Raw genomic sequence first — 144,179 nt, 5'->3', positions numbered from 1 at the left:
TTAATAATAGGAGAGTGGTCTGAGATTGCAGGATTAATAATAGGAGAGTGGTCTGAGATTGCAGGATTAATAATAGGAGAGTGGTCTGAGATTGCAGGATTAATAATGGGAGAGTGGTCTGAAATTGCAGGATTAATAATGGGAGAGTGGTCTGAGATTGCAGGATTAATAATTAATAATAGGAGAGTGGTCTGAGATTGCAGGATTACGATGGGTAGCAGGATTAATAATGGGAGAGTGGTCTGAGATTGCAGGATTAATAATAGGAGAGTGGTCTGAGATTGCAGGATTACAGGGTAGCAGGATTAATAATGGGAGAGTGGTCTGAGATTGCAGGATTAATAATAGGAGAGTGGTCTGAGATTGCAGGATTACAGGGTAACAGGATTAATAATAGAAGAGTGGTCTGAGATTGCAGGATTACAGGGTAGCAGGATTAATAATGGGAGAGTGGTCTGAAATTGCAGGATTACGGGGTAGCAGGATTAATAATAGAAGAGTGGTCTGAGATTGCAGGATTAATAATAGGAGAGTGGTCTGAGATTGCAGGATTACAGGGTAGCAGGATTAATAATAGGAGAGTGGTCTGAGATTGCAGGATTAATAATAGGAGAGTGGTCTGAGATTGCAGGATTACAGGGTAGCAGGATTAATAATAGGAGAGTGGTCTGAGATTGCAGGATTACAGGGTAGCAGGATTAATAATAGGAGAGTGGTCTGAGATTGCAGGATTACAGGGTAGCAGGATTAATAATGGGAGAGTGGTCTGAGATTGCAGGATTAATAATGGGAGAGTGGTCTGAGATTGCAGGATTAATAATAGGAGAGTGGTCTGAGATTGCAGGATTACAGGGTAGCAGGATTAATAATAGAAGAGTGGTCTGAGATTGCAGGATTATGGGGTAGCAGGATTAATAATAGAAGAGTGGTCTGAGATTGCAGGATTAATAATGGGAGAGTGGTCTGAGATTGCAGGATTAATAATAGGAGAGTGGTCTGAGATTGCAGGATTAATAATAGGAGAGTGGTCTGAGATTGCAGGATTACGGGGTAGCAGGATTAATAATGGGAGAGTGGTCTGAGATTGCAGGATTAATAATAGGAGAGTGGTCTGAGATTGCAGGATTACAGGGTAGCAGGATTAATAATGGGAGAGTGGTCTGAGATTGCAGGATTACAGGGTAGCAGGATTAATAATGGGAGAGTGGTCTGAGATTGCAGGATTAATAATGGGAGAGTGGTCTGAGATTGCAGGATTATGGGGTAGCAGGATTAATAATGGGAGAGTGGTCTGAGATTGCAGGATTAAGATTGCAGGATTAATAATAGGAGAGTGGTCTGAGATTGCAGGATTACAGGGTAGCAGGATTAATAATGGGAGAGTGGTCTGAGATTGCAGGATTAATAATGGGAGAGTGGTCTGAGATTGCAGGATTAATAATAGGAGAGTGGTCTGAGATTGCAGGATTAATAATAGGAGAGTGGTCTGAGATTGCAGGATTACAGGGTAGCAGGATTAATAATAGAAGAGTGGTCTGAGATTGCAGGATTACAGGGTAGCAGGATTAATAATAGAAGAGTGGTCTGAGATTGCAGGATTATGGGGTAGCAGGATTACATTTTGGATGTCAAGACCACAAGTAATGACTGGATCAAGTGTGTGACTGTGGGTGTGCGTGGAACAAGATACATTGCTGAGTAAAGACCACAGACTCAAGTAAAATCAGGACATCATTTCCAAGGGGGTCTCCCGCTAGATCAACATGTACATTAAAATCACCTAAAACCTCATATCTATTGTGCTTGATAGCAATGTTTAATAGATGTTCACTAAACTCAAAAACAGAGAACAGGGACCAGGTTGACCAATACATAATTATAAGCTGAAATAGAGTTGGACCACTAACCTCAAAAGATATCATTTCAAATGATGAATATTCGTTTCAAATGAAGGCAAAACTTTTTATCAAAGATTGTAGTTCAAAATGAAACGAAACTACCTTTCAATCCCACCTGTCCATTGATTGAATATCAAACTATCAGTTGCATCTTTAACATATAGGTTGCTCTTTTAAATACTGAATAGTTATTTTGCCATCTTTATGTAAATTGCACCCATTCCACCTGTTGGAAAACAGCAGAATTTTTTTTAATTTTTTTATGCAAACAATGTTTGGGAGAGCAGTTTGGTTAAAACAAGTAGAGACAGCGAGTTTCAGACTGTCGGAAGACACTTTTGATATTCAGGGGCAAGGGGCCCAATTTTGAAGAGGGACTTCATTTTCAGTGGAAACAGCAAACAAAAAATAGGAGAGTCCCGGCAAATAAGGGAGAGTTGACAGGTCTGGATTTATTTAACAAGAAGTCAACGAAAACATACTCGTCAGTTTTTAACTTAATATTCTTGGTTTGTAAAAATTATTTCAATCTCATGTAGTTTACTTATGTTTAACATATACTTTTTTTTTAGCAGTATATAAAACAGGAAGCATTGTTTTTTGCTTCACAATGAACTTTACAACAAGGTTTGCAGATGACATTTGTAATCTTCTGCTTGGCCGTTTAGTTTGAATGACTGTAGTTGAGGGTTTGAATACTTTTGATTACAAATGTCAACACCATTTTCAGATCTTTTACCTTTGGTACCAATCAATATCCTACACAATCTACTACCCCAAGCACCTGCAGTTTGTTTTTATGCTACCAGGTTGTTTATAGTGTAATGCGTGACTCAACGGTCCCATTTCTGTATAAATATAAAGATGTATATAACTTCAAAGTTTGGAGTATATTCAAGGGTATCTTTCTGACTTGTATCATACACGTTTTTTTGAGCAGAAGCAGCCCCTTTATGATGAAATGGCCCAGTTTTAAAAGCAAAGTGGCTGCAGAATATCTTTCTCCAGTTAGGCTGTAAAGCTCTCTCTGCCCACACTGTAGTAAGTCAGGTGGTGGGCAGCAAGGAAACACTTTTCTCTTCAAAGTAGTTTTTTTTTTTCTTTGTAACTGCATGAGTGATTTGGAACAAAATTCATTAAGAAGAAAAAATGGTTGTGTGGGTATCTTTGAAGGGTGATCTCTTTGACTAGAATAATAAGTGTTACTGGGAGATGCTGTCTGTCTCACTTGTTGTAATATTACTGTCCTCTAGGTGTACTGGCCCAGCTGTCATAACAACTCTCATCTCTTAAAAGCAAAGGCCTGTATTAAACAGACAGATTGTTGTAATAACAACTCTCATCTCTTAAAAGCAAAGGCTGGTATTAAACGGACGGATTGTTGTCATAACAACTCTCTTCTCTTAAAAGCAAAGGCCTGTATTAAATGGACAGATTGTTGTCACAACAGCTCTTATCTCTTAAAAGTAAAGGCTGGTATTAAACTGTTTGTTGCATTGAGCGAATCATTAATTCACAAAGTAAGACACAAAGATGCCAGTGAGCCACTGAACAGGACGAATAATACATCTAAGCCTTGAGCATTTGTTGCCTTCTCTTATAATAATTTACTGTGTGCACTCCCCATCGCAATAAACACACACACACACACACACACACACACACACACACACACACACACACACACATCCTGAAACAATTAGTAAATAAATAATAACACATTTATCTAGTAGATTAGCAATCTGCTCAAAGAGGTCTCATCACACTTCAGCTGTGTACATTAATCACCACCCCCATCACAACAAACAACAGAAATCCACATTAATTAACAGGCAAATAATTATATATTCTGCACAAGAAGAATCAAAACGATCAAAATCCTTGTCAAACAAACCGCAATGCACTGTCTGTTCACATTCTGAGTGAAAATCACAGCCAGAAATTTATTTTTGGTAATTTCATCTGCATACGTTCAGGTACGAATATCCATACGAGATGAGAAGTAAGTCCGATTAGGAGTATCACTGGGAGTCCAGACTGTATGAGCTGACTGGTGCTTTAGCTACATTGTCAATCCTCTCAGAACCCCATGCTCTACATGCATTACATCAGCATTCATCACATACATTCACATTACAATGTGATAAACATGATTCCAATGTTTACTTTGAGATTTTATATGTGCAAAGATGAGAAAGTGTTGTGAAGTCTTGGAAAATATCTTTTATCAGCAGAAAAACATTGGCCTGTAAAAAAATTAAGTGTTATTGTGCAGCTGAGTACATAAATAGAGAACTTCTTGAGTTGTTATGACTTCAGAATTGTTATGGCAACACAAAAATGAGACGAAAGTATGCTCTCTAGTGGAAGGGCTTCACTTGGTCTGCTTTTTATTTTGCTGGAAGTAGGTGGGTTCAAATAGGGCGCTCTGATCTACAGCGTTGTGGGGTTTGATGAGACACACAGACACCTGAGCTGTTACCTATACACACTGTGGCTAATCAAGATCATAGTAAAACCTGTAATGGAGGAACTGCTATGCAATAGGAGTCCCAGTTCCAGCTCTAATATTAGAAAAAGGTATTTTTAATTGAGATTTGGAAATCCCAGTAAAAGGTCATGGGGTCATTTTTGAAACTCCAGTAAAAACTTTGGGAACATATATATATATATATAATATATATATATATATATATATATATATATATATATATATATATATATTTATATAATAAAAAGTCACTAGAAAGACTCTATTCAACAATAGGACTGTTTTACAATTTACTTCTGCCCTGCTTATTGTTAGCTAGGTGCTTTCCTTTCCATATAGCTCCAGGTATGGAACCATTGTGATCTGACAGCAGGCGGGACAGTGTGGTCAGCAGCTGCAGGTACCTGTCAAGAGGAGAGTGGACAGCAAGGAAACACTTTTCTCTTCAGTGTATTTTTTTTTCTTTGTAACTGCATGAGTGATTTGCAACAAAATTCAGAGGTGAGAAGAAAAAAATGGTTGTGTGGGTATCTTTGAAGGATGATCTCTTTGACTAGAATAATAAGTGATACTGGGAGATGCTGTCTTTTGAAGTTGAAGTCCTTTAGAAAAATAATTGTGGATGAAGCAAACAAAACAAATATTTAAACCAAAGAAAACCAAAAATGATAACCCTTCAGCAAGGTCCAGATCACCAGATAAAGTTTCCTTTCTTCTTGGAAACTTTCCACAGGTTTCTCTTTCTTTAGCTGAAACGCTTTGACATTAGCAATGTCTCTCTCTCTCTCTCTCTCTCTCTCTGTCTCTCTCTCTCTCTTTCTCTCTCTCATGGAGACATGTTTTACAGCACCCCTGGCAACTCCCATAGCCCTCTTAACCAGTGATATTTGATAAAATTCACAATCAGCATTTATTCACCAAAATACACAAAATAAATACCATTTGCATATATATATATATATATATATATATATATATAATATATATATATATATATATATATACACACACACACACACCACACACACACACACACACACAGTGTAGACTTTTCATAAACACACAACAAAAATCCCATTTGTTACATTTCCATTATTCTTGTTCTTCCCCAAGACTTAGTAGACTATAACAGTATGCGCTATGCACCTGCACAGTCCTATGTGTGTGCCCGGTCTGAGATGGGAAATTGTGACGCAACAACATCGCCACCTTCATGCCCCTCCATGAAAACCAAATCCAAAAAATGTCTCCATCATTAGTCTGCAGGACTTTAGAACAGACGCACTGTCAGAAGGTATGTTGTGCCAAATGTTAATTTATAATATGTTTTCCGTTGTTAGACTATATGCATAGTTGTTGACTGTTGAGTTAATTCACAGAGTAAAACTCACACCAGTGGGGGAGTATTCCCCCTGGGTTCCTGTGTGTCTCCCTGTTATGAGGTAAACCTGTTGCACTGCATTCCCCTCTTGGTTCTATTGAGTCTTTGCTGTTGCTGTGGGGGAGTATTCCCCCTGGGTTCCTGTGTGTCTCCCTGTTATGAGGTAAGCCTGTTGCACTGCATTCCCCTCTTGGTTCTGTTGAGTCTTTGCTGTTGCTGTGGGAGAGTATTCCCCCTGGGTTCCTGTGTGTCTCCCTGTTATGAGGTAAACCTGTTGCACTGCATTCCCCTCTTGGTTCTGGTGAGTCTTTGCTGTTGCTGTGGGGGAGTATTCCCCCTGGGTTCCTGTGTGTCTCCCTGTTATGAGGTAAGCCTGTTGCACCACATTTTCCTCTTGGTTCTGTTGCCGCTATATTCTGCTGCTTGTTTTGCATGTTTATGTATGTATTTCTTGAGTGGTATGTTGTAGGGGTGAGTTCAAAGGGCATTGTGTTGGGCTCTATGACTGAACCCTCCCGAGGCGGCACTACAGGCCAGAAATAAACCCAGATGACAGTGGACCTTGTTCACGATACATTGTATTTTCACCATGAGCACTACAGCACTCACTCTGGACTTGTGACTGTGTTTGTATATTGTGTGTGTTTAAATACCGTGTCTATTTAACTGAGCAATGCACATCGTTGTGTATTGCCAGTTCTCATTATTATTTACTGTTGTCAAGTGACTTTGGATTACAAATAAAACCATCATTTCACCAGTAACTGTGTTGTTTGTCATTCTCTGGAGCACCTCTACACCTGCACACTGCAAACCACTTTGCCACACCTCCTCATTAAATTCATCTAGAGGTTCTGTTCCTCTTTAAACTTTGGATGGCATGGTCGAGATTATACATACTTATTTCTAGCGATGACAGCCACTACACTTGTGTATTTGTTGGCTTCTCATAATAAATCATTGTGTGCACACAAGCACCTCCCCATCACAATAAACACACACGAATCCTCAAATAATTAGTAAATAAATAACACATTTATCTAGCAGATTAGCAATCTCATCACACTTCAGCTGTGTACATTAATCACCACCCCTATCACAATGAACAACAGAAATCCACATTAACAGGCAAATCATAATATATTCTACACAAGAATCAAAATGGTGAAAATCCTTGTCAAACAAACCGCAATGTGCTGTCTGTTCACATTCTGAGTGAAAATCAGAGCCAGAAATGTATTTTTGGTGATTTCATCACATACAATCCAAGTACGAATAGCCAATAAAGTTTAGGTTTCTGAGTAAGTCCGATTAGGAGTACAATTGGGAGTTCAGGAGAGACATCTAATGTAAGAGTTGACTGATGAGGAGGACCAGTGACCAATAATGCTATAGACCGCCAAATTCAGGCACTGAGTAAAATAATCTGCTATACATTAGAAATGCGTGTAGCAAAGAAGAAGCCATACCAATGGCGGATTTCAACTTCCACCATATAAAATGGGAAAACCCAGTGGGGAGCATGACAGGCGAAATTGAAATGGTAGAAATGACAAATGACTGCTTCCTAAAGCTATTTGTCAAGGATTGTGGTGGGGGGGTGGGGGGGGTGGGGGGGGGGGGCATAACTTGATTTAACACCACTTCTGCTAAGGCCCTGGTAATTCCCTGTGCTACAGGCATTTTGTGAATTTGTGACTCTCCTGTTTACATCAAAATTACTCTATTTTCCTTTTCAGATACCCCTGGCAAACTATACTTTTTTTTTTTTTTGTCAGACTCTGAAGTCTCTATCGGTGCCAAATTTCTGGGGGTTATTTGGTCACGTGACCTAAAAATACATCTATTATTGTAAAAAAAAAACTTTCTTTTTCATAAAAGGTATTATAATTCATCACTTTTAGTCACTATATTGCGAATGAATGATGAAAAATGTAGAAACTTTTAAGCTGCTGGATGTGTCTGTGCCTATGTGGAAATATATACATTGGTTTTGGGGAGTTTATATGCTCAAGACACACACCAGGGCACTTTGAACTTTGACCTTTCAAAAACGCAGCTTGCAGTCCATTGTACCACCCTAATTTCAAATGGCCACCAAAGAATGAGGTAAGTATGCAAAAGTATACCTTTTCTGAAACTGCACAAAAGAAGGATTGTAAAAAAAAATCCCTAATAACTACTCTGAATCTGAGAGTAAAATTGGTGAAAAAATATATAACCTAATATATAAAGCAATAAATTCCAATCAATACAATAGACCTTTCAAAAAACTTGGTGAAATAAAGATAATCAATCTATATTAATATATATATATATTATAAAATATATATATATATATATATATATATATATATATATATATATATATATATATATATAATATAAATCAGTAAATACTAATCAATAAAATACACCCAAAAATGTAGGACAAAAGAACAGGACAAAAAGCAATGAGATAATATAATCTGTAAAATATACTGTAAGTGTTCACAGTATAATTGAAAAAAGCCAAGTCGTTTTCAAAATTGCAATACAGTATGTATATCTTTTTTCTAAAAAAAATAAAATAAATTGAAACCAAGAAATCCAATCAAATATTTTATGCTATGGAGAAAGTATAACAATACAAAAGGATAACAAGAAGAAAAGGTTGTCACAATGGCACTAGTCAGAAGCAGACAGTATTTTCATCTACAGTCAACTTCGAAGCTAATTTCATGAAACATCAGATGTTACTTAAAAGCTAATATTATGAAGCACACTTTGGTACAACGACGACTAATTTTGTTGTCAATCCACATTGAAAAGAAAATGAAAGTTGCACACAGATTAAATTAATTCATGATGTTTCAAGCTAGAGGGAGCCACCGCTGGCGTTCAAACAGGCTGTATAAAATATAACAACTGCGTCACATCAAAGATATCTCGTCTGTGAAATATAGGGAAATTAAAGCCAGCAACTGAATATGTTTTGTAACAATTACTCAGTGAGTCACCCCAAGTGAAAAAACGGCAATCCACTTTTTTTTTTTTTTTTAACTATGTTTTTAATCAGGACGTCCTGAAGCACAGGAGAGGTTAATCTTTTCAAATAATGAAGACAGAATAACTAAAACAGAGGTCAGAGAACCATTGGCAAACTCAGATCACAGCAGGCTCTCATCTGAAGTGTTTTTTAAAAACCCAAAACTAACGACTAAAGCTAAGGTTTACAATTTAAAAAAAGGCAAACTATGAAGGAATGAAACAGAGACTAACAGAAGTAAATTGGAGTAAAATAGAGAAAATATCCACAGAGAAAAGATGGCTATTATTTAAAAATGTAGTACTAGAGGCGCAAAACACATACATCCCAAAGCAGACAAATCAAAATCTAAAACAAAATGGCCAAAATAGTTTAACTCTTTGCAGTCCTATGTCGGACCAAATCCAACATTATAATTTTCCCTTTCTGGTCCGATGTCGGACCCTGTCGCACATCATCGAAAAGACATCAAGCACAGGACTCTAGTCTGTTTCTCTGGAAAAAGCAGAGAAAACCTTTCAATGGCCGAGTGAGACGGATAAGAGCTGAAAAAAAAGTGGCAGATCTGAGCAATACACATAGCCCCTGCACCACAGAGATAACACGGACACAAGCAAAGATGATAGCTGCTTCCACATACAGCACTCAAAGAATATCATGGACATTAGCAGAGCTTTTTTAGATGTTATAGTAATAAAATAATGACTTGGATCACATTATTGAGGAGTTTGGTGATAAAACATGTGATCAGGAGAGGATTTATCAGTATGAACGACTATGAAGAGGTATGAGAAAAAATATAGCGAACAAGGGGTGAGGCTTGGCTGGAGATGCAGTACTGAGTGTCCTTTTGATACATGTTTCACTGAGAAAAAATACTTTTAAACAGTGCATGTAAAATAAACAGTGCGTGTGAAAATAAATTGGACCTGACACGTCTGACAGGTGCTGAATAAATTGACCGCTAAGGGTTAATTAATAAAAAACAATCAGAGAAAAAAAAGGCACTTTACAGAGCGTTTAAAAGGGACCAAGAACAAAGTACACAAAAAGAGTACAAAGTAACAGAAAGAGTACTTAAAACTGCAAGCCCAAGTCAAAGAGGAAGTTAGAAACACCAAGAGAGAGATATTAAAGAACATTGCCAAAGGGGCTAAAACCAATTTATGACAAAGTCGTGTGCAGGTGCAGGTGATCAAGAACAGGCAGACAATTGTAATCCAGATGCAAAGGTTTGCTTTTATTTATTTTACATCCAGTGCCTGACGACAAAACAGACAGTAAATAATAATGCTGGTCAGTAATACAGCAGCATGTATTACTTACATTTATAATTCAAGTCTGCTTAATGTGTAAAGTAGTGATTGTGGTATAAATACAGTTTCTAATGATATGATTGAAGTGTTGTTCTGAGTTTGTGCTGGCCCCTGGCGACAGCTCTGGAATGTGTTAGCTGTCTATTGATTACAAGCAAACAAATAGACAGAACAAAACAAACACTCACGATTATTCACAGAAACACAGGTCCTTCCGGGTCACTTTTTATGCAGTTTATTTTGTGTTGTTTATTTTATTTTGCGAGCAGCCCTGTACAGTATTTATTTTTAGAAGGGCTTTTCCCCCTCCGCCCTTGTACAGTTTATTTGTGTTTTGTATTCTGATTTATTTGTTTGTGTTTATTATGTATTGTATTTATGACGGCGTGCCGTGCGTTTTGTTGTTGTTTTGTTATTGTTTTTGTTAGGGCAGAGATGAGATTAGCAGCCCGTCCTCTGCCAGTTGCTAATTTAAAACCTCGTGGTAATGTGTGGCTGGAGGCTAGTGCGTTGTTAAACTAGCCAGCAGACACAATTAATAAACTCGTGCAGATTGTGGCCGAGGGGTAATAGAATAATTACAAACTAGTTAAATCCCTCGGCCACGGTATTTAAGCCTGCAGCTCTCCCTACGCTGGTGGGTGTGTTCGAGGGGGGAGAGGGAGAGGGAGAGGGAGAGGGAGAGGGAGAGGGAGAGGGAGAAAGATTAACTTAAAAGAAAGATTTAGGATCAGTGAAGGTGATTGCCCAGCCTGACCTGGATCGTATTTGTATTTTTGTGTTTGTGACTTGTTTTTGTTAAATCTTTTTATTTTGCTCTGTGAGCAGTGTTTGTTTTGTTTAATTATTTTATTTTTTTTGGTCAAATAAAAACCAGGTACGCTGCGCCTTTGAACTGCAGTTACCTTAGTTGTTTTTCCTTCTTCTGGTCTGACGTCACCGCAATGCCATTTCCAGTCACAGAGATACAAATGGCAACAACATAGATGGAGAGAAACAAATAGCAAATATATTAAATGATTACTTTTCACAAGTCTTTGCAAAGGAGGATATGGACAACATGCCCCAATGTTCTTATCCAGTTTTAAATAACTTTAGCATAACAGAAGCAGAAGTGTTAAAGGGACTAGGAGTTCTTAAAATAAACAAATCCCCTGGGCCGGATGAGATCCTCCCAGTAGTACTCAAAGAAATGAAAGAAGTTATTTACAAAGCGCTAACCAAGATCATGCAACAGTCTCTTGACACAGGGGTTGTACCGACAGACCGGAGAATTGCAAACGTAATACCGATCCACAAAATGGAAGACAAAACCGAGTCAGGTAACTACAGACCAATAAGCCTAACTTCTGTTACATGGAAACTATAATAAGATCCAAAATGGAAAATTACCTATATGGTAACAGTATCCTGGGAGACAGTCAGCATGGTTTTAAAAAAGGATAGGAACTGGATGACAAGTGGGGCATGTTGTCAGTATCTTCCTTTGTAAAAACTTGTGAAAAGTAATCATTTAATATATTTGCTATTTTTTTTTCTTCATCTACGATTTTGCCATTTGTATCTCTTAAACATTTAATCTCCTCTTTGAATGTTTTCTTGCTGTTGTAATATTGGAAAAACATTTTGGAATTGATTTTAGCTCCCTTAGCAATGTTCATTTCTATTTCTCTCTTGGCCTTTCTAACTTCCTTTTTGACTTGCATTTGCAGTTCCGTGTACTCTTTCTGTGTACTTTCTTTTTGGTCCTTTTTTAATGCTCTATAAAGTGCCTTTTTTCGCTGAATATTTTTTTTAATTGATCTATTAAACTATTTTGGAAATTTAGTTTTACATTTAGATTTGTCTACTTTAGGGATGTAATTGTTTTGCGCCTCTAGTACTACACTTTTGAAGAACAACCATCCTTCTTCTGTGGGTGTTTTCTCTATTTTACTCCAATCTACTTCTGTTAGTCTCTGTTTCATACCTTCATAGTTTGCTTTTCTAAAATTGTAAACCTTAGCTTTAGTCATTACTTTTGGGGATTTAAAAAACACTTCAAATGAGACCATGTTGTGGTCTGAGTTTGCCAGTGGTTCTCTGACCTCTGTTTTAGTTATTCTGTCTTCGTTATTTGAAAAGACTAAATCAAGGCATGCCTCCCCTCTAGTGGTGCCTTGACAAATTGTGTTAGGAAGCAGTCATTTGTCATTTCCACCATTTCAGTTTCATCCTTCGTGCTACTCATTGGGTTTTCCCATTTTATATGGGGGAAGTTGAAATCCCCCATTAGTATGGCTTCTCCTTTGCTACACACATTTCTAATGTCATTGTATAACAGATTATTTTGCTCACCGTCTGAATCTGGCGGTCTATAGCATGCTCCTATTATTATGCCCTTTGAATTTTTGTCCATTATTCTGACCCATATTGATTCGGCTTTATTTTCTTTGTCCAGGTTTAACACCTGGGCTTCAAGACTGTTTCTTATGTATAGCGCTACCCCTCCTCCTCTTCTGTCCTGCCTGTCTTTCCTATACAGTGTATACCCACAAATATTATATTCGTCCCCATCACTCTCAGACAACCAAGTTTCTGTAACAGCTATCACATCATAGTTACTTGTTAGTACAGTAGCTTCAAGTTCTAGAATTTTGTTTCTGATACTTCTAGCATTTCTGAACCTGCTCGAGTATCTTTTCTCCAAGTAGACTGGTTCCATTGTTATTTAAGTGCAGTCCGTCCCATCTATACAGATAGTCCTCGTTGTAGAATGTGGTCCAATGATCAAGATAGGTGAAGCCTTCCCGTGTGCACAACGTCTTCAGCCATGCGTTTTGATTAATTATTTCCAGCTGTCCATATGATCCTTTGCAAGGTGCCGGTAGTATACCAGAAAATACCACAGTTTTGGTTTTCTCTTTTAATTTCCTTCCTAGCTCTCTGAATTTGTTTTGCAGGGATTTTGGTTTGTCTCTTCCAATGTTGTTTGTACCGATGTGGACGACTACTACCGGGTCGTCTCCTGTTCGTTCTAGGAGCCTGTCTATGTTCTCAGTGATGTGCTTGACCGAGGCTCCCGGAAGGCAGCACACTGTTGTAGTAAGGGGGTCCAAACTGCGAATTGAACTTGCTGTGTTTCTCAATATGGAGTCCCCAACGATCATGACCTCCCTTCTTTTTGCTGTCTGGTCACCACTGTCAATAGGGTCCTGGATGTTGTTCCTTTCGTTCTCTTGTCGTTGGTTCTGCTCATCAAAATTTTGAAGTGACTCAAATTTGTTGGTTGTTTTGATTTCTGGTGGTTGTGTTTGACGAAGTTTCTTTTTTTCCCTGCTTCTGCCTACCTGAACCCAGCTGTTCTGACCTTCTATCTCCCTGGTGGCTTTCAGTCTGTTAGGGGTGATTCACAGCCATGAACTGTGGGTGTGCCAGTTCCTCAACATCCTGTTGCTGTCTCACTTCTTCCAGCTCCATTTCTAGCATACTTACTAGTTTATGCAAATCCTGGATCGCGCGGCACTTTTCGCACACTTGGTTTAGCTCCGCTGAGTTTTCTCGGATTTCCCACATCAAGCAGGTGTCACAGATTACTGGCTTGAAGACCATGTTGAGGTTTTTTTTTTTTAGGTTTAGTTTCTTCTGCAGCTGTCAGCCTGCTTTTAAACTGCTCTGTACTTTTCCACGCCTGTACTTCTCCCACTCGCTGTCGCTGGGAAGACTGGAGTCTCCAAAAGATCTGCAAGAAACGTGATCTCTTGAACACATCTTTGAAAAATTGCATTCTGTTAGCCCATTCCGCTGAGAAATATTCTTTTATATCCATTTTTGCATTCAGTCCCATATTCAGCAGAACACCAAAAAATGCCTTCATCTCTGGTAACATAATAGGTTTCCAGGAGTTCCAAATAGAATTATGTCGCAGCGGTCCCGTTAGTTTTACACTCACATGTCTATTGGTTTCATTTACAATTTCAGTAAACAAAGAGTTCATGAAAAAAAAGGTGAAAAAACTCCAGTGCAGTCCTCAAAGTAGTACTCCCTTGATATCCCCTATTTAGCACAGGAAACTGGAGTTTTGTGAAAGCATCTGCACTTACCGACAACTTTGTTTCCAAGTTTGTTAATCCTGTTAGGAATTTAAGACTTAATTGCTGAGAGAAGAGCCTTTTATACTGGACACTTCAACAGATTGAGTTTCCAAACAAGCAGTCTAAATTTCGAGGAACCATTGAGTATAATTCCAGTTGCATTTTCCTTTCATGGAACAAATAAATTAATGGCAACACATTCACATTCAGTGCCTGTAGAAAGTCTACACCCCCTTGAACTTTTTTCACATTTCATTATCAGTGCATTTAAATGATTTTTTTCCACTTGCCTACACATCATACTCCACATTGTTAAGGGGAAAAAAGTTTTTATTGAGAAAAAAATTATATATTAAAAACACAAAACTGAAAGATCACAAAGATCCTAATTGGAAAAGTCTCCATCCCCCTGAGTTAATACTTGGTGGATGCACCTTTGGCAGCAATTACAGATGTGAGTCTGTTGGGATAGGTCTCTACCAACTTTGCACACCTAGTTTTGGCAATATTTGACCATTCTTCTTTACAAAACTGTTCAAGCTCTGTCAAGTTCCTTGGGGAGCGTTGATGGACAGCAATCTTCAAGTCATGCCACAAATTTTTGCTCCAAAGGATATTCAAGGCCTTTGATATTTGTTTATACCCATCCCCTGATCTGTGCCTTTCAATAACTTTGTCCCGGAGTTCTTTTTAAAGCGCCTTGGTGCTCATGGTTGAGTCTTTGATTTGAAATGCACTACCCAGCAGAGGGAACCTACAGGAACTGCTGAATGTATCCTGAAATCATATGATCACTACAGTTTAACACAGGTGGTGGCCACTTAACTTGGTGTGTGATTTTGAAGACGATTGGTTACACCTGAGCTAATTTAGGATTGCTATTACAAGGGGGGTGGACACTTATCCAACCAAGCTATTTTAGTTTTTAATTTTAATTAATTTTCTACCAATTTCTAGAATATTTTTTTCACTTGGAGGTTGTGGGGTAGGATGTATAGATAAATGAAAAAAAAAAAGTATTTTAATGCATTTTAATTCCAGGATATAAGTCAAAAAAAGGTGAACATTTTGAAAGGGGGTGTAGACTTTCTATAGGCACTATAGAATTGAGCAATGTTCCAATATTTCATTTCAGGCTGTGTGTTAGCAAGTTACTAGATATGTCACAGTTTGTGCGCTGCTGCTGCTGCTCAGTGTGTGTGTGTGTGTGTGTGTCTGTGTGTCTGTGATTTTTTTTGCAGATTGTATCCCTATTTTAATATATGTAAAATAAACTTCTGTAATAAAAAATTTCTGTGATATTTTTTTAAATATAAAAAACAGAAATGTGGAACACTATGTATGTTATAACAATCTTTATTATCTCATCAAAAACAGAACCTGAATAGTGTCTATGTGCCTACACTATGAAATATTATTATTATTTTGCAAGTAGTATGGATCAACCAATGAGGCCTTGTGGTAGGCTGGTGTGTGTGGTGACATCACAGACCCGGAAGAGGACAGACACAGACAGCAGTGGGGTATGACACGTGCTGATGCGCGTATTTATTAATTAACAAATAACAAATTTAAACAAATGCCAAAACAAACAAACAAACAATGATAATAACAAGTATTGTGCTGGTTCTTCCCGAACAAATAGCAACTGTTTTCTTTATTTTATTGTTGTTTACCTCCTCTCTCTCTCTGACTCTCATTCTCCACTCCTGAACTCTCTACACTGTCTTTTATATTATGGTTGAGGGATTAACTGGCTATTAATGATCTTATTAACCCCTTGGCCATTGTGTGTACGAGTTACATAAATATCTGTGTGGCTGTCAGCTAATTCAATAATCATTAAGCTGATCAGCCACGCGTTCAAGAGGTACTCACACACAAAACAACAATAATCACTTTTCGTTGTCATATATAAAATACATTATTAATAATAATAATAATAATAATAATAATAATAATAATAATAATAATAATAATAATAATAATAATAATAACACACAAGGGCAGGGTGTACCCTGTCCCAGGCCCTTACAGTGGTGCTTGGGCTGGGTGAAATCTAACTTCATTCCACTGGGAATGTCTTTTGGGTTTCATTAATTGCTCCTACACCTTGAAAAATACTACTAGATTTTCAGTAGAAAGAGGTCTGGCGCCATCTTCTGGTGTATGGATAGGTAGCAGTAGGCGAATTGAGTGAAGTAAAAAAAAAGAAAACATTAAATAGAATTCACCTATTCCAGTCTCTGAAATATTCCAGTTCCTGTTTGTAAAAAATCAGTCTGAGATGGATAACAGTCTCTATTTATAGCCCTAAAAGCAGAGTATGCTTTACACTTTAAAGGTTATGGGTATCTATCAGTAGCAGTCCTCACACAAACATAAAAAACAACATTCTATAGGACTGGCCCCATGTGTTCTGCTGTATGCAGTATTCCTTACTGATGTGTTGTAGGGGGAAGTTAATTGTTGCACACTAGAGTACCAGCATTACTTGGAGGGTATATGATAGTCTAAGAGCTTTATTGAGGTCTATGAAAAGTCACCAGGTTTGTAATGACTGAAACAGAAAATGGTACAAACTGAATCTAAATAAATAGACAAATCCATGACTCAATTCTTTACACCCATATCAGATTGCTTGTTATTTACCCTAAACTGTCATGTGTGCTTAATAACACAGTGCACTCCGTTTATAGAATCACTCCAGTAGTACATGTGATCAGATCTTTATTTATGAGGAATCACTTTAAAGACGTGAGTTAGCTTTTTATTATAGGCAGGGTACATAGGGTTCTGTAGAGGGTTATAGAAACTGGTCCCCTAAAAATAACTTTCATCTAATTGAGCCTATATATCAGAAACCTTGCTTCTTTATATAACCTAAAAAAAAAAGAAAGAAGAAAAAAGTTTCCAGAGAAACACAGAAGGATCCATCAATAACATATTTAATAGAAGATGCGTTACAGGAAGCACATTCACGTCTTTAAAACGAAAAGTAAAGCAAATTGAATTGCATTATTCATTGTTGTACAAAACTATAGTGGAAGTGGCCATCATTTTGGAAAAAGTCCGATGTGCAGTAATATAAACATGCTTGGAGTTTATCACTGGCACACCTCAACAGAGATTACTGGAGATATGAAATATATATATTAAATACATGCAGATCTGTTGATGGAAATGTAAAGCAGAAAGCAGTAAATCCTGGCTGGGCTCAGCACCCGGTGAGTGTGCCTTTACAGGGACAAAATAGAGACATTAAGAGGAGCAGATGTTAAATGCCTATAATAAAAGCACGTTACTAATACAGTATTGAGGGACAATGCATAAAACATGTTCAGATACAGCTCTTCTGTAAACCAGTCGAACTGTTCTGTGGCACTTGCCATTAGAAAACATGTCAACACAAAACCAATACTGCATTATTACATGTTTTATAAAGGCTGTTATAGAAAGTGTTAGCATTCATTCACAGTATATTATTATTATTATTATTATTATTATTATTATTATTATTATTATTATTATTATTATTACTATTTGTATTGTTACCAGTAAAACGTGTATTGATACTTGATAATGAAATAAACTAAGCAGCACTAAAGCCAGCAGCAAGGCTTTCTGCACTGCAGGTGCCCCAGGGGGTAGTACCTTCCCTGAAGCGCTTTTAAAATGATTACATTGTGGAGTTGCATGACTGGGTTTGCATTCACAGTTCATACTATTATCTTTTCTGTGATGGCTGTACGTTTGATTACTATTTCATTGAGCACATTTGCTGTGTAGCAGCAATCTTTTTTCTTGAACAAATGAAAAGGAAGCCCCTATGATCTCGGAGCTGGTTTACTACTTTGACTCAGCCAGAATGGGCTCATCCTATACAGGTAGCACTTACTAACTGCTACAATTAGTACATTATTAGATAATCATGTCATGCACTCAATCAGAGGACACTTGCTGTAACCAATTACATTTTTCATTGAAGACCTGTATAGATGTCTGTGAAAAAAAAGAGAGAGAGAGAGAGAGAGAGAGAATGAGAATTTCCCAAAATGCACAATAGCCAGAAGCTGTCAATCCTGCTGGGGGAAGAAAAACACACAGCCATGCTGGCTGGTCAATACTTGGAGACCTGTCATAACCTGAGAACACGACACACTAGACTGGGAAAAGAGAGAGGGAGTGAGGGATTCTGTTTAATATACAAGGAGGGAGGGGGGGACTTTAATATAGGGATACTGTTTAGTATTATTTATATATATATATATTATATATATATATATATATATATATATATATATATATATATATATATATATATATATATATATATTGTTTGTCTTTATGTATTTTAGTTTGGCAACACAATTCTTTCTATTGTCATGCCAATTAAGCCATAATCAGACCAGAAACAGGGACCAACACAGAATAAACAGAGACATGGAGTTTAGTGAAGCTGAGCACTTGCTTGCGCTCAGCATTTAATAAATGAACAAACAGAAAATAAAAGGTTGAACAAAACAGCACACGGCACTTAACTCCATAAACAGACAAACAAAACGAACAGACACTAACACACAGGGCCGAACACTAAACAAACAAGTACCATGCTGGTCCTCCAGCACAATGTAGCAATTGATTATTTTACTTTACTTTACTTTTATCTAGGTCTCTCTCCCGTTCTTTCGCCCTGAACACACAACCCCGAGTGAGTGAAAACATGCTGCTTTTATGCAGCTGTACCGAGACTCGATTGCTAAGCAATCATTCAATTGGAGTCTCGGTACAACTGCAAGTGAATTAATCTAGTGCAATTTCCCATGCTCACATATTATTACATTTTACCTGCACGTGAAATGCTGTGCAATCCTCGTGCCTAAATACAAATATACATTTTAAATCACTTGTGTTCATAGCCTATATTATATCCCATGTACCAACTACAATACACCAACATTAACACAATACTTACAGTATAACATATAACACAAAAATATGCACAGGGGCGAGGCACAGAGAGATAGTTACAGTACTTAGTGTTGAAAGAGTAAATGCTATTTGTACAAAAAAAAGCTTTCTTCATTCGCTTCACTTCTCAACTCCACTGCAAACTTTATAATTCATTTTTATTTATGAAAAAAAATCACCGAACTAAAGAGTGTGATGTGGGTGTGTGTAAATAAACAACAAGGTCCCTCCCTCAATTAACTATTTAAATAGCCTCACTGCTCTTTAGATCAATTGAGTACACCCTACTACATGTCAGTAGTACCATACGCATTATCCATGAAATCAAATTAGGGTTATGATTTCAGTGTAAAATTAAATATCAATTAAGTAGACTTAAATTCACAAAATGGTTTCATCAAAAGAGGAACACCAAACATTGATCAACTCCTTAACCTCAGAGCAGAAACTGGGTGTGATCTCTCAAGCTCTCCCCACTGCTAACAATAAATAAGAAGCAAGTGTGGCTGCGTACAGCATGCATCACTTTCATGATTGTATTGTTGCATCCTGTCATGATACTGCAGACACTTCAATAAATGTGCATTTTAAATAACATGGCTTCATGATGGTAGCACCATGCAATACCCTCAACTAAAAAAAGAAAAAGATTGTGTCAAATGGAGCATTTTGTCTTTACTTTGAGGTGCAAACTCTGCAGACATACAGAGACAGGATGAAACATCACAGGCATGGTATACACTGTAGAGGAGGTTATAGTTATAGTTATTATATTGGATCCTGTTCCAATCTTACTCACATTGGATTGTTGATCTTGGCTGAGGGCCTTCAGAGAGGACTACATTACACTACAGATTCCCACTTTTGTGACATAATGGAAGACAAACGTCTTCAGATAATTCACCTTCAGTGACCCCACCTGGTAAAGTTTCTGACTAGTCAAGTTGGGTCTCGCTTTCAGGATTTCTTAGCATTGATTTGTTAGGATCAGCAGGTAAATTTGTCTTGAGGTGACTGTCTTGGTTGGTAGTGGGACTGCAGGTTAGTTACTTATTGATCACCAGTCCTCCTGATGGTTAAGTGGTAGGAGCATTGAGGCAACAATCAAACAATATTGGTCATTTCAAATACAGTAGAACAATGTATTAATTAATACACTCGTCTTGTGCTGTTAACTGTACAGACGCGGAGGACTAGTGTTGTGTTGTTAACTGTGCAGACGCAGAGGACTCTAGCGTTGTGCTGTTAACTGTGCAGACGCGGAGGACTCTAGTGTTGTGTTGTTAACTGTGCAGACGCAGAGGACTCTAGTGTTGTGCTGTTAACTGTGCAGACGCAGAGGACTCTAGTCTTGTGCTGTTAACTGTGCAGACGCAGAGGACTCTAGCGTTGTGCTGTTAACTGTGCAGACGCGGAGGACTCTAGTGTTGTGTTGTTAACTGTGCAGACGCAGAGGACTCTAGTGTTGTGCTGTTAACTGTGCAGACAAAGAGGACTCTATTCTTGTGTCTGGTAACTGTAGACACGGAGGACTCTATTCTTGTCCTGTTAACTGCGCGGACACAGAAAACTCTAGTGTTGTGCTTTTAACTGCGCGGACACAGAGAACTCTAGTCTTGTGCTGTTAACTGTGCAGACACGGAGGACTAGTCTTGTGCTGTTAACTGCAGATGAAGAGGACTCTAGTCTTGTGCTGATAACTGCAGATGAAGAGGACTAGTCTTGTGTTGTTAACTGTGCAGACACGGAGGACTAGTCTTGTGCTGATAACTGCAGATGAAGAGGACTCTAGTCTTGTGCTGTTAACTGCAGATGAAGAGGACTCTAGTCTTCTGCTGATAACTGCAGATAAAGAGGACTCTAGTCTTGTGCTGATAACTGCAGCTGAAGAGGACTCTAGTCTTGTGCTGTTAACTGTGCAGACAAAGAGGACTCTAATCTTGTGCTGAAAACTGAGGCCAGGAACCAGTCAAGACTGACCTCAAATCCAATCCCACATGGAAGTTTTATTTGGCAGGCTGCACAATGACTCTAGATTTTGATCAAGCTTTTCTTAACCTCCAGGTTGTCAGCCAACCCCAGAACAGTTATTTCAGATTAGCATCTGGGTTTAGTCCATTACAGGTAGGGATCAGATTTTATCCCCAATACTTTTATTAGACAGATTTAACTAACTTTAAGCATTAATCTTAAATGCAAGTCAGTCACTCTCTCTCTCTCTCTCTCTCTCTCTCTCTCTCTCTCTCTCTCTCTCTCTCTCTCTCTCTCTCTCTCTCTCTCTCTCTCTCTCTCTCTCTCTCTCTCTCTCTCTCTCTCTCTCTCTCTCTCTCTCTCTCTCTCTCTCTCTCTCTCTCCTAAGAACCGAGGGGTTAGGGTTAGGACTAAATTAATTTGAATTCGTAAAAGAAATGGGTCACCCACAAAGTAGTCAGTCCCACTCTCTCTCTCTCTCTCTCTCTCTCTCTCTCTCTCTCTCTCTCTCTCTCTCTCTCTCTCTCTCTCTCTCTCTCTCTCTCTCTCTCTCTCTCTCTCTCTCTCTCTCTCTCTCTCTCTCTCTCTCTCTCCTGTTCATGATGTATTATGTTTATTCAGGGATTACAAAAAAAAATAAATACAGAATGGGTCACAAACATAATATTTAATAAAAATCAAATATGAATCTTATAGGAAATCACGTGTTACTCATTTCATTAATAATTCAAGTTACTTTATCAGTTCTGACATTTCTAATAGTATGAGCACACACACACGCATATATAGTATAGTTCTATGTGGCATGTAATTGCACACAATAATAATCACATGCAGTGGTTTGAATCACATCATCTAAACCCAGCTGCTTTGGACAGACAAGACAGAGTTGAAAGATGATTCACGACCCCGATGGAAATAAATCTACTTAGTTGACTTTTTGGGTCATCCTGGGAATTAGGTTGACATATTATCTATCTAATTTTATGATTTTTTTCTACATTTTTGACTGCTGCTCTGTTTTATTGAACTCTGAACTTTATATATTTATTCAATATTCTGCATTCTTTTTATCAACAATTTACGTGGACTTTTACCAAATAAAAACAAACAAATAAACAGACTCATTGGATGTGATGTGTACCATCATTCTCAATCATTTCCTGTGGCATTATTCTGGCATGTGTGTAAAAGTAAACAGGCACATTGCTCTCAGAATAACCCTTTCAGTATAAGGATCACAGATTACTGGGATTCTTTGTGTGCTCTTGAAACAGTGGCAAGTATGATATATATATATAGGGACTCAATCTGTTTCAAAGGGTCATAAAAGATAAGCTTGCAACATTGTGCAGAGCTGAGCGCCTAAGGAAACGCTACAAAAAGAAAGAGCGTGCAAGAACTAACTTTTATAAAGACCAATCAAAGTTGTAAAGAAGATATTCACCAGCGAGAAAAATGGCACACTAAAATCATCTAAGTTTGAGCTGGAGATTCAAAAAGGCAGGAACCTATGTCAATTCCTTCAGACATCCCACCTATCAATCCACCAGAATGCCAAATGGAGGACTGTGCACCTAAGTGGAAAGAAGCAGAGCAAGCTGTGAAAAAAGCAAGGGCATTGTCATCTCCAGGGCCTAATGGAGTTCCAAACAGAGTATACAAAAGTGCTTCTGGAGATCTACGAATCCTGTGGAAATTGATGAAAGTGGCATGGGAAAAACAGGTTGTACCAAGAGCATGGCACCGAGCAAGTGGAGTCTTTATACCAAAAGAAAATGATTCAACAAGCATTGGTCAGTTTCGTCCTATTTCCCTATTAAACATAGAAGGCAAGATTTTCTTCGGCATTATTGCTCAGAGATTGTCAACCTACCTATTAAAGAACTGCTTCATTGACACTTCAGTACAAAAAGCAGGCATTCCAGGTTTCCCAGGATGCTTAGAACACATCATCGTAATCTGGCAACAGATTAAATCAGCAAAAAAGGAGAAGGAGGAGCTCCATGTGACATTCCTGGATTTGGCTGATGCATATGGTTCAGTGCCACCTGAACTTCTTTGGGCAGCGTTTGATTTTTTCAGTGTACCGATGACAATAACAAATTTAGTGAAAGCCTACTTTGGAGATTAGCAATTTAGATTTTTCAACTTCAGAATTCAGCACTACATGGCAATGCCTAGAAGTTGGAATAATGGTAGGATGTACCATTTCTCCACTGGCTTTTACCATGACAATGGAAGTAATTATAAGGGCATCAAATTGGGTAGTGGGAGGAGAGCGCTTGGCTTCTGGAATGAGACTACCACCAATTCAAGCATACATGGATGACATGACAACAATGAGTACAACAGTAGCCTACACTAATCGGTTATTAGGCAAATTAACCAGTTCCATCAAAGCATTACACACAAAAGACAATATTCCTCCGTCCAGGAGAGCAACCACCAAGAAAAGGTGTTAAAATCGAGCCTCGCTCAGGACAACAGGAAGTTGCTAGAGACTGGAAGATGCTGGCAGATGTTGGTCATCGGCTTATTTTTCCGCCTGAGATTGCCACCACTAACCTTCTACCAGACATTGTCTTGTGGTCTGGATCAGCACGCCTTGTTCATCTGGTAGAGTTAACAGTGCCATGGGAAGATGCTGTGGATGAGGCGTGTGAGAGGAAGAAACTTCAGTATACTCAACTAGCTGCTGAAGCGGAACAGCGAGGATGGAGAGTCCGAGTGGAGAGACCCTGAGAGAGTGGAGGTGGGTTGTCGAGGATTTGTGGCACACTCTACAACAAGGTTTCTCAGAGACGTCGGGTTCAGTGGCCAAGAGTTGTGTCGCACAGTGAAGAACTTATCTGAAGCAGCAGAAAGGAGCAGCAACTGGCTGTGGTTGAGATGGAAAGATTCTGGATGGGGATCTCAAGCACAATAGAAAGAAAGCAATGCTGATATACAGGTAAGTAAGCTGGGCTGAGCTAGTGGGGGATGGAGGGGGGTGACACTGGGACGCCAGAATCACTGTTGAGCCCTCTTGAGGTGTTGTGGGCTAGTCAACAAAACACAGAGGATGGAAGGTGCCCACTTAAAGACCCCAGAGATGTAACCTACTTCGCTCAATCCAGACAGTTGTCATGCTGATGCGCTGGGGAGACCGCACTGGGTTGATCCCCGGAGCCAGCATAGCAGCCATTGTGTGTTCTGATGCGCTGGGGAGGCAAAATGAGCTTCAGCAATCAACATCAGACAGAAGGATATCTACATCATCAGATAGAAAACAACGCAAATGGATGGAGATGCAGATGGATCACATTAGTTTAATGCAAAGCTACGTCTTAGTTGGTGCTTATCTTGGCGAGAACAATCCCTTACCAGACTAGCCAGTTTTGCATGTGACAGAATAGAAGAATTTTTATTTAAGACCTTTGCTTGATGCAATGCTGAGTAAGATGAAAAAAAAAAAAAAAATCAGTGCAATGAATGACTAAAAAACAAAATCCAACCCTTTGTTTGGTGTAAACACTCTTTGATCTAATTCAAAGCTTGAGTCTTTCATCTTTTTTATGTTTTATCAACTGATCTGTTGCACACAATTTTATGTAAATCTTACAGAATGAATAGGAATCAGATAGGATTAGAGCTGTATAATCATGATGCTTAGCCATGTCTTTTCATGGAACTACATTGTGTGTGTGGTACTAAATTCAAACATTAATATGGATTTTACTTAAATCCTTTGCTCTGTCTTTCCTTTATATGCCTTTAGCTGAGCAAACCAAAATAAGTACATGCCACTGGCTTATGGGAGCTTAAAACCAAAATGTTTAAAAACCCACAAGCATTTCTTTGCTCAAAAATTGATTAGTCTCGCATTGTTTAGTCTTCAAACTCTGATTCAATGTTTTAAACAGACCTTTTTATAAAATGCAAGGGGGTTGTCTGGTCATTTCTTATAAGCTAACTCTTTTACAAGAAAAGCCTGTATACTGCAGTAGGTAATGTATTCCTTATCTACACTGTATCTGTTGAAAAGCCTGTATACTGCAGTAGGTAAAGTATTCCTTATCTACACTGTATCTGTTGAAAAGCCTGTATACTTCAGTAGGTAATGTATTCCTTATCTACACTGTATCTGTTGAAAAGCCTGTATACTGCAGTAGGTAAAGTATTCCTTATCTACACTGTATCTGTTGAAAAGCCTGTATACTTCAGTAGGTAATGTATTCCTTATCTACACTGTATCTGTTGAAAAGCCTGTATACTGCAGTAGGTAAAGTATTCCTTATCTACACTGTATCAAATCTAAACTATAACTAATGAATACTGTACATTAAACTATAACTAGTGAACACTGTACACTCTAAACTATAACTAATGAATACTGTACACTAAACTATAACTCTAATGAATACTGTACACTCTAAACTAGAACTAGTGAACACTGTACACTCAACTATAAATAATGAATACTGTACACTGAACTATACTGTAATTAATGGATACTGTACACTCTAAACTATAACTCTAATACAATACACTCTAAAACCTGCTGAATAATGTTATATTAACATAGCATGCCGCTTTGTAGTTTTCCATATACTGTACGGTATGAAAAACTGGCAAAAATGGAAAAATGTGACATTTCAAAATCTAACATGAAATACTGTCCTGCTATTATGGCTTCCAACATCATTTTGTAGTTTCTTTGATTACATGATGCTAAACACAGGATCGCAATTATGTTCATATTGTGTTTTTTATTTTTTTACTTATGTCTCATTTTAGGTGAACACTTTTGGTCATAGCTGTACACCCCTGCCACGACTGTAAAATAAAAATAGAGCTATCAGCATTACAAAGTTCATATATTAACAATATGTACAGAAATAGTATAGATCGAGAAATGTCAGTGAACAGTTTAATGAAAATTGGGTAAATGGCATTTAAGACAAAGATGTAATTAAGTAAGCCAATGATGTGTTAGTATATTAAAAATAACTTCCTGTGTCACCAGCAGCCCTAGTTCCTGTGTCCCTGCCAGTGAAGGCCTGTTACAAAGTTCAGAGCTCTTCATCATGCAATGTCCCTTATTTTGAAAGCTCGGTGTTGACAGGTATAGGCTACTGCACAGGTAATTCTCTAGAATTGTTAACAATGCAGATCAAATATTTCAAAGAATGAGTTCATGAAATGAAAATATTTAATAAATGTATTTTCACTTACCATTATAACGGCTTCTAATGGCAAAAGCAACCTTGGCCTGGGGCATTCCTAGGGGAATTAATAACTGCCGGGGTTAAGCAATGGGGATCAGTATTACCTAAAAACATTATCAATTTATTTAGCATTTCAAAGACTAAGCTGAATTAACTATAAAACAATGCAAGGTTATTAGCACAGGGAATCAGGGGTTGTCATGTGAAATATTCTTATTATTATTATTAATGCTCCAGCTTCCTGTTTTCTTTAAACCTCTGTGTGGAAGGGTGGTGGGTAATTCACTGACACAGGAGACAGACAGGTGAATTTGGCAACACCGCACAGGTGCCCAGTTTTATTTCGGGTTGCTATTTTTTCTTTTGTCCCGCAGATGGCGCTGTGGGTCTGTGGTCTGATTTACCAACGACGGTAAACAGAACCACGGGCATACCAAGCGATACCGGCACCCTTGCAGGTGCTTTGAAACAATAATTCAAAACAGATGGCACAAAGAAACAGGGAAAATAAAACAGTAACAAAACTACAAAGAAAAGGTGCTGCAAGTGACAGCTATATCCCAGTCGCTGCTACCCGTGCGACCCGGATCACCGTCCTACACTGCCGGCTAACTAGCCTGCTGTTCTACAATGCTTCGGGGTCTGCCCAAGGGTTCCCCGCTCTCACTGTCTCGCTGTGAGACTCTTTCTTTTTCTCCCGGCTGATTCCCGGTCCTGGACCAGAGCTTCCGCACTCTCGGCGCGTTTAACAGGGCAGACCTGAGGAAACACCAGAGCGTTAACTTATAGGGCTAGCAATCTCCCCAAGACCTGCCTCTCAGCCATTCAGAGCAGGGGAAAGTCCACACACCCACTTTCCCACCTCCCCGTGTCACTGCCATGACTCACAGGCGGTTGTTGGACGACTGCCGCCCTCTTCCTGCAGCATCGTGAACATGCCAGCAGAGTCAGCACAGATCTCCCCTGCTACACACTGACATGCACATATATGTGATTGGTAGCTGCTAGTACGATATACCAAAGTTGCTTCACCTATTGAATGAAATTGGTATTGTTGCTCTAGATTGGCAAGAAGTGGCCAGAACACCAACCCTACTGCTCACACGTATTAAGCTGAGAACACAAAGCCACTTCTTCAGGAACAGTGGCTTGAAACCTGGTTCTAGGAAAATGGGAGACCCAGTTTGAGGCCACTTTGCTATATCAAACCCCAAGTCTCTCCTGATGTGCCATGCAGTGACCTGAAACCTCGTCTCCTGAAACCAACTTCCAAACCACAAAGCGGATTCATGTTCCCTCAGCTTTACATTTTATCAGAAAGCATTTCTTATATTTAGGTGACTAGTTGATTGGAATAACAGCGTATTTTCATTCCCAACATTTCTTATTTAGAATGGGCAAAAGCAAGCATTCCAGTTTTTTTTTTTTTCCACACTCAAATGCGAGCCAAAACACAAAACAAAAAGGAAATTTAAACTTTAATATTATATAGTATATATGTCTTCTCTTACACAGAACACAAGCCACAGCGACGAACACATAGGCAAACATAGAAAAATATTTGAATCATATTGGCACTAATGAATTTCCATTTCTGTATACAGAGAATATATTTTAGCCAAAATAAATAAACTAATAAATAAATATTACAATCTCACAGTGGGATTCACTTTATTTTTACATTCATTAATTCATTTTCATGAGGGATTATGTCTAATACTATCATTAAATATTAACCCTTTGTTTTACTTCACAAACACATGATCACTGACTACAAGTAAAGCTGCCTTGGTAACAGATACATATCTCATGTAATCCCCATCCTTTCAAGTTCTTTTAAACTACTGGCAATACCTCGCACAGCACACTGACAGAGATACAAGTTTCATGATGTTTGCAAATCCAAAAATTGCTTACATAGCTGAGGAGGCTTGCTACCAAGCACCAACTAAAGAGATCTATCGAATTGAAATGACAATGATACACAGCTTACAAAGCCCTAATGTCAGTCCCAACGTGGTAAAGACATAGAACAAAAGGAATACTGCATGATGTTACCTTGTTTTCAAGCACTTATAAAAACAAAGATATTTAGCATACGTGAACATCTCTTGACTTTCAGTATTTTTTAGTCTTTTTTAAACATGACCACAGTTGTTTTGGTACTTGTAGCTAAATATTCTAATCAGATGTAGAAGTAATTTTGCTCTGCATCAAAGTGCTGCATGTTGTACTAGTAGTGATATGTATTGCATGACCACCAGAATGACTGACATTTGAGCTTCTATTTACTTTATTCTGTTTTTTTTGTACGGTTGTCAGGAATTTTCTCTGAGTAGTGTTGCTCTTTGGGAGTGAGACATACTTCAGCAGAGCTCTTGATGCCTCAGTCAGAGTAATCACATTTTAAAAACAGTATCCCTACTCATTTCCTCATTTCTTAATGTCACTGTATACTGATCTGCTGTCCAGGTGTTGCTGCAATCAATGTGCAGAGTAAGAGTAAACTCATTTAAACCAAATAAAACATCACGCTTTATATTAACTGGGCAGATTTTTAAAGAATTTACAGGTTAATCTGGTAATATTTAATACACAGTTAATAAAATGAAATAATATAGTATGTTATAACAATCACAAAATTCTGCCAAGATAACATACATCAATACCAATTACCTCAAAGTCAATTCATATAGAAAGCCTTTTTAATTAAGGCAGTTACAGTTGTTTTGTTGTATCAATATATGATAACAATAATATTTGTATAGCATACACGGCATCTATCATTTACATTAATTTAGTCTTTACAATAAATTCAACAGTATCCTTTTTATACTGCTTTTCTCTTTATGCTCTGGCACATACATACATTTGTGTGTGTGTGTGTGTGTGTACACACACACACACACACACACACACACACACACACACACACACACAGTGCAGTTCTGATTATTGCTGTTGATGAAATAACTCTAGGCATGAAACTGTAATTTGGTCCCAGTACTTGTATTAGATGGAAATTGCTACGTTAAACTGATGTCATTCAGAGGAACGTTTAAAAAAATAAAAATAAAAAAGAGGTGTGTGTGTGGGGGGGGGGGGGGTCAGTTTTAGAATTAGAGAAATAATCTTCTTATAGCTGAATGTAAGTGGATCTAAATCACTCCATTTTAATTACTCAAATTGGTCCCTCCCTGCTGTTTTACACATGCCTACAGCGGTTAAGATCAATGAACCGATCCACACGTGCCCTCATGTGCTAACACAGTGCAGCAGTGCTCCATTAACAAGAAAAAAATTTGGATGAGGTCCTCTATCTTCTGAATCTCTTACAGGAACATCAAACCAGGTGCTGTTGATTTTGATAAGGCTTTGTTAACTGTCAGACTATTATTTTATTTTTTACAATCCTAGTCTTATTTCTGATTGTAAAATGTATACGTATTATGGTGTGCTTGTTTATTATGTAAAATATAAATTGTCCAAATACTTGAGGTTTGAAAATCTCATGAATCGCATACTAATATTACACTTTTGGATGCATATTACTATTAATATATATCCTTGGGTTATGTTTTAAATAGTGGCTTTTAGAGTTTTTGGCATTGTATGCGGTGTTGAATTAGATAATTACACATATTGTTTGTTGTTTGTCTCTTTTTTAAAAAAACGCTTTAAAGATAACGGAGCCAAAACGGTATCCTAAGGATAGATAAACTGCATGATAATGCTGTGACTGTGAACAGCTATGAAAAAATGCTTTCCAAAAATACTTCCTAATCCCACTTTGTAATCCTGACACACTTTACAGTGCAACGTTAGGTCACTACTGTTGCGAGACACACCCTAGGAACAGATTTGAAATATGAGGCCGCCAACTTTCAAGCACCTTTACAATGAACAAAAGAAAATAACAAAACCTGATGTGAACTATGCAAATCTACATGCAAACATTTTTTGTTGTTTTGGTACTTTTTAAAAAGGCACTATAGACCCGCACACAGCTCTAAAAAGAACTTTTTTGACAAAAGTTTTGTTTTTTTAATTTCCCACTTTCTTTAAAACTCACAAGCTGTTCGGATGTACTACTGCCAAGTTGTTTTAGTATAACAAACATCATCAGTCATCTCAAAGCAGCGGCAATACCACTGATCTTTTAATGTTTTTAGCTGTTGTGTACCTGTCAGGATCTCTGTTCAGCCAGTTTTGTTTTTTTTTAATCATTTATTTGTTGTAAACCTGATTGCACAGTGCGCAAGCACGCAATTAGCTAGATAAAAACGAAACCAAGACCTCTGTGCCGATAAAGCTTGTATGAAAGGCATTCTGTGAGCTGCTTCCTGAAATTGGTCTCGGCACTTACTGAAAGGAAACTCACATTTGACACATCATTTAGATATTTTATTTGCTTAGAGTTTAAAAACTGAAATTTACTTTGGCTTTAAACAAGACCATTAGTGTAGGTGTATAACAGAGAAAAGTTAACGAGACAAGCTTGTTTTTTTTTTTTTAGAGGAAAGTAATTGTAACACTATTGATCCCATTCAAAATCTAATGCGTTATATAAATGTTACTTAAGCAATGCGCTAGCCCCAACTCTGCTTATTTATTACTATTGCTGCATTTGCATTTGGTTTAAATAAGATTCATAGGTGTGGATACTTTTGAGTTGGTGTAATGGTGTAAAAATGGTCATACAAATGAATGTATGCATCTAGTTTTAAACAGGGTTAAGCTTTACTTGAATCATCGTTTTTGTTTCAGTTTCACAATACAGTACAATGTTTTCTATACCAAAGCCTGTACAGATTTCTGAGCCATTCGTATTTCTGATGCTCTGATTTTTAACATTAAAAACTAGAACTAAGAGAAGACTGGGTAAAACAAACTGAACAATATGCTGAGGAGGATGAAAATCACAGCTATAGAGAGCAACTAGTTCAATAAAACGTGTCAAAGGGCAAGTTAAATACATATAGATATGTGTGTGTGTGTGTCTTTGTCCACTTCTGATGGAATTACTTGACCCACCCACACCTCTCTCGTGCCTTTATAAACTCAGTGGAAACCCTGTAAACCCTGTACAAGACCAAGCACAATGCAAATTCTAAAAATGTGTAAAAATACTTGATTTTCACCTGAAACCAGGCCAAAGGAAGCCAATCGTCTCTATGTGTTAATAGTCTGAAAGTTTTCGCATTTTAAACTGGTGTTAGAAAAGCGGTTATTGCATGAGAAAAAAGAGAATATACAATATGACCATATAAAGTTAGTAAAATATTTTGTCATCAATTAATATATGTGTCACCTATAAAACAGTTAATTTTGCAAATTAGATCCAAGTGAAGTAATGTAGACTGTTACCACAAATTACCATTATGCTTCTAGAACACCAGTTTAAATCGATTTATTATGCTTTCAGGTAACTTAAAGTACAGTAAGAGAGCCGTTAGTTTGGTAACCAGTGACTATAATCTATAGCTTCTCAGTTTTTGGTTTTATTAATTTGTTAATTGGATAATTTTTTATAGGATACTGTCATGCTAAACAGCTAAGCTCACATTATGCAAAATGTGAGAAAATATTATTTGAAATAATGAAGTCCAGCCACCAGGAAGAACTTCTCCAGGAATAGCTCGGAATCGAGCACCGCAATGTGGGCTGCTCTTCCGATCAGGGTGTTGGCAGTGTTTGGCAGGGCATGGAACACATTCTGCCGAATCAGATTGCACTCTTTGGCATCTAACAAGGGCTGTAGCAGGTTGTTGATCATCTCTGCGTAAACTGGGCCTAAAAGACAGAAAAAATAGTTTTTCGTTCAAAGTGCAGTATGCATAACATTTTCACACTTGTATTCTCCCCTCAGTAATTTTTGAGGTACTTTCTTTGAAACTGTTGAGCTGCTGACAGATGCATTCAAGAACTGGGAAAGCTGAGCTCTTCCTACCAGGGTCTGTTTCATGCACCGCATTGCAAAAATAAGGAAGTTAGCATCATTTTTATTTGTGCGACACACATATCCCTTGTACCTTAAAGGGTTAACAGGATTGACTAAATGTTCTATTTTGAACAGGAAACATCCAAAGTGTTCTTTGCTCCCGTCTCGTAATATACATGTGCAATAAATGAAGCAATAAGCTAAGACACAAAAAAACAAACAAACAAAAACAAACACACAAATTCAAACGAGTACAACCAACACAAACAAGTCAATAAAATCACAAGAAACAATCCAGGAGCCCCGGCCAAAGCAAAAGCATGCCTCGGCCACAAAGGTGTACATCTTTAGTCTGAACTCCTTTAAAGGGATGAAGACAGTAAGCTTCTGTTCTTCCTGAAGTGTATTCCAAGATCATGGATATGAATACTGAATACTCCTATTGTGCCCTACACTGAAAAATAGTCTTGACCACAACAACACAGTACTGAGCAGAAACATACTGTACCTGTGCCTCTGTCTTTTAAAGCTGTTCTACACATCTCTATCCGTGCAGAATGAAAGGGAACATAACGGTCTTGTGGAGATGCAACCAACACAACATTCTTAAAATGCTGCAGTCCTGAAAACAAAAGGAGGAAACACTGTGAAGAAGCTTGTGATGGGACTGTGCTGAAAGGAGGAAACACTGTGAAGAAGCTTGTGATGGGACTGTGCTGAAAGGAGGAAACACTGTGAACAAGCTTGTGATGGGACTGTGCTGAAAGGAGGAAACACTGTGAAGAAGCTTGTGATGGGACTGTGCTGAAAGGAGGAAACACTGTGAACAAGCTTGTGATGGGACTGTGCTGAAAGGAGGAAACACTGTGAAAAAGCTTGTGATGGGACTGTGCTGAAAAGGGGGAAACACTGAACAAGCTTGTGATGGGACTGTGCTGAAAGGAAGAAACACTGTGAACAAGCTTGTGATGAGACTGTGCTGAAAGAAAAAAACACTGTGAACAAGCTTGTGATGAGACTGTGCTGAAAGGAGGAAACACTGTGAACAAGCTTGTGGTGGGACTGTGCTGTTTTATCTTGAATGAGATATCATGGGTAACAGAAAGCCATGCAGCAACAACATTACCATACTTCTCAGTTTCAGGTTCCTATACGGCTGCCTAACATCAATCCATGTATCTAAACAATATCCCATCACAGCATCCCTATAACACTATTCATGACATGCAATAATACTGCAGACATATAGAACCCATGTTACTTTCTACAACTGTGTCTTTAGCCTTATTGGTGACACTTTAAAATAATGGCAGCGAATTCATCTGATTTTCTATACGTATTCAGATACTAATCCTACAGAATCCCATGGAACTACTGAAATTGATATAATCCCATTGTATTTAAACTACAGACAAAAACCCCACAGCTACAGTATAAAGTAAAAATACATCTGAGCTGCATATTTATACATACAGCATTTTTACAGAGTCCTGGTGCTTCTTGATATATTAGCATACAGTATACAAGCATTATGATGAACTAACTTAATTCTCAATTAAAACACTTAGGGGTAGGTGTACTAAGACGGGCCAGTCGCAGCGCAACCAAACCGCAATCTGCATTTTGACTGTGACACTTAGCAAAGTATACATGTCGTCGTATCTACTAAGGGAAAATATGTTAATAGAAAGAGCCGCAATATTCTAATTAAATATTTCTTCCGTCGTCTTAGCGGGATTTCTATTGCGACAGTTGTCCGACATTTTTTCAAACAAAGTAGTGGGAATTGAGTTGTGGTTTGCTGCAGCAGAGGCTGCCCGAAGGACAACGTCTCTACATGCAAGGGTTCAAGAATCTAAATGACACCGTTTGTATTAAATGTCAACGTCCTCTGTACAATGCATTCTGTTCCGTCTTCGTTGTACCTATTTTATACCCCCAAATAAAAAATGTGTTTCTATCAAAAAGTTTTTCATAATCATACAGTAGCCCCCCTGCTAAACAGGGTATGTTTGTCTGACATTAGGAGGTGTCAGGTTTAAAAAAATACAATACAATCGCACACACATACATTTATAGTGCTCAATGTATTTTAAATGTTTAAATCATTGCACTGAAATAACACTAATATATTTTAGGTAGGCTACACGTTACATTAGGAACAAAGATATAAATCTGTACAGTATGTCTACACAGTATACAGTACAGTAGTAAAATCAAATGAAAACCCAGCGCACTTTCTTTTTGTTTTAGACTGTAGGCTACCGGTATGGTAAGACAAAGTAAATCATGCTGCTGCATTGTACACATTGGTCTATAATGTGAATAAAATATTATTTTAAATTGAAACTAAATGATTTTTTTTTTTTTTTTTTTTTTTTTTTTTTTATTATTATTATTATTATTATTATTATTATTATTATTATTAACTTGGCAGCCTACACAATTAACACAAATAGATGACTGTCCCGCATTGACACGTTATGATACTTACAGGAGGACACTCAGTTCTTGTTAATACGAATTTCAAAAGACAAGCAACAAATTTACCATAATACCACTAATTCATAGCCTATGAGCCAAATGTATACTGTTAGTTTTTGTTTAAGTTAGTCAGGGGTGCAGTGCTAAATTGTGCACCGTTACAAACTGCATGCACCTTAATGGAACAGGTGTGTTTCCAAGGGTGGAAAGTAACAAAGTAGAAATACAGAATCTGCTCAGAATGATCTCCGTGAGCGCACCTTGACTCTGATTGGGTAAAGCAGAGCCGCATGCACGAAGTGTCTGCTTGCTTTGATGACGTAGTACAGGGATGGCAAACCTATGGCACGCTTGGCATGCAGAGTTTGTTGGCACGCCAAGTTTGCAGCTGTTTGCTGGTTGTTGTCCGCCCGCCCCCCCTCCCCCAATCAGAGCTGAGTGGCACTTTAGAAAGCCAGTCAGTTTGGTTTGCAAGGACGGCCCTGCCCCCGAGTAATTGAGCAGTGCTAACTGGCTGTTTTATGCTGATGTGCTGCACTCTGGGGCCAGGAGGAAGCAGGCAGAAACAGTAAGTAATGTAACTGTACTCAGCTATGGATGTGTCAGCGTGAGAGGTTCAGGGAGGAAGAATTTTGCTTACTGTTATCTCCTGTACTGTTCGTACTTCACACTCCGACACAATTTAAAATTGTCAGTCGGGGAGCCTAAAAAACCCTGAATGACATAATCCGAGCGAAAACATATTCACTGTCACATACACTACTTGCATCTCAGACGATGTTTGATGCTGTTTCTCATGTAATCTTGACACTATGGGGGAAATGTAGGTGTCAAACTACGATGAAAAAAAAAAAAAAACAACAAATTGCCTATCCACAAAGGTACTCATATCAGGGGCATCATTTATTTTGAGAATGTTTTACAACCTGCTTTTCCCCCACTGTATGAAAACAACCACAGCTATCTTTTTCCAAAAAAAACCCCACACAATATCTACTACTAGTTATTTTACAAAATGTAAAATCAGTAGATATGTCTAAGGAAGTAAATATATCACAGTTGAAAAAAATTAAGGTACACCGGTAATGGTTGTGTGCAACTGCAAACAAAAAAACTAACCACCGCCAAGGTCACCGATGCAGCAAGTGAGCAAACTCTTTACACCTATTGCATTGGGAAGGTTTCTTTTAATGTAGTTTAGCATTAAAATGCTCAAACTTGTTGAAATGTGATTCATGCATTTCACTGTAGTGTAGCAACACTGCAATATTAAAACTTTTTGTTTTGTTGGTATGTGCTCAATAAAAACTTAATTACGAAAAGAAAAAAGGAATTTAAATATTGTTTTAAAAAGTGTAACGTTTTACATCCCCTTAATCACTGGCACCTTTAGCACGAACTGACATATAAATCTGACTTTGGGCCGATTTGATTTTTAAAATAACCAATCCACAAACACAACGAAACCCTCAAAGAAGAACATACTGCTCTAGAGTAATCTGACTCATCTGTGTTTACTGTGCTCCCTCTTGTTTAGCTGTGGAGGATGCATTTAGTAGTTTAGAAGAGCAACGGAAATCTGCAAGCAGTTTCAAAACAGGATTTCACATTTTTAACATTTGATCCTAGAATTGTTTCATGAATTGTGTTTTATTTATGGATAAAGGTTGTAACTAAAATGTAAATTCCTGATTTGAGATTTCAATGTATAGTAGTATAAGTTTGTGTAAAATAGTAGTGCACCCTCATAAATATATTTGGTGTGTAACTCAGGGTAACCGCAGATTTCCATGGGTAGAATTTCACGGGACACCTGCAAAGGTTGAAGAGAAATGGAGTGCTTGTGGGTCTTGGGGGACAGAGTGTTAGTGACAAAGTCGAACAGACAGGACAGGTCCCCTACTGCTTGAAGAGCCGCTAGCTGCTTGAGTGGTTGTGGTGAGTAGGGGACGACATGGATGGAGGAAATATCCCCCCCCCCCCCTCGGTGGAGGACCAGTCCCAGCAGCTTGCCTGGTGGTACAGAGACCTGGCTACCTTGAGGGGACAGAAAGGTACCGAGACCTGGAAAAGAAAAAGATCTAGATAGGTCCCGTCCGAAGAGCCAACCTCCATCAGGCGCTGGATGCCCGTGGGACCTGGAGGAAAAGGGAGAGGGTTAAGAGAAAGGCGTATAGATTAGAGCATGAGCTGCGAAAGAACAGGTGTGGCCGGGGGTCCCCTCTGACCTACGAGGAACCTGGGCGGCGGACCCAGGCTGGCTGGGGGAGTGAGACTCACTTCCCCCCCAAAAATGGACCCCCAGCTCCCTGCAGAACAGCACCCATGGGACAGCAAAGAACCGCACACATAATGCGAACTAGAAAACAAAAAGGACATGGAGAGGTTAGTAGGGACAGGCTATGGATTGGAGGCCATCTGCGCTGTGGAGAGGAAACCTCCCCACCTAGCAGGAGGAAACCTCTGCTGGACCTGGTGGAGAGGGAGCCCCCACTCCGGGCATGCTAACCAAGGATTGTTGGGCAGCTGCAATGTACAAAGAAGTCGTTCTGATATAGGTCTCTACGGCAGAAGACCACGTCCCAGGGATTTAATAGTGTGTTCATTAACCCCTGCTCGTGCAGCTGAGGTGGCGGCTCCAATCCGGAAGGAATGAGGAGAATAGGACTGAGAAGGAAATCCGGCTCTTGTCAGGAGGGTGGAGAGGAGGGAAGAGAACCAGTATCTGGAGATAATAGAACCTGAGTGGTCTGAGAGCACAGGATCTGAGGGAAGAGAGCTCTTGGCTGCGAGATGTCTGGTTAAAGCAGAGCTGGGGCAGAGAGAGGAGTGAATCTTTGACAGCTGGATGAACTGACCTCTATGGAGTTGATCCACCGGAGGACCTCAGGAGAAGGATGAAGTGACCACCGGGAAGCTGGGATAGGTCAGAGCACCATAAGTCAAGCGAATAGCTGGGATGGACAGAAGCTGTGGAGCAGGGATTGACGAAAGACGAAACTGATGTTGAATGCCGGAGATGTAGGATTTGATAGATAAAGGGAGGAGGTTCAAGGAGACCCGTAGGCAGGTAATGAATGTGAGGAAATAGTCTAGGTTGCTGACTGAATAAGAGATCTGGTTCTGGGACAGAATAGGAGGAATGTTGACCAGGCAGTGGAATAGGCAGACCAGGTGGAAGGAGCTAAAGCCTCAGACATGAACTGTCGTGATGAGCAGAGGAGACTGGAGAGAGTTTGGATGAACGTCAGGTCCTTGAAGGGGGGGATGAGAGTCTGCATTCTGAACCAGGATCCGGAACTTGAGGACCAATTGCTCCTTTAATGTGGATAACGTCACTTCCAAGTACTGCTCCTTAGAGTAGCTATCCAGCATTCTTCCCTCTCTGGGATGACAGTGAAGACGTGTCTTGGTCCACTACCAAAGCTTCTTGCATCAAGTATAAGAACATAAGAACATAAGAAAGTTTACAAACGAGAGGAGGCCATTCGGCCCATCTTGCTCGTTTGGTTGTTAGTAGCTTATTGATCCCAAAATCTCATCAAGCAGCTTCTTGAAGGATCCCAGGGTGTCAGCTTCAACAACATTACTGGGGAGTTGATTCCAGACCCTCACAATTCTCTGTGTAAAAAAGTGTCTCCTGTTTTCTGTTCTGAATGCCCCTTTTTCTAAACTCCATTTGTGACCCCTGGTCCTTGTTTCTTTTTTCAGGCTGAAAAAGTCCCTTGCGTCGACACTGTCAATACCTTTTAGAATTTTGAATGCTTGAATTAGGTCGCCACGTAGTCTTCTTTGTTCAAGACTGAACAGATTCAATTCTTTTAGCCTGTCTGCATATGACATGCCTTTTAAGCCCGGAATAATTCTGGTCGCTCTTCTTTGCACTCTTTCTAGAGCAGCAATATCTTTTTTATAGCGAGGTGACCAGAACTGCACACAATATTCAAGATGAGGTCTTACAAGTGCATTGTACAGTTTTAACATTACTTCCCTTGATTTAAATTCAACACTTTTCACAATGTATCCGAGTATCTTGTTAGCCTTTTTTATAGCTTCCCCACATTGCCTAGATGAAGACATTTCTGAGTCAACAAAAACTCCTAGGTCTTTTTCATAGATTCCTTCTCCAATTTCAATATCTCCCATATGATATTTATAATGTACATTTTTATTTCCTGCGTGCAGTACCTTACACTTTTCTCTATTAAATGTCATTTGCCATGTGTCTGCCCAGTTCTGAATCTTGTCTAGATCATTTTGAATGACCTTTGCTGCTGCAACAGTGTTTGCCACTCCTCCTACTTTTGTGTCGTCTGCAAATTTAACAAGTTTGCTTACTATACCAGAATCTAAATCATTAATGTAGATTAGGAATAGCAGAGGACCTAATACTGATCCCTGTGGTACACCGCTGGTTACCACACTCCATTCTGAGGTTTTTCCTCTAATCAGTACTTTCTGTTTTCTACATGTTAACCACTCCCTAATCCATGTACATGTGTTTCCTTGAATCCCAACTGCGTTCAGTTTGAGAATTAATCTTTTGTGCGGGACTTTGTCAAAAGCTTTCTGGAAATCTAAATAAACCATGTCATATGCTTTGCAATTATCCATTATCGATGTTGCATCCTCAAAAAAATCAAGCAAGTTAGTTAGGCACGATCTCCCTTTCCTAAAACCATGTTGACTGTCTCCCAGTACCCTGTTACCATATAGGTAATTTTCCATTTTGGATCTTATTATAGTTTCCATAAGTTTGCATATAATAGAAGTCAGGCTTACTGGTCTGTAGTTACCTGGTTCAGTTTTGTTTCCCTTTTTGTGGATCGGTATTACGTTTGCAATTTTCCAGTCTGTCGGTACCACCCCTGTGTCAAGAGACTGCTGCATGATCTTGGTTAGCGGTTTGTAAATTACTTCTTTCATTTCTTTGAGTACTACTGGGAGGATCTCATCCGGCCCAGGGGATTTGTTTATTTTAAGAGCTCCTAGTCCCTTTAACACTTCTGCCTCAGTTATGCTAAAGTTATTTAAAACTGGATAGGAACTGGATGACATGTGGGGCATGTTGTCAGTATCTTCCTTTGTAAAAACTTGTGAAAAGTAATCATTTAACATATTTGCTATTTTTTTTTCTTCCTCTACGATTTTGCCATTTGTATCTCTTAAACATTTAATCTCCTCTTTGAATGTTCTCTTGCTGTTGTAATATTGGAAAAAACATTTTGGAATTGGTTTTAGCTCCCTTAGCAATGTTCATTTCTATTTCTCTCTTGGCCTTTCTAACTTCCTTTTTGACTTGCATTTGCAGTTCTGTGTACTCTTTCTGTGTACTTTCTTTTTGGTCCTTTTTTAATGCTCTGTAAAGTACCTTTTTTCGCTGAATATTTTTTTTAATTGATCTATTAAACCATTTTGGCAATTTAGTTTTACATTTAGATTTGTCTACTTTAGGGATATAATTGTTTTGCGCCTCTAGTACTACGTTTTTGAAGAACAACCATCCTTCTTCTGTGGGTGTTTTCTCTATTTTACTCCAATCTACTTCTGTTAGTCTCTGTTTCATGCCTTCATAGTTTGCTTTTCTAAAATTGTAAACCTTAACTTTAGTCTTTACTTTTGAGGATTTAAAAAACACTTCAAATGAGACCATGTTGTGGTCTGAGTTTGCCAGTGGTTCTCTGACCTCTGTTTTAGTTATTCTATCTTCGTTATTTGAAAAGACTAAATCAAGGCATGCCTCCCCTCTAGTGGGTGCCTTCACAAATGACTGTTTCACGTTCAGCAGATGTAGCTCTTGCAATCCAGCGAGAGCAGCATGCAGCCTTTCCCAACCCTGCATCGGTCTATCACCACCGTCACAGATAAGTGCGGATCCAGAGCCTAGCTTTCTGTTCTGCATGTCTGTCGGAGACCTAGGAACATGATTTTTTTTTTTTTGAGGATGGAGGGGTGGATGCAGAAAACTGCAGCAGGAGCTGATGTTCTTGTTAAAGCGACTTGGTGATCTGTATTGAAGATGAGCTGCCGGAACTACATTCATTGAGTGTTCAAGTGTTGCAGCAAGGAGTACCACATCCTGATGTCTAGAGATGAGATGCCGAACATCCTATGTGTCGGTTAACACAGGATCGATCAGCGGTTTGCTACTGTCATGTCTGCTTGCAATGGAAAAGGTGAACTCACATTCAGAGATTTGGGTTTCACAACTCCAGTCATTCTCCTAATAGTGGAACTCCTTAACTCATCATCAAGACAGATTCCAGTCTCGTACCACATCTCTCACCATGTATTAATGTTGTAGTATTTGAGAGGATGAGCAGACATACTAGATGGGAAATAGCGTTAGCCTTGACTGTGGAAATGGCTGCCATGATCCGAGTATGGAGGAAAGCTGGAGCGTTGAAAGCTCTGATGGAGGCTTTCTTGCTTCTGAAAGATAAATATTTTACAGTTGAGAGAGAGAATGCGTGATATGAATGTTCTGCCTTGGAATAATGCAAATTGCGAAACTGAAGTGTCCGAGGGGAGACAACCAGTTGTGTTTAGAGATTGAAAATACTTGGAAGTTGATAATGAGCTGACAAATGTACTCCAGGATTTGTCGAGTGGGAGGCTGGTTTCGGATTGACAGTGACCCGGGTGATTCCGAGGCAGGCATGATTAAAAGCATCTAAAATATCCACTTTTGAGAGCTAAGCGCCGGGGCCTGCTGCTTTGACGGATTAATAGTGTCGGAAGCTGTAATGTAACAAAGTGAGAGTTAATTGAGGGGAATTTGGGGGTTGAGACCGGAGGAACTGCCCACCAGGGCAAAAAGATCAATGATTAGGGGCTTCCCGACCAACATAAAACGAAAGACAAGAGCAGGAAATAGTGCGCATCTTAAATAGGGAAGAAAGAGAGATTGACAGATGGTACAGCCAGAGCGGATCCCAGGCGCTGCAGAAACCCCGCCCAGAAACCGGCGAGAGCAAAATGCAGCTTAAAAAGACTGAAAAGGCTTGTTCTAATGTGATTTGACACAATGACTATCCTTTCCTCTGTGATATACCAGCATCACTTTGACACATTTTCCCATACTGTCCCCAAAAGTGAGTATTGTGAAGACACCTTGGTTGTATCTACAGATTTACAGTTTTAATTTTTGTTCTTCAGAAACAAAACGTCAGTAAACTCTGTTGGCATACTTAAAATATACAAAAATAAGAAATGGTGGTTGGTTCTGAATCATCGAACATATTGACCCCCTCACTGAAGAAAATGTCCCCCTAAAATTTTGAGAGGGGGCCATGTTGACCCTCAATCTGTAGATCCTGGAGCAAACACTGGGATGATGGAGGGGTTAGTGGCACATGTGTGCAGTCTATTGCTCCCAACACATTGGGGAAACCAGAAATGTCTGAGAAATTTGTTTTCAAGGCTTGTAAGTACACCCTGCTTTTAGGGAAAAATAGGTATTTGGCTATTCGTCTAAATAGCACATTGAGAGCAACTGGCAACGCACGAGAAAAAGCGGACTGAGAAATGCCAGCAACAATTGCAACTGTTTAAAATATTGTTTAAAAAGTTCTTAACAAATTGGTGCAATTGTAAGCGTCACAATTTCCTGCAGGTTTCGTACATCTCATAATGTTTGAGAATCCTCATTTGCCTCTCTCCCTTTTTGCAAATTTATTTAGGAACGCCCACAATTACATATTCATCTACGCTTGAACCGCAAACAGAAACTGCTGCCGCACAGCATTCCCTAAAAAGTCACAAATAGCACTGTGCTTGTTTAGTACATTTCACCCAAGACTTCCGACTCGTTTGCAGCTGGTTTGCGACTATTCTGACCGGCACAACACTTCATTATAAGGAATACACCTACCCCTTAATCACAAAAAACGAGTAAAACTAAATCATTTTCCAATGTCTATTGAAACAGGCATTTTCTTGATTAAAAAAAATATAATGTTTTGCTGTACTCTTAACTGTATCCTGCTAAACTTACCTGGCTTCTGGCTTAGCAAGTACAGAAAGGTCTTTCGGGAATCGGAGTGGTCTCTGAAGGTTAATTGTAACAGTGATCCAGATTTCTTCAGCTTCTGCATGAGCCACAGACCTGGGTCGGGAGGCAAATAATTAATTAGGATATATTACTAGCAAACTCTGTCTTTCTGGTCCCTTCTCAATCTCATTGGGAAGTTGTATTCTTGTGTCACAATGTCACAGCAACTTGAGGCAGGTCTAAGATATAGATTTTTCTGTTTGCTTCAGAACACATTGATCAGAGTATCAGAGAACACTAAGCACATTTTAGAAATCAGCCAGGTAAATAGCATGCATATAGGAGGCTGTGTGGTCCAGTGCTTAAAGAAAAGGGCTTGTAGCTAGGAGGTCCCCAGTTCAAATCCCGGCTCAACCACTGACTCACTGTGTGACTTTGAGCAAGTCACTTAACCTCCTTGTGCTCTGTCTTTTAGGTGAGACGCTGTGGTAAGTGACTCAGCTGATGCATAGTTCACACACCCTAGTCTCTGTAAGTCACCTTGGATAAAGGCGTCTGCTAAATAAACAAATAAAAATAATAATACAAAGCATGGAAATTGCTCCAATCCAAATTGGATGCAGTGCAGAACCATGGAGAAAGTATGGTGGCAGCACAATGACATCCCCGATGCCTCAATACAAACCACTGCTACAATAAATACAATGCCAACAAATCATCTCCCTTTACTGGAGCTTTAGAACCATGAGCTGGTTGGTTTATACACTATAATTGCACTATAGAGTGTTCATTATGTCTGCCAGTGTCAAAAGTAACACAATGAAAACGGGTGATGGGATTTACCCTGGCAGAGAGAATCTATGTGTAATACAATAAAATACAGTACATGTTCCAATAAAAGGTCTAGGCCTGGTTTATAAACAGTACAATAATGAAAAACTCTGTTACCTGTGCTGACCAGAGTGCTGTTGTTATAGAGCGTTCCCAGGTGGGGTCCAGACAGTGACAGAAACGTGTGCAGCTTATTGAGGTAATATCGGAAGCGTGGTCGCGTCAGCACCGACCGAATTATGATGTTGCCCAGTGAATGCCCAATGAAGCTGTGCGCAACAATCAAAACACAATGCATTTCAAGATTCCCTTTAACATAATCAAGTCTTTCAAATCATAAATGGTATAGATAAAATTAACTCAAGACATTATTTCAAATTGAGCACAGAGAGAAGAACAAGAGGGCATACATGGAATCTGAATAAAAGTAAGTTTAGAACAGGTATGAAGCACTATTGCATAAAATGCAAGGAATAGCCTACCAAGTGACCGACTAGGATCTAAAACACTGAGAATACTAGATTCTATAGTAGGGGAGAATGGTGTGCTAGTAAGGGATGAGCCTTGAAGTGCTGAATGGCCTTTTCTCATTCCCAAACATTTCTTGTTCTTATGTTCTAATGTTACTTTTTTAAAGCAGGCATTCACAGACAAGCCCCCAGTAGTGTAGCAACTAGCATAGCAACATCCAAGGTGTTTTCTTGTAGCAAAAGTGAGAAATAACAGGTGTTCTTTCTATTATTTCCAGTTTTTTTTTTACTGGTTTCATCTGACCTTGGTTATGTCTTTGAGGGTCACTGATTTGAGTTGTATGAAATACCTGATCAGGGCTCTGATTTGAGCTGTATGAAATACCTCATCGGGGCTCTGATTTGAGTTGTATAAAATACCTGATCAGGGCTCTGATTTGAGCTGTATGAAATACCTGATCAGGGCACTGATTTGAGATATATAAAATACCCGATCAGGGCTCTGATTTGAGCTGTATGAAATACCTGATCAGGGCTCTGATTTGAGCTGTATGAAATTCCTGATCAGGGCTCTGATTTGAGATGTATAAAATACCTGATCAGGGCTCTGATTTGAGTTGTATGAAATACCTGATCAGAGCACTGATTTGAGCTGTATAAAATACCTGATCAGGGCTCTGATTTGATTTGTATGAAATACCTGATCAGGGCACTGATTTGAGTTGTATGAAATACCTGATCAGGGCACTGATTTGAGTTATATGAAATACCTGATCAGGGTCCCTGATTTGAGATGTATGAAATACCTGTAGTATAGAAAGACTACAGTAACAGCATCTCAAATCAGTGTATTTTAATGTAGCACCCTGGATTAGACCTGGATCTTAGCGCTTATAAAACATGGCAGTAAGCTGTCCCTGCTGGCTCACCATTTCCATCTAGTGCTCAAGAATCAGAAATGCAACAGTGGTGTGGAACATGTTTTAAATGAAAACACATAATTGCTGTAACATTCTTTTTTAAATCATACAACGGCACATTTGAGACCTACAGTATATAGTGATTTGAAGACACAACAGGTAATGAGTGAGTATTATTATTATTTTTTACCTTATTCTGGCTATGGTGAGGTTATACAGTTGAATGTGCTGAATGATCTCATCCAAAAGTCTGTCTGTCATTGTGTCAAAATCAGCAAAGGTGTCAGTCTAGATAAGTGGAAAAAACAAATACAGTCACAAATCTTCACAATCCTGTACTGTCATTATCGTATGCTTATGCACTGGCTATCTGCTTCACAATCCTGTACTGTTGTTACTGTATGCTTATGCACTGGCTGTCTGCTTCACAATCCTGTACTGCTGTTACTGTATGCTTATGCACTGGCTATCTGCTTCACATCCTGTACTGCTGTTACTGTATGCTTATGCATTGGCTATCTGCTTCATAATCCTGTACTGCTGTTACTGTATGCTTATGCACTGGCTATCTGCTTCACAATCCTGTACTACTGTTACTGTATGCTTATGCACTGGCTATCTGCTTCACAATCCTGTACTGCTGTTACTGTATGCTTATGCACTGGCTATCTGCTTCACAATCCTGTACTGTTGTTACTGTATGCTTATGCACTGGCTATCTGCTTCACAATCCTGTACTGCTGTTACTGTATGCTTATGCACTGGCTATCTGCTTCTCAATCCTGTACTGTTGTTACTGTATGCTTATGCACTGGCTGTCTGCTTCACAATCCTGTACTACTGTTACTGTATGCTTATGCACTGGCTATCTGCTTCACAATCCTGTACTGCTGTTACTGTATGCTTATGCACTGGCTATCTGCTTCACAATCCTGTACTGCTGTTACTGTATGCTTATGCATTGGCTATCTGCTTCATAATCCTGTACTGCTGTTACTGTATGCTTATGCACTGGCTATCTGCTTCACAATCCTGTACTGTTGTTACTGTATGCTTATGCACAGGCTAGAAAAAAACCTCTGTCCATGACTTTTCAGACTCAATAATACTCCTTCATCTGATTAATACAAGCAACAATCTTTCTTGAACTGGGCTTTAAACTTTTAGTGTTATACTTTCATTTCTGTAATTGTATTCATGTTTCCTGTGCTCTTGGAGCCAAATGTAACAGCATACTGGTGTAATACCAGGTATAGTCTACCTGGTTTCTTATAAATGTAATGTCATACTGGTGTAATACCAGGTATAGACTACCTGGTTTCTTTATAAATGCAACGTCATACTGGTGTAATACTGGGTATAGTCTACCTGTTATTATTATAAATGTAATGTCATACTGGTGTAATACTGGGTATAGTCTAGCTGTTATCGTTATAAATGTAATACCATACTGGTGTAATACTGGGTATAGTCTACCTGTTATCGTTATAAATGTAATACCATACTGGTGTAATACTGGGTATAGTCTACCTGTTATCGTTATAAATGTAATGTCATACTGGTGTAATATCAGGTATAGTCTACCTGGTTTCTTTCTGACATCAGGAAGTCCAGTTTTGATCCAGGCAGCCCAAGCTCAATAAAAGTCTTCACTAGCCGAAGATCTGCACTATTGCCTGAAAAAGCATACACTTGTGTTGAGTGCTGTTACATGAATGTAACACATTGCAACCATACAGTAGCTACTGACATTTCTCCTTTCTCCTACAATTCGACAGCACCAACATCATCACCAACCCTGGATCTCCAACAGCCCTGCCAAAGAATACCTTTGATTTGATATGCAGCTCCAGGGAGAGGCAGGGTAAAAGACATGATTCAAAAGAAGCCAATGATAGAATACCTTTAATTTGATATGCTGCTCCAGGAAGAGGCAAGGTAAAAGACATGATTCAGAAGAAGCCAATGATAGAATACCTTTGATTTGATATGCTGCTCCAGGAAGAGGCAGGGTAAAAGACATGATTCAGAAGAAGCCAATGATAGAATACCTTTGATTTGATATGCAGCTCCAGGGAGAGGCAGGGTAAAAGACACAATGATACAACCGGTTTCAGGAGCAGCCTTGGTCTCTTGATATAAATTACCGAAACACAATGTTTCACAAATCTAAATTTGATCACATTCCCCAATGTTTGTACAGTATTCTGTGAAACACTAATACACTGCTGAAATTACTGTTTTACTGTAACTTCCCCAGTCTATAGTTAGTAGTGCAGTATCATTTTCTTTCCACATGGGGCTGCTGTGCACCTTTCTATTCTTTCAAAGATTCCTCTATTGCACTGCAAATGATATGAATAAGAACACTTATCATTACCATCCAGTCCATGAACACAGATTACAAGATGAATGCCGTCCTCAAAATTCTCTTCTTCTTCCTCAGGTGGGAAATATGGCACATCAGAGGCCAGCTGGGGCAGATCGCTGTACAGTGTACCTCGAAACCTCAGCTCATTTAGAAGATCATCTTTGGCTTTATAGAAACTAAAGAGAGAGAGAGAAGAAATGTGACATGAATCATATTTGCAGAGCTATCTCAGTCCCACAGGATAGCGCCTCTAATTGCACACCTACTTCTCAGATTAGGCTGCGGATATGCCATAGTTTACCTCTTGCAACATAAAGAACCACACTACTATCAGTTATCGCAAGATCTATCATTGACCTTGAACACCAGTCTTTATTTCTATAGTAACAATACCCATGGAATTAGCCCTTATTATTATTATTATTATTATTATTATTATTATTATTATTATTATTATTATTATTATTATTATTATTATTATTATTAGAACTGACATCTGCTATTTGCATTGAAGGCAAACACATTATGATTGTTACTAATCCAGATGTAAATACCATAAACTCAACTGAAAGAAGCCCTAAAAACAATAAGAGAAGGACATTTAAAAAAAAAAAAAAGCAAGGAATAATCAACAGTTAGGCATGGTAACACTAGCAAATCTGCTTTTGAAAACTGTTCAAACTTACTTAAGCATTCTCTCATTGGTTTCTTCATCCACACAAAAGGAATTAGAAGAGATCACACCAAATGAGCCCAGAGGCTGTCTGGTGATGGGGGATGCTGCCTGCCTCATTGAAAGCCCACTGATAGATGGAGAATCCCTGAGCACAGAAGAGAATGGCAGACAAGTTGGAGCGCACGAAACTGATAGGTTAACCACCTCTACTACCTTCCTGTTCATGAATGCCAAGCCCAAGCTAGGAATGTCTGAAGATCTCCCTTGACTGGGCAAAGCAGGATGTTCATGGTCATTGCTTTTATCAGTTGTGGGATCATGCCCATTTTCCTGTTCATTGTCTTGACATTCATGGTAGTGGACTCGCCCCAGTCTATCCTCCTCATTCAGTTCTATTTGATAGAAACACTGATCTGATTCACGCAGGATTGCTGTGTTAGTGTTGTCCAAAAAAGACCCAAACTCCCCTTCAATTAGATCACCTTCTTTTAAATCAAATGCTGGCATCTTGTCACTAAGGTGTGGGACTGTTTGAATGTCCAATTGAACATCACAATTTGGCACACTGTCATTTTTGTAGTTCTCTTGGGTTATAGGGGAACTAGCTGATGTGTAAAATACTGCTTTGTCAGGTTGAACCCCAGTGTGTTTTGGAAATTCTTCACCAACAAACTCTTTAAAAAGCAATGCCTCTGGAACACCTTGTAATACTGCATCCACCGTGCACAAAACTACCTGGTTTTCTAGAATTCTAGGTATGTTCATTTCTTTGGAACTATTATAGTCCTCAAGAAAGTTTATGTCCCTGTGTTCATTTTTACTACTTTGCCTACTGACTGTCAAACATTCTGGCATGTCCCCTTCTAGGATATCCTCCAAAGAAGACGCATTTCCAACTGGCCGATCATTTTGTCTCATTATGTTCTCTCCCACAGCTGTACAGCTTTGAGACTTGTCGCCCCTTTGTCTCAGGTCCTGGTTCGTTTCTAGGTCCTCCTCAGGGCTGCTTATCTGAGGAGCGGAGACAGATTTGGTCAGCTTGCTGAGTTCCACTTCCTGTTCTTCTTCTTCATAGGGCAAGGAGCTGATGGACGTCAGGGATGCCTGTATCCCACTGGGCAAGCTTGCGTTACTTTCGGTCTGACACCCCTCCAGGGAGTTTCGGTGCATGGCGTGCCTTCTTACGAGCTGGTGCAGCAGGTCCCGCTCACTGGAGAAGTCCTGAGGCCTGATTCGAACATCCAGCCAGGCTACTGAGCTGGGCTCACTCTCTATCCCGGAATCAGAAATCACAGAAGAAGATCTCTTCATGGTCCTTAAGCTCCTGGTGAAGACATCCTTTCCTGCCCCACATGTATCGTTTTCAGCTGGTTCACATTTGCTTGGCACTGTTACTGTCCTTTCCATCTCTGAGACAGAATTATCAGTGACAGACAAACTGGATAACAGCATGTCTTCATTTTCATAAAGCTTGCCCTCATGAGGTATTACCTCTGTTAGGTTTTTGGTGGATTTGGATTCATACTCATTGGACTCATTTAGATGATTCTTCACTAAAACACTGCTTTTGTGCACTTTCTCTTCCAACTCATTTGATTGACAAGACAGAGATAAGCTCTCAGCCCGGTTTAAGTCTCTGGACTCTATTTTGTTTGATGTTGCTACTATTAACACAGCTTCTCCTCTGTATGGATCCATATCACTTGGCCTGACCTCAATATATTTCAGACCAGTGTTCAAGCTGTTGTCTCCCCCCACTGGATCAATCCTTCCCTCCAGCTCTGAAGCACTGGGTTCATTATCCTGATAATTACTGATTGCATTGCTTTCTAGGGAATCACTGTTTTTTAGGTTATTATTACTTTCCTCATGCCCTCCGCTCAAAGAAGCATTTGGCAGGTTTCCAGAAGCATGCTCCCTTGTTGGGGAAGCTTTTGCATCCATTTCCAATTCTTCTAAAGAAGTGGCCTCTTTGTCTTCTTTGTTTCCATTAGCAAAGGGCACATGTGGCACGGACAGTGTGGCACTGCCCAAGTCCTCATCTAAGAAAAGCAGACACCAATAGATGTTTCAATGAGTTAGTCTTGTTTCGGACATTCATTAAAATTATATATATATATATATATATATATATATATATATATATATATATATATATATATATATATATATATATGTATGTATGTACATAGAAAACCATAAAGGCAAACAAGGTAGTCAATATTTAAACATAATAAACCAAAACACATGAATCTGGAAGGTCTTTGTGGGGATAACTTACAACCACCTATACCCCCCAGTACAGCTTTGACCAAACATTTCGCATTACCTAGAATTTTTAGATTGCTTATTTAACATCACGTAATCAAAGAAACTACAAAATGATATTGCAAAAGTCTACCAGAAGCCTAATAGTAGTATAGTATTTCAGTCTTTCATTAATTACCGTATTCCTTTGAATTTAAGACGCGCTTTTTAAACCAATGTTTTCTTCTCAAAAATGGCCTGAGTCTTTTTCTAGTACAGTATAGCGATGCATGTATTAAAAGATGTGTCTGCCCGAGTACACAATCAGCAACGTAACTGACTGGCAGTTCAAGGGTTCACTAGTAGCTATCCTGTAGAGTGGACGCTCTCCTGCTTGATCTAAACAAAGAAAGCTTTCGCTCAGAGCCCATCTATGGAGCTATGGTCGTGCAGAAAGGTTTCGCTCAGAACCCGCCTGTGGAGCTATGGTCATGCAGAAAGGATTTGCTCAGAGCCCGCCTGTGGAGCTATGATCGTGTAGAAAGCTTTCGCTCCGAGCCCGTCTGTGGAGCTATGGTCATGCAGAAAGGTGTCGCTCAGAGCCCGCCTGTGGAGCTGTGGTCGTGCAGAAAGGTTTCACTCAGAGCCCGCCTGTGGAGCTGTGGTCTTGCAGAAAAGTTTCGCTCAGAGCCCGCCTGTGGAGCTATGGTCGTGCAGAAAGGTTTCGCTCAGAGCCCGCCTGTGGAGCTATGGTCGTGCAGAAAGGTTTCGCTCAGAGCCCGCCTGTGGAGCTGTGGTCGTGCAGAAAGGCTTAGCTCAGAGCCCGTCTGTGGAGCTGTGGTCTTGCAGAAAAGTTTCGCTCAGAGCCCGCCTGTGGAGCTGTGGTCTTGCAGAAAAGTTTCGCTCAGAGCCCGCCTGTGGAGCTATGGTCATGCAGAAAGGTTTCGCTCAGAGCTCCCCGGGCATCCCCCAAGCCAATCAGGACCTCTCCTTCCTGTTTACCACAGCAGCAGCACAGCTGAACCAGCGAGCTTGTCCTCCCTGTCACAAAGCGTCATTAGTTTCCTGAGGAATTCGAAGAGAAGCTTTTACAATTTCAGCATTTCGTTATTAGGCTCAGTTCTGATCAGATCCCTGTAATTTTCTACTTGCCAAGCAATATCAAAGTTTTCAAAAAGGAGAAAAACACGTGTGACTAATCACGACTGGAAATGAGAAGCAACTCATAACTGTAATGCACTGTGTGAGAGAGACTGGAAATGAGAAGCAGCTCATAACTGTAATGCTGTGTGTGAGAGAGACTGGAAATGAGAAGCAGCTCATAACTGTAATGCTGTGTGTGACAGAAGACTGGAAATGAGAAGCAGCTCATAACTGTAATGCTGTGTGTGACAGAAACTGGAAATGAGAAGCAGCTCATAACTGTAATGCTGTGTGTGAGAGAGACTGGAAATGAGAAGCAGCTCATAACTGTAATGCTGTGTGTGAGAGAGACTGGAAATGAGAAGCAGCTCATAACTGTAATGCTGTGTGTGAGAGAGACTGGAAATGAGAAGCAGCTCATAACTGTAATGCTGTGTGTGTGAGAGACTGGAAATGAGAAGCAGCTCATAACTGCGTCTTAAATTCAAGGGTGTCTTCAATTTAAAGGAATAGTGTATATGAAAAACTACAACGCGGTATGTAATTACATGTTAACATAACATTATTCAGCACTCGACTCTGAAGAAAACATTGTTAATTCTATAGGGGGATGCAAAAAGTTTGTCCAGAGCTGTAGAATGATGGGCTCCATATATAAAAACAATTACTGACCAACACTGGGGAGCTCTATATATCTGTCTTCAAAGATGATGGGAAGAGTGTTCCAGTCCCCATCTATATCCAGGCACTCAACAGGGAGAGGAGGCATCTTAGAGAGATACTCTGAACCCCGAGCTTGAGGTGCAATCTGACTTTGTCGCTGGATCCTTGAAACAAAAACAAAGACAAAGGACCTTATGTAAATGACCTCAAATAACCTTTTATAACAATCTAAAAAAAAAAAACTTATTAGCAATAGCTATATTCCTTCTGTTGAGATTTCTTTGATTTTATTCTGCAATTATAGTATTATATTATATTAGCTTATAGTAGTGTTATATCATAAGACACTATGGAGCAGTGTTTCCCAAACTTTTTGATTGGTGACCCAAATGAACACATGAATAATGAGCCCATGACCCCAAATGACTCGTATTTTAACTGAAATACTTCTTAACCAGTCAAAAAGAGACATTTCATTTATTTTTAACTACACTACACTATATAAGCATTCAGACTTTGATAGTTTTACAGCTTGGTAAAATGTTTAATTTGATCAAATGAATTACTAGTTAAAAAAAAAAAAAAAAAAAAAAGATATTAAACTAAAATATTATAACGACGAGGCAGACAAGGGGGGGGGGGGGGCACGACACTTCTAAAAACATTCTTTCACAGGTCAGCTAGCTTACATGGGGTTTAATGGGCTGTGTAGGTGCATTGTGATAAGGGGTGGTGGGACGGGAATGCATGCCTGTGATTGGGGGAGCGCTCCAGACGGAGCGAGGTGTAAACCTGGCAGAGGGAGGGGCCGGGTGAAGAGTGAGTTTTTGAGCTGTGGGAGAACCTGCTGTTTTTTTTTATTTACTGAGTCAGACAAGCAGAGACTGTTAGCTTTGTGTGTGTCAGCTGACTGTTTATTAAATCATTTTATTTATTATTGTTTATTGCATCTATTTTATTGAACTGCTCATTCTTGTAAAATAAACTGTGCATTTGAGACCAGAATACTTGCCTGGATTGTGTCCTTTACCTCCATGTTACAATATCAACTTAAAATTGTGTTGTAACATAATGAATATCAGTTTTAATTTTCAATTCAACATCAAGCATTGCAAACATACTGACAACAGTCAGCTGTGCAGTTTTTTTTGTTTTTTTGCAGTATGCATTGTAACCAGGTAGGATACATTCATCTCCTTCACTGAGTCAGTGACTGATTGTTAATAATGTCATGCTGTTTAGCTAACTGATAGCTTTCTTCTGGAAAAACTCCTGCCGTTTCCCAACGCAATCTGGATGTCGTGTCTCACGATGACCCGGCTTAAGGCTTTTGTGAGCCAGTACTTCACAACAAATGACACATGAGGACGCTGATCACCCTCGTCACCAATTTAAGAAAAATCAAAGATAATATAAGATGGTTATAGCGAGTTGTTGTTTTTTTTTTGTTTCTTTGAGCTGCAAGTAGGATTGGACATGTTTTCATTTTGCATCCATATTAACAACTGTTCAAAATCACAAGTAACCATGCATACTGTGTCACCTTATACTGTATTGTTTTGGTTCATACTTAAAGCAGAAGACTGGTGATAAAACAATACATTGCTTGTATAATAACTGCTAATGATTTGTATGCGAATTATATTTATTTTGAATATAAGCATAATAAATTGTACAGTGAAATAAAATCTTAACAGTGTGCACTGAATGTCATATTTTTGAGATTGTTTGGCGACCTATCTGAAAACTTGCCATGTCCCATACTTGGGTTGCGACCCCCACTTTGGGAAACGTTGCTGTAGATCACATGGCTGCTGCCGTACTTCACTCACTCAAATGGTCTAGCGGCAATCAAACAATGTGACCTACAGCCAAGATGTCAGGATGCAGCAGTGTACAGTGTTCTATTAACCTTGAATGAATAGACCAAGAAGATTTTCAACATGAAAAATGGAGGCCAGAAAAAATGTTAGAAAAGCCAGTTTTTCAACAATGCACTTTGTTTCGGTAAATTAAGATATACAACTCACAGCTCTTCTTGGAAGGTCAGAGCTGCAAGTTTGTGATGTTCTGTGAAAAAGTATGCTTCTGAAAATCTTCGTACCTGTTGGGAAAGAGCAGAAGTTATAAACAACGTTTATGAGAGGCATAGAGCTGAGTGGTGATTCCTGCCTGAGATCATGTTGCTGTGTTTCTGTTTCCTGTGTGTTGTAATCCATTTCAGATAACACAGGAATTGCTGGGGAAGGCTCTGAGACTTTGATGAGACATTTAATTTTAAACAGCGCTTTAAAAAAAAATTGGGACTACAAAGGTGAACCTTGATTCTATTACTACTTTACTTGTGCCAAAAGTCTTGCGGTTTTTCAGAACTTAAAGTAATGAAAGACTTAAAGCTGTCTTCTATAGCTTATTATTGGCCATATGCACACATCTGAAGTGTTACAGTGTTGATCTTAAGGTTATTTCCTGTGGGCTGGTGGCACTAGTCATTGTATTGACTTGTATTGAAGAGTGGTGATACAGCACATGAGGAACAGCAGCACTACGGAGCATTAGCTAAGGAGTGTAAGAAATGCTGTTTTCATGCAAGTGTGAACTAACAACAAATAAATGTACTGTCTTGAAGAAGCACCCCCAGCCCCACTAAAAAAACAGTGTTAGTCTTAAACAGAGATAGTGGGTGTGGATTTATTAGCATCTTCTTGCAGGGCATAGATACTAAAAGCAAAAGTCAAAGTAGTGCAACATTGATGCGCATGGGCATTATTCCTTTTTTTTTAAATACCTTTTTTTCATTTGGGTTTCACTACTGATTTATTAGGGTAAAATGTAAGGTGATATTGCACAAGGTCAGGCAAGTTATTTTTGGCAGCTGTTGAAGCAAATAGACGGCAAATACAATTTTCCAATTCATTTCCCTCAGATTAATAGCGTTTGAATGTTGGTGTCTACACTGTTATGGCTCCATCATGAAGGCTGGACTGCACTGCACAAATATACAACCGTGGCGCAAGGAACATGCTTCCATTTAGCAAAGTAAACAGACTGAAGTCTTTACCCTTAGCGTGTGGTGTTCCTGAGCCAAGTAGGATGTAACTTCAGCCTGAAGAGTAGCTGTGTCTAGAAACTGGCTCCACAGAGCCACCAGGTGGGAACAGAGCTGAGTCAAATCTCTGCTAATCTGCTCCACAACTTTATCATGACTACTCTGCACCTGTGAATGAAAATATATATAAAACAGAATTACAGGAATCTGGAGTGGCACTATGTAGAAATGACAGCACCTCGTTGATCCTGAGACTGAAAAGAAATATGACCCATTCCCACTGATGTTTAATAAATGAAACATAAAAGAGTACTTTTCAGTTCCATTTATAATCTTTTTACCAGGAAGCTGATTCTGTGCACTAGGTGGCACTGCTGCATTCACCATGCTGCTCTCCAAGATCGTTTCCAGATTAATCTGGTATAAAACTATTGTTCAGACAATTACCAAAAGCAAAGGTCAATGCTGTGTTGCTTATAATGGAACTGAGAAATACTTTTTCAGGGGAAAAACCTTTCGACAAGAGGAAGAAGCCACTGTATACATCTTACCTTCAGAACACAACTTGACACTTGCTTAGAAAATATGTACTTTTTAAAATCTGCGTAGATTACAGTCTGAGACCTTCACACATGGTTATAGCAAGAACAGAGGTAATCCAGACCCCAAAAAGAAATACACACAAGTCATGGAGAATGTGTCTGAGAAGGTGGAATAGAATCCAAGCCGAATTCCATCTGGTTGGTGGCGCACAGGCTCAGACCCAGGTCTCTTAGGACAGTCACTAGATACGGTGACAGCGGAATTAACTGTCCACATCACAAAAACACCATAATCCGGAACAATCTGTTAGTCACCGTTTCAGCGAGGCCCAGGAGTTAATGACAGGATAGCAAACGTAACATGTGTTCTGCGTGTCAGTGGCACAACAGATGCATGTTCTTTTTCTACTGGAATTACTGTATTTCAGTTTAATTCAAGTTTTTTTTTGCAACTAGAATGAGAAATAAATGTCTTATACATAACGTGGGCCTGGGTGAGCAAATGGAGCCCAGTTCTTTTGCCACAGCATACAGCATGCTGGTTAATGACTTACCTTTCTAGTGGTTTCTTACAGAGTGAAACAAAGAGCTTGGGTCATTAACCTGGCTAATAAAACCAAGCAACTGAAGAGGATAGTAATGCAAAGCAATGGACGTGTAAGTGTAGGAAAGAGCACACCCCCTAAACGACTGTGAAAATCGATTCAAACACGTATTAAAGGAAGTACAGAAATAAATCAAACTGCACTGACCACATGACCAAAATGTATGAAACAGCTTGCATTTCTCCTGAGAAAAAACTTCAAGGGAATTAAATTCCTTTAAGTTCAACCAATTGTGAGATTTTTGTCTAGCGGCAGACATAGAACACTTAAAAAAAATAGCATATACAGTATCTGTCCAAAAATATTTCACATTAGCCAAATTAGCACAAAGGGATCAGTGATATAAAGATGTGATATCTACAAAAGCCTTGCCACCACGTTTTTATTGCGGTATGAACTAGAAGCAACATGAATACAAAGTTAGACCAAGTTTGCCCCAATTTTACAGTATCTGGTTACTGTCCACTTTTACATTCCAGCTGGGCTGATTTTTTTATATATAACTTAGCCCATTTTGTACATAGCAGATCTATATGACTAGTCACTTTATTGTGGTCACTTTTAATGTTTGTGCAAATGAATTACTGCAATGCACTTATACACTTGTTTAGGCATACCATATAAACTGTTGAATGTTTAATGTATATATATATTTATACACACACACAAACACACACACACACACACACACATATATAAAACGTGTTTACTATCTGTGACAGTTTTAAATTCAAAGCCAAAGAGAATGTCTCTTTAATGTTGTTCGTCACTCTTTTTTTAGTTATTTATTGTTTCAATTCTATATAAAATAAAAAATTGTCTTAGTTTGGCTTTTAAGGTATAGCTTATAAAAAAGCAATTCTTTTGTTGTTGAAGAAGTTGGAGTTGATGGCACAGAGAGTGTAGGAGTAACTACTCTCTCTCCTCTTCTTGCCCCTCCCTATAGCAACCAATACACACTCCTGATTCGCTGGTACAGTACTCCCCTGACCTCCCAACTCCTACCTAATAGGCTTTTGTTAACTGTCATTAAATGTACTGCATTCAAGCCCCCAAAACACACACAAGTATAGTGCTGCAGAGCGGAGCCTCTCACGTGCCGCTTCTACCCTGCCTTAACTCATGAAATAAAATACTGCTGCGTTAGGAAAGCATAGTATTATTAACAAAGGGCCGCAGTCATTTTGATCAATTAAAAATAAATGATGCGCACCAAACTAAAGTAATACGGTGTGTGTGTGTGTGTCTATATATATATATATATATAAAAACCAAAAACTTTGTTAAAATAACGTTAAGGTTGCAGTTCAAAATCACAAAAGTCAGGAAATGGGACATTAAGGTTGCACACAATCAGTATTGACATCAGCAATGACTAATCACATGACAAATGCTCCACCAAGACTGCCCAGAAGGACATTACCAAAATAACAACCTTTGGAGAGTTTCTGTGATGTCATCATAAACTAGCAGAGCTTTGCTGACAGTCACAGAACCTGTAACTCACTGCCGTCCATGTTTAATTTTTTCAAATACCTGGATATTAGTATATGTAAAATAAAAAAAAAGACAATCTAAAGGTGTGTTTGCTTAGGTCAGAGGTGAAATGTAATTGTCTACAGGAATACGTCTTTTGTTTCTGTAAATGTAACATGAATGTTCACATAACTAATCACATAACAAATGCTCCACCAAGACTGCCCAGATAGACATTACACTGGGGAAAAAAAAAATTCTCTGTGCTGGACTGTAGCGATTATGCTGCTATATATATATTCTAGAACAGTGCCATGGAGAATGAGGACCAAACTGTGCTTCTTTGTGTCGTTATTGTCATATGAGTTCCTAAGAACATCTGATGGCACACTATTCTGCAGACCAACAAGTACACCCAAGTAATGTCCTTCTGGGCAGTCTTAGTGGAGCATTTGTCATGTGATTAGTCATTGCTGATGTCATTACCGGTGTCATGTATGACGTCATATCTCATGCGATGCATAGGCATCATTATTTTCTTTTTTTTTACCCACATCATCTGCAGTATCAATTTTGTAACTTTTTGTTTTGTTTTGTTTTTTGCTGTTCTTGCCTTTCAAACGCAGTCAGGATATTTAATACATAGCCTATATTTAGCAAAAGTAAAGAACGGATGACTCATCGATGAATTTAACAACAGTTCGTTGTGCTCCACCTTTTGACTTCATAGTTATTAATGTATTTACTTCAATGAAAACGTACCTGCAGTTCAATAGACAGCTGTGCTAGTGTTTCCTCAATGGGAAGTTCTTCTAGGAAACACAAATATTATTTAAATTTGCAAGCATGTATTACGTAGGGCTCTCTTTAAAAAGTCTTGAGTAATTTAAACTCTTTTTAAAACTCTCTTTTTATGCATCATATATGGTATTCATAAAAAAAAAAAAATCTAGTGTTGCTTAAGACCAGCTGTCTTGAAAGTCTCATACATATCAAACTACATTACTGTATTTAAAACAAGCTGTTGATAACTCATAAGTAAAGGCTGAGTAAATAGGGCCCTTGGAGACACACACATTATGCATGCACTGAAGCAGAACAATTGTTTAGTTTTTTTCAGCAATCTAACATTACTTACCATTTACAATAGCAACAGCAACTTACAACGCAGCTTTCATACGTGAGAATGGAAACAAGATTTTTTTTTTAACAAAATGCTGTTGGTTCAACAATTGTGTCTTTACCAATCTCCACTTGTGGCAGCTCAGGGATCTTCTTCATCAGGCCTATGTAATAGGTCCTCAGCCCTCTGTGTGCGTTCAACAGCAGGCAGCAAAGCCTCCTATGCCAAGAGTATGCACGCTGCATGCAGTTTTCAGAGGGGACATAGAAACTGCCCTGTCAAAACAAATTAGGAATACAATAAGAGTTTCTGTTGCATTTCTATAAAGCCATGCCCTTGTTAGGGGGTGATTATAATAGGCAGTTATTGCTTGCAATTACTGTATATTTCTATCTCCATTTAAACACCAACAGATGTAATATTAATACAGCTTCAGATACACTGAAGGGACAGGTGAAAATGGATTTGCACAGAACATGGTGTTCAATAGTAACTGACCAGTCTGACGGCAAAACCTAACAGCCTTTTCATTTTTCATGTTCATAATTATAGTCCCTTAACAAGGCAGAGTTCCGTGCCTCCTCCACATGCCCAATTAGTAACATGCAGACTGGGCTGTTCTGAACAGAGGAACTAAAAAAAAAAAAAACCTTCCGTTCTGTGCCAAGCAAGCCACTTTATTGTTTCTCATATTCACTATATCCAAGGGCGACTTGAATGAAGCATAGGAGAAAAGGTTTTTGATCAAAGTAAAAAAACTGAGTTTTATTGCTAATAGGTTATTTAACAAAACAAAACAAAACAAAAAAACGCTGCTGCTCAGCACAAAAAAAAAAACGTATATGTGTCATTGATGTCTGATCCTAAAGGAAACCTACACACTGCAGATACTATGTATAGTAACTTGAGATGTCAAACAATTAAACAGAGATCAAACACCGAACTGGTGGCAGTCTCTCTCTAATCACAGCTTGTCTCCAACTGTAAAATCAATAGCCAGCCTACGTGGCAGTGTATCCTATGTCTTTTGCTGTATCCTTAATACAAAATAGTTTAAGAGTGTTACTGAGGGATATGTACTAATAAAAAGAGTGAGCTCTTGAGCTTGATATTTAATACAGTACCCGTACCCCAGGCTTTTCCTGTTGAGGCAACAAGAAAAACAAGCCTGTAGGAATAAACAGGAAACAAGTGTGTTTATGAATGTCTAGCACTCCTAAAAAAATTATATTCCAATGTATTTTTACATCTCAGACACCACAATCTAGGCCTGCATGTTCTACCCTTAGCACTTGCCTGTGGGCAATTTATCTATCCACTCCCTGTTAAAAAATGTGTTTCTATAACTTTAAATGAGCCACACAAAAGCTTATTGAGGCGTAACAACAACAGAGCCTTCAGTACCTTCAGTAGCTGTGGAGGATATGAGTCGAACAGATTACATTTGTCACTATTAGGGTAACGCTGCAGTCACACAGCAAACACATAGAAGATTCATTATAAGAAAACATAATGCATCCACATCCTGCCCATACTGTCTTAGGATAAGTGGTCTTTGGTATTGGAGATGACAGCTGGATTTTACACAGGGTGTGCAGAACTGAACAGCTGTGCACTGCTGAACCACCAGCTGGGACATGTCTGTGGAGGGCTCAAAGCTTCCTCTACCCAAGGTGCTGGAACATGTCTGTGGACAGCTCAAAGCTTCCTCTATCCAAGCAGCTGCAAGATGTCTGTGGACGGCTCAAAGCTTCCTCTACCCAAGCAGCTGGAACATGTCTGTGGACGGCTCAAAGCTTCCTCTACCCAAGGTGCTGGAACATGTCTGCGGACGGCTCAAAGCTTCCTCTATCCAAGCAGCTGCAAGATGTCTGTGGACGGCTCAAAGCTTCCTCTACCCAAGCAGCTGGAACATGTCTGTGGACGGCTCAAAGCTTCCTCTACCCAAGGTGCTGGAACATGTCTGTGAACGGCTCAAAGCTTCTTCTACCCAAGCAGCTGGAACATGTCTGTGGACGGCTCAAAGCTTCCTCTATCCAAGCAGCTGGAACATATCTGTGGACAGCTCAAAGCTTCCTCTACCCAAGCAGCTGGAAGACGTCTGTGGACAGCTCAAAGCTTCCTCTACCCAAGCAGCTGGAACACGTCTGTGGACGGCTCAAAGCGTCCTCTATCCAAGCAGCTGGAACATGTCTGTGGACAGCTCAAAGCTTCCTCTATCCAAGCAGCTGGAAGACGTCTGTGGACAGCTCAAAGCTTCCTCTACCCAAGCAGCTGGAACACGTCTGTGGACGGCTCAAAGCTTCCTCTATCCAAGCAGCTGGAACATGTCTGTGGACGGCGCAAAGCTTCCTCTATCCAAGCAGCTGGAACACGTCTGTGGACGGCTCAAAGCTTCCTCTACCCAAGCAGCTGGAACACGTCTGTGGACGGCTGAAAGCTTCCTCTACCCAAGCAGCTGGAACACGTCTGTGGACGGCTCAAAGCTTCCTCTATCCAAGCAGCTGGAACATGTCTGTGGACGGCGCAAAGCTTCCTCTTCCTTAGGAGCTGGAACGTGTCTGTGGACAGCTCAAAGCTTCCTCTACCCAAACAGCTCTGGGGATTCAGGAGTGTTAAGAAGGGCCACAGAATGTTCAGATGACAATAAAAACTGCATCTTTGGTATCCAATGTCTGTTTCTTATGGTATGTCTTATTTATATACAAAATGTAATTGCATATCATCTGAAATGGCATTATACTGTGATGTCTCGCTGTTCCAATTCCCTTAGTTATCGGTAGAGTGCTCAAGGGACATAAGATGTCAGAGACTGCCACATCAATCTCACGCTCAACAGAAACTCTGTCCCCATGGAAACCTGTACAAGTCAACTGTGGATTACCTACCCTATGCACTTATTTAACACAAATCTAACCATAAAACTACATTTAGAATAACATCGGTCACATTGCTTTAGCAACACAATCATTTTGTTAACTTACTATTTTTGTTACTCATTTCCCATAGCATTTGGCAGCCCAATTTGTTACTGGTAATTACACTTGTAATTTATTTAGAATTGGGAGGTTTCTATGAATCCCTTCAAGAAATTCTGGTATACTCCCTGGGAAGTTTCCCTGGAAAATAGACACTTTATATTTTAATTGTTAGTATTTTTAATGGTTGTAATTAATAATAATCTATATAACCTTTTTATTTTTATATAGTGCCTTTCATAGTGGACCACCATCACAAAGCATTTTACAAGATATGAGATTAGGGTATTTGAACAATGCATCAGCTGCAGTCACTTACAACAACGTCTCACCCCAAAGGAGGTTAAGTGACTTGCTCAGGGTCAAATAACGAGTCAGTGGCTGAGCTGGGATTTGAACTGGGGACCTGCTGGTTACAAGCCCATTGCGTTAACCACTGGAACACACAGCCTCCTAATGTTTGACATTATAGTTTAATTTCTACTTGTTTTGTAAAGTGCTTTGGGATGGTATTGCCATGAAAGGTGCTATATAATAATAAATTGATTGATTGAAAGCTTTTCCTAAATGTATGAACAGTATGTTTTTTTTTTTTTTGTTTCCAACCAAGATAAAAACGTCCAAGTCTTACTCCCAAAAATGGCACATCTCACGCATTCTACTTGCAGTAAATGCCAGTGTGTGCCTGCAATTATCTTCCTCTCCTCTGGCTGGAAAGGCTTTCCCCTTTGCCTTGTCCTTACATGCTCATGTCCTTACCGTGCAAAGATACACATCTGTTTTTTCTTTGCATTAGGGGTTTTGGTGCATCCTACCAGTGGAGTTTACAGCTTCTTCAAGAACAAATTCACAGATGGAAGCTTTTCATCACTTCATAACTTGATTTTAGTTGCTAAATAGACTGTGTTCGGCGTAAAAACCATGATTTACTGAATCCACTGCTGCTACAAAAGATATAAGAACATTGTCATTTGTATTTTTTTTTTGAACTGTGAAACTTCTCAAAACCCTGTTTTATGTAAGTAAAAACATTAATACATGCTATACACTTGTATAGATTTCATGTATGCTAATCAGTTAATTAATTGAGGATTCACATCCAATTCACAAACCAGTCTGTCCTTTTTTCTGTCAATTAGGATAATAGGTCAGTCTTTCTTGACATGGGTTTTCATTCATTTTCTGAGGATGACTCATGTTGGCCACCCAACATTTTATTGTATATTTGCTACTAAGCCACATGTTTAACTGTACAAAAAATCAATAGATATGTTTGTGCCATTGAGACATACATGTGTTTGCTGTACAGAAATCATCATTGCTTTGGAGCACAAATAAAGAAACTCTTGTTCTACAAGTACTGGTGCCTATTATTGACTATGGAGAAATACTGTTTACCCGTTTGAAAAAATAAGCTTTTCCTTTAATTGCTTGGAGACTGTGTTGAATAGACTTTACAGGTTTGCCGTGTGCTGTCCTGGTTCAACTCATCACTGTCTGATGTATGCTAACATGGGTCTGTTTAGGACTATAAATACTTGGCTGGCTGGCTGGTCTGTGTAAAAAGGGTTGGGATTCATAAATAACTGGGACTGCTTTTGTGGAAGAACTAGATAATATAAGAAAGATGGACTGCACCTAAATAGGTCAGGGGCCAGTAGGCCAGCTACAAATATTGGAAATCATTTAAACTAGGAACTGGGGAGGGGAGGGAATCTAAAGAAGTGTGCAATGAGCTGAAAGAGGGACACATAGATGTTAAAGGTCTGTATGCATAAAACTTACGGTGTCTTTCATCAAACCAGTAATAGCGTTTAACATGACAGTATTTCATCGGGTGATGCACAAACGCCATTTACCGTCAAAAAACACTCATCGCGACGTTAGAATAACGTGCCCTTAGAGGCTAATTTTCTCATCAGGATACTACTTGTCTGATTCATAAATCTGTGTTGTGCCGTTAATTGACCCTTACTGGCATCATAATTAACAAGTGCTTCAGACCAGGCGGAGAATGAGATGAGTCTTAACGGTATAATTTCCTAGCATCATTTCTACATTTAGGAACATGTATTTAAGCCAATAGTAATAATAATAAGTCTACTTATTTAGCCAGCAATTACATAATTTAAGTATTTTGTTATTTGTAACGCATACATTAAATTGCATTTTGAACTCGTCTGAACAGGATACGCTGCTTACTGATTGGAAATCATATAAATCACACGTGCACCCTTTTCGTTGCTCTAAGAAAGTGCCAGGGGACTGTACATGAAGAGGGGGAAGATATCTTGGAGCATGATCTAGAAGAGTAAGAACCATGCAGTTTTGTTAACAATCTGACGTTCACCCTGCCAGCGCTTCTGGCAGTATATGATCTCCCTTTTACAGTACCGACCGCATTACCCTGATCAGCTGCTATATCTCTTGCCATATTTTATCAGCCACAGAACCTTGTATTTCTGAACAGCTGATCTGCGACTGCGTTGACAAGTACATCTTTTAACACTGAGAGTTACTGGGGGAGTGAATGTAGGTTTTCTTAATCTTCACGCCCAGCACTATTAGTACAGGAGTCCCTTGCTATACAGACACTGTTATCCCGTACATTCTGATATGCCTGATAGGTCCCCGATTATAACCAATTGTGTGTGATGCTAGGAATTGCATTATCCAAAGAGACCCATTGAATGACTCTTACACTGACTGGATGAAAATAAACCCAACAACAGATATAAGTAGCTACTGAATCACTATAATGATTAAAAGACAGGGTATAAACCCAGAGTTTAAACAGACTGAGACTGAAAGGACAATACGCTTGCAGAAATACTGCTGGACTCCACTGGTTTGTATTGCAAGCTGTGGACTACAACATTCTGAAGTCTTTAACTGCTTTCTGCAGAAAAAAGAAAGTTTGACTCAAGCCAAAAGAAAACTAAAGTAGCAGGTAGGATATGTAAATTTATAAATTGTAAAGTGTGTGCATTATATGTAAGGTACTGTACAGTATCATAATGTGTTAATGAGGCAACATGATCTCTTTTGTGCACTAAGTAGATACAGTAAAAGAAAATGTGCTAAAATTGTTTTACTTTCAATTTAACATTAACATCTGCAGCAGCATGACTTGTCTTGTGTTACCGGTGTAGGGCCAGAAAGTGGTACCAAAATGTGACCAGTGTAAGGTTAGAAAATAGTACGCTGTCAATAAGTGGTAGGTTTGTATTTCAAGTCTTTTAGTGCATGTGCCAGTTTATGTACCAGTTCTTTATTTTTCATTTTTTAATAGATACACTGAAGCCTACACTACAATGTGTGAAGCAAGAATAGATGTATGCTTGCTTTAAACACATACATTTCCGAACCATTAGGTGTGTTCATAAGTTGCTACAGATCTTAACATTGCATTAAAACAATTTGCAGATATAAGCTCATGGAATCTACATTATTTTCAAATTGTTACATGCAATTGTGTTCCCTCATTTAAACAGATAGATCGAATATATACTAATTGTATTAAATGAGTGTATATGCATGCTGCCAGCAATGGATATGTTATATTGGCTATAGCTAGATATAGACTAAAACCAGAAAAAGTGAACATATTACCCCTGTCTTGGCCTCTTTGCACTGTGCAGTTTAGAACTGGTTTTAAGATTTAGCTTTTAACTCATAAGGCCCTGAATGGATTAGCACCCAGTTATTTACAAAAATTGCTGACCCTGTACACTCCTAACAGCACTTTAAGATCACAGCATGTGGGGAGGTTGATTATTCCTCAGATAAATCATTAATAATGCGGACAGAATGGCCTTTTCTTATAAAGCTCCTAAATTATGGAATGCTCTGCCTTCTGCTATCGGGGAAGCTGGGAAAATTACAATTAAAACCAAAGTTGAATCTCTTTTTAAAGTGTCTGTTTTTATGGAATTATGTATTGGACTGTTCTGAATAGAATGGTTTAATTGTCACTGTTTTTGATTGTGTGTGAAGCTGTTTGGGATCCTTGTGATGAAAGGTGCTGTAGAAATGTGAATTGTTATTGTTACCACTGCAGTTTAGAAGATAGTTTTGTTTTTCATTTTGCCTCTCTGCTTTACAAATGTAGACATGGTGTTGGTCCAAGATACTTACAGTACATGTTATCAGATGAAGCTAATGAGCGTCACATTGGAAGGAGCAGCGAATGCAAACTGAAAACTCCTCTAATGAGAACAAAGATAGGCCAGCCATCTTTTCTCCACAGAGCTCCCGAATTCTGAAATCAGACACCGCTCGACATTGGAAATGCAGCTTCACTGGGCACATTTAAATATTTCATTCATAATTACTTTCTTGTTCAAAGTATACCTAATCAATGACTGTATCTGTCTACTTTGTTTCCTGCGTCACTCTTGAAAACAAGCTGGCTATGCCAGCTTAATGAGGTTTTCCTGGTGTGTATGTGTACAGTATTAAATAAATAAAATCAATAAAATTAAAAAAAAAAGTATTCCAGCTGTTGGCCCTATATTCAAAATTGCCTTTAACAGAACCACCCTAAAAGAAAGCCAACATTCAACTCTCACAACAGTTCCACAGTATATGCATGCCATTTTCTCTGCTGCTTCAACTACATCCTCTAATGGCTGGCAGCAGAATACCTGATGAGATACTGACGCAATATCAGCAGTGTCTTCCTTCTGCAGCAGACAGATTCAGCGGGATGCAGAAAAGACAGAAGCCAGTCATTTGAATGTGGCTCCATACTGATCCCCTTTGATCGTTCAGCTGGCAGTGTCTGACATTATCTGTTTTCATATAGGCATCGCTATTCTTCAAATGGCTGTGATTTTATTAGCTGTACCCAACCAGCAGTGATTTTATTAGCTGTACCCAATTCATGCCACTAGAAATCCGCTTTTTTTGATGTATACTATAGTCATATCAGTAATTCTGTTTCTAAAATAACACTGTTGGCTTTGGTTTACAGTCTAACTCTTTGTAGTATAGCTCTTCCTTTAATTATAATTAGGGGGGGGGGGGGGGGGGGGGGGCTATCTTTGAATCTTTTCTTGACAGTTTCACAAAGTTTCTGTGCTTCTGATTACACTGTCTGATGGATGAACCTCTTGTAAATGTGCAGATTTAATTGGTATTGACAGGGTATAATAGAAAACTGAGAACTCAGTAAGTATCAACAGCCTTTCTTTTAGAGAGGCATCACATATTGTTTATTTGCTGCCTCTAGCCTCCACTATAATGATCTGGTTTCTGGGTACTGGATCCTTGTATACCCAGACCAGATTCTGTTCCTTAACATCTTGCAGGACTATTTAACCCTTTACACGTGTATATATGTTGTTAACAACACTATTGACTGGCTGTTTATAAAACTCCCAGCAAACTCACCCTGTACCTAGTCGACTAGCTAAAGAGTCAGCTGGGGTCATACTGCAACTGGAACACACAATACAATGCTTCACCTGTTTCTAACCGTTTTTTGTACTCTGATAATTCAAAATGCTTTGGCATATTAATGCAGTTGATTAAAGTAAAGAAACTGGCAATCACACGTCAGTCAACAATAAAAAAGAAAATGTAGCGGTTATACTATGACAAAACCAAAATGCTTCAAACTACCCTTGGTTAAAATAAAAATAAAATAATAAGAAAGTAATAAGAAAAAAATCATGTAAATCATTCTCAAGAACAGGAATGATGCCCTTTGATAAAATAATACTAGGACACTTTTTGTTTGGCTACTTTTAGAAGATATAAGCATTTGAAATAATGATCAGTTATACATTGCAGCCACCCATTATGTGTCTGTTTAATTTAAAAACGGTATGTAATATACAAGACTCAATCACACATGCAGTTTCTACACGACACAGAGCTGCTTTCTGCTTGCTTAGCACTAAAACCTGGCTCCGTCACATATTAAGCTGTGAAATGGTTAAACTGCAAAGCAGCATTAGCGTGGCAGTTCCACGTAAAAAAAGAAATGAATAAACAGAGGAAGCAGCATGACAGTTGTTGAGCAAATGTTACCTGCATGTAGAGCAAGGCAAACCCAGACACATGACTGTGATCAAAAGCGGCCCCCACAGTTAAACAGACCAATTATGAGATCCCCCCCCCACGGGTGGCTGGTATAAAAACCCGGAAGAAGGGACAAGAACACTCTCATTAGCGTTTATAGCTAAATTAACATTATAGCTGAATTAACATTATTTAAGCACACACCCTCCCATAAAGGTAATAGGGAGCACATGAAAAACCCTGTTAAAACACAGTATTAAAAAAGAAAACCTTTTGGTTATTTTTTTTCTTTTTTAATATTACATTATAAAATATCAAACATTAAAATGTATTAACAATGATTCACGTGGGTTCTGGAATACTCTGCACATTGATGCAGCACTGTCTGTGCAACCCTGGCAAATGTCTGTCAGTCCTGATTTACTAAATAAAGAATAAATATCACACTGCTAAATTGTTTTCAACCTCTGCTAACCCTCACATGATAGTTTAACTTTGCAACTATACTAACACACAGTTCAACTTTGTAACTATACTAATGATAGTTTAACTTTGCAACTATACTAACACACAGTTTAACTTTGCAACTATACTAACACACAGTTTAACTTTGCAACTATACTAATGAAGTTTAACTTTGCAACTATCCTATCGCACAGTTTAACTTTGCAACTATACTAACACACAGTTTAACTTTGCAACTATACTAACACACAGTTTAACTTTGCAACTATACTAACACACAGTTTAACTTTGCAACTATACTAACACACAGTTTAACTTTGCAACTATACTAACACACAGTTTAACTTTGCAACTATATTAACACACAGTTTAACTTTGCAACTATATTAACACACAGTTTAACTTTGCCACTATACTAACACAGTTTAACTTTGCAACTATACTAACACACAGTTTAACTTTGCAACTATACTAATGAAGTTTAACTTTGCAACTATCCTATCGCACAGTTTTGGGTGGACAAGAAGAGGTGAAATGGAAGACTGGCATATTTTACAGTCCATATCTAAGATGCACTGAATCCGCTTCACATAGCTGCTGCCATATATTTTTTCTTACAAACAGCATGGCCATCTGCATTTTTATTTGCTTCTACCTTGACAATGATGGATTCTGTGCTGGTGTGTCTAAACATTTAACATCACACTAAACATTGTTTTAAATACACATACAATACCCTGAACATATTAGTCATTGCTTTTAGTGTCTCTAGTCAGAATAATTTAAATTTCATCCCTGCATAGAACTCTGATGGCATTTAATTAATTCAGATATTAAAATGCTGCAAGCCACAGGTGTCGGCATCTAATCTTCTTCCCAAAGAGAGAGAAAGAGGGTGAGTAGTTAGGCTTACTTTAGCTGTATTTGTCTCATATGTTATCTGGGTACATCAAAATATGATTGCCCATAGCTCATTGGACAATGATTGTTTTTCATCTGCTGACACAGACCAGGATCAGAGAAATGACATATTAATATTCAGCTTCCATCCTCTTCTGTAACTTCTTATGACAAAGCTAAGAACTGTTGCTTTAATAAATCATGCTCATCTCCCATCAAGTTGGCAGGCCACGAGAATTAATATAACGATCTGAGAATTTCTTTTTGACAAACAGTTTTAATGAGTATGGGATCTATGCAAATGTTCTAAGCAGAAGCAGATCTAAATACTGAGATAATTGCATTCTGAGAACCCAGCTTATGAAAATGTCATTTATATATATTTAAGGTAACAACCACGATGGGCTGCGTGGTTCCCCTGAAATATCCGCACGCCTAGGTGGTGATTAGGTTCATGAAATATCCGCACGCCTAGGTAGTGATTAGGCTCATGAAATATCCGCACGCCTAGGTAGTGATTAGGCTCATGAAATATCCGCACGCCTAGGTAGTGATTAGGCTCATGAAATATCCGCACGCCTAGGTAGTGATTAGGCTCATGAAATATCCGCACGCCTAGGTAGTGATTAGAAATATCCGCACGCCTAGGTAGTGATTAGGCTCATGAAATATCCGCACGCCTAGGTGGTGATTAGGCTCATGAAATATCCGCACGCCTAGGTGGTGATTAGGCTCATGAAATATCCGCACGCCTAGGTAGTGATTAGGCTCATGAAATATCCGCACGCCTAGGTAGTGATTAGACTCATGAAATATCCGCACGCCTAGGTAGTGATTAGGCTCATGAAATATCCGCACGCCTAGGTAGTGATTAGGCTCATGAAATATCCGCACGCCTAGGTAGTGATTAGGCTCATGAAATATCCGCACGCCTAGGTAGTGATTAGGCTCATGAAATATCCGCACGCCTAGGTAGTGATTAGGCTCATTATATATCCGCACGCCTAGGTGGTGATTAGGCTCATGAAATATCCGCACGCCTAGGCTCATGGGAACCGTTAACAGGCTGCTTCACTGGATGTGATCCGGGCCCTTTGAAAAGTCACACTTGTTTGACTGCTCATGCAGTTGTGTGCAAAAACAATGTCAGGTTAACACAAAACTTCCTAACATGACTTTAATATCTTGGATTTCCATCTTTAGAGTAAACTACATTTGTATTTTTTAGGTTTTACAGACTTTAACTGTTTTAATCCCGCTGGTGCCACTCCCCCATTAGTGATCAATGACCCACTTATTAACTACAGTACACATAAAACAAATACGTTCAAATGAGGTTCACGTAAAATCAGGTTTACAAAACCTGGGGCAGATCTGTTTAAATCATTAAAATAGTCAATGTAATCAGTGGAGCCGATAGAGGTAATATTACTCTACTTACAGTATACAGGCCTAACCTTGCAAGGGTAACCAACAGAAAGCCACAGCCACAGCGTGCTGTAGTTATCCTGCAGAAATCCTAGTGGGGCACAGGAAGGAACGGTCGATAAACTAAACCATGTTTCAGTGAGTGTGTCGACCAAAAACGATGATATTAATGCACTGCCCCAGATCGAAGTATGCACAAGCAAACTTCAAAGTGTAACGGACCTTCCCATTATATTTAATTTGTCATTTTAATTGCTGCACATTTCTAGGACACAGTATCACCACCCACTACAGTATTCACAAAGGCACTGTACCAGAATAAGAATAGCCTGACAATCAGTTAAACAATTAGTCTATAGTTTATTTTAATTTTATATGTTAAACCCTAATAATAATAATATTAAAAAAAAGTGTTTAATAACCCCCAGTGTAGATCATCTGTTAGTGGCATGTAACTCTACCTGTGCATGAAGATAAAATGACGTGCCTACTTTTACAATCCATACATTGAGATCTAATATGGGTTAATGTGCCTTTGTATATCAAGCATCTCACCTTAGGAACTCATTGCCATCTTCACAATATGTTTTTAAATCACTCATAAACATGTATTTTCAATCTGACCTGGGTTGCAAATCCTATAAATACTGACTATCACCAGGACCATGTGCATTAGAACAGTTTATTTTTTCTTTTAATGCTTTTACATGTACTACTGTTTCTATGATTGATTTAAGCGTTTTTGTCCTGTTTATCTGATTTGTCTACTTTTGCCATTCATTTTTAAATGTTATTTCTTGCCTATTTATCCAGCCAGGACCCCCTTCAACATGAGACGTATATCTCAGAAGTTCTAGCCTGGTTAAATAAAGAACTTTGGTAATTTTGATAATTTATTATCTTTCCGAAATCACATACCAAGGCTGTTTTGGTACCAGTGTGTTATTTTCAGTGGGCTATGTCATTTATTATTTTTGAAAGTAGTATTCTATAGTTGTCGCCCAGGTTTGCTACTAGGTCTGCTATCATGCTGAAGCAGTTAAGGTGCCTGATTTTGACCTCCCTCCTACCTGAGTTAAAAATGTCTTGAGGGGTTTAAAAAGGAAGAAGGATGCACACCAACTAATAACAGCACAGTTTACAAAATGTGACATCTGTCATCTTTTCAAAGTAATTCATAGAGGCAGTTAAATGTGTGCCATCAATGACAGGCCTCCGCGTATCCTAAGGCTTACCTCTGTTATAACAGGTTTGCAGTATCCGGCCCCAAACATAAGGTTCTCTAAAGACATGGTGGTCTGATCTGCTCCATTTTCTACATAACCTTTCCCCAACATTGAGCCCTTTCCTGAACGAGTGAAACTGTGGGAAGAGATAGAGAGGCAACAATGATTCTCTTCAAGCAATAACAACATTGTAATGCATCATACTGTAGATTATTACGAGGTGTACCCTTTGTATATTGTATTGTACATCTATATAATATATATATATATTTTGACATATATAAATACAGGTAACTAACACTCCATAATATATATATTATTATATTATATAATATATATATATAGCGTAAACAATCAAATTTGTCATAACAGTTTACTTTGCATTTGTAATGTATTGGACTTTTCCACCTTTAGTCAATCCAGCCCAGAATGTATCGGTGAAGCTGGCTTTTAGCCCTCTGCTTTGGTTAAACATTTGATACATTAGAGCAAACCTTTATTGACCGCAGGATCCAATTACAGTAGTATTTTACACAACAATCTCTTAATTCACTCCATCCGCATTTTAAAATCAATTTTGTGTAGATAAAGGGCAAGGGAATTCTGCAATGTTAGCAGCAGAACAAAGCGCTCTTGCATTTGCAAGGTGGCAAAAAAATTTACTGCACTCAGAGATTTTAACCTCTCCTATCCCGAAATTAATTGTAATACTTCCTAGGACCGTGTATTTTCCCTTACTAGTGTTTTAACAATCCTATTAAAAGCATACAAACACTCTTATTGCACTGTAACCAATAGCAGTAATTTTTTTTTAAATCATGTTTTCTTATTCTGTATGAGTTATATTGTGTTTTCTTATCCTGTACAAACACATTAACTATGCAGCACACACTTTGCACCACCCTCAGATGCTTACAGATTTCGATTAGGGCTAACAGTACAATACGTCACAGATTCTGGTTAGAGCTAACAGTACAGTAAGTGCTTGACTGGCAGGTGTGTCTGTACACAAGTGCTGTGTTCGGGCAATTCAAATGTATCTTCAGAAAAAACCAAGCAGGCTGTTTTACTTTAAGCGTTTGCTAACTTTTACTACAGAGTGGGTTTTCTTTGTAATGTTACACACAAGCTGCTCTGTTTACTTTATTTGAGGACTGTAACGTTACTACAAGGACTGTGTTTCTTCTTCTCTTGTGCACTACCTTATTAATGGTTGGTGTAAGGCAACCAGCGAAGCATGTACAGTGATGGATATGACTGAGAGGTGGAAGTAGTCAAACATGACAGGAACATGGTGGTGCAGGCCTCGTCGTGGGTGGAAGTGAAGGCCAAGAGTCCGAGTGCTTATCATGGGAACTGTAGCAATGTCGCTCAGCCTGAAAAAATAAATTAGAGAACTCTGGAAAACATGTTCAGAATTTACGCCTTGCATATTTTAAGTTTTAAAATAACGCTTTTAGTTGTTAAAAAGTGTTTCTCAAAGCAAATCTGTACGAATCACACCTGAAGTGGTTACATTACTGTTGCAATTTCAAAGAGCAACGAGTGTCGTGTTGCCCATCTGTGCTGTTATTTGATTTGACCAATTTATAAAGATGCTTCAACACATGAAAAATCAAAAACGGAAAACATCTGTCATTTAGCCTATGAAGGTATATTTTTAAATAAATGTTAACATGTACCTAGAAATCATAAACCTGTACAACAACTAAGTGTGTGTGGATGCTAGCTGGGGTCAAGTCTGAACACCCATCTGAAAAAAAATCACTTTCTGAATATCCATCTTAAAGGTTTGTTTGTTTTAAAAATAATAATACTCACTGTTGCTCAGTGTCAGTGAAATGCAGGTCCAGCTTGAGCTGAAAATCCACTTCACTCAGGGCTTCTTCCACCTGCAAACAGAATAGAAGAGGTGACTGCTCTTCTATCACGTTAGCATCTCCCAAGGACAATTACCACATACATGAAAAACACAATGTATTAAATGTAGGAAAAAAAAACACATCCTTATTAATGAACAAAATAAACCAACAAAATTATAAAACTAAAACAGTAAGTATATTCATTTTGCATACCATCTGTTCATTCTACAAAAAAAAACCCAAAACATAGGTCCTATTCACAAATATTTTTAACTTACCAGCTATTTAAAGAATGATGTATACAGCTTTCTTTACCAGCAAGAGTTTCATGCAAAGGAAACTTAATGACCGAAATCAAGATACTATTTTTTTCTGAGAGGATTTTAATGTACGGACAAATCAGAAACAGAGAGCTCTGATTAACATATGTTTTGGATTACCATTCCCTAATATACCTGTAGAGGGATGAAATGAAACACACGGTTATGCATTGTCAGGGGCATAAATGCTTAGTCTCCTTTGCGTTGGTGATCAAGGTCTAGCCTTGAATCCTTGCAGTATGACATTGTCCCTGGCCTGCAACAACCCAGTCTGAGCATACTGTATCAATCTGCAGCTTTAAATTTAATTACCCTCAGTTGCATTTGAATATCACAGATTTCCAATAACTCTATAGGGATATTATGCCTCTGAAGTACGTACAGCACCACAAACCTTTGTACAACTTGCTTGGTAAGGGATTTACAGCAAGCATATATTTCTGTGAGTTTTAAAGTCTACGAGGTACTTAATACAAATCTGAGGTGTATATATATATATATATATATATATATATATATATATATATATATATATATATATATATATATATAATTGATGGAATGTTCCAGTATCAGCCATATCTGTCAGACATGTATGCTTCAGTATCAAGAAAATATAAATGGAATTAATAGTGATGAGTGTGGGTAATTCCCACAAACTGCATACAGATTAGTGATTCCGACGCAGATGAGCAAAGCTCAGCTTATTACTTATGTAATGTGATTACAAAATAAGTTGACATAATAGATGCTGAAGTTTTTAAATCTAATAATATTTGGTAGGAAAAACTGACCGCCGCTATATTGGCTTTAATATCAGTCCATCGTTCATTTATTTTCTGGTGGTCACTAGTAGAGGTTAGAGGACTTTACCCCAACACACAGGATATTTACAGAAGTAAATGTTGGTTCAACAGCAAATGCTGTCCACACTAATGCAAGTGGTCAACCAGCATTTGATTCTGAGCAGTGCTAACCCTGTGACTGACTTGTGCATGTGAATAAGAATGATTTGAAAAGGTCAAGTGTCCAATGTTTATTCATTCATTCATATAAATGTCCACTGCACACACTGCTGCTTTTTGTTACAGATTGTTCCTATGTTTCTATGCTATGGATCTCCTAGTCCTCTGTGATGCTCTGTGCTTCCATCCATCTGCTACTGCTGGTCCCAGATGTAAGTATGTAGTTCTAATAAATTACTATAATAAGATGCCACTTGTACGCAGATGAAGTGGTAAGATTACATAATACAATACTAAAAATGTACATATTGTAACTATTTTGAAGACAACAGTTACAGGTTCACAAGATTCAAACAAATAAGAAATTCTGGGGATTTTTATTTTTAGATTTAGCAACTTGGTTAAATGCGAACAAAGGTGGGATTTTTTCTCTATCTTCGGTCCAATTTAAAGATTTGAATCAATTCTGCTTTTTTCTTTGTACAGAACCTATTTTAATCATGAATCAACACACCTATATAAAGGATATGTTTCAGTTGCCCGTAATAACCTTAAGGATAGGTACGGGAAACTGACAAATAAAAGACGGAAAAGTCAGAATCACAGTAAAATATGGGTCTTATCCATATGGAATATGTAGCGGAATCACAGTAAAATATGGGTCTTATCCATAGGGAATATGTTGGGGAATCACAGTAAAATATGGGTCTTATCCATAGGGAATATGTTGGGGAATCACAGTAAAATATGGGTCTTATCCATAGGGAATATGTTGGGGAATCACAGTAAAATATGGGTCTTATCCATTGGGAATATGTTGGGGAATCACAGTAAAATATGGGTCTCATCCATACGGAATATGTTGGCGAATCACAGTAAAATATGGGTCTTATCCATAGGGAATATGTTGGGGAATCACAGTAAAATATGGGTCTTATCCATAGGGAATATGTTGGGGATCTATATTTTTGCTTCTTATCTAATATGGCTGCCTTGAGGCCATCTTAGAATTTTTTTCTAGTAGTTAGTAGTGTTGTGCAGTGGTGCGCAAACATTTTATATGCCATTGATTTAACCACACAGATAAATCTGAAAAACATTATCTTTCAGCAATTAAATATAAATAAATAAATCTGGGTTTTCGCAAAACAAAAACTTATTTTGCCAGCTAAATCTGAAGCTAGATGAGCCCATTGAAGCGTTTGATTTGGCATTTTATGCTGCAGAGCTACCCTTACACTTTGAGAGCCAATGTCTCCGCTTCCCTGCCTCCTCTGCATATTACAGTGCCATAAAAAGTACACATTTCAAAACTTTTAAGAATGTGCTTGTTAACATTTATGTATTAAGCTAAATCAGAACTTTTGAGTGCTTTATTATTACACTTGGCGCACCATACATGGACGCCACCATTTCGACTCACTGACACTCGCGACTTCAAACATCATTTCAGCTCTGCTCACTGCAGTTTAACTGACACTCACCACTTCAAACATCATTTCAGCTCTGCTCACTGCAAATTCACTGACACTCGCCACTTCAAACATCATTTCAGCTCTGCTTACTGCAGATTCACTGACACTCTCCACTTCAAACATCATTTCAGCTCTGCTCACTGCAGTTTCACTGACACTCTCCACTTCAAACATCATTTCAGCTCTGCTCACTACAGATTCACTGACAGTCTCCACTTCAAACATCATTTCAGCTCTGCTCACTGCAGATTCACTGACACTCGCCACTTCAAACATCATTTCAGCTCTGCTCACTGCAGATTCACTGACACTCGCCACTTCAAACATCATTTCAGCTCTGCTCACTGCAGATTCACTGACACTCGCCACTTCAAACATCATTTCAGCTCTGCTCACTGCAGATTCACTGACACTCTCCACTTCAAACATCATTTCAGCTCTGCTCACTGCAGTTTCACTGACACTCTCCACTTCAAACATCATTTCAGCTCTGCTCACTGCAGATTCACTGACACTCGCCACTTCAAACATCATTTCAGCTCTGCTCACTGCAGATTCACTGACACTCGCCACTTCAAACATCATTTCATCTCTGCTTACTGCAGTTTCACTGACACTCTCCACTTCAAACATCATTTCAGCTCTGCTCACTGCAGTTTCACTGACACTCGCCACTTCAAACATCATTTCAGCTCTGCTCACTGCAGATTCACTGACACTCGCCACTTCAAACATCATTTCAGCTCTGCTCACTGCAGATTCACTGACACTCGCCACTTCAAACATCATTTCAGCTCTGCTCACTGCAGATTCACTGACACTCGCCACTTCAAACATCATTTCAGCTCTGCTCACTGCAGATTCACTGACACTCGCCACTTCAAACATCATTTCAGCTCTGCTCACTGCAGTTTCACTGACACTCTCCACTTCAAACATCATTTCAGCTCTGCTCACTGCAGATTCACTGACAGTCTCCACTTCAAACATCATTTCAGCTCTGCTCACTGCAGATTCACTGACACTCGCCACTTCAAACATCATTTCAGCTCTGCTCACTGCAGATTCACTGACACTCGCCACTTCAAACATCATTTCAGCTCTGCTCACTGCAGATTCACTCACTCACCACTTCAAACATCATTTCAGCTCTGCTCACTGCAGATTCACTGACACTCTCCACTTCAAACATCATTTCAGCTCTGCTCACTGCAGTTTCACTGACACCACTTCAAACATCATCTCAGCTCTGCTCACTGCAGATTCACTGACACTCGCCACTTCAAACATCATTTCAGCTCTGCTCACTGCAGATTCATTGACACTCGCCACTTCAAACATCATTTCAGCTCTGCACACTGCAGATTCACTGACACTCGCCACTTCAAACATCATTTCAGCTCTGCACACTGCAGTTTCACTAACACTCGCCACTTCAAACATCATTTCGGCTCTGCTCACTGCAGATTCACTAACACTCGCCACTTCAAACATCATTTCGGCTCTGCTCACTGCAGATTCACTGACACTCGCCACTTCAAACATCATTTCAGCTCTGCTCACTGCAGATTCACTGACACTCGCCACTTCAAACATCATTTCAGCTCTGCTCACTGCAGTTTCACTGACACTCGCCACTTCAAACATCATTTCAGCTCTGCTCACTGCAGTTTCACTGACACTCGCCACTTCAAACATCATTTCAGCTCTGCTCACTGCAGTTTCACTGACACTAACCACTTCAAACATCATTTCAGCTCTGCACACTGCAGTTTCACTGACACTCGCCACTTCAAACATCATTTCAGCTCTGCTCACTGCAGTTTCACTGACACTCGCCACTTCAAACATCATTTCAGCTCTGCACACTGCAGTTTCACTGACACGCTCCACTTCAAACATCATTTCTCCGGTTCTATAAGTCCTAGAGTGATCGTCAGCGGCTCATTTGAAAGGTAATAACGTGGAATAATTAGCTGTCATTTATGTATTTATTTAAAAATGTATATTCTTTAAATATATATATTGTTTTACAAAAATGTAGTCATATATGTATCTGAATATCACTGTGCTGTTTCAATTATTTATTGCTAGGGCTTATTACTTTGATTAAAAAGAAAACATTGAGCAATTGAATTCATTTCATTTGGGCTGCCAGATCTCTCTTGGAAAGTCCAGACTCATCAGTGTTGTAGGGAAGCTCCTCCCTGTCAAGGTTAATCAATTCATGTACTGTATGGTTTGGATAAGTAAGACACTTTGACTGCATTTTGGAGTCATGCCCATAGAAGTTCTTTTAACATAATCGATCAATCTAGAAGTTGTATAAATAAACACTGCCACTTTCAAGGAAAACCTGAGCATTGGAAAAAAATAAATAAATACTGATCCATCATTCAGATAAATAACTGCTTGTACTTAAGGGATTTGACCTGACCCACACAAAACAAACCAGTCATAAACACTAATAGAAGTCCCATGCACCAACTTGCATCTTTGCTGGAATAGCCCCAGTTCACAAAGAGATTATACAACAGTCCTGAGTTTCTCAAACCAAAACCAAACCAAAACTGTCATTTGCATAAAATTCCAAACCAAACCAATGAAAATAGAACAACTAACCAAAACCAAAACCTTTTTTTTTTTTTGTTTTTGTGCAAAAGCATTTACAGTTTCAGCACTAGACCAGTAGACATTTACGTGAGCTCATCAAACACTTTGCTGCATGTAGACGGTTCATATTAATATGGTAACATAAATCAAATGTTATCACAAGACTTACCTGATTGACTGTGACAACCCTCAGTTCAGTTTGCTGATGGCAGGCACTGCAGGCATGCGCACACACTTAGCCTGCGCACCCTCACTGTGGGGCTAATCAGCCTACATCACTTAAAACAGTGTGCTAAAAACAATGCACCCTAAGAAGCGAAAAGCTGAAGTTGGAAGTTTTTGGGTCTGCTGCGTCTCTTACATTATTCTGTGTAATAAATACAATGCTAAACTGACTAAAACAACCATATGCAATCTGCAAAAGTACTAATAGAAAAGGCATGTACTGAAGTTCATTTCATTTGTCTGATTACTTTGTTGTTGCTTTCTATCGCATATTGATTGAATTCAAATGCAAGGGCCTTATCCAGAGTCTATATCAATCACATGAGCTGACGTGGTTTGTCACTTACAAGCGACAGTGGCGACAATGAGGTTACAATTAAAATAATTGAATGTCAATTAATAGAAAATTGTATTATTTCTAGTGATGCAATAACACTGTGTTTAGCACATTTGTCACAGATAGAAAAAAAAAAAAACATGTGTATAATAAAGGTATGTCCCATTTCTTTGACTGCCGGTTAGTTTTTCAGATTTAAAATTTCCTTTTGGTTTTACTAAAAAACAATTCAACGTCAAAAACAGCTGAAAGAGTTAATAAAAAAACAAACCGATCATAACCAACTTGCATCCCTATTTGCATATCTTATAAAATTGCAAACTGAATATGCTAATGTGCATCTCCTGCCAGGGAAAGCTATAGCAGGTAATGTATTTCTTACCTTTTCTCCATCCAGGAGCAGGTGAACCCTGAAGTTCAAGGGATCATTGACGACGATCTCTTCATTCCTGTACAGGATCTGGAATACCCTGCTGAACACTGTATTGTCATGAACACAGGCAGCAGCAGTGGAGCTGGAGTCCCCTGCAGATTCCTCTGCAAAAGAAACAAACAGAAACAAAATAAAAGTTTCCACTGAGCACTGACAAAACACTCCACCAAACAATGTGGCACAATGGCAGTCTCTGCTTGAGGGGTCAAGGACTGAATGGTCAGATCAAGAATTTTAGATTGATACAGCATGCAGTATATTTATAATATAGTAGATTAAAGTATAAAATCAACTATTCATCTATTTTATTTATAAGCATCTGCATCTTTTAAAACATTATTTTGTTTTATTTGTTCTAGGATAGCTAACCAAAGTATCTGTGTTAGAGTATCTTTGCAGCGATTCAGACCAGTTACAAGGTTGCAGGCATTCGTAGATGATGCTCTTATAGTTTATTGAGCCTGCATCATCAAGGCAGACGCTGAGTTTGTTCAAATAGGATCTGGAGGAAATCAAAGACAGCCTTGACTCACAATAGAGTGGTTAAAGGGGTTTATGGATCATAAGTGAAATAATTATCTGTACATAATCTGTACTATTAGTTATTCACTTTACTATCTGTAATCCTATGTGGAAGGGGCAGATCAATACAGAGCATCCAGGATTCCCTTAGCAACGGATTGCACATTACATTATGGGACCAGCTTAATAGACAAGTAGAAAGAAAAGGGAAGCCATACAGTAATAAGTATCGTCAGTGGAGAAAACATGTAATTTCAACACACTGTCATTGTCACCACAGGCAAGACTGTTTGTGAGGTCTGAATATTTTGACTAGAGTAAAGTAATGGTATGCTGATGTTCTAAATTTCACAGTAGCGGTATAATGGTTAATATCTATAATAGGGCTGTGTTAGAAGGTTTAAAGGTTTGTTCACTAGCCAGGAATTCAAAGGTAGTTTTAAACCTTCAAAGGTTCATCCAATTATATTCACAGACTGTATAGTTTTTTTTTTTTTTTTCTGTTAACAGAAACCTTTTGACAATGTGTAAATACTATAAATCACACACTAGATGTCACTCACATGCAAAATTTGACCTTTTGATTTGTACAATGCAAAAGTTGTATTTAAATCCACTACCACTGCGCCGCCACTGCCGTGTACAGAGCAGGGTATAGTATCCAAAGCACTGGGGCGGTACCTATAGAGGTTGTAATGCTTCAGTAAAATATGTACTTAATACCTCGTGCACAAGACAGTATAAGAGAAGTGATATTTGAACAGAGCACCATCCGCCCCTTCCCCTCCAGCTCGTGTATCTAGAGGCAGAACTTTCATTTCTTCATTCTCCATCTCGACAGCAAAGCGTTGTATAGCGTAAGCTGTATTGAAAGAAATGTCTCTCAACCACTTTGCTGTTTATTGTTAAATGCTCAGACGATTCAATGCAAACTGTATCAGACCGTTATTAAAAATGTAATAATGTTGGGTTTTAGAACTAAAAATTGAGGTAATGTTGCAGCGGGGTCATGAACAAGGTCAAGTTCAATTCCCACTAACATCTTTTGTTTTTAACTCAGATTAAGCAGCAGTAAATATATAAAATGTGGCATTTCAAAATCACACAAGCCTGATTTAACTTTAGTGAAAACGTTGGCTACAATTTTTTCCATTAAAAAACGTGTAACTTAGTTGTTCTTTGCTGATATTAAAGTTCAGCTTTCACACTGAACCGTGTGTATTTACCAGGTACGTTAAGCATGTTACATCCCTGAATGACTAAAAAATGTAGAATTAAATGCTGATTGATAAAGGGCAACCCGATATTTACCAGTGTAGCTCACGATATTGAAATCTCGTAGATGTCAATATATCATCGACTCCATTGGTCTGGGGCAGGTAAATTTCACATACTTGGTGCATCCATTTTTATTTATGTATTTATTTATTTTGATGCCTAAGCATGCAGGAAGTGGCATTGCTGTCGGCACAGCGGAACACCACTGTACGCTTGCTAACGTACGAGCAGTGTGTGGTTGATCTGCACTGTCTGTAATACTGCCATGAATCGACTGTGTGAGGGCTGGGATTTAGTGTTTCAACCAATTAGCAATGTGAGGATGGGTGGTTATTGTTTCAGCCTATCAGCACCAAGCATTGCCGTGCTATAGAGAGCATTTACTTTCCGAAAGTCTCATAGCGAGCTGGTTTCGCTGTGATTACTGACCTCAGCAATGTCTGATGACAAAACGTGAAAAGCATTCTCTAGCAGCCAGCACTACATTTAAAACAAAGCCGAGCAAGGAATATTTAACTGTTAACATACACATGTCAATAAATCTATCAATTAAAAAAAGCCATATTATAACATGCTGTACATGTTATTGTTTGTTTGTTTAGCTCTTCCCTTTAATAAGCTGCATGTTGGAATGATAGGTGCTGTACAGCATTGTGCAGATATGCCACTAGAACCAACGCCATTTGGTGATACTTGTGCTTGTATGTAATAATGGTCAGTTAGTAAATATCCTATATTTTATGCTATATTTCATATTTCATGCAATTGGGCTTAGAATCTTAATACTCAAGACTAACTTGCATAAAGCATCCACATCCAAATTTACAAAGTTTTCAATGTGTTTGTGTATTTGATACTTCACCAGATGACCTTTACCTCATACTGGCTGTTGTTTTGTTTTATATATATATATATATATATATATATATATATATATATATATATATATATATATAGTATATAATATATATATATATATATATTATAGACAAATTTTTGGTACTACAAATGATATGTATATGTATTATGTATAAACAGGAATGTACAGCATGCTGAAATTTGGGCTCAACGAGCCGTGATAATTAAAACATATTTTGCTGTATTAAAATCATAATATAGAAAAAGACAGGTAACAGACCAATTGTTCATTACACACATCCTTCAATTAAAAAAATAAATAATAATGTGTTGCAAATGGTAGAGTTAGCTTAGTATAAGCGACATTGTTTCCATAACATTTTTATACGTGTTCTCAACAGTGTGTGATAGACACCTATTTCAATGTGACATTCAGACCACAATAATATACAGCACACGATGCAATAAGGTCCCTGCATGAGAACATGTGACTGGATCTGAGATTTGAAATGTATGGTTTGTCTGCTCTTAATTTAATCAAAATTAGTATAATATGTGACATTGTGCTGTGCTGCTCCTTCTCAAAGGCATCTTTTGTTATTAATTCAATGAAGGCTATAAGGAAGTGGGGCTTATTATTAGACAAACCAGTTTTGGTGGTCGAAAACAGAGGCATATTATTTTAATTTGTAAATAAAATTAAAAAATGTACATACAAAAATGATGACTAATTCCAGTGGGTCAACCAGTACAAATATGTTAATTATTATTATTATTATTTTTAAGTGCATAATATTTTCTATCTAATTGCACATAAAAATAGCCACTTCAAATAAATCTCCACGTCTCGGTGAAGTACTATATATTTGCTCAGAACAAGCCACAGGGAAAAGCATAGTGGTAGTCTGGAATTGTGAGGGTCTGGAACCAACTCCCGAGTAACGTTGTTGAAGCTCACAAACTCGGATCCTCAATAAGCTACTAACAACCAAACGAGCAAGATGGGCCGAATGGCCTCCTCTTGTTTGTAAACTTTCTTATGTTCATGTGTTCTAATATGAATGGTTAAAAATGCTGAGGGTTAAGATCACTGAATGAATGAGTGGAGTGTCAACCACATAGTTGTATATTGTCACAGCTGCTTCATTGTTCATTAAGCATGTGATTTGCACATATGAGTGTCAACAGAACCTACTCGTGGCTTCTTCTGTGCCACTACCAATATTCATGATATTTCCAAGTTATTTCCAGAAATCTGCAGTAACAATAATCACCGTATTTGCTAATGGGGGGGGGGGGGGTGAAAGTAATTTCAACGTCGATGGGAAGCAATGGAAGAAATGTGCTCTTCACAGCATTGGATTTACAAACATGTCTTAGCAAACCATAATCAATGACTTACCCATTTAGAACTAAACATGTTCTATGGGTTTTGTTTTATAAACATGTGTTGTATAACAGGAATGTGTGATTTTCTGATATGCTGTCATTCCTGAGATGACTGAAACTGACTTGCAGCATTCTGTATACATACAGTATATCTATTTAGTTCCAATTGAGCCCATTCACTTGGCCCTCATGGCACCAATGACCCACTGATTTCAGCAAAGTATGGCATTAGTCATTCTTCAGTCATTGCAAGCTATATCCCATCACTACTACAAAATGGCCTGATCAGCAACATCAAGGACCTGGTGTTCATGCGATCTAGGGTTGGTAATGTAAAACAGAAGCGACACATCTCATGAGTGTGTTTTAAATACAACAGCCAAGCTGGCAAAGGAACTAGTCACATGATAAAACGGTGGTCTTGTAAAATGATAGGCAATAAGAGGCCAGTGCAGGACTCTGCTGTTCCCTCAAAATAAAAAAAAACCACACCTCAGCCCTGCTAAACCACTCAGGTTACACTGCTTCCAATGTAAATACCTGAGAATCTGTAAATATTCCAAATGGATTATACATTATACTTTCCACTCGCTGGCATAATTCCTAGTCTCAAAGCTGGTTTCATCTGGAAAGGACGACTGTTTTGAGAAACATCAAAGGAAAGCGTGCATACTGTAAGGCATTGCACTATGCTGCTAATTATCATAATCATGATGGAAATTATACATGCGCCATACCTTGCAATGTTTTGTACAAAGAAAACAGACATCTATAATTACTTCATACAACACTGTGGTTTACATTTTTCTTTTTTTGCAAAGCCATCAAAAAAGAAAACAAATGTCTCAACAGTAAATAACATTTAAAATAACAATAATAATAACAATAACAACAACAACAACAGAATAATAATAATAATAATAATAATAATAATAATAATAATAATAATAATAAATAATAATAATCACAGCAGCATAATTATGTTTTCGATTAATTTTAAATTTTAAATTCTAAATTTGTAATACTAATATGTTTTTTTATTGCACCCAATGTTGCACGCATATACAGTATATATGTGTGTAAGACAGCCTCATGGCTTTAACACCAGGGGAATTAAAATTGGACGAACTAAAAGGCTCATAGCTGTATTGCAACACATGCTAGTTTATATAAACAACAATTATATCTGGTTAATATTTCAGTCTTGGGACCACTGTGACACGTACGTGAGACTGCTGTGCAACATTCTCCGATCTGCACATTTGTTTGTCAGGGAGCCTGAGGCCCAGAGGCACAGGATTAGGCTCAAACTTTCTGCTAATTCACATTCTCAGGGTTTTACTCCTCAACTGGCAAGGCAGCAGAGGTACTGTAGGTGGGTTGAGATCTGCATTTATAAAACTCCATTATTTGTATTCTAAACACTGACATACATATTTGGGTTGTGTCTTATGCAAAATCTGTTTACGACTGTAATTAATAAAAGATTTGAGCTGTTTTTTAAAGCTACAAATACAGCAGTCATCACTATTAAAACCTTTTTTTTTAGCTGGGATCAGACCAGATATATTCGTCTGGATTCAGACAGTAAAGGGGTTATACTTTCAGTTATCATTTTATTTATGACATGCATGGCTTAACACCTTCTTCAGAAGGTTACAAACATCACAGCTGGCAAGCATCTGCTTGTTTAAATCTTGTTCACTGTCTGTGATAATAAAACAGTGCCAGCAAAACACGGATGTGCAGATAAAGTCAGGTCAAAAGAATCTGCTTTGGCAAAGGTGTTTATTTTCATTGCTAGGAAACTAGAACACCAGATTGTTATCTGTGCTTCTTTTTTAAATGTTTTATTGTGTAGTTTTTTGGGGGTTTTTTTTCTGTATACAGTATGTACAGTATGAGCTCATCCTTGAGGAAAGCTGGATGAAATAGGAGAATTAATAACTTTACAGACTGCAAAAGTTCCCCATTGTTCTCTCCAGATCAGCACTTCCCCTTATAAGGATGCAGTTAGGAGAAATAACTCCAGTGTTTTCCCCTTATGAAAGCAGCAGGCTCCTCTGGGCAGAACAAGCCAGAAGATGTGTGTACAGTATGTTACATTGGACAGAAACTGTGTACCCCTATAGCAGAGAATGACCACTCTAGAAATATCACACTTTCTGTGTTATGAAGGGACAAGTAATGTTATTTACCCTTACCTGTAATGTTATTTACCATTACCTGTAATGTCATTTACCCTTCCCTGTAATGTTATCTACCCTTCCCTGTAATGTTATTTACCCTTACCTGTAATGTTATTTACCATTACCTGTAATGTCATTTACCCTTCCCTGTAATGTTATCTACCCTTCCCTGTAATGTTATTTACCGTTACCTGTAATGCTATGTATCATTACTTGTATTTATTTACCATTCCCTGTGATGTTATTTACTCTTACCTGTGATGTTATCTACCCTTCCCTGTAATGCTATGTATCATTACTTGTATTGTTATTTACCATTCCCTGTAATGTTATTTACCGTTACCTGTAATGCTATGTATCATTACTTGTATTGTTATTTACCCTTCCCTGTAATGTTATTTACCCTTCCCTGTAATGTTATTTACCCTTCCCTGTAATGTTATTTACCGTTACTGTAATGTATTTATCATTACCTGTATTGTTATTTACCCTTCCCTGTAATGTTATTTACCCTTCCCTGTAATGTTATTTACCCTTCCCTGTAATGCTATGTATCATTACTTGTATTTATTTACCATTCCCTGTGATGTTATTTACTCTTACCTGTGATGTTATCTACCCTTCCCTGTAATGCTATGTATCATTACTTGTATTGTTATTTACCATTCCCTGTAATGTTATTTACCGTTACCTGTAATGCTATTTATCATTACTTGTATTTATTTACCATTCCCTGTGATGTTATTTACTCTTACCTGTGGCTGTTGATGTTGTCGCTATCAGACGGTGTGGGATACGAGATGATATTTTCAAAGCAGCTCTCACCTGGTAGTACCTATGGAAATAAAGTATAATACCATCATATATTTAGATGAGCTTCCAATATACTTTCCTGATAATCTTTGCAATGCATATGGGTAATCACTTTGCAAAATTGTTTTCTATATGCATGCAAAAGCCACCAACCCCTCTCTGTGACACTGAATGTGTTCTTTATACATTGAACATATTCAGGCTGAAATATGTATTTACAAAATTATTCATTACATTGTTGCAGTTTTTATATGCTTTTTTAGTTAAAAAGAAAATGGATTTTGCTACTTTAAGGTTTCCTTTTTATTGAACTACAAGAGGAGACACTCATTTTGCCAGGAGGGACTATAATTTATTCACAACCAAAGAACGTAAAACACAGTTGTGATCACACATTGTCATCACTTTGGCTGGATGCTAGAACACACTGCTAACAAGTAATTCATCGCTACACTTACAAAGTATATGCAACTTTTTTCTTTAAATCACAAAATTTTTCCTCATTTAGAAGACATTGTATACTCCTGTACTTGCAGGTTTTTGTCATTATCGATACAGCATGAAAGTTAAAAGTTTTAACTTTTAAAAAAGTATTACTTTCTATAGATCTGCATAAAAGATGTTGCAGTCAATATGAAAACTATCCATCTTTACCACTGTTTAATCAGTACATTCAATGAAGGTGGATCCGCTGCGTGTTGTAACTGCAGGTGGAAGCGCACCAGGTCTTTAACTACTCTGGCTTGAGAGCCATGGCTGGTTTGTACAGTAGCTGAGAGCCGGTGCTGAATCCTCTGCCTGTATTATTAGTTCGCCTCGCTCTTTCGATCTCTCCTAAGTCTGCGAAGGAACCTTACACACACCATCCTGGTTCCCAGCTCTGTCACTCAGTAAAGAAAGCCCTATCACTGTCTCGGTCAGCTGGTTTGTACAGTAGCTGAGAGCCGGTGCTGAATCTTCTACCTGTATTATTGGTTTGCCTCGCTCAACCCTGTCGACCGCTCCTGAGTCTGCGTAGGAACCTTCCACACACCATGCTGGTTCCCAGCTCTGTCAGCTCTGCCACTGTCTCGGTCAGCTGGTAATAGTTTAATATTTGCAAAGCAAACATACATCGAAGACAAATGGTAGGCACAAGTTTGTTAGATTGAACAAGCTGGATGAATACATGTTTTTTAATTACTCTACGCATTAGCACATCAAGACAATTATTAAGAAGAGGAAGGTGTATGGTGCCACCAAGACCCTGCCTAGATCACACTGTCCCTCCAAACTGGATGATGAGCAAGAAGGAGACTGATCAAAGTGGCTACCAAGAGGCCAATGGCAACTTTGCAAGAGCTACAGGCTTTTATGAACAAGACTGGTCAAAGTGTGTATGTGACAACAATATCCGAAGCACTCCACAAATCTGGCCTTTATGGTAGGGTGGCAAGAAGGAAGCCATTGCTTAAGAAAGCCCACCTTTAATCCCGTTTGAAGTATGCAAAAAAAAAAACACTCAGGAGATTCTGTAGCCATATAGCAAAACGTTTTGTGGTCTGACGAAACTAAAATTGAACTTTTTGGCCTAAATACAAAGCGTTATGTTTAGCGCAAACCCAACACAGCGCATCAACCAAAAAAAGACCATCCCTATTGTGAAGCATTGTAGTGGCAGCATCATGTTATGGGGATGTTTCTCATCGACAGGGACTAGGGCACTTGTCAGGATAGAAGGGAAAATGAATGGAGCAAAGTACAGAGAAGTCCTTGAGGAAAATCTGCTGCCCTCTGCAAGAAAGCTGAAACTGGGATGGAAGTTCACCTTTCAGAATGACAATGACCCAAAGCACACAGCCAAAGCTACACTGGAGTGGCTAAGGAGCAAAAAGGTAAATGTCCTTGAGTGGCCCAGTCAGAGCCTCGACCTAAATCCAATCGAAAATTTGTGGCATGACTTGAAGATTGCTGTCCATCAACGGTCTCCAAGGAACTTGACAGAGCTTGAACAGTTTTGTAATGAAGAATGGTCAAATATTGCCAAATCTAGGTGTGCAAAGTTGGTATAGACCTATCCCAACAGACTTACAGCTGTAATTGTTGACAAAGGTGCTTCCACCAAGTACTAACTCAGGGGGGCGGAGACTTATCCAATTATGACCTTTCAGTTTTGTATTTTTAATATATAATTGTTTTCTCAATAAAAAACTTTTTCCCTTAACAGTGTGGGGTATGGTGTGTAGATAAGTGGAATTGAAATGCATGAAACTCTGAGGCACTGACACAACAAAATGTGAAAAAAGTTCAAGGGGGTGTAGACTTTCTATAGGCACTATATATATATATATATATATATATATATATATATATATATATATATATATATATATATATATATATATATATATATATTATATATTTTTTTTTTTTTTTTTTTTAAATCACTTTAGGCTACATTTATTCTCTAACCTTACATATCAAAACAAGGTTTAGGGTTTCATTTAGAAGATCAAATCTGAGTAAAGGTAGCATTTTAGTGAGCCACAAACCAGATGCTTGTTCTTAATTTTCAGCTGAAGCAGCTTTACTGAAGATATATTTTGGTAAAAAAAACGACACATTTTTTAAAAGATGCCCCTCCAGAAACTCATTTTCTGAATTGAAAGATAAATTAATCTCACTGTTCTATATTATTACATACAGCATGGTCCATGCTCTCACACCTTTTGGACCAAAGAGAGCAGATCTACCAGCATCATGAATCAGAAACTGCAGACCCCTGTAAGACAGCTACTGTTGCAAGGCAGAAGAAGAGAAAAACAAATTGTTTGGTAAGGCTATATAATGTGTGTGTGTGTGTGTGTGTGTGTGTGTGTGTGTGTGTGTGTGTGTGTGTGTGTGTGTGTGTGTGTGTGTGTGTGTGGTTAAGCAGGATAGAAGTCATTAAGGGTATAAATAAATACAGTACCTGTTTGTGAAATTGCTAAACTATAGCTTTGGGATAAAAAGAATGTACAATAATGGGGCAAAGAAAAGCCAAAAAAGCAATCCCGATTGGAAAGTGCACTCTTTCTCTTTCTTGATTTTGTAACATTCCAGATCACACGGGAAGACTTCACCTATCTTGATCATTGGACCACATTCTACAACGTGGACTATCTTTATAGACGGGATGGACTGCATTTAAATAACAAGCTCGGAGAAAAGATCTTCAAGCAGGTTCAGAAGCATTTAAACTAGAAAGGAAGGGGGTAGAAATCAACAAAAAAACAGAAGGGAGACCGCATCAAAACAAGAACAACAACTCAGGTAAGACAACCACTAAATGTATTTATCTAAATGCTAGAAGTATCAGAAACTAACTAACTAGCTACTGCACTAACAAGTAACTATGATGTGATAGGTGTTACTGAAACTTGGTTGTCTGAGAGTGATGGGGACGAATATAATATTTGTGGGTATACACTGTATAGGAAAGACAGGCAGGACAGAAGAGGAGGAGGGGTAGCGCTATACATAAGAAACAGTCTTGAAGCCCAGGTGTTAAACCTGGACAAAGAAAATAAAACCGAATCAATATGGGTCAGAATAACAGACAAAAATTCAAAGGGCATAATAATAGGAGCATGCTATAGACCGCCAGATTCAGACGGTGAGCACAATAATCTCTTATACAATGACAATAGAAATGCGTGTAGCAAAGGAGAAGCCATACTAATGGGGGATTTCAACTTCCCCCAAATAAAATGGGAAAACCCGGTGGGTAGCACGAAGGATGAAATAGAAATGGTGGAAATGACAAATGACTGCTTCTTAACACAATTTGTCAAGGCACCGACTAGAGGGGAGGCATGCCTTGATTTAGTCTTTTCAAATAACGAAGATAGAATAACTAAAACAGAGGTCAGAGAACCACTGGCAAACTCAGACCACAACATGGTCTCATTTGAAGTGTTTTTTAAATCCCCAAAAGTAATCACTAAAGCTAAGGTTTGCAATTTTAGAAAAGCAAACTATGAAGGTATGAAACAGAGACTTACAGAAGTAGATTGGAGTAAAATAGAGAAAACACCCACAGAAGAAGGATGGTTGTTCTTCAAAAATGTAGTACTAGAGGCACAAAACAGTTGCATCCCTAAAGTAGACAAATCTAAATGTAAAAATAAATTGCCAAAATAGTTTAATAGATCAATTAAAAAAAATATTCAGCGAAAAAAGGCACTTTATAGAGCATTAAAAAAGGACCAAAAAGAAAGTACGCAGAAAGAGTACACAGAACTGCAAACGCAAGTCAAAAAGGAAGTTAGAAAGGCCAAGAGAGAAATAGAAATGAACATTGCTAAGGGAGCTAAAACCAATTCCAAAATGTTTTTCCAATATTACAACAGCAAGCGAACATTCAAAGAGGAGATTAAATGTTTAAGAGATACAAATGGCAAAATCGTAGATGAAGAAAAAAAATAGCAAATATATTAAATGATTACTTTTCACAAGTTTTTACAAAGGAAGATACTGACAACATGCCCCACATGTCATCCAGTTCCTATCCAGTTTTAAAGAACTTTAGCATAACTGAGGCAGAAGTGTTAAAGGGAGTAGGAGCTCTTAAAATAAACAAATCCCCTGGGCCGCATGAGATCCTCCCAGTAGTACTCAAAGAAATGAAAGAAGTAATTTACAAACCGCTAACCAAGATCATGCAGCAGTCTCTTGACACAGGGGTGGTACCGACAGACTGGAAAATTGCAAACGTAATACCGATCCACAAAAAGGGAAACAAAACTGAACCAGGTAACTACAGACCAGTAAGCCTGACTTCTATTATATGCAAACTTATGGAAACTATAATAAGATCCAAAATGGAAAATTACCTATATGGTAACAGGGTCCTGGGAGACAGTCAACATTGTTTTAGGAAAGGGAGATCGTGTCTAACTAACTTGCTTGATTTTTTTGAGGATGCAACATCGATAATGGATAATTGCAAAGCATATGACATGGTTTATTTAGATTTCCAGAAAGCTTTTGACAAAGTCCCGCACAAAAGATTAATTCTCAAACTGAACGCAGTTGGGATTCAAGGAAACACATGTACATGGATTAGGGAGTGGTTAACATGTAGAAAACAGAAAGTACTGATTAGAGGAAAAACCTCAGAATGGAGTGTGGTAACCAGCGGTGTACCACAGGGATCAGTATTAGGTCCTCTGCTATTCCTAATCTACATTAATGATTTAGATTCTGGTATAGTAAGCAAACTTGTTAAATTTGCAGACGACACAAAAGTAGGAGGAGTGGCAAACACTGTTGCAGCAGCAAAGGTCATTCAAAATGATCTAGACAAGATTCAGAACTGGGCAGACACATGGCAAATGATATTTAATAGAGAAAAGTGTAAGGTACTGCACGCAGGAAATAAAAATGTACATTATCAATATCATATGGGAGATACTGAAATTGGAGAAGGAATCTATGAAAAAGACCTAGGAGTTTTTGTTGACTCAGAAATGTCTTCATCTAGACAATGTGGGGAAGCTATAAAAAAGGCTAACAAGATGCTCGGATACATTGTGAAAAGTGTTGAATTTAAATCAAGGGAAGTAATGTTAAAACTGTACAATGCACTAGTAAGACCTCATCTTGAATATTGTGTGCAGTTCTGGTCACCTCGCTATAAAAAAGATATTGCTGCTCTAGAAAGAGTGCAAAGAAGAGCGACCAGAATTATTCCTGGCTTAAAAGGCATGTCATATGCTGACAGGCTTAAAGAATTGAATCTATTCAGTCTTAAACAAAGAAGACCACGCAGCGACCTAATTCAAGCATTCAAAATTCTAAAAGATATTGACAATATTGACCCAGGGACTTTTTCAACCTGAAAAAAGAAACAAGGACCAGGGGTCACAAATGGAGTTCAGACAAAGGGGCATTCAGAACAGAAAATAGGAGGCACTGTTTTACACAGAGAATTGTGAGGGTCTGGAATCAACTCCCCAGTAATGTTGTTGAAGCTGACACAATGGGATTTTTTTTTTTAATAATTTTTAAAAAGTGATTATTTAGTGTGCCCTCTCTTTTTTTCTCTCCTCAATTTCAAACGTACAAGTATGTCCCCACAGCAGCTCCAGAGTGGTGTTCTCTGTTCTACAATCTCATTGAATCCAGTTTAATATGAACCTGTTTTAGTGCAACTGAATATCACATGAGTGAGTGTTTAAAGCTACGGATTATCATTACCCCTTTAACGTCAGTTTTCATTAAACTTCCCTCTTCGTCAGCTGCAGTATTGATTGAACCAAACTGAACTCTGCTTCTGCACAAACAAGTATGGTTGTAGCCATGGAAACTATTTTAATACTGCTGGACTGATAACAAAAACCATAAGCCATGAGCCAAAAAAATGTGTATTCGAGTTTTAGCATAAAAAAGAAAAAATCACAGGTAAGAACATTTTATGTTTCTATGGAAGATGGAGAAAAATACTGCATCCCCAAAAATGTATAAACCTGATTTTCTGTGGGAATCTTTTTTAAATGCACTTTTATTACTGTTAAGTGAGTCAATATAAATCACCCTAGCTTTGTTATCACAAAATAGTGTGGGTGTGTTTATTTAGATACCACCACTTTATATAACTGGTATAGACATCTCCTGACAGTTTATAAAACAACAACAAAATAAATGTTTGGAAAGTGCACAGAGCTGGTAAACTGTGCTCCTATAGAACATGGCTGCGTGTGTGGCCTGAGAGTGGAGAGGCAGAGAGCACCAGATAATTAGTAAATGTTGCCCATATACTGTATTCAGAGTTTATAACTAATTGAGGTTTGAGACAATACTCATTTTAGATATGCATCTTTTAAAAGCAGTTTTATTCTAATTTGAATGTGTCTGTTGGGAGCATTTAGGATAATGATTAATCTTACAGAAGGACGCCTGCAAAGATAAGAATGTAAAACACAATAACTCCATTCTTTAGCCATTACTCGTGATTTTACCCTCTGTATGCTTTCAGAAAACAAAGCAAGGTCTTGTCCACTGAGATCACATGTAAGCATGTACGTATCTGGATTGATTGGAAAGCTCTGGCTGCAAGGAAGGGATTTGCATAATTACCATGCTGTGTGAATACTGTGCGCCTTATTTTGAAACACATATTTGGAAAGGGCCTGTTTTAATCATATATCACAAAGCATGCTGGAGAAGCACATTACTTCTGCCTATACTTACTAACTCAGTCTTGGACTTCAAGCAACTGTATTACACCGCATATAGTGCAGCAGTGTAACTTTGTTAACGGTTAAAACCAAAGCAATTAACTGGAAACATGACTGCTTCAAACAATTGTCATGCCATTAAAATGTTGTATTCCTTTCAGAAAGATATGTGGTGAAATACCCATTATGTCAATATTGTTCTGTTTTTAGGATGGGTTGAAACAAACGGCATAAAGAAGTCAAATCGCAGGAGGCCCTGTGAAAATTTCTGATAATCCAGAATCCTTTGGTGCTCCCTCTGCATCTCTGACGTTAGTACAATATTGACCCTGAGGCTGAATGATTGCCTGTCAGGGTGTAATAAAACTGGACTTTGTTAGAAAGAACCACACAATGGAAGTAGAGACGGCCAGCACTATAACATGTAATGAAACCAAATAATACTGACTGGGCGAAATGGGTTGGAATATATGGTTTGTATTCGCTGCACCCTTCCACCTATAAAGAAGGTTTGCAATAACAGTTTGTTTGTTTTTTTTAACAGGGAAATCTAATCTATACTGGTAATGTATTTTTTTATTTTTTATTTTATGCAAGTTACTGTATTTACTGATCCTCTTCTAAAATGGCATGGTAATTAGTGTCAAAAGTAAGTTGTCTGCAATCTTAAATTAAATAATTGGAAAAAGCACCCGATGAGTAGAAAATAGCGGGGGGGGTGAAAAAAAGTTCTCAATTATAAAATAACAGATACAAAAGAAAAGAAATGCTGGCAGTTTACAATCACAGCTCGCATTTTATAGTAACACTTGGCAGCCAAACACTGTCATCATGTTGGAGAAATGAACACGATCCAATTGCCAAAACTGTATTTAATGCATACAAATAATTTACAGATATTTAAAAGATCATGTTTTCAACATGGGTCCCATCTGACCAAAATCAGCATGGGGTGTATGCATTACTAAATCAACCCCTTCACACATACAACACAACAAGGTTACACTTGTGTATGCTTTACTAAATCAACCCCATTCACACATACAACACAACAAGGTTACACTTGTGCATGCTTTACTAAATCAACCCCTTCACACATACAACACAACAAGGTTACACTTGTGTATGCTTTACTAAATCAACCCCTTCACACATACAACACAACAAGGTTACACTTGTGTATGCTTTACTAAATCAACCCCTTCACACATACAACACAACAAGGTTACACTTGTGTATGCTTTACTAAATCAACCCCTTCACACATACAACACAAGGTTACACTTACCCTCTTTGAAAAAGATCCACATTATAAAATTTGTGCAGCTCCACAGAAAACTCAATGGTTCCCTGTACTTCAGACATGATCTATTCCAGCTCATCACCTGAGGGACAAAAAGAAAAAAAAATGTTGTTCTAAATATAGAAAGGTACAATGGATCGTTTATTACAACGAGTCTCAGGAGTGCTATGGGTATGTGCAGAGAAAAATAATTCTTATTAAAATGTGGCAGCCTCACTTTAGCAGCATTTATTATTTAATGATATGATAACTGATAGACCAGCACCTGCAATTATCAAAAAAAAAAAAAGAAAATCCTCAAGACATGCTTGATTGATTTATGATGTATGGTGCTGAGCTGAAGTGTTTGTGCATTTTCTGTTTTATAGATTTTTTTTCATTAGGGTTTGCAGACTGTACTGAATAAGACCCTCTTGCTCTGAAAGCTAGAATGAATACTGCAAAAAGCATGTATTGTGCAAAAAAAAAAATCATCTTGAGTTGCAGCCTTTTGCTTGTTACAAATCAATACTGGAAACAAAAAAAAAAAAATCAGCAAATTAATTCAGTTCAAAATGTAGTTAGTAAAATGGTATCCTTAATGAGTAGGGTGCTATGCCTTGGTTGCACAGGGTCTGTCTTGAATTTAAACAGAAGGATTAGGCTACATCATGTAATTGGCACAACAGAGAAGAAGCATAGCAAAACTATGTAAGTGGCACAGATTTAACCTGGAAGCTGGAACAAACTAAATCCACAATGTTATGAGGTCCCAAGGCACCAAGATGCAACCCTATATTCAAACAGAAATGCTCCAATCACAACCTAGTAGCAATTGTGACATATAAGCAAATGATTCAGGACTTATAGAATTACATACTGCAGTGTAGTCACTGTGCACTCATTGCACATGTGCAGTAGCCAGACATCAGGAGAAACAGCAGTCTCTAATGTTTCAAAGTTGCAAACAGCACTGTCCTCCTGGAAATTGATTGAGAATAATTCAAAGGAAAAGTCTGAATAAACATTTACTTCTCTTGTATTTATTATACATAGTTTTATGTATTTTATGCAGTCAGTATCACACATGGATGGTGGATATTAGTGCATCTTCAACTGATTTTCTAGACTCCAAAAGCACAGGAGTATACTAGGTCAAATCCTCCTTAAAACTGTAAATTAATAAAAAAATTAAAAAAAAATAAAAGCAAAGAAGGAACAAAGCCATAACATTGATTTGTGCATTTTTGTGTGTGTATAAAGCAGGGGTTTCAACTACACCCACCTTCTAAAATAAAAAATAATAAATAAAAAACTTTGGCGTGTATTGTGCCTGTGTCAAGGTGTTCATATCAGTCAAGACAAGCTGTGTAGATATTTGTGTTGTCATCTACAATCAGTTTCTAAGTACAGAAATCCAACCAGAGGGGAACAACGTGCCTTATCAAGCTTGACCTGCTGCATGAGCAATTCAAATATGGAAAAGTTCCATGTCTCCAGGCTCGGTAACAAGCCTCTCAGCCTCTGGGATGTGAACTAACAACATTCTGATGTACAGCCAAGACAACAGCAAACAAATATACCAATCCTAAGCGTGCAAGAATCTCATCACAAACCAGAAGAGACTCACGCTAATATTATTGTTTGTGGGGTTTATTCACAAAAAGCAGACTACATGACCAAAACAATATCACATGTCTTCCTTGGTCCTCCAAGTCCCTGCAAGCATGATCTGTATTTTATGTCATTTGCCATATGGCAGTCAAATTAGTGTCTTATGCTAAAAACAACATACAGTGCTCCCCCTTTATAACGCTGTAGTCGGGAGTCATGTAAAAGACCATGCTATTTGTGTTCCGCCTTATAACGAGAATACTAGTGTTAGTGTAATGGCATTATGGGGCAAATGGGAGCCATGAGCGTACCGCCTTATAACCTGTGCGGCAGTATAAAGGGTCATCTTATAAAGAAGGAGCACTCTACGTAAATGGTGTTATTTTCAAGTAGCAAATGGGTTGCATGCAAATATTGCATGCACATGTTCACTGATATAAAGAATAGAAAATGTGTTTGACCACAAGGATCACTGTCAAGGTATTCCAGACAAACTGCCAGACTGTACATTGTCAGCCCTAGCAGGTTCATTAAATAATTTTCTTCAGAAGATCAATCTGGCAGGCCGTGGTACTGTCCCACCTTGACTACTCCAACTCTCTCCTGGCCAGCCTCCACGCCTCTGCTATCCGTCCGCTCCAGCTCATCCAAAACTCTGCTGCTCGCTTTTTCTTTTCCCTTCCTCATTTTTCCCATGCTACACCGCTGCTCCACTCTCTGCACCCGCATCCAATTCAAAACTGTTGTACTCTCCTTTCGCTGTCATGAACTTTCTGCTCCCTCCTATCTCCAGACTATCATTTCTCCCTACACCCCCTCTTGCCTCCTCCGCTACCACAGGCAGATTGGCTGTACTCCCCTCTGCTCCCCCGATTCCACAGCCCGCTCCTTCTCCAACCTCGCCCCTCAGTGGTGGAACAACCTACCCACGGATATCAGGACTGCTTAGTCCCTCAACACCTTCCCGCTCCTCCTCAAGACACACCTGTTCAGACAGCATCTGTAAACCTCACAACTCTCCACTATACTAGAATATATGGCACTCAATTGTACCTGCACTTGTATCAGCTTGTACTTGCACTAAACTGCTCCAAAACCTTGCCACATTCTACTACCGCTCTTAATTATAATGACTTACTGTATCTTGTATTTGACTTTACTGTTATAGGTATCCGTATTCATATTTTTTGTAATTGCTCTTATGTGAAATCGTTCTCATCCATTCATCATACTTACTGTGTGCTCTTACAGGACTTTACTAGTATAAGCAAATATTTTTTCTATAAGTTGACTTCTCTCAGACAAACTCGCCCTTATATGTATTTATTTACTGTATTCTTTATTTTGCTCTTATTTGACTTTGCTACTGATTTTATTGTACTCCATAACTGCTCTTATCTGTAATGTGACACTCTGTTCTGTACTGTGATATTTTGTAACAATTGTAAATCGCTCTGGACAAGGCCGTCTGCTAATAAATAAATAAAAATAACAACAAAAATAAAGAAGATGATACCGTGCACAGCTTTGGAAGACAGACATCATTCAACTTCCATAACACATCAGGCCCTTGTACTAGTTCTGCTATGGTAATGTGCAATATCATTCATTCTCATTTATTGGCAGGTATTTTTAGTAAGTTATGAAAATGTACAACATAAAGTCAGTTATATGGTGATCAAAAGTTATTGATAACTCGGGCCACTTTGGAATATTATAATATATATATATAAAATTATCACTCTATCTATATATATATACATATATATATACTATATTATATATATATATAGCTATATATCTCTATATATATATAATTTTTCTTTTTAGTTTTTCAAATTTAGTTTTATTTAGTTTTACAGTAACATTTTGTAAAAACAACTCAAATAGACGTCATATAATATATAGTATATATGGACAGACCTTCGTATACAGAATGGAAGTAATGTAGTTCACCGTCATGTCCTCATTGCATGTCAGGTAGTGAGGTAAATACAGTCCATCACTCTCATTAATGAGTGCCTATTTACAGTTAAATTACTGCACATGCATCTCTATATACTATATATTATATATTATCTATATATATATATTATATATATTATCTATATTATATCTCTATATAAGGGATGATAACATCCGACAGCATTATTAACGTGGTGTCGTCGATAATAAACGTTTTTTTTGCTATGCTTAACTCACAGCAATCTATCCTTTAAAAAAAACGATACGAATTGAATTTCAATCTCATTGCAGGGTTCCAGTATATAAGCGTGGGGTTTCTCAGTATTTAAACACTAAGCAAAGCAGATTCATTCTTTCAAATTCATTCAAAACTAAAACAGACTTGAATAAAGCAAATAATTAGTATACTAATACAAAATATAAGCAAACAAGCCATATTTTCTCCAAAAGGAATAAACAGATAATGCTTAACGACGGTATCTTTCGACTCCCATTCCAGCCAATGTTGCAGAATCTGCACACCATTATTCTGTCACCGTCAGCTGCATACACCCTCTTTTGCATGGTTGTTTAACTGTTATGCGCAGTTTAGGCTTTTTAGAAACAAATGTCTCTTCTCTTCCATTGCAAATTCAATTCCCAAACGACTCGCTCCAAATTATACATCAGCGTAAGCGCCGGTCAGAGCATCCGTTTCCCTTCACACCGTGTCTAGCGTGGTAACGGCTGAGCCTTGACAACTACGATTGCAAGTATTTATTTAAAGCATTTTTGTATAAACCTCTCAATTTAAAAATGTCATTCTATGTTTGCTTTATAATGATTTTCGTTCTATCTCGTTTTATATTTGTATTTTGTTATATTCCGTGCTATTTCGTAGTTGCAAATAACATGGGGCTCTATTGATAACAATCCTATGTTAGACTTAGTTTATGGTACATAACCTTGATATAGGTTTTACGTTAGTTTCGGACTATACTATACGTATAAAGCTGTGGATTTATACATTTATCATTTTCATTTACAAAGCACCACAGTAACTAACATCAAACTAACATATATTCTGTACTCTGCGGTGAAATGAAGCGTGCTTCTACTATCGCCAAATGCACGCTTTATTTCACCGTACAGTACAGAACAGCAAAGGAAATAGATTGGCTATAAATACTTTCTTGTAAACTGTTTGACACTTTTTTGTGGTGCTGCAAACAGAACTCAGGGAGCAGTTCCCTTTCAATTCGAATGACAACCATTACCGAATGGGAAGAGCCTCTCTGACCGTGAATCTCTGAGCAAATACACAAAAGCTGCCCTATCAGGGCCCTACTGTGAGGGGGAAGTCCCTCCCACCTCCTGTTGAAGAGGGATGTACTCACAACAGGTCCATTGGCACCGACTGTCTCGGCATCGACAGCACTTTTCTCAGCGCCGTTCCCAGGAACCGATTGATTTGGTATCGGTGAACTTCTTCGAGGCCGTCTACAGCCCGGCACCGACCGCGCTACATGTCGGCATCGACCTTGGCGCTGATCGACTTGGCACTGATCTCTCGGCACCGACCGCGCACATCTCAACGCCGACAACGCTCGCCTCGACGCCAATTTCCGCACCGACTGATTTGGCACCGGTGAATCGTTTTAAAAAAACATGTGTGCAGGCTGATCATTGTGCGCAGCAGTTTAAAAAACAAACAAAAAAAAAATGCAAAGCATGTCAGTCCAGTCTACTGGGTCCTATGCTGGTTTTCACCTGTGTGACCGGTGTGCAGCAAAATTACCCAGGTAGGACGAGCACCAATCCTGTGCCAGGTGCCTAGGGTCAGAGCACGTGGCCAAGGCACTGCCAGGTGAGCTGGACTGCTCTCCATGTCGGAAGTTCTCGAGGAGAACTAAGCGACGGAGAGCAGCCCTATCCCCAGCAGAGTTTCTCTCCTCAAGACATGGGAGAATGAGATCTGTGGTTCAAGAGTCTCCGCAGAGGCCGTCCAGGACCCCCCCTGCTACAGTGACCAGGGAACTCTCCCGCACAACTGGGTCACCCTCCCCTTCCCCACCACCGGTACAGAGGCGCAGAAACCTCTCAGGTGAGGAGAGATGGTCACCGCCGAGGCGGTATCACTCGAAGGGACGCTCACCAGGGGACAGGAGGTCGCCACGCAGGCACCGCTCCCCTTCCCCAAGCAGGCGCAGACGTTCACCATCTCAGTTGCATCGAAGGTGCCCAAGCTCGGCCGAGCAGCACTTCATGGAGCTGGCGGAGACTGTAAGGGCCCAGCAGACCATGCTGGTGACCCTACTGAAGTCTCAGGGCAGGCTGCCCCCTACCACCGGGCAGCCCCAGCCCCCACAGTCTCGTTCCCCATCCCCTCTGCCTAGACCCCCTAGCCCAGGTGAGCTGTCCTTCACGGCGTCCAGGTCGGACGTATCAGACCCAGCCACCTCCGATGGCAGGCCACAGTGGGAACCACCCTGCTGCCGTCGCCATACGTGTCACAGAGGGAGGAGTTCCGGTCGCTAATGCAGTGTGCAGCTGCAGCCACAGACGTCCCCTGGCCGGCGGAACAGGAGGGAAAGGGGAACCGCTTCCTCTAGCAGAGAGGGCACCCACAGCATGCCCTCCCCTTATGCCAAGACTTCCTGGATTTGGGGCGCTCCTCCTGGGGCAACCCAGCGTCTGCAACCTCAGCCTCCAGAACAGCAGTCCCTGCTTTTCACTACAGGACCCAAGGAGAAGGCCTAGGCACATTCCCCACCATTGGGGACACGGTTACGGTGTTGGTGCAAGGTTCCACCTTCACCAAGGGGGATAAGGACCCAACCTGCCTGTCAAAGCCTTGCATGACAACGACGCAATGCTAAAAAAGGCATACGTGCCAGCAGCGCTGTCCGTGCGAGCAGCGAACGCCATGGCCATACTGGTACTTTACCAGAACCAGTTGGCGGAGAGGCTGCAGGACACAGCCACAGAGGCAGACACAGGGGAGCTCCAGGCGGTGGCTAAGGCGATGACTGACCTAATAGGTGAGTTCGATGGCAGCGATGGTGGCCACTCGCCGGCATTTGTGGCTGACGCAAGCCAAGGTTGTAGAGACCGAGATGGTGGCGCTGCTGGATGCCCCCATTACACTGGGGCAGACTTTCGGGGTGACCGTTGACGTGAGCCTTGAGAGGTCCCACAAGGCCACGGAGATCATCTCAAAGTTCTCGCACCTTCCGGCTTACAGTCAGCGCCCAAGATGGCATGCACAGTCTGCTGGGTTAAAAGGGTCTGAACACCGCCCTCCACCGGCAGGGGACCACCGCAGGCCAGGGGTAAACGGTTCTCCGGCTGGAGACCGAGGCCGGGGCCTAAGAAAGATCCGCCCCCTCCCAAGCCCAAGGGAGACCGCCTCTGAGGGGCTCCAGCTGCCACCAAACCCACCCACAACCGGACTGACCAATGGTAACGATCTATGGCAAAAGGCTGCACCCAGGACTCCTGGATGCTATCAACTATGAGACACGGATACGCTCTACAATTCCGCATAGGTCCGCCACCCTTCAAGGATGTGCTCCTCACCACCGTCGAACCAGCGAGGGCGATACTCCTTCAACAGGAGATCGCCAATCTTTGAAGGAAGAACGCTGTACGCTTGGTAAGTCCAAGCGATGCCCTCAGCGGCTTTTACTCCAGATACTTCCTGGTGCCCAAAAGGGACGGTGGTTTCAGACCAATTATGGACCTCAGGGTCCTCAACTTGTTCCTCAAACACAAGAAGTTCAACATGTTGACAGCACAGTGTATCCTCCAGTCTGTTCAACTGGGAGACTGGTTCACATCGATCGACCTGCAAGACGTGTATTTTCACGTCCCAATCCGTCCCACGCACAGAAAATATCTTCGTTTTGCCTTTCAAGGCAACTGTACAAATTCTGCGTGCTGCCATTTGGCCTCTCGCTGGTGCCCCGCACATTTTCAAAGTGCATGGATGCAGCACTGGCTCTGCTTAGGCTGCGGGGTATTCGGATCCTAAACTATCTGGACAATTGATTGATTTGCGCGCAGTCAAAAACACGCGCAGAGGCCCACACAAAACAGGTCATTGATCATGGGGCTCTCAGTACATCAGCAGAAGAGCAACTTCGTACCGTCTTAATCCACAGTTTTTCTGGGGATCAAACTGAACTCTGTGAGCATGCTTGCCTCACTGTCGGAAGACAGGATTCGGTCGTTGGAGACCACACTCTCCCTATTCAGAGAGGACGCTCTCCTACAGGTCAAACTATATCAAAGGTTCTTGGGGCTGATGGCAGCTACCTTGAGAATCCTTCCACTAGGGCTGCTGAGAATGTGCCCGCTTCAAGCCTGGGTGAATATGCTCAAGGTGCACCCGGTCCGAGATCGGTACCGGCTGGTGCGAGTGTCCAGACAATGCCGGAAGACAATGGAGTGGTGGCTCCGTCCCGGCAATCTGCGCCTCGGATCTCCCCTCAAATCACAGAAGGGAAGTGATCACTACAGACGCCTCCAGTCTGGGTTGGGGAGCGGTCTGGAACAGGAGAGGAATAAGAGGTCAGTGGAAGGGACATTGGCAGCAAGCGCACATAAATGTGCAAGAGCTGCAAGCAGTGAGCCTGGCGTTATCACATTTTCGCCAGTAATTAGCGCACAAACATGTGCTGGTCCAGACGGACAATGCCACAGTGATAGCCTACACAAATCACCAAGGCGGCCTACGCCTACCGGGCTTTCACCACGCAGCGCAGAGACTCCTGTCCTGGACGCACAGAAACTTGCGTTCCATCAGGGCGGTTCACCTCCCCTGTGAGGACAACAAGGCAGCAGAACTCCTGTCCAGAGGAGCTCCAGACAGCTCAGAGTGGAGGCTGCATCATAAGAACATAAGAACATAAGAAAGTTTACAAACGAGAGGAGGCCATTCGGCCCATCTTGCTCGTTTGGTTGTTAGTAGCTTATTGATCCCAAAATCTCATCAAGCAGCTTCTTGAAGGATCCCAGGGTGTCAGCTTCAACAACATTACTGGGGAGTTGATTCCAGACCCTCACAATTCTCTGTGTAAAAAAGTGCCTCCTATTTTCTGTTCTGAATGCCCCTTTGTCTAATCTCCATTTGTGACCCCTGGTCCTTGTTTCTTTTTTCAGGCTGAAAAAGTCCCTTGGGTTGACACTGTCAATACCTTTTAGAATTTTGAATGCTTGAATTAGGTCGCCACGTAGTCTTCTTTGTTCAAGACTGAACAGATTCAATTCTTTTAGCCTGTCTGCATATGACATGCCTTTTAAGCCCGGAATAATTCTGGTCGCTCTTCTTTGCACTCTTTCTAGAGCAGCAATATCTTTTTTATAGCGAGGTGACCAGAACTGCACACAATATTCAAGATGAGGTCTTACTAGTGCATTGTACAGTTTTAACATTATATCCCTTGATTTAAATTCAGCACTTTTCACAATGTATCCGAGCATCTTGTTAGCCTTTTTTATAGCTTCCCCACATTGTCTAGATGAAGACATTTCTGAGTCAACAAAAACTCCTAGGTCTTTTTCATAGATTCCTTCTCCAATTTCAGTATCTCCCATATGATATTTATAATGTACATTTTTATTTCCTGCGTGCAGTACCTTACACTTTTCTCTATTAAATGTCATTTGCCATGTGTCTGCCCAGTTCTGAATCTTGTCTAGATCATTTTGAATGACCTTTGCTGCTGCAACAGTGTTTGCCATTTCAGCCGGCTTTCATTTTTTCCATTTTTCAAAAAGAAGAGAGTTAGGGAAAAGGAAACTCCTCCTACTTTTGTGTCTTCTGCAAATTTAACAAGTTTGCTTACTATACCAGAATCTAAATCATTAACGTAGATTAGGAATAGCAGAGGACCTAATACTGATCCCTGTGGTACACCACTGGTTACCACACTCCATTCTGAGGTTTTTCCTCTAATAAGTACTTTCTGTTTTCTACATGTTAACCACTCCCTAATCCATGTACATGTGTTTCCTTGAATCCCAACTGCATTCAGTTTGAGAATTAATCTTTTGTGCAGGACTTTGTCAAAAGCTTTCTGGAAATCTAAATAAACCATGTCATATGCTTTGCAATTATCCATTATCGATGTTGCATCCTCAAAAAAATCAAGCAAGTTAGTTAGACACGATCTCCCTTTCCTAAAACAATGTTGACTGTCTCCCAGGACCCTGTTACCATACAGGTAATTTTCCATTTTGGATCTTATTATAGTTTCCATAAGTTTGCATATAATAGAAGTCAGGCTTACTGGTCTGTAGTTACCTGGTTCAGTTTTGTTTCCCTTTTTGTGGATCGGTATTACGTTTGCAATTTTCCAGTCTGTCGGTACCACCCCTGTGTCAAGAGACTGCTGCATGATCTTGGTTAGCGGTTTGTAAATTACTTCTTTCATTTCTTTGAGTACTACTGGGAGGATCTCATCCGGCCCAGGGGATTTGTTTATTTTAAGAGCTCCTACTCCCTTTAACACTTCTGCCTCAGTTATGCTAAAGTTATTTAAAACTGCATAGGAACTGGATGGCATGTGGGGCATGTTGTCAGTATCTTCCTTTGTAAAAACTTGTGAAAAGTAATCATTTAATATATTTGCTATTTTTTTTTCTTCATCTACGATTTTGCCATTTGTATCTCTTAAACATTTAACCTCCTCTTTGAATGTTCTCTTGCTGTTGTAATATTGGAAAAACATTTTGGAATTGGTTTTAGCTCCCTTAGCAATGTTCATTTCTATTTCTCTCTTGGCCTTTCTAACTTCCTTTTTGACTTGCATTTGCAGTTCCGTGTACTCTTTCTGCGTACTTTCTTTTTGGTCCTTTTTAAATGCTCTGTAAAGTGCCTTTTTTCGCTGAATATTTTTTTTAATTGATCATTAAACCATTTTGGCAATTTACTTGTACATTTAGATTTGTCTACTTTAGGGATGTAATTGTTTTGCGCCTCTAGTACTACATTTTTGAAGAACAACCATCCTTCTTCTGTGGGTGTTTTCTCTATTTTACTCCAATCTACTTCTGTTAGTCTCTGTTTCATACCTTCATAGTTTGCTTTTCTAAAATTGTAAACCTTAGCTTTAGTCATTACTTTTGGGGTTTTAAAAAACACTTCAAATGAGACCATGTTGTGGTCTGAGTTTGCCAGTGGTTCTCTGACCTCTGTTTTAGTTATTCTGTCTTCGTTATTTGAAAAGACTAAATCAAGGCATGCCTCCCCTCTAGTCGGTGCCTTGACAAATTGTGTTAGGAAGCAGTCATTTGTCATTTCCACCATTTCTATTTCATCCTTCGTGCTACCCACCGGGTTTTCCCATTTTATTTGGGGGAAGTTGAAATCCCCCATTAGTATGGCTTCTCCTTTGCTACACGCATTTCTGATGTCATTGTATAACAGATTATTGTGCTCACCGTCTGAATCTGGCGGTCTATAGCATGCTCCTATTATTATGCCCTTTGAATTTTTGTCTGTTATTCTGACCCATATTGATTCAGTTTTATTTTCTTTGTCCAGGTTTAACACCTGGGCTTCAAGACTGTTTCTTATGTATAGCGCTACCCCTCCTCCTCTTCTGTCCTGCCTGTCTTTCCTATACAGTGTATACCCACAAATATTATATTCGTCCCCATCACTCTCAGACATCCACGTTTGTGTAACACCTATCACATCATAGTTACCTGTTAGTGCAGTAGCTTCAAGTTCTAGAATTTTGTTTCTGATACTTATAACACGCCTGGTGAACGAATAGGCTACATTTTCACTGTTCCATCAATGAAACGTTACAGATCTGATAACAGAAGCTGAGCGTCGAATCCAGCAGAGCTCTTGAAAAACCCTTTCATTTGATATTTTTACATCTAATTATAAATATGCATTAGTTTCTGATACAAGCCTTTCTTAAGATATTACTTCAAAGAAACACAGGAGTTACATTTAAAAAAGAAATACTTGCAATAAGTGGAAACCTCTAAATTAGTTGTGACAGAAAGTGCACTTCAGCAGTGCAGAAGCAGACTGCTGACACCAGTTTACTTCCAGACTTCAACCGAAATGATTCTCTGTCATTTGGATCTACGGCAGACTTTAAACTGAATCTTGAACAACTAAAATCCAGTAGCGCCTCAAATTTTACCTGCCCAAAAATGATAGTTATATTTTGTAATATTGTAAAAATTACAAGCACAATTTTGATGCAACGTTATCGTCAGCCCAAATGATGACAGCAGCGATGGTTCAGAGGTACAAAAACACTGTAGCTGTTGTTGCATTTTGTTTCTTATGTGCTGTGAGTGAGTGTGTTTCTGTAATGTTAAATACATAAAGGCAGTATAACTATAATGGGAACGTGCAGGGACTGTCACGTAAAAAAACTAATATATGTCTACAGACAAATTTATTAACAATGTCAATACATACAATACCTTTTTTGTTTGTTTGCCGGAGGGAAATTTTGACAAGGCAAAAAAAAAAAAAAAAAAACAATTGGGCCCAAATTACAATGTGAAGAGCACAGCAACATGTACTGACAGCATCTAAATGAACACAAAATGTGTCACTTCATATATATTCATGAAAACTGTAATGAACAACTCACAGCTGAATAGTTAACTAATCCCTAAGGATTTCAGGGGTATAATTCCTAATCGGAATAAAATTAATCATATCTGCCATGTAGTCTTAAACTGTTTCTTTATCCATGCATGATGGAAGGCAATAATGAAAAACAAAGAACTTTGAAAGCTATCCGTAACAACGTGATTTGACTGATTCAATAAAGTGCCTAAAGTGTGGCCAATAATCATGACATTTTTGGTGAAGGCATTGTTAACATGCGCTCTGCTGTGCAATGTGCTTCGCTGCTCATTAGCCATGCATTTTAAGGCTTGTCAAGCCTTAATTATATGCATGTGAAAATTGTAGGTGGGGCTCATTTATAAATAAAAAAGTCTTTGATATTAAAATGAGATTTGTGAAGTGGCAGAGCAGCTGCGCTGGCCCTAAAAGGGTCCACAAATAAATCTGATTTCAAATTGGTCTTTTTTGGGGGCAAAAAAAAAGTCAGAATACAGCAGATAGGAATGAGCATTATGGCAGCAGTCATAATTAGGCTTGCTACTATTAGATTTTTTTTTTGTTTGCCAAATCGACAATTAAAATCAACATTTATTTTAGAAAGAATTTACTGGGGGGGGGGGGGGGGGGGGGGGGGGGTCGATCCGTATTTTTCAATTCAAGCAGAGAATGAGTGAAATCAACCTTTATGCTTTAAAGAAAACAGACTTTTATGCCACTGAAAAATGTCTCATTTAGCGAAACCCCTTTATCATATTCAACATTCAACAAAACCATGTTACCAACATTCTAATTGAAGTAACATTTGGTCACAGCAGAGCTCTAAATTTAAAAATTGTCTTAAATAAACCGTAGTAAACAAAATATATAAAAGTGTATTACACAGACCTTTATAGAATAAATGTTATATGCACAGAACAAAATATTAGATAGTTGAACAGAACTAACTTGTACTTATTATTTGAGTATGAGCTCCCACCCTCTCCTGCTTCAGCACAGCTGGGCTCAGAGTCACTGAAAGGCAAAGCAGGCGGACCCGCTTCATCCTGCCACAGAGACTTCAGCCGTCGGTCAGGGTACTGTGCACAATATTCTTAAGGCAAATGAGAGCATTCTAGCACTGCTTCAGTCAATGAGATCTGTCAGAACAGGGTGAAACTACAGTATTAACCAGCATTGTCAGATCTGAAAAGTAGAAATATCATATTGGAACCTCAAAATTATCATATTTTCCTTAATACGTGACATCATATAAACTACATCACAAGCACTGAACTGCTCTACTCGACACAGCCCACTCAGCATAAGCACTGTGCTGCACTACTCGACGCAGCCCACTGATCACAAGCACTGCACTGCTCGACACTGCCCACTGATCACAAGCTCTGCACAGCACTACTCAACACAGCCCACTGATCACAAGCACTGCACTACTCGACGCAACCCACTGATCACAAGCACTGCGCTGCACTACTCGACACAACCCACTGATCGCAAGCACTACACTGCACTACTCGACACAACGCACTGATCACAAGCACTGCACTACTCGACGCAACCCACCGATCACAAGCACTGCACTGCACTACTCGACACAGCCCACCGATCACAAGCACTGCACTACTCGACGCAACCCACCGATCACAAGCACTGAGCTGCACTACTCGACACAGCCCACCGATCGCAAGCACTGAGCTGCACTACTCGACACAGCCCCCCGATCGCAAGCACTGAGCTGCACTGCTCGACACAGCCCCCCGATCGCAAGCACTGAGCTGCACTGCTCGACGCAGCCCCCCGATCGCAAGCACTGAGCTGCACTGCTCGACGCAGCCCCCCGATCGCAAGCACTGAGCTGCACTGCTCGACACAGCCCACCGATCGCAAGCACTGAGCTGCACTGCTCGACACAGCCCACCGATCGCAAGCACTGAGCTGCACTGCTCGACACAGCCCCCCGATCGCAAGCACTGAGCTGCACTGCTCGACGCAGCCCCCCGATCGCAAGCACTGAGCTGCACTGCTCGACGCAGCCCCCCGATCGCAAGCACTGAGCTGCACTACTCGACGCAGCCCCCCGATCGCAAGCACTGAGCTGCACTGCTCGACACAGCCCCCCGATCGCAAGCACTGAGCTGCACTACTCGACGCAGCCCCCCGATCGCAAGCACTGAGCTGCACTGCTCGACGCAGCCCACCGATCGCAAGCACTGAGCTGCACTGCTCGACGCAGCCCACCGATCGCAAGCACTGAGCTGCACTGCTCGACGCAGCCCACCGATCGCAAGCACTGAGCTGCACTGCTCGACGCAGCCCCCCGATCGCAAGCACTGAGCTGCACTGCTCGACGCAGCCCCCCGATCGCAAGCACTGAGCTGCACTGCTCGACGCAGCCCCCCGATCGCAAGCACTGAGCTGCACTGCTCGACGCAGCCCCCCGATCGCAAGCACTGAGCTGCACTGCTCGACGCAGCCCCCCGATCGCAAGCACTGAGCTGCACTGCTCGACGCAGCCCCCCGATCGCAAGCACTGAGCTGCACTGCTCGACGCAGCCCCCCGATCGCAAGCACTGAGCTGCACTGCTCGACGCAGCCCCCCGATCGCAAGCACTGAGCTGCACTACTCGACGCAGCCCACCGATCGCAAGCACTGAGCTGCACTACTCGACGCAGCCCACCGATCGCAAGCACTGAGCTGCACTACTCGACGCAGCCCACCGATCGCAAGCACTGAGCTGCACTACTCGACGCAGCCCACCGATCGCAAGCACTGAGCTGCACTACTCGACGCAGCCCACCGATCGCAAGCACTGAGCTGCACTACTCGACGCAGCCCACCGATCGCAAGCACTGAGCTGCACTACTCGACGCAGCCCACCGATCGCAAGCACTGAGCTGCACTACTCGACGCAGCCCACCGATCGCAAGCACTGAGCTGCACTACTCGACGCAGCCCACCGATCGCAAGCACTGAGCTGCACTTCTCGACGCAGCCCACCGATCGCAAGCACTGAGCTGCACTGCTCGACTCAGCCCCCCGATCGCAAGCACTGAGCTGCACTACTCGACACAGCCCCCCGATCACAAGCACTGAGCTGCACTACTCGACGCAGCCCACCGATCGCAAGCACTGAGCTGCACTGCTCGACACAGCCCACCGATCGCAAGCACTGAGCTGCACTGCTCGACACAGCCCACCGATCACAAGCACTGAGCTGCACTGCTCGACACAGCCCACCGATCACAAGCACTGAGCTGCACTGCTCGACACAGCCCACCGATCACAAGCACTGAGCTGCACTGCTCGACACAGCCCACCGATCACAAGCACTGAGCTGCACTACTCGACACAGCCCACCGATCACAAGCACTGAGCTGCACTGCTCCACACAGCCCACCGATCACAAGCACTGAGCTGCACTACTCGACACAGCCCACCGATCACAAGCACTGAGCTGCACTACTCGACACAGCCCACCGATCACAAGCACTGAGCTGCACTACTCGACACAGCCCACCGATCACAAGCACTGAGCTGCACTACTCCACACAGCCCACCGATCACAAGCACTGAGCTGCACTACTCGACACAGCCCACCGATCACAAGCACTGAGCTGCACTACTCGACACAGCCCACCGATCACAAGCACTGAGCTGCACTACTCGACACAGCCCACCGATCACAAGCACTGAGCTGCACTGCTCCACACAGCCCACCGATCACAAGCACTGAGCTGCACTACTCGACACAGCCCACCGATCACAAGCACTGAGCTGCACTGCTCCACACAGCCCACCGATCACAAGCACTGAGCTGCACTACTCGACACAGCCCACCGATCACAAGCACTGAGCTGCACTGCTCCACACAGCCCACCGATCACAAGCACTGAGCTGCACTACTCGACACAGCCCCCCGATCACAAGCACTGAGCTGCACTACTCGACTCAGCCCACCGATCACAAGCACTTTTTGTTTAACTGTTTGTTTTACTGCAAGTACTGAGATTCATTATTATGTTTTTTGTACTTGTGTTTCCTCTCGCTGTTTAATCTTTTGTAATTCAGTCCCTTATATGCTTTGGTTGTCCACACTGTATTTTTTGCTTCATTTGTAAACTACTGAATTAGATACTCAGTACTGCAGTCTGTCATTTATTTACAGTTATCTGTGAGTTTACAATGTTCCATTGTATATAATGCAATTATACAGCATATATGTAGTCAGTATTCATGTTGCTTACCTAGTAGCTTTCAAACACATAAAACACATTTTTCTGTCCTTAGTCTTCACACGTCTCCACTGCCTTGAGGTAGTGAGTCACACTTCATTGACGACATACACAATGCGTGCGAGGAAAAAGCTGCACATCTGTGTAGCCGCTGAAGCCTGTGGCTGCACTCAGCATAAGCACTGCGCTGCACTACTCGACGCAGCTTCAGCTTTTAATATCGCATTTAAAATAACTACAGGTGAGACGACTGTGACAGCCAGTTCTTCATCGGTGATTAGTGAAGCCACTGTTTACTAAAGATAATGACAGACTACAGGAAAGAACCGGCAATTGACACATTTTGCGTTCAGCCAACATTAAAATTATCCAAAGGGGCTTGGTATAATTTCTGTCTCTCTGCACTTTCTGTTGACTCTTGTTTTATAATCCTGTTTTTCTTTAGCAAGTATGAAATGTATTCATTTTTTACGGTATGTGTTTGCTTTAAGATGTTCTGTTTTGTAGAGGAGATATGACTCACAATGAATAAGAGCCTTGTGCCCACACAGTGAGAGGTTCTTGTGGGAATCTCATCAAAATACATCCTGCTATTTTTTGGACAAATAGACGTATTAAGATGACCAAACAACACTTCCATGTCCCATCTAGTATGAAATATATCTTTTTTTTCATTACAGCATATACTCCTTCATGATGTTATGCTCTGAAAATAACATCAGATTTACATGATGTAACAAACGGTAGGTTATTAATCCCCCCTTGATTCAAGTTCTGTTCTGAGGTTGATATTTATAAGCAAGCAAGAGATTATTCAGTTTGTTTAAAAAATAATGGTTTATACAACATAACAAAACAACAATAATAGCATTCAAGTAATTAGTCAAAGCAACTAGAATTAACTAAGCTGCATGCAATTACAATGAAAACTCCTTGTCCTTGTTTCCCATAAAAACAAACAAGAAACAAACATTGAGTTGTGGTTCTTAAAAGGTAATGCTAATTCCTGAAATATCTGATTCTGTATCTAAGATGTTCTCCACTCGCATTTGGCAAAGTAACTTTCTAAGATATTACATATAAGAAAGACATTGACTAAAATGACTTCACACTGTAACTTACCAAAATTACAAAAGGAACTATGACATAGTTTCCTAAGGGCAAATCAAATTGTGCTGGATGCAATCAGATTAACAAAAGAAGTACCTTCATTATTTCTAGAACAGCTTTTAAACTAACATTTCCATGGTAAGATATCTGTCATCTAATCACATACACACATAGATTTTAATTCTATATCCTGGCTCAACTATCCTTTAGGCTTCCATAGTAAGCATTAAGCTTGTGTGATACTTGCGTGTAGGTGCCATTGTATAGCTAGCATCTTCTTAGGTAAGGCAGTACAGACATGTTCCTCTGTAGAGCAGTTTCACGGCCAATGGTACCATAAGGATATGCTTTACAGCTGTTTCTGAAGCGAAGGTGTTCATGCTTATCATGTCACAGTAAGTGTAGGCTGAGTCTGGTTCCTGAGTAAATTACCTTGATCCAGGAAAAGTTCTGTAGTTTTGAGCTAATCGTTTAGATTACTTAGGCTGTATGAATTTCAGTCTGGATCGTTATCTGGTTTGCCAAAGGATCTTCCTTTGAAGCAAAGGTTTCAAGGCTTGCCTCTTCACCATGTTGTTTAGATCCTGAATAAATGACCTAGATTAAGGAACCTTTGTTGAAAAACTAGCTACTGTCACTGAATTTGTAGTAATAAATGAATTACTTAGATTATGTATTGTTAAATTAGATTAGATCTGTATTGTTAAAATAAGCCTTATGTTTTACAGTGGATAATCTGGATGTACAGTACTCTATGAAACACTGAAAACAAATTTAACCAGCCATTACTGATAAATGAAACACAACTGGCCACTGATGTGTAACTTTCCTTAATTGAACCTTTGTGCTTTGGTGCTGTAGGATGAAAATCAACTACCCATGGAATTCAGTTTTCTTTGATAACATTGTTTTACACCTTGCTGAGCAGAGATTTTCTTGATAGCAGCTCGATGAATTTGTGGATTAACAAGGGACACCCCCTGGACAAAGAAACTGATCGCTAGGTTCCTGAATTATTTTGAGGTTCTCAATGTTGCTATAAATAATGTTAGTTGTGATGTGCTTTGGGTGGCAAGATGTCCAGTTTAAATAGAGATGTGCATTCAATGGTACTATCACATGTGAATTTGATACTGATGTGCATACAATGGTACTATCACATGTGAATTTGATACTGATGTGCATTCAATGGTACTATCACATGTGGATTTGTTATTAATGCGCAATCAATGGTACTATCACATGTGAATTTGATACTGATGTGCAATCAATGGTACTATCACATGTGAATTTGATACTGATGTGCATTCAATGGTACTATCACATGTGAATTTGATACTGCTGTGCAATCAATGGTACTACCACATGTGAATTTGTTATTAATGTGCAATCAATGGTACTATCACATGTGAATTTGATACTGATGTGCTTAACTGAAAACATGTAAGAAATGTCCCCTGTAGATCTCTGCACCTTCTCCCAGAATGCATGATTTACATTGCTTGCAATCAGTGTGCAATAAAGGTTCCTGGAGTTTAGATCTGATAAGGATCTGTCCCCTGCTTTATTATTATTATTATTATTATTATTATTATTATTTGTTTATTTAGCAGACACCTTTATCCAAGGTGACTTACAGAGACTAGGGTGTGTGAACTATGCATCAGCTGAGTCACTTACCACAGCGTCTCACCCAAAAGATGGAGCACAAGGAGGTTAAGTGACTTGCTCAGGATCACACAATGAGTCACGGCTGGGAACTGAACCGGGGACCGCCTGGTTACAAGTGCTTTTCTTTAACTGCTGGTCCACATCACCTCCTTTAATTAGCTGCTGTTTTCAACTGAGCTACTTCATTAAGCGGTGTGTGCAGCATCATGCCACTGGTGTGTAATAAAAAAAATAATAGGTTCTTTCATTATCATGTTATTCTTTCTTTGCTTGCTGCTGCAACATGATTAGGGTTTCTATGTTTAACTTCTCCATGAATGCACTTAAAGTAAAAAGCACAGTATTAATTTCTGTTTTTTTTTTTTTCCTGTTTTACTAAGCAGGTGCAGGATATGGTGTCAAGGATCAAGGGTTCTATCACTGCTGTTTCCCAGTGGTCATAGGGAATAGTCAGGCGACATTCAACAAATCTGGAGTCTCCACACACTGTAACATAAAACTTTGGTGATGAAAGGTACAAAATGACTAAAGTTACCAAATAAAGGGGTAAGCAAAAAATACACTATACTATAATTCAAGATGACATTTTGCAAGACGCAATTTAATTTCTGATGTCACAGCTAACCCTTTCATATCACATTATTTGAGCAAAGCAGTACGTAGCCTTTGGCATCCTACATAAATATCTACTGGGAGTTCTGTCCATGAGATGGCTGTGGACATTTTAAGGCATCTTTTTTTCAGTTTCACTGAAAATGGACAAAATGGTAAAGGGGGCTCATGAGTTACTAAAAGGTATTTTCATTTTTTTGTAAGTTGGTTTTAATTATTAAAATAAGAAGTGGTGAAACTGTTCAAGATTTCTGTTCACTTGTTTTAGATGAGTATAGAGCAGTATAATGAATACTGACTTAACCTCATAAAGGCTGACTTTGAAAAAATAAAATACATTCTTTAAATAAATCATTAGCTTTAGGAATTTGTCCCAGTGTGTGAAAAGACAGAACATACATAAGCTGATAATACAGGGTGATAGATTTGATTATTTCAAACTAATGTATGTATGTGTTTGTTTTAAGATGCTCTGTTTTGTAGAGGAGATTGTGACTCACAATGAACAAGAGCATTGTGCCCACACTTATCGCAAACAGTGAGAGGTTCTTGTGCGAATCTCATCAAAATACCTCCTTCTATTTTTTTGATAGACATAAGCAGACCGAACAACACTTTCATGTCCCATCTAAAGTGCAGAACTTAGAAAAGCACATCACCTAGGATGTTAGAAGACGAAGTTTGCCAAAGCAGTATCCAACCCTGTGAACTTCTGATCTAGAGGATAGTGTACTCCCTCTATAAACTCTCTACAAAATAGAGATTGCCCAGCTGTCACAAAAAGTTAGCACCATTTCCTGAGCATGTTGGTTGCTCTACTAATTCTGGCTGGACTGCTAAAAGTTGCATTAATAACACAGGAAATGAGTGTTTTAAAGGGAGTGTCTGTGGGTTCAACATGGGCTTGTATCCCCTATCATGGGCTTCTGCTAACTTTAACAACTGTGCTTCATTTAAGACTGATCAAAATCAGCCCATCCCACAATGCTTCACTTTTACAACGAAGGACAAGCTGTTTCTCAAGATTGCAAGGGCTGAAAATGGATCCTGTTGGAAGTTCTCATTAGTCAAACAGAAAAGTAATATTTTTATATAGCTTACATAAAAAAACAAAATAATATTTTTTAACTTTTAGACAGGCGAGTGTGGGCAAGTATCACGTACTCTGATTCTAAACATTTTTCCCCTATTCATCCCAGGGAAAAAAGTGCCTTTGTGGAGAAGTCTAGAAACAGCTGAAATCTATTTTTTTTTTTTTTTTTTTTTGAAACAGGACATTTCTTACTGTATCTATTTTAGACCCCTAGTGACATTTACCACAACTGCTTGCTCACAATTCCATTATCTATCGGACCAAAACAGTTAAAATCTATACAGGAACAACCACATAAAAAATAAAAGACAGATAGATAGATAGATAGATAGATAGATAGATAGATAGATAGATATAGATAGATAGATAGATAGATATTTCAAAGGGGGTATAAATGCAGTGTACAAAATTTTTTGTTTGTTTCTTTGTTTGTTTGTTTTTAATGTACACAAAAGGTTCTGGGCAAAAGCCATTCAGCTGTGTAGAAAAAAACAGTTATTTTTTCAAGAAATCTGTGGATGATGTCATGATTACGTCAGAATGGAAAGGTCATTCCAAGAGGTTCCAAAGTTCCTAGTTTGAAGATAAACTGTGTGTGTGTGTGTGTGTGTGTGTGTGTGTGTGTGTGTATATATATATATATATATATATATATATATATATATATATATATATATATATATATATATATATATATATAAAACAATTGAATGCAAATCAGTTTCCAGATCTAGCGGGCTTCTATTTTGCATAGATGCCCGCTGGAACGTTGACATGCTTAACTGCAAATTAAATTTTAAATCAATCTGCCCATGAATACCGGCTTTTTCCCTTAACATTCTAATCTACAACCAATCTGATAACATAAAAGAGCTACTTAAACAGACAAGCAAAATCATGTCTGTGTGCAATTCACAGCTACTGGACAGCAAACACATGATTGGTCCACTATTATGTCATCAGCTGGATCCAAACAACACCCTCCCTCTAAATCAGCCAGTCAAACTGCAAACCTTGCTTCACTTCTTTCCGCACCAGCCAATCCACTCCCTGCCTGCTTGAATGATGCCCCGCCTCCAACAAGTTTCGAGTCTGACTCAATACTACATGGACTATTCAACAATTGATGACCAGATAAATTATACTGAGAAAGAGAAAGACCTCAATAAATAAATATGTTAGCCAAATAATAATAATTTTAATAATAATTAGAACTGCCAGGCAGTTTTACGGCTCCCAAGCCCCGGTATCAGTACCTGTCTAAGTGTGTTTAGTTCTCAATGTGCCAAGTTTAAAATCAGCAACTTCAACTGTTCCACACAAGAAGATTTTGAAAGTTTTTTTTTTTTTTTTTTCTCGAAAGTTTCTTAAAAGTCAGTTGTATTGCTACAGTGTCAATGATGATGCTTGTGAAGTTCCAAGTTAGTCAACTGAGGCAGTTTTAAATTTCATACGTAAATGTACATCTGGCAGCCATCTTGTTTTATAAAACATAACCATTCTGACATATTTGTATTCCATTGTTACTGGGGCAATAACTACCAAGTTTGGAGTTTGTTGGTCAAACGGTGTTCAAATAGCAGCAGTTTGCTGTTAAGGGCGCATTTCGTTAAAGTTTGTGGCAGCCATTTCGACATTAAAATTTATCGCTGAAACTTCTGCTTCGCAAACTTGATGCGGGTTTGGATGCTGATGATATATGCCAAGTGTCAGATCAATGGCTTCACCAGTTCCCAGGAAGAAGATTTCGAAAGGTTTTATCGAAAAATGCATCACGGCGCAAATTGCAAGGACGCAGCAGCAAAACGTTTTCAGCATCAGCCAATGTATCCAGCTTGTTAACTGCCAAGTCAGAACCTGATCAGTCACACAGCTTCAAAGCAGCAGCAGTTTAGATAAAAAATAAATAAATATATTTTAAAATAAATGAAAAAAAAAAAACTAACAATAACCATAGGCTTCCCAGTCTTTGGCTTGGAAGCCTAATAACGTTTTTTTTTTAAAATAAATAAATAAATAGTTTTCTAATAGCGATAGAGCCCTCTCGATGCGGGCTCTACCATGTGGTAGATGACCTTGACTTTCATTAGCGCCCTCACCTACGGCTCGGGACGCATAACTCCAGTCGCGGTCATCTACCACACGGTAGAGCCCGCATCGAGCTCTATCGCTTAAATATATAATGCTTAAATTAACTATATATATAATTATATATATAATATATATATTTGAACAAGATACTTGACAATTGAATCTTGGTTTTCTTATCTCACTGTGCACCTTCAGCTTTGACATTCAGTGCATCAAGCAAGATTTTGTCTTGCACTTTGAGATCATCCAAATGTCTGGCACAACAGCCTGGCACTATTATACCGATCTATGTAAGATCAAAGTTCTGACAAACATATTCACAAACAGATGATATCATAATAAGTAAGCTTGTGAAGTTCAGAAATACTAAAAGAACCTTACTATTCAATGCCAAATGTTTTGACTCTACAAATTTTTCTCAATGTCTACAAGTTGAGAAATTAGTATGAACAGCTTTGAAATCCCTCTTTCATTTACAAAACAGGTCACCGAAGCAGTCTGGCCTACAAATACTATTGCATATGTTACAGTAAAATTCAGAATATTGGCAAATCTTAAGATTTCCTGGTAAATGTCGACATTTAACAAGCAAAACGGTAAATGTCCGAAATAAACACGATAGCGCTTTACTTGACATTTTTCAGCAAATCTCAAGAATAACCAAGTGTCTTTGGCTAAGGACCGAATGTCTCGCTTTCACGGATTGTATGGCTTCAGGGACTTGTGAAAATCCAAATGTCACAAGAGTCTACCATGCTGCAATAAGTAAATAGATCTAGGTCTTAAATAATTAAATTTGCATTTAAAACATAATGTTATTTTTCATCAAACTACTATGTATTTGGAGTACAATATACTTCATCACCATTGTGAACTGTTTTATACACAAATTTACCAGAATGTTGGTTGTTCTACACAAGTGGATCATAATACTATTCAGTATCATATCAATTGTGCATCACTATAAGCCAACATTCCCTCCATGGGTGTATTCACACTGGGTCTGTTTAGAGGGTTAGGTCCGCACTCAATAAGGTTCGGGAGTCTGGTTCACTTCCTAAACGTCAATGTGAACAACAGCTGGATTAAGTCCTTTTGCACATAGGAAACAAACTATACAAGGTAACCTGACTCGGAAGCAAAAAACCCTAATTATAACCCTAAAATCAGATGGGGCACTTCATGCTCAAAATCCACAAAGCTAGGAACATACATTTAGTCATATTCTTACTTCTCCTCGAAATGCATAAGATCAATTTGAGGACTTTGTCACCTTGCTTATGAAAAACATTTTCACAAGAATTTCCAGAAATGTTTTAGCTAGTTCTCAGGCACAGTCCTGTGATGCATAACCAATGCACCACCAAGTACAGTAAAAATACTACTTGTGTCGAAATTCACTTAAAGTTTTTCCTGAAATAATATGAAGTATGAAGTTCCAACATCTACATCTAGGCTTGACTTCTCCTACTGAATTCTGGAAAAACCACAATCTTGTATGAACTCACCAGAAGGGAATTACGAAAAAAATATTATGACGAGACTGGGTTCAAAATGTTCCGGGCAGGATCTTCTACCTATGGTACTTCAGTTCAGCTACAAAGAGGCATCTCTGTATTTTTTATAAAAGCTACTTGCAGCCTCAGAATCTGTTATGCTTGCTTTCTGTAATGGATTGTTTCCAACCCTCGATAAACTGGACACTCACTCGCTCACTCGCCAATCTTCCAGATCAATGAACCACCACAACGGATCTAATAGAAAATAATTTCTAATTCGCAGCATGCTTTATACATGGATGTAGGAGCAGCCCCTTATTTTCATTCCCCTTGAAGTTATGCTGGATTCATGATAATCTATCGTGACAATAATGAATGGCTCCAGCCATCAGTACAGAACAAGCCTCCTGAGTGTGGCTCGCTCTGCGGCACCAGTCTGCAGAGTACCTCCTAGAGCGGGGCTCACACTGCTGCCTGACACCTTCCAGCATGAGACTCTACAGCAGGGGTATTCAATTACATTCACTGGAGGGCCAGATAAGGCAATGTCCAAATCTTGAGGGGGCCACAGGGCTCTCATGAGGTGCATATCAGGGGGAACCACTTACAATGATGCGACTTATGATTGTCATTTAATAACACAAATACAAAGCACATATATTTATCACTGTAACATATTAAAACTGCATGCTATTAATCTTAATTTAATTAAAACTATTACATTACTGTGCAAAAAGCATGCAAGTTAAGTAATGAAAGCACATCAATCAGTGGCGGCGGCATGGCAGGCGGCGCGCAGCGGCGCCAGACTTCCAAAGGTTCTGAGATGGGGGGGGGGGGGGGGGGGGGGGGGGGGGGGGGGGGAAAGAGAAGAAATTCAGGGGGGCTACATAAAATACTACATTTGAAAGACATTTTCAGTGTCCAGGTGGACCAGGGTGAACAGGAAGCATTTAAATAGCAACCTTAAGGAGAGATAGAAGCAATAGGGGAGGAGTCATTATCTGAAGAAGTTAAATAATAATCAACTGTAAAGAAATAGTCACCGTTAGGTTATGGAGTGTAGTGATGCAAATGAGAATGAATGTGCATACCGAGTGAGTGACTAAACTAATGTTTATTGATTGAGGGTAGCTTACAGACAGAGTTGTAAACAAGGAAGAAGGGATAAATCTAGGGAAGTAATGTTAAAACTTTACAATGCATTAGTAAGACCTCATCTAGAAGCAGCTTGTTATTTTGTTCAAGGCAGAATGTGGAGTAGCATTGGTAATATTTTGCAGAAGCCTTTGGCAGTATTTGCAGAAGCCTTTGGCTGTGTCTTCTCGATCAGCAAGTACCCACCCTAAAAAAACAAAACTTTACTGCGCTATTTACTTTCATTGTATAAAGACATGCTCTATTAAATGACTTATTTTCAAATACAATGGAAACTGAAAAAGATCAGCATTAATCTAAGGCTCTGTATTTTTTTATTTGAAAATAAGCCATTTATAACGGAGTTCCTCTTAATTATACTACATTTTAAGATGTCATTTTTTTGTTAACTGTGAACAAGTAGCTTGATAATATATTAAATATTTCCTTTTCAGGGATTAATAAATATAACTTGATATTACTACTATATTTAGAATTGCTGTTTTTCTGTGTTTTCCCCTGATGTTTTCTTCCCCTTTAAGAATTCGACTGATCTCTGCTAGCCATTTATTTAGTAGAAAAATTGGTTTAATAAATTTGTTTTGGTGTGTGCGGAATGAAGAAACTGCATACAAATGAGGGTGCAACATTGTAATAAGCGATTCATCTATAATTTAAATGAATGTAGGCCACACTATTGCAATCACTACTCGAATATTCTATTAACATTAATACAGACGAGTCATTAATTAAAATGTTGCGCTCTCGTTTTAGGGTTCTTCATTCTGCATTTAGTGAGAAAGTAAAGACTAGGATGATTTAAAAGCCTATTTAGTTGTTTCACATTAAAACCCAGTAAAGTGATTTTACTATTATTATTATTATTATTATTATTATTATTATTATTATTATTATTATTATTATTATTATTATTATTGTGTACATTTTATATGACGGACTGGTCTCACTAACGTCTTATAACAACAGTGCCTTTAATCTGCAATCATAATACAACTGCTTGCTTGTACTGAAACACAGTTATCATTTTTACTTTTAAGTTACTGTAATAAAAAACATATTGCTAGTTAGGTTTGCCTGTACAAAACATAGATAAACTGGCCAAAGACGAATGAGCACACTGCAGTCTTACATATGGAGACAGTGTCGTCGAAAGAGCCTTATCTTCTGATACTAACAACTGAAATAATGGTTACACATATCTCTTCTGAAATGTAGTTCTTTATTTGTTTTTGTTATTGTACTGATGAGATGTGTGTGCTGGTGTGCGTATGTGTGTGCGTTCATGTGTGCATGTGTGTGTGTGCGTGTGTGCTGCTCTTACTCCGATTCCTATTGGATGTGTTATGTTAATCATATTGTGAAAATCATGGCAGAGATTTCATGTTAAAAAAAAAAAACAAACAAAAAAAATGCAGCTTTTTGCTAAAACCGGCTAAAAATTGACTACCCCTCTTGCACAGTTTTCTCCCGCAAAACGTGATTAAAAACAGCCCAATTTTGCAGACAAACCGTCCAGTTGGCAGCACTGCAGCTGACAATCGACGGGCCAGATGGAAGGCCACCAACTGAAGAATGCTGCTCTACAGGATTCATGCCCAACGTTCAAGACATCATCACTTAAAAATCAAGCCCCCTTTTCAAAGACAGGCATTGTGATCTAGCGCTCAGCCTAACGGCAAATTAGGTTCCCAAAGCACTAACAATGCTATAATACAGACTGGCAATAATTACCAGATTCCGTCCTCAATTATACTTTGTCGCATACTGAAAATCCTATTATAGAATTCTACTTTTGCTATACTCCATGCAATTGGTGCTGCCTTTCACATATGTCATTACTCATCAATCGCAGTTCAATCATGCTTGGTCAACTACTCAAAATTATACTATAGAATCGATGGCTTTTGCTTACTTAATGCAATTCGTGTCTCCCTACGAAATGCGTTACTAATTAGGTCGACGTATCACCTTCGCTACTCGCAATTAATGTTCCTTTAACTCACCACCTCTGAGTCCTGTCAACACGCTGCGCTCCGGATGCTTCTCCCCACTCAACGATGTCCTTTAAGAAACAATGTTCATCTCTGCTACCGTGGGTTTTTCTGGCATGGCTAAATCCCCACCAAAAACCACTTCCTTTATTCATCATCGGACCCGAATCGGAGACCTTAAACTTCAATCTCAGGGTCATGTATTTTGTACATTTAAAACACGTAAAATATCATACTAATTGTATTAGTTGCCTTTTCTGGTCCTTGTAGCTACATATTGAGGTCCTACTGCAGTTCAAAGGGTGTTTTAAATCTTTCTCAAACAAAGTAAATCTGATAAGTTAAGGGAAGGAGTAACTTCACGTTGCTCGCATTAATTCTGTTTTCTGTCCCCTTGCTTCCATGCTGAAATATCTGGCCTTCAGACCTCGACCCGCTCCTCCGGACCCTCTGTTTCTAACTGCGCAGAACCTGCCAGTCTCCAGATCCTGGTTTTCTGCAAGACTCCAAGATCTTCTCCAAAAGGCGGCCTTTCTTCTTCAAACTATTCGTCCACGCCTTCAGGACTGGAGTTGCAACCACAGCTGCTCAGCGAAACATTCCTGCATATGTCATCAAAAAGCTTGGTCGTGGTCTTCAAATGCTTGTGAGAACAATATTAAAGACATTTTCATTGCCCAACAACACCTGGAACCTGCATCCTAATTCTTGACTCCAGGATCCATCCCTCCCATATCCTTTGTCATGTATGCATTTTGGTATATGATGCCATTGATTAGTAATATGTATAATTCTACTATGTTCGTAGTTTTTTTTAGACCTGGAGGGGAGGCGGCCAAAGGTCTAAGACCCTGTAGATTTTTTCTTTTTAGTTTTTATTTTTCTTTACCTTCAGTCACTAAAATTAGATATCACATTATGTGATTTTTTTTTTTTTAAATTGCCCATTCAGCAAAATGTGTGATGTGGTGTAGGTGGCCATAATTATATGTACTTACGTATATTTGAATTTTTGAAAACATGTTTTTTTACTCACCAGGATGAACACAGCGCACCAAATTTTAGCAACTAGGTATTCTCCGAATCTCTTAGCCTCTCCTTTGGGGGGGCAGTACACGACGCTCCTCTGTCTAATAGTTTTCTTCACCAGGATGACCAGGCCGCATATATTTATTATTTTATTGTTTGATTTTTAGCAGACGGCACTGGGATGCTAAGAAGGATGAGGCTCCAACTATTTTTACTCTACTTATTTTTCTTTAACCATTGTGTGGTTCAGTGTTTTTGGAAATATGTTAGAATTTATATTGTAATAAAGGTGGTTATTTAAAGCAAGCTTGTCCTGACTGAAACTACAAATTCTGCAGCAGAACCTGTACATGCAGCCAGGTGTCTATTTTTTCTATGGAGTTTTTAAACTCTTTCATTACCACCAACACGGCAGTATCGATGTTGCCAGACAGTTCCGTATTCCCGACTTCCTCGGCCAGTCTCTGTTTTTTGGCATTAGTAGGAACTGAAATTATGTTGGAGCGCTTCTTGCCCTCCATTGGGCCACTCTTGGGGACGAGGGGAGCCATTTTAGGGTCGAACGATGAATTAGAAATCTCTTTCTGCTTTGATTTATTTGCAAGGTTATCAAGAAACAGTGAAATAGTTTGTGGTGGGAAGCATTCTCCAGGATCATGATATCTTGTTTTAACAGAAGCTTTACGAGTTTTCGAATAGGCCAGCGGGACACTTTTGGAGATCTTTGCGCTATTCGAGGGCACTTGCGCCGGTGGTCTGGAGAGGGAAGTTCTGGAAGCCATTCGTTGTATGAAGTACCTGGAAGCTCTTCCTGAAAATCGGGGAATTCGTCCAGGAGCTGGAGGTAGATCCAGAGCCATGGTAGGTGGAAGTAACAGCAAATAGCACTTCCAACGGTAATTCAAAGCACGGCAGGATTGCATTTGTGAAGTAGGTTTACATACCTAATAGGCTGATGGGAACTCGCACACTTTATAATAATACATAAATAAGTTCAGTCTCAGTTTCATTATCCCAATGGGAGGGGCTGTGTGGCACAAAGCTAGTCATGCACTGAAAAGAAATACAACAAAGGAACATCAATTTGATTGTAAACCACTTCGCCGATCAAATGGCACTACAGAAACAAAAGTCTTCCATCCACTATTCAAATATATTTCTTACAGATTTTCACAGAAAAAAAAATGCTTTACTACCTAATGCATGACTAAATTACAAAAATAGACAGAAAGCCAGCCAGATAAATACAAGCATGCACCATTTGTGACTAAAGATATTGTTACATAGTGTGCCCATTAGCTCTTCAGTATACCAAGAACACCATGTGAGAGACAAGCTGTTTTTCTTCATAAGCTACAATGCTGAAGGTCGTTGAAACATTAATATTCCTGTTTGCCTTGCAGAATGACATTTTGGCAAGCAGGTTTCAAGGTGAAGGAATACTGAGTATTTTAAATGAAATCATTCTTCAGTATCCTGGTACTTTAAGGTTCAGAACGTGTATAAATCACCCACTGGTTGCAGTGCTGTAAACTCACACGTTTACTCTGCCTGGCTGTAGACTAGCAATAGAGTACTCACAATGTGTAGTGCTCGAGTACTCAAATATGTCTTTATTCATTTGCATCATAAGTCCTTACCAGTGAACTCTGCCATGACGTAAACAAGCTGGATTGTCCAAAATGTCAACTTGGCAATAAAGCAGGGTGCTCCGATATATAACCTATGGAATAACTGACACTGGCATATCTTAGTTCAGTGGAAGAGATTCTGAGCAACTATTTTACCATTTATGTCTGTCTGTGCTGTCATTGCCGATATTAGCATTTTAATATTTGATGTTGTCATGGAGTTCTCCTCAATATAATGGCATATTAATTAACATGGAAAACTGTACAGTACCAACATAATCAAATATGATATGAAACATTGAATCATTGTAGGAGAACTGAGCTTTACTTAGTTTAGGCAACTGAGAATACAATTCAATGAATCAGGGGACAGCCCAGATAAGGAATACACCATTTATATAACACTGCGGCCCAGGAACTCGCTGTATGACCGCCAGGAGCCGCCATCTTTACAGGTGAGCATCTGACAGCGTCCACAGGGCACCAGGCTGGGTGATGGGTCCCATTGACCCCCCTACAGGGAGACACAGCTGCTAAAATGGTAGTGGGGTGGAGCAGGAGAAAGAAACTCCAGGCATTCTTGAAATGGTAAGAACTGAATTTAAAAACTACCCAGTGAGTGATGATAGGAAGGCTCTGTTGCCCTGTCCCTAGAATCACAGCAAGCACCCAATATATTAGTAACATTAATAACACATTATAGCAGATTATTACATAAAAGGTGGCATAAAATGTTTATTTTTAGGGACTAACCTGGACCTACTTTATAAACCCAGGCCATACAACTGTTACATGGCAGATTCTGCCCCAGGAGTTTCCCTAACTTTGAAAATATAAAATGTGAACCTCACATGTCATTAATGAGATATTAGTATTTGAAAAGAAGAGGGCTACAGTGGACTTACTAAAAAAATGAGCTCCCCTCAAGGGAATGTTGAAAAAGCTATATTTGCACAACTGTCTAATTTATTTCTGATTGTTTTGTATGACTTGAGTGAGTTTCGTTCCTTGTGTTTCACTTTGGTTAAATGTTTAGGGTGTTTTTTTCCCTAAACTTGTATAAAGTAGCAGAAATTCTTGCAGGTCCTTGCAAGTTCCATATCACAAGGACATAGTGTCTCCCCAGCAACTTCTGATTGAAGTTTGTTAAGAGCAAGTTCTTCGCTTTTGTAATGATGTAGTTTTTTTTTTTTTTTTTTTTTTTACTTTGTGGGAAAGATTAATTAATTGGGGAAAAAACATTGATGTGCATGCTTTCTAATAAATATTAATAGGTAATAAAGCCAAATGGATAAGCTGCTGTCAGTCTGAGGTTTAAGGAGCTAAGTGAACTTGGTTGGAAATTACAAAGTGAATATGACTTTCTGGCCCTGTTCAGGTTACTTATTCCCATGCTTGTGTGTAACTAAGGATAAGAAGGATCATATGTTTACAGGATCTTTTGTAATTAAAAAGGTGTTAGAAATTCCAGAGCAGGTAAACAAGCAAACGCCGATCAACGATTATAATCAGGGGTTCAAATAACTGGGACGCAGGTGCGCATGTGAACCAACGAAGACAATACGGACTGACATATTGTTCTTTAAAACTCAATGGCGCACCGTTAGTATTTTTTTTTTACTCTCTTCCTAACCTCTGGCGGTTTCCTGGAGACTCAGGAGGGTTGCTGTTTAACTAGTCTCTCCATGCTAGTGCTATCATTGGCTGCTTCAAGTTTTCATTAAAAAATGGAGATGACAGGTGGAACCACTCCAGTTCATAAGATCAATAATTTTCTTTTAACAGGCACTTGAAACAACCAATGATAACACAGATCTATATTAAGCCCTCCATTCAGAGAAGAGGGACGCAGTTACGGGGAGTGGCATTAACCCTTTAAGGACCGGGATCGTGTTAACCCGATCATACTGAAGTGGGCTTCTAGGACCGTGATCGTGTAAACACAATAAAAAGGAGCTTCATTTTGATGACTTACAGGGCCACCGTACTTTGCAGTACAAGTTTGAAACAAATGTCACTGGATAGGGGGACTGACATTCACTTCGTGGTAGTTTTTTTTTTTTTTTTCATGTGACATCACTGAGAGGGGCATTTAGTGTCTAAAGGGAGGAGTCCGTTTACAGAAGCCCAAACTGTACAACATGTATACATATCAAGAAATGAGTGGATATAAGCAGATACTACTTTGTAAACTAAATGTATCATGTATGTTTTTTTCCTTATTGCTGATAATTCACCGGGTGGGAGCCAGGACTGTGAGAGGAAGGGAGTGTTTTTGCACTTAGGATCGGAGGCTCGGCCTCTAGACGGGCCGGACTCCAACCGAGAGAGCCATCCTATGGAGTCGAGACAGGCCCTATCGGCCTCCGGGTTCCTGAAACACAGAATCCTCTGACTTCTTGGACAGTCGTTATAGGCTTGGCCTCGCGACTGGGTCCCAATTAGCGACCGGGTTCGACCCTCAGAGGACGGAACGGCTCATACGAAGCCTTGACATAAGGAAAAAAGCAAACCTGAAAGAACACAAATAATTGTTAGTTATGGGACTCGAGCACTAAGAGTATGAGGGCCACGTCCTGGGATGATAAAGGAGGAAGTAAGACAGAGCCTGCTTTCATGAGCACATGAGCTGTGAAAGAATAGTGTGGCCGGTGGTCCCTTCTGACTACACAAAAAACCTGTGGAGTTATGGGAACTCTAGGTCGCGGAAGTGAGGGGACCGACACAGAGGCAGGCAGCATATGAAAAAGTGAAAAATGAAAGACATACCATTAGATACAACTGAAAAGTTGTATTCATGAATATCAAATCTAATATTTGCTTCGCAGAAACACCGTATTTAAATGGGAAATTCAACATAAAAGGCTTTATTTTTAAAATAAGCGCATATACAGCACGACTACAAAAAGTGAAAAAATATAATAAAATACACATTTCAAAAGAAACGGGTATGTACATATTGCCGTGTACAGGTGTAAATTGGTACATGTACACACAAAACTATAAAACCGAAATCATTGTTTCTAATACTACATAAAAAAAAAATGTAACACTACTTTCGGTATGAGGGCTGCATTGTACTCTATGGAAGAGAATACGCGTCTGCCAGCTGACTGTGCCTGCATCCAGGAGCTGTGCTGTAAATACAGACGCAGTTCCATTGAACACTACTGTGTAAACACGTGTAAATTTGTACATACAAACCATGTAAAACCGATTTTTTTCTAACTTAATATAAAAAAAATGAATATATAACATATGTTTCCTATTAGGCACTAGGGCTGGACTATAGTGTTTTTTACTATCGATGCATCCTTTTCATAAAGACCCGATCCATCGTTTTTGCAGAACACAAAAGAAGCATGTAAATAATAAGCACATGTACACCCACCCCTCGTTATATCACCCCTCGCTATACTGCGGATTCAGATATATCGCAGTCCTGGAGTTGGCTCCCCATTTTTACTGTCTAACTGCGTATGCCTTAGCTCCAATATACAGAGGCACTCATGAAATTAATTGAAGACTGAAGTTGATGAGAAGCAAGTACCCTCTGCTGTACAAATTAAAATGGTGTGCTGCTTTTAATACAAAAAATGAGAAAAAGCAGGTTGCATAGAGGATTTATGCTGGACCCTGATGCACCCGATAAAATGAGGGAGTGGTTGTACAGTATTTATTTGTTAGCCTATTTGGTTTTTCTATGTGTCTCTCGATATATAGCGGATTTATTTTGGAACCCGACACCTGCAATCTATCGAATGGGTGGTGTATTTTCATCAGCTCTTATCACGAAAAGTAAACATTTCTCCAGTTACACATTTCTAATTATTTATGTCTAGTCACACTGTCAGTGAGGTTCCCCCACAAAAAGTTAATAAAACATTACAAATATTACTGTCTTACCTTAAGATGTCTTGACAGCAACTGGATTAGAGAAAAAAAAAAAAAAACTCAAAACAGGGAACACAAGAATAACTATTTACAAGTCCAACGTAACAAAGTCTGTGCTCTCTCCAGAAATATTACGGCATCCACATTCTCTGGTTTCAAAGATGAATTGAGTTTGTTCACAAGCATCCCCGCTTTGTTGAACACATGCTCGTTCGGGACCGATGTTGCAGGGATACTTAACATGTTCTTTGCCAAGGCTGCGAGGTTGGTAAAGCGTGTCTGGTTATTTTTCCGCCAAATCAATAACTGGCCATTTTAATTCAAGAAGGTGTTCAAACATATAATAAACTTTGTTCCACCTTGTTTGTATGTCCTGTATTAACTTGAGTGTTGCTTTTTACTGTGTTCAGCATTTGTTTGTTTCCAATTTAAAGCACTTGTTGCCATCTCACTCTTTTTAAAATGTGCAACCAGTCTCCTTGCTGCTGCCATTAACGTATGGACTTGTCGTACATCCTCCAAGCTTTTCTGAATGCAGAGATTTATATTGTGCCCTGCACAGCTCACACTTACCATGCTACCAAAAAACACAGCATGCTCGCTTGCAGAAAGCAAAGGCATTGCTCTGCACACATTGGCCGCATTGTCATGAACACAAGCTATTACTTTAGTAGCCACTTCAAACTGTGTTTATCTGATTGATTGTTTCTGCTAAATTCACAGCTGTGTGTCTCTCGTGTTGTTTTCGTGTCGCAACACTTTTGACTCGAGTTCCCAGTTTTGCTTAATGTAATGGCAGGTGACTGTTAAAAACGCTTCTTGTGCTATGCTTGTCCATACATCGGTAGTGCCGGACATTGAATTACACTCCTGACTTAAATCCTGTCAAAGCTTTTCCTTTGCACGTTCGTGGTCCAGATTAATGCATTTGGAGATTCTTTCGACAGGGCATTTTGCAATCAAATTTTTAAACACAGCTCCCTCTACTATACTAACATGTCTGATATCTTGTGTGACGACATTCAGTATGAGGTCTGTTATTTCTTTTTCACTGGATCAACTTTCTTTCCAAAATAAACTGTCACTGAAGGTGTTGCTTCCTTTTGTTTTTTACTTGTGTTGCCGCTGTTATGTTTTGTTGGGTGCTGTCTTACTAATGATCCTGCAGGTTGGTGGTATTGCCACAGAAGCTCATTAAAACAACACAAACAGCACATTTTACTTTTCCATTTTGTTATTTTGTAAAAAAAGAAAAATCCAAATGTCTGACAGCATTATTTAAAATTTAATTAAATTGACAATTTAACTAGCAAGATCTGATTCTGAAATGCAGCCTACCCCTAGTCTCTTCTCTAAGTTTTTTTTTTGTTTTTGTCACGCTTCCTCTGAAAACGTACATGCTGCGTAGTGTGTAAAAGCAAGGAATAAGACTGTAGATTTACATTTTGGCTGTTCTAATAAAAAAACGGTCCTATTAATGCTTGCTTTTTTTTTTCAACCATCAATGGTTCTTGCATGCATGGATGGTTATTGCATTCATCAACAGTTATTGCAAAGATTCGATGCATCGATGTATTCTCCCAGCCCTATCAGGCACATAAGTTTTTATCCTACCTGTCATTTCAGTTTGCTGTATGCATCTGAGTGCAGCTTGCCGTATTCCAATCAAAATGACTGCTTTCAAGATTAAATATTTCCTTCTGATATATTACCATTTGCATTTCTGGAACAAAACAAAGGATTGCTGTCTCCCAGGTACACTGAGAAATAAAGAAACTAGGCTTTCCTTGAGTTGGTGCAATTGTACAAATCCACAATCATAACAATCTCTATCTCGTAGTAAGTCTGCAAACAAATAAAGGCTTGAAATAAATTTAAAAAAAAAAACATGTGTGCTAGAGGAGGTCTTTGCTGCAAAAAATAGAATTTCTTATGTTATTTTTAAAAAAGAATGCATAGGTCACATTGACCAACATGGCGTTCTAGGTAGAACTGTTTATAACTTTATCATTTTTGCAATTTTGGCTATTAAACACCGTTATGATATTTAATTCATATATTTAGGAAAAGTAAAAAATGGACATACACATACGATTTGCAATGGAAGAGTAATTAACATTTTAAATGCAAAATGGGTCAAACTGACCCGCACGGCGGTTCTAGTGTTAAGGAAGCTCTCTGACGCTTTACTTCCTAAACTAAGCGGGAGTGAGAGGAGGTGTCAACGTTTCATAGGGCTATATTAGAAAGACTGAAGGTCCGGAGGTTTCGCTAGCCAGGAATTTGAAGATTGTTTTAAACCTTTGAAGTGTTAACAGAAAATACTATGAATCACACATTAAATATTACTCACATGCAAAATGTGATTTTTTTATTTTTATAATGCATGTCACTTAAACAAAAAGTGTACTTAAACAAAAAAATCCAATCAAATCTTTATACGTAGCAACTTTATATGTGCCGCTGCCATGTATGGGGCAGGGTATATTATCCAAAGCACTGGGTGGTACTTATAGAGGTTGTATTGCTTCAGTAAAATACGTTCTGAATACCTAGTGTATGTAAGAGAAGTGCTACGGTAGAATATGTTTGAAACATACAAAATATACGCTAACACTAATAATTTAAATTTAAAAAAAAATTAGCACTGCCCGTCCCACCCCACTCCAGCCCGTGTTAACCAGAGACAAATTTCTTCATTCACCATCTCGACAGCAAAATGATAGCATAAGCTGTATTGAAAGAAATGTCTCGAAACCCCTCTGCTGTTTGGGATTTTTTTTTTTAAATGCCCAGACAACCAAAAAAAAAAGCTGAATACAAACTGTGCAAGCGACTGTTGATGTATCACGGAGGCACATCCAATCTCTGGGGTCACTTTAAGTTCATATTATTATTATTATTATTATTATTATTATTATTATTATTTATTAGTAGTAGTATAGTAGTTAGTAGTAGTAGTAGTAGTCGTAGTAAAATGTGACTGACTGATAACCTGCTTGGAACGGTGACTGTTAAATTAAGTTTGTTTTGCCCAAGTCCGCTGCAGTTAGTGCTGCTGCAATGCAAGCGTATGCGCAAGCAGCATCAATTACTTGTATTTTTATTTTTATTTAAATTATAAAAACATGATTACTGTTCTACATAATGTATTTTTAAACTAAATATGAATGTTTTATTCCATGTATATGGCTTACCTGTAAAATAATAGGATTTTCAATCAAATATAAACAAGTAGCTATGGTGACCTCACCAGTAAATTATGCAAATTAGTACCATCGAAGGTTCAAACTGTTGAAGGTCAAAATGTACCCTTCGTTGCAGCCCTAATGATCAGAAAGCTGTTACATTTAAAAGTGAGTTAAAAAAAAACATTTATTTAAACATTTTATTTAAAATAATATATTTTTCACCCTCAGTTATATCCTTATATAAATATTGTTGTGCTGTCAAGCTAACTTTTGAATCCCCAGGGTGGCTATATGGTGGTAGGACATTGCAATAAATAGAGAATGCGTGATAATTTGTTAAACATTGTAATATCCAGCAATCCGGACTACTAATTAAACTTTCACAAACTATTGCTGTGGTCTCTGACATTGCCATCCTAATTGTGTGAACTGTCGGAGGAGGAGGAGGTGATAAACCACGACTCGGATGATGACCCCTAATTTTGGTGCATCCCGAACCATTTCTGCTGGTACTCACGTGAGAACCTAATGTTAAAAGCAGGCGTGAAATTCTCAACAAGTGAAGGTACTCATATCCACAGCCGGGTGTAAACATTTTAAAAATTGAGACAATTTGAGTGCCAATGAATAAATACTTTTAAAATGTATACATATTGGTACAAGATACATTTATAAATACAAAATAAGCTTTAAAAAATAACTGATCAATTATAACCAATTCCCCATAAACAAGGAAGCTGAAAATACAGAAAGCATTGTATCCTCTGTATCTATTGTCTCACTCAGTCATGTACTGTAAATATAACACTTAAGTTAAACCTTAAATGCCAAGCATGAAGAAATATTACACTATGTGGTAAGTGCTGTAAATACGGAGTTTTGTTTCAAGATATCCTAAAAAATGGATGATGTTATAAAAATTATACAAAAAGGTCTAAGTCAAACAATGCAAAATAGGGGCTAAAATACCTCTCCATTTTTTATGTAACAGGCACTACTACGATGTACATGACATGACTAATGATGTACATGACTGGGACATTTTAATCTCCACAGTATTCTCTGAAATACTTTCCAGACCCTGGGTATTCACCTACAACAGGACCTGGCCATGCTTCAATAATAGCCTTGGATTAGAACATACATGCCTGTTTCTTTTATTTATTTATTTTACTAATTACTGTTCTGTTTCAGAGTAGATTAATTATCATGATCTATTCCATAAAAATATTTTGAGAAAAAAGAAACAGTATACAAGTAGACTTTTAAAAAAAATGTATTCCTGGTATTATGGTTCCTGCACAATAAATAAAGTGGCAAAAGACACATTTTCAGAACATAAATAAACTTCAAAATGTTTTAGAAAGGGGGGCATTGTACAAAGAAAAAATACCTCACCATTTTCATTTCCTCATAACAGAAAATACTACTATCACAACAAAACAAAGGGTTGATCACTATACTTAACATGTACCTTGCAAGCTGGGCCCGTGTTTGAACAGCGTGAAGCACGCCTCCATCTGTATCCTGATTCTGACTCGCTGACCAGATCGCCCGTATTTGAACAGCGTGGAGCACGCCTCCATCTGTATCCTGATTCTGACTCGCTGACCAGATCGCCCGTGTTTGAACAGCGTGAAGCACGCCTCCATCTGTATCCTGATTCTGACTCGCTGACCAGATCGCCCGTGTTTGAACAGCGTGAAGCACGCCTCCATCTGTATCCTGATTCTGACTCGCTGACCAGATCGCCCGTGTTTGAACAGCGTGAAGCACGCCTCCATCTGTATCCTGATTCTGACTCGCTGACCAGATCGCCCGTGTTTGAACAGCGTGAAGCACGCCTCCATCTGTATCCTGATTCTGACTCGCTGACCAGATCGCCCGTGTTTAAAGCGTGAAGCATGCCTCCATCTGTATCTTGATTCTGACTCGCTGACCAGATCGCCCGTGTTTGAACAGCGTGAAGCACGCCTCCATCTGTATCCTGATTCTCTGTATCTTGAAGCATGCCTCCTGACTCGCTGACCAGATCGCCCGTGTTTGAACAGCGTGAAGCATGCCTCCATCTGTATCTTGATTCTGACTCGCTGACCAGATCGCCCGTGTTTGAACAGCGTGAAGCACGCCTCCATCTGTATCCTGATTCTGACTCGCTGACCAGATCGCCCGTGTTTGAACAGCGTGAAGCACGCCTCCATCTGTATCCTGATTCTGACTCGCTGACCAGATCGCCCGTGTTTGAACAGCGTGAAGCACGCCTCCATCTGTATCCTGATTCTGACTCGCTGACCAGATCTGAAGCACCACTACTTCTTGAGCCTGTTTTTTTAATGTTAATCCCTACTGTCCCACACAGCACTTGCCATTTTAGAAACTTTCATGCAAATTTTGGCAATGTGGTAAATCGGTGCAAAGCAAAACGCATTATGATAATTATTTCTAATATTTATCAATTATGTAATTTATGGAGAACACTGATGTGGCTTTTTACCTTAAAATTCATGCGTAGCAATGTTCGTTTCGAATATTTCTGATAGTTTCTCCGCCGCACTAAAGAATTTAATTATTACTTCAGAATAATAAAAATAATAATACCGCTGTGTGACAGAGACAGAATGATTCTTGGCGATAAATCTCCCTCCCGACCTGTGAGGGTGCTGTGTAAAGGGAACAGAGTGCCCTGGACTGCATGGCCAGATAATTCATTCCCAGGGTTAGGCGGAAGTCGGCCATCTAGAAAGGGGGCGAGGCAGCCGCAGATTGGTTAACGCTAACCGGAAGGAGTACCGTATTGTGAATCGTGTTTTGTTTGTTTTTGTCGTGTCTAATTGTACTTGTTTGTTATTTAGACAGCTAACACAATCAGGTGCTGCCACTACAGGCCAGCACAAAACCTGGACAACACTGCACTTGTTTCACGAAAAATTGTATTTGCACCACGAGCGCTAGGGCACTCACTTTGGACTGGTGACTGTGTTTGTATATTGTGGGTGTATTAAAGACTGTGTTTATTGTTTTGGGACTGAATCCCTGGATTAAACTCTGTAGTACACAGCCTTGTGTACTACCATTTATTATTATTTACTGTTTGTCATCAGACTTTGGATTGTAAATAAAAGACCATTGCACCTGGATTATCGTTGTCTGTCTGTCATTGATCGCCGCATCACTTCTGCACCTGCACACTGCTAGCTGCTTTGCCACAGCCGTTTTCACGTTGCACTGCTAAGCTCTTCTCTCGTTGATCAACGAATGAGCACTGACACAAAGCGAAATGGCTGGAGATTTGTGACTCATGCCAAAATTAAATCTGATTTGAATGAAAGCTCAGCCAATCAACACGCAGTGATTATACTGACGTTAATGGTGGTCAACAGCAGCTAACAGAAACAGAAGCAGTATGAAGAAACAGAATGCAAGCAGCTGAACTGTGCTGAATGAAAGTGCATTTGAGAAATACTGCGCTAGTGGACTGTGTGAGTGGATGGAAAGCATCCGCGTTGGATGAAAATAAAGAAAGTCTGATACCTAGTACCGCCATCAAAATAAGTCCCGGTACAGAGTACCGGTGAGTATCTGTAGAATTTCAACCCTGGTTAAAATTTATGTGAACACCTTCTTATAACTATAATGTGACACTTGGATATTATAAGCAGTGCTTCTGTGGACTAATTGAGCATTATGACTGACTTCAGATAGGCAACTGTTCGCAGCAACACAGTTAGGTAACAAACAAATGTGTACATTTCTAAGGTAAAAACTACTATTATGAATCAGAGATATTTAAACAAAGCTGAAGTCTACTCTAGACTACAAAATAAACAAAAGCTTTTATTTTGGGAAAACAAAAGCATCATTATTTTGCAACTTTCTGTCCTCTATAGAACTGCAACAAACAACACTGCTCTTACAGAAACAGCTGAATAACATTTTACACATCCACAAACCTCTCTTTGGTAACAGTGTACGAAGTAGACCGTCAATCAAAAGCTAGAGCTGTCATAAATAACTGTACAGCCATGGATAATAAGCTTTATTAATAAAGCTTATTTACAGACTGTTGCTTCTTATTATTATCACACAACAAATGTGCACTGCCGAGCAAGCTATCATCTATAACTATCTTAGGCAGTCTTTAACAAAACACAGTAAATCATTATTGTATACACAGATTTAACCAAAAAACAAAGACTCACTGGTTAGAGTTACTAATGTAAAATGCTGGCTGAGATTAATTACCAGTTTTGCTTCCTTTGTAGTTCTCATTATAAAATAAGACAATTAAATACATATAAAATAACCCAATCTTCTGGAAATAACAATTAGGAAGCTTCTTAGATGGAAATAATTAAAATATTGAATATATATTAATAATAATAATAATAATAATAATAATAATAATAATAACACTTAAAGGTAAATTTAAGGCAATACATAAGACTAAATTAAAGGTACAATTTGACCAGCAGAAATTGTATACAAGTGTTACCATGAATGTTTTTGTTGGAGTTAACATTGCATATTTTGCTATTGAGCCTTTTCAATCATTGTCCATCGATTTATCAGATATTGTCAGCTCGACTTTAGATCACATCTCTGGTATCAAGCTCTCCAGTTTATACGATTCGTTTTTTTGTTTTCTGTTTTGTTTTGTTTGTTTGTTTCCCCCTGTAATATTATAATATACGTGAATAATTGCAAATGCTAACACTGCTGTGTGTGTGTGTGTGTGTCTATAGATTAAATGCCAAACACACACACACACACACACACACACACACACACACACACACACACACACACTACCATGCACTGGCAGTAACACAAAACTGCATTGCGAGGCTGCACTGGGGCAGTTAGCGCTCGGTGCAATTGGACATGGAATTCATTGGAATAACTACTTGTCCTGTATTCCGTTTTTTTAAGCCCAACAAAGTCATGATACAGTTTGCTCGATTATAAATGACAGTGTATCTTTGAAACTGACAACTCGGCCATACCTGCCCAATCAAACAACATCACCGCGTCAGACCCGGACCACACTAGACTATACTTCAGTGTGTATTTACACAGTGATCCAAATAATATTGCACCAGCGACAAAAACAAGGTACACTTACCTGTAGCACTTACTGCAGCACGACCCGTTGATCTCCTTTTTCTCTTTTCTTTCCCCTACCTGTAACAACGTCTATTGCAGTGGTCTACGCGTTTCAATGTGCATTGTCTGACAGAAGCGCATTGCTGCTGCTGCTACTGTTGCCATGGTTATTCATTCAGCCCCTGTGAAGGCACACACTTAAGCACGTTTTAATACTACCCAGAAATTTCAGTTTTGGTAAGTGCTGTACTAATATTGGTTTACTTTCCCCTACCTCCTCTGATGTTTTTTGTATTTTTTATTTATTTTTTAACCTGCGTGTGCCTTTTTCCATTGCCAATGAAGGTTAACCATTCCCTTTTTTTTTCAGTGTTTTGCTTTCGCCGCCGCTGTCCTTCCTGTGCATGCTAGTCCAGGCTGTTGGAGGGGTGACGTCATGGCAGCCTGAACTGCATAACCAGGCTGTGTAATAAGGGCAATAGCCCGGTTGACCAGGTTAATCAATGCGGGAAAAACGATTCTGATGCCGTTTAACCCTATATATGGATCAATTATGTGTCACAGCATATGATACATACTGGTCAATTAGTACGTCCCTGATAGCTATGTTATATATATAATATTATATATATTATGCTATATACTCTACATAGACTGAAAATATATTATTCTGTATTATGAAACCAAAATTTAGTTACATATATAAAGTAGGTTCTTTCTTCATTTCAGAAATTATTTTGTGATATATATTTATTTATGATATCTAACATATAGTAAGACTTTTTATACAGCAGTGCACTTGAAAAAAATAGTTCTTCTGTACAAGAAGCCCCGACTTGCTTGAATCATGGCAAAGACCTACATCTTCTGTCAAATCTAGTTACATAAATAAAGTAGCTTTTCTCATTTCAGAAATATTTTGCCATTGCCATTTCGATATATTGATTCTAATATAGTAAGCGTTTGGTGTGACAGCAGTGCAACACTATTATTTTGTACCAATTACAGTCCCACCCTGACTTGCTTGAATATGGCAAAGACCTACATCTTCTGTATTCTTCCTCCCACCCTACCTCCACATCTCCAGGTCTGTTGTTGTGAGGGGGGCAGTTTGACACAGTTCAGGTTGTTCACCTTCCATTACAGTGCATTCTGGAAGGTTTTACCTGTCTCACGTACCTTTCACGTGTCGCTCATCTGTAAGAGCAGCAGGACTACACTTACCATAATGCACTGGTATTGGACTTCAAAACTGTGAACTGTCCCAAACTGTCCAGGTGAACATGGAGTCATATGGTCACCCTAGTTATTACTTTTAACTTTCCCAAAAATAACTAACTGCAAAGACATTTCTTGTGTTACTTAAAGATTCAGAAATTTGCTTTCTACAGTATTTACTCCTAAAATATATCATATTTAACATTTACAGCATTGTTCTCTCCCTACTTTATCCTTCACTGTCTACACTGATAACCTTGTGGGAACAAAGGCTAGGCCTTGAGTGTTCGTATCATGTGTGCGAATGTATTCTTAATAAACAAAAATATAAACACAACATGTAAAGTGTTGGTCCCATGTTTCATGAGCTGAAATAAAAAAAACAGAAATGTTCCATACGCACAAAAAGCTTATTTCTCTCAAATTTTGTGCAAAAATTTGTTTACATCCCTGTTAGTGAGCATTTCTCCTTTGCCAAGGTAATCCATCCACCTGACAGGTGTGGCATATCAAGAAGCTGATTAAACAGCATGATCATTACACAGGTGCACCTGGGGACAATAAAAGGACACTCTAAAATGTGCAGTTTTGTCATACAACACAATTCTAAAAGGTATTGACAGTGTCGACGCAAGGGACTTTTTCAGCCTGAAAAAAGAAACAAGGACCAGGGGTCACAAATGGAGTTTAGAAAAAGGGGCATTCAGAACAGAAAATAGGAGACACTTTTTTACACAGAGAATTGTGAGGGTCTGGAATCAACTCCCCAGTAATGTTGTTGAAGCTGACACCCTGGGATCCTTCAAGAAGCTGCTTGATGAGATTTTGGGATCAATAAGCTACTAACAACCAAACGAGCAAGATGGGCCGAATGGCCTCCTCTCGTTTGTAAACTTTCTTATGTTCTTATGTTCTTATGTTCTAATGCCACAGATGTCTCACGTTTTGAGGGAGCGTGCAATTGGCATGCTGACTGCAGGAATGTCTACCAGAGCTGCTGCCAGAGAATTGAACGTTCATTTCTCTACCATAAGCCGCCTCCAATGTCGTTCAGAGAATTTGGCAGTACGTCCAACCGGCCTCACAACCGCAGATCACATGTAACCACGCCAGCCCAGGACCTCCACATCCGGTTTCTTCACCTGTGGGATCGTCTGAGACCAGCAACTCAGACAGCTGATGAAACTGTGGGTTTGCACAACCAAAGAATTTCTGCACGAGAGGTCAGAAACCATCTCAGAGAAGCTCATCTGCGTGCTTGTCATCCTCACCAGGGTCTTGACCTGACTGCAGTTTGGCGTCGTAACCGACTTCAGTAGGCAAATGCTCACCTTCGATGGCCACTGGCACACTGGAGAAGTGTGCTCTTCACGGATGAATCCCAGTTTCGTGGAACTTTTCAGGTCCGCAACTAAAAGAGCCAACTGCACCAGGTATTCAGAGATATAAAGCTTTATTAGTTTGCGCAAACGAGAACAGCTCAACACATCAGTGTTAGGAAGCCCGAGCAGTGTTCTGCCATACAGAGTTTGCATACAGTTATTATACCTTTACAGAGAGACAGGGTGGTTTCCCTTTCAACCAATAAGCTAGAGCCAACTCAGTTGGTGTAACAAAGAAAGGGGGACAGGTATTTACAAGGTAGTACAATAAAGGTTAGTTGGAAAGGTGGGTTCGCCCTGATCAACCGATAAGCTGGAGCCATGTTTCTTTTGTCACACCACCCACAGTTTGTTTTTCAGCTACACGTACCTGCAGTTTAATACATTTACTTTATTTTTATAACCTTAATAGATCATAAACTCTAAATGCTTTAAAGCATATAACTCAGTGAATAATTGTAGTACAGAGTCGCAACAAACAGGTACAGGAATGGTTCTAGGTAATTATTCCCCTACACCGGTTTCAACTGTACCGGGCAGATGGCAGACAGCATGTATGGCGTCATGTGGGCGAGCAGTTTGCTGATGTCAACGTTGTGAACAGGGTGCCCCATGGTGGCGGTGGGGTTATGGTATGGGCAGGCATAAGCTACAGACAACAAACACAATTTCATTTTATCGATGGCAATTTGAATACACAGAGATACCGTGACGAGAACCTGAGGCCCATTGTCGTGCCATTCATCCGCCGCCAGCACCTCATGTTTCAGCATGATAATGCACGGCCCCATGTCGCAAAGATCTGTACACAATTCCTGGAAGCTGAAAATGTCCCAGTTCTTCCATGGCCTGCACACTCACCAGACATGTCACCCATTGAGCATGTTTGGGATGCTGCGGATCGACGTGTACGCCAGGGTGTTCCAGTTCCCGCCAATATCCAGCAACTTCGTACAGCCATTGAAGAGGAGTGGGACAACATTCCACAGGCCACAATCAACAGCCTGATCAACTCTATGTGAAGGAGATGTGTCGCGCTGCATGAGGCAAATGGTGGTCAACTGACTGGTTTTCTGATCCATGCCCCTACCTTTTTTACGGTATCTGTGACCAACAGATGCATATCTGTATTCCCAGTCATGTGAAATCCATAGATTTGGGCCTAATGAATGTATTTCAATTGACTGATTTCCTTATATGAACTGTAACTCAGTAAAATCTTTGAAATTGTTGCATGTTGCGTTTATATTTTTGTTCAGTGTACATTCTTTTTCAACACAGTATGTGCACTCCCAGAAATAACAAAAATGCCTTATATTCTATAATATACTATAGCAGGTACTATATCTATTTTCAGAGGCTAATATGTAATCAAGGGCTGGCAATAAAACGTGAAAGAAGCAATGTGATTGGTCAAGCGAGGTTCCGTTTATTGGATGGATACAGACACTTGGAGCCTTGTCGCATATTGTAAATCACTGCGCTGCCCCACAGAATTTGAAAGTATTGGACGGTAGCCATCTTGCTTTTATAGTTACAGATGTACCGTCACAAAAACCTGAAGTAGCGAGTAGACATGCCGCTTTGGATGAAGAACAATTAAATGAACTGGAAGCTAGCAAAAAAAAAAAAAAAATAGCAAAAATAAATAAATCACTGTCTTTATACTCAGTCACCCCGACTTTGTCACTTAAAATAATTTATTTTTAGCGGTTTGTAAACGCTACAGAAAAACACAAAAAGGCAGTTCTGCACACAGACCTTGACTGAAATCCCAGACGTTGTATTTATTTTTGTTCCTCCCGTCTGTTCGGCGCAGTGTGTCTGCACTGTCAGTGACAGGGGAAAAAAATCATACCGTCTCAACGCCCCCTGTGGTATCTTTTCAAAAATACAGATGTACTTTCTTTTGAATGTTCCAATAACATTTATTTACTCAGCTTAATTTAGTGTGTAGTTCAGAGTTATAAATGGGACTACTTTATTGATGTACATATATTTAATACAAAACTAAGAATTGTTTTGCCCTAAACATGATTTATGGTTTTTTTCTTCGAATCCACAGTTTGACCTGGATTTTAAATGCAATAAGGCGTTTCAGGGCATCAGTATACGTTGAATATACTTGGCTTCATCTCGTGCCTCACAACGCTCCGAGGCGTACATATACGGATATCGACTCATACAGATGCCCTGTCGGCATCCGAAATGAATCACAAGGATTTCTCATTCCCGGTTTTGCCCTAGGAGTGGCCAACAATGCCAAGTCAAAGTCTGAAATTAATCTTTCATTTTATGTTTTCAGGGGACAGAGACAAAGTTACGATTTGACTCGTCTACCTAAGTAACGTCATTCACTCACTCATCTTATTCATAAAACTACACAGGAAGTCCGGTTTCAGAAAATAGGCATATATTTAAAAAAATATTTAACATGTATTTTCTATTGATGACATGACTATATAAAATATTTTATGACATATATAAGACTAATTTATTTTAAACAAATTAAAATCTACATATGTATTACGTACTTAGCTTACACTTTGGGTCACTCCACTGAGCACGCTTTCCAGCTGCTTGTCATAAACGTGGCTCAGCGAATCATTAATGTTCCCTTTGAATTTGATCGAGAAAGTCACTTCCTGTAGGGCGTATAGGCAGCTATGACATAAAATGTTCAGTAAATACAGGACCTGTGACAGGCATGTCCCAAAAGTATTGGTTTGTAGTCATCTTCTCTTTCAGGGAACCAGGAACGTTCCACCCAGTAACTGCATCAATCTCTCTGATTGGACAGTTCAATACAACTCCTTATTATTATTATTGGTTGTTATTACGTTGTTAATAATACTTGCTGTCTTTTTTATACGCAAGTGTCAATGGGGTTTCTCGTGTTAGTTTTTGTGTCAATGTTGCGGGTAGTATTGTCCCGAAGTGTGATGCAGGTTTGGTCTAACTAGATTCCTATCTGGCTGTTACTGATGGTACCATGCAAGTGTCAGTGGGGTTTCTCGTGTTAGTTTTTGTGTCAATGTTGCGGGTAGTATTGTCCCGAAGTGTGATGCAGGTTTGGTCTAACTAGATTCCTATCTGGCTGTTACTGATGGTACCATGCAAGTGTCAGTGGGGTTTTTTATGTTAATTTTTTACTCCAAAGGTCTGCCTGTCACTCAAAACAGGAATGAAAGAACAGAGGGAGTGATTTGGACTTTGTGGTTTGCCTGGGCAAAGCCCGAAATAAGTTATTTTTATTTTATTTTGGGCCCAAAGTCAGCAGGCAATTTGCGAATTTCAGGCCTTTTCCCATAACATATGTGCTGTACATTGTCTCCAAATGCCTGAGGTAAAACTGTCAAATATCCCCTGCTTACAGTACAAGCTACTGTAATAACTGTAACCCTCATTCATAATGTATTGTAGTGGCTGTGAAAGAAATATGAGGAAACT

General features: G+C 39.2%; 1 protein-coding gene across 2 annotated transcripts; it reads right to left on the bottom strand.

The window, feature by feature from the left end:
- Nucleotides 1-27,993: 27,993 nt before the first annotated feature.
- On the bottom strand, nucleotides 27,994-138,600 carry LOC121315187 (protein FAM135B-like). 2 transcript variants are annotated; one of them, XM_041249236.1, is made up of 20 exons: nucleotides 138,149-138,600; nucleotides 95,664-95,760; nucleotides 87,119-87,198; nucleotides 80,077-80,231; nucleotides 73,719-73,789; nucleotides 73,100-73,273; nucleotides 71,907-72,033; nucleotides 58,995-59,148; nucleotides 58,513-58,562; nucleotides 55,140-55,295; nucleotides 54,109-54,182; nucleotides 52,088-52,242; nucleotides 48,036-50,067; nucleotides 47,359-47,525; nucleotides 46,563-46,654; nucleotides 45,169-45,266; nucleotides 43,706-43,857; nucleotides 42,761-42,871; nucleotides 32,789-32,902; nucleotides 27,994-32,132 (listed from the first exon to the last, which is right to left on the bottom strand). In XM_041249236.1, the coding sequence occupies exons 2-20, from the start codon at nucleotides 95,738-95,740 to the stop codon at nucleotides 31,927-31,929; spliced, it is 4,245 nt and encodes a 1,414-aa protein (XP_041105170.1). In that variant the 5' UTR covers nucleotides 95,741-95,760; nucleotides 138,149-138,600; the 3' UTR covers nucleotides 27,994-31,926. The 2 variants fall into 2 exon arrangements, with proteins under 2 accessions (XP_041105170.1, XP_041105171.1); XM_041249237.1 differs by lacking the exons at nucleotides 58,513-58,562; nucleotides 58,995-59,148 and having other exon boundaries at nucleotides 138,149-138,599.
- Between the last annotated feature and the right edge of the window lie 5,579 nt (nucleotides 138,601-144,179).

Source organism: Polyodon spathula, chromosome 4, assembly GCF_017654505.1.
Source record: "Polyodon spathula isolate WHYD16114869_AA chromosome 4, ASM1765450v1, whole genome shotgun sequence".
Classification (NCBI taxonomy): domain Eukaryota; kingdom Metazoa; phylum Chordata; class Actinopteri; order Acipenseriformes; family Polyodontidae; genus Polyodon; species Polyodon spathula.
The sequence above is the reverse complement of the archived record's forward strand: the minus strand, read 5'-3'. Positions and strand labels throughout refer to the sequence as shown.

What these genes read in the sequence shown, in the direction of transcription:
- LOC121315187 (XM_041249236.1), bottom strand. Translation starts at nt 95,740, where the DNA reads ATGTCTGAAGTACAGGGAACCATTGAGTTTTCTGTGGAGCTGCACAAA. An exon ending in TTACACCAACCATTAATAAG is followed by an intron (nt 72,034 to 73,099) that starts GTAGTGCACAAG and finishes CTCTTCCCACAG; the next exon opens with TTTCACTCGTTCAGGAAAGG. An exon ending in CTGACCTTCCAAGAAGAGCT is followed by an intron (nt 52,243 to 54,108) that starts GTGAGTTGTATA and finishes TTTTGTTTCAAG; the next exon opens with GATCCAGCGACAAAGTCAGA.